Raw genomic sequence first — 121,896 nt, forward strand, 5'->3', positions numbered from 1 at the left:
AATCTCCAAAATGCGGAAAGCAGTTTGGAGATTAAAACACAACTTTTGTGACGAGCTGAAAGCTGTGTTTGGTAAGGTTGACAGCTGCTGCCTCATGGCCTTTTTCATAGCACTGAAATGTGATAGCAACTAAAAACAAATATCATAACTCAGACTGTATTTTTTTTTTTTTTTAATCAGTTTAATCCATTTTTTCCCCTTGGAAAGTTATTGTCATGTTCAAAACTGGCCAAAAGGTAACTTTGATTCATCATGTCAGACACTGTTGTTTGTCAGGCCCGCCAATCACTCTCAGTGATTCTGTTCATCACTCCTTCTTCCTCAGCAGGGCTGCTGGAAACCTTCTTCAGCCTCTCCTCCTCCTCCTCCTCCTCCTCCTCCTCCTCTTCATCATCCTCCTTGTCTTTCTCCTCAAGCCCTCCACACCAAATTCACTCCCGGCCCTCTTATCGATTTGCCAGTGTGATAGAGGTGGGAGGTGCGTTCACAATGCAGTGAGGGGGCTGGCTGCTCGGTCTGCATCTTTCAGAGGGCCAATCGATACCGACTCCTTTTCTCCCCTTCAAAGCTTTTCATTCACACAGACAAACAGGGAGAGAAAGGAGACGTGAGGAGCAGGGGAAGGAGGAGGAGAAGAGTGAGTGACAAGAGAGTTATTTTTCTTTTCTTTCCTTTCGCTCCCTTACCTTTCTCTTCTATCCTCTCTGGACTCATTGCCTGGCCTCAGGGTCAAACTCGGGAGAGAGGGATGGAAAGGGAGGAAAAGAAAGAAAGAGGGAGGCGGAGAGGAAAGGAAAAAAGAGGCGAGCAGGAGGGAAGAAAGAAAAAGGAAAGATAGATGATCTCCCAACAGAAGATTTGCAGAAACCAGGAACTACATATCTTTCTGAATTCACAGATTTCTTATTTAACTTTTTTAATAACATTTAAGCTGTTAGCTAATATATTGAGGGGTGTGGGAGTGGAAGAATAAATGAGATATTGTTAATATAGGGACAGATGAGGGTTAACAGTGAGAGGTGTGAGACTCAGAGGATGATTGTATGTGATACAGAATAGCCCTATTAAGGTGTGTAAGGGTTCATAACATTAATATATGTCCATTTGAAGTCCATTTCTATGTTCAACTATGTCCCATAAGTTGTTGCAGCAATTTTTGGGTTGATACCATTTGTTACACACATCAGGTGCTGAATTGTGCACTTATATATTCATATGGAGAATGGATAAAAATGGTAGAAAAAAGAAGAAAAAAAACACTCCAGAATATTACATAAATATTTCTAATAAGAATTCATGCTATGATTTGGGTTCATAATTTTGGTCATTTTGGAGATTTCTGAATTTTCAGCGATTGGATGACGAGCAACCTGAGAAACCCTCTCATTGTCAATATACCATGTTCTAGGTCTCTAGTTTGTGGTTGTAAAGTTCCATGAGGCTGTGATAATCCTAGAGGTCACAGCAGCTCGTTTTATACAGTGCGGTCAAGACTCAAGAAATGCCATCACTACAATGAACTGGCTGCTACTGATGACTAACATCATCCCACATGAAGAAAACTGGGCGCATTGAATCCTCAAGAGTCTCTGCTTTCCAGTAAGAACCAATTTATGTAATTTGAAGCCTGTTTATGGATCCCAGTATGCACAAATATTCAAATACAGTAGGCGGAAATGGCACATTTTAATGTATGTGAAAAAAGATGTGCGATTTGTGCCTGAAATTGCATGTTATCAGCATAAAGTAGCCATGTATGTAAAGACTTGACTTGTGGGAACCCAGAAAGCATATTTTCATCCAGATAGCATGACGTCAGAGGTCGCATGACGGCTTTGAAAATCCCCATGCAACATAAAAAATAGCAATGGATTCCTTAGATCTCTAGTTTCATATGATACCATATACTACATACCATCTCCAATGGTATGTAGTATAACCAAATGTTGGCCACTGTGGGGAAGGAAATAATCAAAACATCATTCATTTGGAATTAGCTCTCAGTCCACTTTAGTCAAATGTTTATTCTACATTCAGCTACATTCAAGTGTTTTTAACTATATCCTAATGCAAATACCTGGGTTTTTGGTTGCTAGAAGTCTGTGTTGTCGTAACTTCATCTTTCAGAGCAGCTAAGACTCGACAACTGCAAAGCTTTTATTATTTTTAATCAAAAATAACCACCGCCTCCTACATAGCAAACCACATTGTTTTTGTGTATTCACTTTTCATAGAACTGCTCATGAGAATAGCTTGACTTTTATGGAGAAATCTTGACACATTTTTATCACTGGTGTATTTGATTGACAAAACCTCATCTGAGGTAATATATGTTTTCCAAAAAAAATCTTTTGTCTTCAGCTCAAGAAGGGGACAACTTGTAGATGAGAGGCTCTGGGAAATAATGTTCTGTGAAGCAAAGGGTTGGGATTTGTAAGGTTAAACCATATCCATTAACAAACAGGAAAAACAAAGCCTTGATTATTCAAACATAGATGCCACTGTATGACGTCCTCTGGGACTGTGATCCCAGGCATCAAAGAGTGCTGGCTCGCTCACTCTGCTGATCCACAGATAATAATCTTCACTTATCAGCTTTAATGGATATTCATGGACTGTGACAGATGCTGAAAATGTTTAGGAAACAATCTCACCTTATAGTGAATAATAACGTTGAATAACTCTGCTTCCAAGCTGAAGAAGAGCAGTGTGACTCAATCGTACCTTCACATGTGACAGTGTCAAGTTTTGTCCTTGTTAGAGGACTTTTATTGAATATTACAGCAGTGTCAGTAGGAACCTTCAACAGCGCTGTCAGTAAGCAAACTTTCCTTGAGAGCTTTCCCTGTGTCTCAGCTCATAATGTTATCCATGGCTCCAGGCGTCAGAAACAATTACATTTTGGTGATATCTCTTCCTTTTTTCAGCAGAGGTTCTCACTAATTTGATGCTCTGGCGAGGAAGATCGTTGGCTTTAATACAAATCATGTTTCAATCGTTACTTGAAGACCTTAAGCCCTGCCCCGTCTCTCTGGAGGACTGCGGTAATGAGGCCTGCTGGGATTTCAATCATTTTTACATCTGTTGAAAAATAAGGAGAAAAGAGAAGAGGAAAAACACAGAGAAAAAAGAAAAATCAACTAACCCCCCCACCTCCTCCTCCCCTCATCCCCGTCTTACTCTGTCGAAAAAAATAATTTGTTTTGAGGATTGATAATGAAAAAAATATATAAAGAGCTTTTTTCTGTTCTACTTTTGTGTTCTTAAATTCTCTGGCCTTGAAATCTCTCAGCGCCGTACCTCGATGCTTAAAACTCCCCCAACAATTTCTAAAGCCCTCTTGTCTCCCTCCCTCCATTGCAAAATAAATAAATCTTTCTGATATTAGATTTCAGACACCTCTTTATCACACAAACTCACTCTTTCTCCCCATCATCCCCTCTGTCTCTGCGGCTTATGGTATTTTCCTCTCAGAGCGGCAGCTCCCCCACTGCACTGAAACATTACTCCATCCCTCCTCCTCATCCTCCATCTTTTCCCACTTTAATTCACCCTAAATATGGTGCCCAAAGTCCATATAGATGGGAGACAATAAACATACAGCCTTAAAAAGTAGCTGCAGCTTGTGAAATAAATAAATGCTGACTGAGAAGTTCATATCTCAAAAAATAAAGTAATCTCAGTTGTATTAACAGTTGTATTTAATGAAGCACGTCTTCCAACAAAGCTGATATGTAACTTAATCTTCTCTAGCCTTAACCTTGTCAAGGTCATGGAGGTCTTCAGGAAAAAAATAAAAATTGCAATGCTGTGAATGTGAAACTTTAATTTGAAAATGCCTGATACTGATTTTTAGACCGCTCATGTTTTGTCCCCACCTTTTCTGAATTTCTCGAGACCTCTGTGAATTTGCCGATGCGAATGGGATTATGAATTACTTACAGTTGCATAAATAGATTTAAGACACTTGGGAGTGGAACAAGGTGAAAACACAGAACCTGATATAAGTTGTTATGGGGAATGTACATGCAAACAAATGCCTTCTTACACATCCAGCTGATATTGTGAACAATTCTTTCCTCAGTGTTTTGGTTTCTACACACTCAACCAGCCACTGCAGCTTCGTCTGTGTGCTGTCTGCTGTCTGGACAGGTTGTGCACAGTGGGTTTATCCAAGCTGTTTTTGTTGCAGGCAAAATTCAATACAATGAGGTGGAAAAAAATAAAACTACAAACTTACTATTATTATGATGTGTGCATGTCTTTCTATAGGACCTCGTCGATGCTTTAGCAGTTTCTATGAGTTTCTAGGCTGAGACAAGAGGTCATCAGGTTTTTCTATTCACAATTTTCCAATTTCAGTCTCCTTCCTCTGTCAGGAAGTGTAACTTATTTGGTGGGGTGGACCCTGAGGCAAAGTTAGTTGGGTCAGACTGTCCCAGGTGATGAGAAACTTCTTAGAAATCTACATTGCTAAGCAGCTGTGAGGATTATCAAAAGTCTTGCAGCACTGATGTAATGGTTACAGAGCCAGTCGTGGCCCACACTGTCCCATATGCAAAAATCATAATTTTTGCTTTTAAATTTTACTTTCAATACCTGGATTTATTGGAGGAACTGGTCAGTTTAAACATATGTTCACCTGGGTTGTAGATCCAACTAGGCAACAGCTTTTGTGTTTGATGCTATAACAAAACACTGATAAACACAGTTTACAGTCAAGCAATACCGACAGCTTAGAAAACCTCTAGGAAAAACAACAAGAAACTGTGGTTGCAATGCAAATTGTATTTTAAAGACATAATTGTCACCTAGATTTTTGTGTTGTGTTGTTCCAATTTATTTATTTTTTATATTAAAAACTACCCGTGAGTCTTCCATTTTTTAGCACATGGTGTATTATTATTATTATTAGTAGTAGTAGATAATATCCAAATGCAGAGAGTGTGAACTGAATGGTTTTGGTTTAAAGTCCCTGAATCACTGCTCCTACCATGGGCCATGTATCATGGAAAAGAGAGAGCTTCCTGTCTGCAGTTATTGTGACAGAATGTCACAAGCGTTAAAACAAGCTATAATTACACACACATAGGAACTGAGGGGGTTTTCTGACTCAAAGTGTCTAAAATGTTTCACTACCCGTAGCAATATTTGATCAGTGGATATTTTTCAGAGCTCTAAAGCAAAATCAAACATATATTTGAATATCAAGCTATCGGGCGAATACATCACTGAAGTCTGGCTGCTGAGGCATCCTTTGAAGCCTCCTGGCGGAGCTGCACCAGGGAGCCCAGAATTGGCTGCAGTGGTTTTGGCTGCATTGAAGTTAGTGTTAACACTCCACCTCAACGGTGGATCAGAAGCACCCTGTAGCGAGACACCTCACCTCAACGCCACAACATCAGAGGTGCAGCCCGCCTCCCAGGGTGTACAGGGCGGCCCTCTTTGCCTCCCACAACAACACTTGTGTGTTTGTCTGTGTGTCTGCTTGACTGATGCATCTTTGGTGTGTTTTGTTGTTGCCTTTGTGCTCATCCGTCTCCTCGCTTGGCAGCCGGTCTGCCTGCATCCCTGCCTGACTGTCTGATAGCTCTGCCTGTCACTTTGACTTCCCAGCTCTCTGATTGCTTGTGCTGCTTCCTTGTCCATCTCATTGTTTCTCTACTTACCTGACAAATCCTGTTGTATTTTGACCTGCTGGTCTACCGTCTTAGCTGTCGATTTGTGTGGCAGCCTCTCTGTCTGCTGGATCTCCAGTTCCTGTTCCTTTGCCTTCATCCCCTGCAAAATATTTGTGTCTTAGTTTAAAAGTCAGTCTTACATGAGCAGACTGTTAAGGAAGGATTTTAATGGACATTTGTGTGTGTCCATAAAGGCATGTGTATGCCGTTCTAACTCAGCTGTCATCAGAACATGCTAACTCTACCACGTGCACACGGTGCATGTGCCATACTGGTCTGTGCATCTCACAATGTAAGCCTGACTGCACAGCATGTTAAAGCCGCCTCTAAATGCTCTACATGCCTGTACTCTGACCCAGTTTCTTTCTTCAGTGTACAGATATAACATTTATTTTTCCTGCCTGCCACATCCACTTTATCAGATGGTACTGTATACTGTATATAGCCTGCTGGTGTTGCAATGGAGCTCACAATGTATAAGGAAAAAGTTTTGTACGTTTCCTGGGATTTTTTAGATTAGAACTTAGCTATATAAGATATGCATGTGCCTGGAGATTCACACAGGAAACCCCACTTTAATTGAAATAATGTTTTGAATAACTAAAACACAACACTCTTAGCTTAATGGCTTGAAAGCTTTGATTCACAAGTCAGATGCATGTGCAGTCTGCTGACCTCTGGGTAATGCAGTCCTTTAATCTTCAAATTCAAACACATGCTTCTACGTGTGGTTCCCAAATCTAATTCATAAACTGTTGAATTAACTGATTAAATCTAACTTGAAACAAAATTAGATGCCGAAAAATTTAAAATAAAGATTGATAACAGATCAAACATCTATCACATTTTCAGTCATGATGACAGCACATCTACACAACAGTTAGTGCAATAATCAAATGGGTAGATAAACAGTCAGACAAACAGACAGACGTATCATGACACAGTCCCTCAGACAGACAGACATACAGAAAGACAGACAGAAAGACAGACAGACAGTGAGGGTATCACAGGCTCAGGCCTTCTCCACTGCAGATGTCAGACACTGGATGAGTGACAACTAACCTCCCTCAGCGCTACTTATTGATCAGCCTGGGACACTGCTGTTGCTGCAATACACACATGCTCTCTCTATGTGTGTGTGTGGGTGTGCATGTGTCTGACTGGGAGGTGGGAGTGGGAGTGAGGGAGAATAAATATAGTTTGCAGTGACCCTTATATGAACTCTTTGTTCTGCTCAACAGGTCCAGGCAGCATGAATCTATCTGTCACAGAGCTGTGTGAGTGACTGATTCATTGTCATATAGTGGACATGTGGACCAATCATCATGGGCTATTCCGGTTTGATACAGTGCCTGAAGTAGACCAAAAAAGGTGCCAGTGCTCTAATTCAGCAGTTGCATGACATGATGATCATCATATGATTATATATTTATATTTACACCTCAAGCCACAAACTCTTTCACAATAAAGTCTTGCATGGTCTGATCTATTTACTACAGCTTATGAATGGTCTGGCTGCAGATGTCCTTTTGCTAAAGGCCCCAGCTTGTTTATATTTCTTTAACCCAACCACATGCCATCTTAGGTGCCAAGACGTATACCAACAGTCTACATCCAGTGAGTCAGACTAACTATAGTGTAATGTACACAACATGTAGCTTGTCACAGGCTTAGTTCTGTTTTCACTTACCTCCACCCGCTTGGAGACGAGTTACATTTAGTTAGCTGAAGATTTTATCCAAAGCAACTTACGATAAGTGAATTTAACAATTTGCATCCTAATAAAACAGGAATCATGCAAAAATATATCAACGTCATCAATATGCAGATCTACCTCAAGTGCAATATTTACAGACAACAGAGAGAAAGAAATAGGTTGTTGTTTTTTGTTTTAAATTAAATATATTTTTTCTGCTTTAGTAACACTAAAGGTTGTCATCATCACAATGAGGACAACGACAACAAATTGGCAGAAATGAATACACAACACACAAGCCAACTGTGCAGAGATGTAAGATGAGAGATGAAAAGATTCATAACATTATAGAAAAATAAAGGCTTACAATGTGTGTTGACGTGATGAGATTGGTCCTCCTGTTGGCTTTATAAGGACATGAATTCAAAATGTCTCAGCCCAAAAATACAGGAGAAAGTCAAGGACAAATTTGGTACCAAGGTTGAGGTTATAGAGATCCTTGTGTAACCAGTTGTTATGCTCCTGTGGTGGAAAAGGGCTTTTATATGGCTTTAATGAAAACATGCCTAGCCATTGTTGTAGTCCCAGTGATGCACTTTTCTTGCGTGAATTCAGTAAATCTATTTTGCCCAACATTTATTTTAGAATTATTTACAATTAGAGATGAATAACAGGGGAGACAGAGGCTTTCAGCACAGCCACAGGACAGGTTAAATTTCGGAAAAATTCCATAACATATAAATATGAAACATATAACTCACACGTGAATGCAACTTCTGTTAACTGGGAATTCTGGGAATTGTTTGAAATCACTAAATTAGAAAGAGCCATGGCAAGTTGAGGGAAAAATGGGGCCAAGAGACAAAGTGAATAGTTACATTTCATCCCAAAAAACCCTCCTGGATTGTGTCAAACATCATGAATTGATGATTATATCTCCTCATGTGAGAGCCAGGATCCTCCCTTTACAAAAAATACAAAATCTTTTGAGGATCGTCAAAAGCACTGAACCCAAAATTTTCACCTGAGCTGCTGAGAGGCCACTGAGCAGCTCCCAAGTGTGAATGTGTTTAACAGAGTGTGACATGCCGTTGCTGAAAAAAACAGCATGTGTGCTGAGTCAGCCTCTCCCTGTAGGACGTGGTAAAGAGATGGCTCCAGTCTGCACAGGTGGATCTAAACAGAATTGCTGCCAGGAAGTGCTTGTTGAAGCTGGACCTCCCTGAAGGTAGCAGGCTTGTAGCAGATTGTCTGAAGCTCCTCATTTCACATCGTTTTTAGGGGGCCAGACACCTCACAGCACCAGAGGGGGCATGCAATGAGGCCTCATGACTCCTCCACCAGGTCGTCCTTACAGTGTTCCATCACTGACACCGTGTGGCCAGAAACATCACTGATGGTTGTATTTCAACCCTATTCTACCACCTCTATTCCATATCTGCCTTTTCTTTGCTTCTTCTATCTCCTTGTTTCTGTTTTCTAGCACCTCTTTCCCTTCCTTAGCTGTTTTTTTCCTCCTTTGTTCCATATTTCACCCTTTACCTCCACCTTTCCTCCTTTAGATCCTCTTCTGTTCATCATCTCCATTCTCTCTCTTTCTTCTTTTCCTACATTAAATGCTTTCTTTTCCCTTGTTGCCTCCACTTTTCCATGTCTTCCTCTTCCTTCTAATTTACCGCTTAATGCTTTCCCTCCCTCCTGTCCCTCATTCTTTCCTGTACTTCCTCCTTTTTCCTCTGATAAATTTGCATCCATGCTCCTGAAGTCTCCTGCAGAGGATGTCCTTCTCTTCTTCCTCACCCTTGGTGTCCTCCTCCCTCCCCCCTCAACCCCCAAAACTCATTGTAGAAAGTAGAGCATCTATTTATTATTAATGAGGGCAGATCTGTGGGGAATGGAGCCAGGAAAATAAACTTTTGTGCTCTTTGCTGCTGTTTTTGTTCTTACAGCAACCCCGGGACCAGAAGTGCTGAGGTTCATCTTTAACTAATCAGAGTAAACAAATCTTAAATATTTTTCTCTTTAAGAATCTATAGTGGTTGCTTCTGAATACAAGAGTACCTTGTATTAAACAGGCTTTGAATATCCTATATATGGTCAGTGAAAGCAAGGACATGAATTAAGACTTGAAATGGTTTATGTCACAAAATGTAATATATTAAACTGAAACGCCCAAAACTGCCCAAACGGACCTCTCCTGGCATGATCAAAATACAATAAAATGTTTTTTAAAATAAAATGTTCTGCAGTTGACTCAAATTTGACCCAAATTACCCAAATCTGATTAATTACACAAATTATACTATGATACTCTTAAGGCAATACACCAGATTTTGGAACTTGGCTGCAGGGACTTGTTCCCATTCAGCCACAAAAGACTCTGGCTGAAAAGATCTGACTCACAGGTTATGATCAAGTTCACCCCAAGGGGGGTTGAAGTCAGGGTTCTGTGCAGGCCAGTCAAGTCGTTTTTCTCACCAAACTGAGAAAACCCTTTATTTAAGTCTGTGGCTTTGTGCACAGGACTGTTGTCATGTTCGTATCACTGGAAACACACCAGAACACCACCATCTCCATCATTGGCACTAAGGGGCCAAAACAGGATAAACCCAAGATCAAAGTAGGCCTAGACAAGGGTATGTGTCCATATACCTGTGGTCAAATTTTATATGTAAATAACAAGTTTCTCTGATGTGTTCCCTTAGTGTAAGAAAGGTTCTGCAGCAAGGTGTTGACCAACTCGTCTTTCCTTTCAGCCTTCAAGTCGTGGAAAAAATTATTAGACCATCCTTGTTTTCTTCAATTTCTTGTTAATTTTAATGCCTGGTGCAACTAACGGTACATTTGTTCGGACAAATATAATGATAACAACAAAAGTAGCTCATAAGTGTTTAATTTAATTTAAGAGCTGATTTCTAGCCATTTCGCCTCTGGAAAATGGCTAAATTACAGGTAATATATATATATACATTAGATTAGCAGATGTTTAAAATCATGTAATTGGAAATGTAATCAGGTGAAAGTGTAATAACTGGAGGTCGAACCGCAAATTGACCTGACAGCAGGCAGCTCCCGTCAGTGCTTGGCCAGGTGTGCTCAGGTGTGTGGGTGGCCGGTGTTTCAACTGCTGCACTCAACCTTTGCCAGAGTGAGCACGGACTGACGGAGAAAAATTTTTAATTACTGGACTGTAAACGAGTGAATAAAGTTTTTGTGTTTGAAGTCAGGATACACCTATAAACGGCTTTGGACTTGTGGCAGAGCTGAACGTTAATCTTCTGGACACGTCATGGAGTTGCATCATGGGGCTAGGTAGGACTGCTACAAATAAACAAAATTGTGCGCTTGTTGCTAATAGTTAGCATTCAATTTGTCATGACTAATACTGCAATAATCGTTTGCTTACTCGTTTCAGTGACAAAAATGACAGTTTTTAATAATATATTAATTGTGTTGGTTGTTTTCCAGCAAAAAATGCCAAATATTTTTTTCTTAAAAAAAAAAAAAAGTTTTCAAAAAAGATTGTGGCAGGCACTATTTTACAGACTATAAGTGATTGAAAATGAACCAAAAAAAACCCTAATTATTGCAGATGTGGTCATGACTTTGGTGAAAATCAAAGTGTTGTTTTTGTGATTTAGTTATACAGCAGCCTGGCTCTGGTTCTTCTATGTTGTGTGTTGCTTACATTTTGCCATAAGGTACTTTAAGTTTGTTCATTGTCATTGAATATATGTTATTGACAGTACAACCCCATAAAAAGGTCAACAAAACAATACAGGGACTGTATATTATACTTTTCATAAAATGTGTGTGTGAGTCTGAAGTGTGTGCTCTGGCAGAGATATTTGGAGTGAGACTTTGACTATGTAAGTAAAAACTAGACATGAGCAGGAGCAGAAGTCTATGTCATGGTGGACCTGTGGTAGGACACTGACAGCAGAATGTGATGTGTGTGTTGTTGGGTGCAGTTTTGTTGTTTTGTTGTTGACAGTGATAGGGAAGCTACTTTGAAAGAATATCTCTGCAAGCTACCAATTACGTCAAACTGGAAGAAGTTGAACAACAGCAAAGCTACCCGAGGAAGAAATTTAGTTTGGTTAACTAAAAACTACTGTTGTAAGAGTGTATTTACTTTCAGCTTGCATAGCTCTCAAACAAATATCACACTTACTAGCTCCACTGAAAAGGTGAGAGGCTTACTGGCCATGGTTATTCTTCCTCGGGCTAAGATTCGGAGGCTAATCCATAATGACACTGTCACTGTGTAAGCACCGAGCATTGCCCGTCCCATTGCACCTGCATTACACAAAGGTCAAATGTCAAGTGTGTGGTGGTGGCTGAATGTATTGCTTTGACATGTCTTCACAGCAGTCAGAATGGAAGAAAAATGTGACAAAGCAGGTCAAATGGGGTTCAATTACAGCAGTGAAGGAATGGTAATATAAAAATCCATAGCTTTCATTTCATGACCCAAAGTTGTCTGTAGTTAACTACACAAACAAATGGGGAAAAAAGTATTTTATCTAATTGAATCAATATGCAAAGATGCATGTAGCTTAGCCAGCAAGTTACTGCAAATGTAGTTAAACTACTAGTTACTATTCCCCAACACTGATTGTTGGTTCAAATCACATGTGGATCTTTGAAGTACAATTCGTCTTTAAAATTTGCTTGCATTAGAGGTCAACAAAACAAGAGTATTCTGTTGGTCAAATTCTTATGGTAATTCATAATTTAACATATTACTCACCAGCGAAACACATTTTTCGTGACAGCACTTGAGTCAAACTGTGAGTAATTTGATTTGTTGTGCTAATTAGTCCACTTCATTACATTTTGGAATGAACTGTAAATCCCACCAGGAGCATGTCTTCCATTTATTTCCTATTAGTGCCCGTCATATCTCAATGCAACCACTAGAGGGCGCTACAACCCTGCAGAAAACTTTAGACTTTTCTTATTTCAGCCACAGTAACTGATGAACTGATTGATGACACATTCACCAGCACTGTGGAAACAAGTTGATATTTTGACAGGGCAAAACCTCCACGTGGATTAACACCTGGTAAAGTGTCTCTAGAGAGGATTTACCCCCAAAATGTGTATTTTCCATGTGACAGCAGATTTAGTTTTAATATTGTTGCCACAATAAGATTTTTATGTTCTCGATAGACTCAAAGAGAATACTTTCTCTACTACTGTCTTCAAAATATCTGCACAATTGTGTGTGTGTGTGTGTGTGTGTGTGTGTGTGTGTGTGTGTGTGTGTGTGTGTGTGTGTTGCTGTGATTCATCATACATATGGCACACAGAGAAAAGATTCCCACACTCTCTCTGCTCCCTGACCACAACACTGAACACTGTGGGAAGAGGAGGAAGTGCGTGTGTCTGCGTATGTTTCCAGTTTCCATCTTCACATTGAGAAAATTTTAAGGAACTGTTTTAGAACAGCCTGAGTGACTTGAGGACTTTATTGATGTTGACTTAAAAAAGAACATTAAAAGGGGAAACAGCAGTGAGGTGAGGGTAAAAGGTGATGCAATTAAGATACCGTTGAGGGGAGATAGAGATGACAGAACTAAAAATGATCAAAGACATGTGGTTCCTGTTATCCTTACCTGTTATCCTTATCAATTACAGAAACAGGTTTCTTAACAAATCAGATTACTGCAGAATGCCAACTGTAACTCAGCTATACATGCATGCTTCAGTGCATGTAAACATCCTGAATCAGTTACGAACAACGGAGTCATGTCAGTCATCTCAGTCATCTCAGTGATGCTGAGATACAGACCTAACACTGAAACATGATTATGGTGCGACAAACAAACAAAACAAAAAAAACATTTGTTAATAACTTACAGAATAAATAAATTGTTGCTCCTAGGTATTTTCAGACAAGCTTGTGTGTGTTGGATCAGTGGTGTGTTTGTGTGTGTGTTTGCACTATGACCTTTCTTTCCTGTGAAGGCAGCGGGCAGTCCATTACCCAGGGTCCTTGGCGGGTCCAGCTGTCAGGGCCTCCTTCAGTGTTTTCTTGCTCAGACTGTGGGAAAGTGGAAACCCCGCTTCGTCCCACAAGGCTCACTAATATCTGACAACGACCCCCCCTTTCTCATTCTGCTTCCTGGTCCAAACAGCTAAATATAACACACCCATAGCTGTGGATTTTCCCGCCCCGTCCCAAAATATAGAGCCAAAATACTTCGCTGACATCAAGCAAGTTCTTTCTGAGTTCTCCCATCTTCTTTGAAGTTGAATCAGTTCTTCTACATTAATGCCTGCTCGTGCAATGTGGTGCTCTCCTTATTGACAACTAGGATTGCAATGGCATTCACGGGACAATAACTGTCTGAGAATATATCATGGTAAAGCTGCAATGTTTCATCGACTAATCGACTAGATGATAGACAGAAAAATCATCGCCAATATTTTTCACAATTGATTACTTAAAATTTGGTTTTGCACTGATGATACTAGACATCACATTGGACTTTGAGAAACTGAAATGGACATTTTTAGAGGCAACATATCTGCAGATTAATATAATGAAAGTGTTAGTTGCAGCCCTATGTCACGGTTTTAAGGTATATGGTACGGTTGCAACGGTATCAGATTTCCATTGTATGATAACCATCTCAGAAATATCACAGTTTTGCGCTAGCTCAATATATAGTATTATCATTGTTATTTATGCTATTATTAGTTAAAATTTCCCTTAAAGGAAAGAAAACAGATGTTTATACGGCATTACACCATTATTCATATTATTAACAGTTACAGGGACCCTTAAAGGAAAGCAGAAGGGTTTTTGGTCGAAAAAACTTTAATATAGCTGTATTAGTATTGGAAGTTGACCATTTTTTTAATGAAAGTTTGTGTGTGTGTGTGTGTGTGTGAGAGAGAGAGAGAGAGAGAGAGAGAGAGTGTGAGTGTGAGTGTGTGTGTGTGTGTGTGTGTGTGTGTGTGTGTGTGTGGTTAAAGTTAAATACTGTAGATAAGTAAATGTGTATCATAACTGATACTGATATCATAAGTGATATGATTCCTTCAGTTCACTTCGCATCACTTTCAGTAGTCACATTCTCACAGTTAAATTCTTTTTAATATAATATCAGTAATGAATTGATCCGCACAGGCAATCAGGAGTGGGGCCGAAAGGAACCTTAACCTGAAATACTGTACATCTAAAGTGAAATAGATTTCACCTCAGACCTAGTCTCATCTTGGTTTTGACAGCGGGACACAAAGGTGAAAATGTTTAGAGGTAAAGTATCAAACTGAAACTTGTGAAAAGTGAGGGGACACAAATGTGACTCCACGAAGATACAAATTACTTTGACACAGTAGTCATAATTTGTGAAATCATATTGCTTGACAGGCAGTTGTTAACCTGATTTCCAGGGCAGATACATGTTAAATTAATATATTTATAGATTAGTTATAGTTGTCTGTGTTTTGTTTGTGCAGCTTTCTTCACGTCTCCTGCACAGTTTGATATTTTTTGCTGCTGTAAGTTCCCAGTTTTTATGCTTTGCGGCTGTAAATAAACTAAGGCCAAACCCAACCCGGATGGATGAATGGCTGGTTGGTTACATGGCTGGCTGAGTACACGCAGCACTTAACCCCATCGCTGAATACCACACCACCACCATCAGCAGCAGCAGGCCATTACTGTTCAGGAAATATGCTGAATTATTCAATCACTTCCTCTCTGCATTCTCTACAGGATGCACAGAGTCTATTGAAAATCACAGAAAGGGTGTGTCTATGTGTGTGTGCATTGATGACGTGTGCACATGAAGGATGTGTGTTCATGTATGTATGTGTTTGTGTCTTGTAGACTCCTGGTCATGACCTACATTAGGTCGTCTGGTTGTAACTTCTTGTCTTCAGAAACATTAAGGTATCCTGTTTTGTAACATTGCTGTGGCATAAAGAATCTTTCATCTCTTCTACAACCTGCTACAACTTGTGATCATGTCTGCTTTTATTTTTGACAGTTATATCACTGCTACATGGACAATAATGTAACAAGGTAAAAAAAAAAAAAAATAAATAATGTTTGCTTAATGCAACCACTGTAAGCAAATGTTGGGTTAAGACATAAGTAATGGTTCCTCAAAGACCTTATATGGCATGTTTGGTTGAGCAAATATCAGCAATGTTAAGGTTCAGTGCAGTGAAACTTGTAAAGCAACAGCAAGATAAATTATTGGTTAACACTGCACTGCTAAGTTTGTATAATGTGTTTGCCAACTTCATACTCACCGTCACATGCATGCTTAGGCTGTCTATCGACCACACGCATAGTTGAAAGAACATATTTAAAAGATGTTTTTCTTAAAAAACTCCCCAATGCTTGTCCAGGAGTTAACTTCAGCCTGGTTGATTGCCAGGCTTGCAGTAAATTGGTGGAAAAACTGGCTTGTGTTTGGATGATGTTGGAAAGGTGGTTTAAGGCTTGCTGATGCCAAGTTTGCCCTCGGGTATGAAAATTCAAGTCAGCATTTGTCTGTTTCATTTAAATCTCATTTCTTAACAAACCACACCACATGTTGGTATTTCTCTCACTTGACCAAAAAACAACAACTTTAGGAGTCTCAGATGGGCCTTTTTATAAAGTGGGTGGGAACATTTTTGAACCAAATGGTTTATCTTAGTCCTTGAACACAGCTGCGCATGTGACTGGACGCCAACTTCTTATTTTGACCACTGGGTCAACAACGAGCATCCACAAAAACTTATTGACAAAAATACTCAAGTTTCAGCTTCTGCTGGTTTTAACTGATGTTAAACAAAGATGGGGATGCTATTTCCTCTCCTAATTTCACATATCCCAAGTTACATGAAAATATTTGCAAGGGAACACAGCTATTGTGAGTTGCTCGAGTGAGACAAAGCTGAAGACAGGACAGGGGACGAAAGAATGAGAGTGGGAGGGAGGGATGGATGGATGTGAATTCCAGAGGGCAGGGAGAGGAGTTTTGTCATCCCAGCAGCAGAAACAGGAAGTGAGTTAAAACCTCTCTCCTGACCTTTTGACCCCTGCAGATAACATTCCCACCCTCCCCCATCCCTGCAGCTGTGTTAAGCCCTCCCTCGCTCCCTCGATCTTTCTCTCCTACTTGTTTTCTGTACCCAAATCCAACTCCATTAATCCCTCTGCTCACTGTCTCTTTATGTATTTATTTTTTCTCATAACTGATCGTCAAAAAATGCCAAAATGGTTCACAAAATTTCTGATTCCAAGACAGAGTTTTATCACTTTGCCCATAACAGCACCTATTAGATGGATGTCCATAAAATTTTCAACAGATATGTGATGGTCCCCAGAGGATGAAATCGGCTGACTTCAGTGATGACTTGTTTCTCCGCACGCACTTGTATTTCCTTGCATTTTGGTTCTGATTGATGATGGATTGTCATGAAATCTGATACAGGCACTCATGTCCAGGATGCATTGTAATAGCATGATGTTTGTCATTCATTGTCTTTTCCTCACGCACATTTATGAGGTCAAAATTTAGAATTTGTCCATGCATCCATTTTAATCTGCCTATCCGGAGCTGGGTCGCAAGACAGCAGGCTAAGCAAAGCATTCAACACGTACTTCCAGGGCTTGAAGACCTCCGGCACGGTGCCGGAAATCCGGCTCGGGATTTTTTTTGGTGCTGTTTTATTATTTTTTTTAATCATGTTTAAAAAAAAAACAAAAAACCCTTACTTAGTTAGATCTGGGTATGACCGGGGAGGGCGGCATTACGGTGGATAGCGTATAGCCTGCCGGAAGGCGGCTCATCGGCGAGCGCTTCTTAGACCCACGTCATTACTATTTCTCAAGAAAGTGACTTGAGACAAATCCAGCGACTCCTTCTTACTCTCTTTTTAACGACCCGCTGAGCAGGAGGCCGGCTCGTTAAGAAGAGCCGCGCGGCAGTTAGCTCTGTAGCAGTACAGTGTGTATGTGCTGCTGCTGCAGGAGAAACAGCGATCTGTTTGTTTACAACAAGCACCGGACACTCGGTGCGCAGTTAGCGCGTACCGTTAATTCACGATCACTACATGATCAGCGGAGACACTGTGCATAATAATTAGCCATGCTGCTTTGTTTATGATCATTTGCTGTGCACAGTTAACGACGGCGAAAACCACACGTCACCTCCAGAGTCTCTAAATCGCTCTGGGGGCTAACTTGTTGTGGAGACACGCAGAGTGAGCGGACATTTGAGAGGGTGTGGCATGAGACTTTCCCGGTGGTAGCAGAAACACGGCTATACGGTCCGTGCGTGCGCTCTCCCACATTTCCACCGGGCGCGGAACGGCTCCGCCGCGGGTTTGCTCCGTCTTCTGCCCGGCGTCAGTTCCCACCAGGCGTAGCGAGCCAGCCGTATACACGCGAGATAACGAGAACACGCGATAATCCTGACCATACGGAAGACCGCGAGATCCCGTAATAAACTGTGCAAAAAATTATTTGGTGCCCTCTAGCATAGATGTTTGCTCTCATTTAGCTCTCAAAGTGCACAAAATAGATTCATTTTACTTAAAAATGTACAAATTTTCTTACTTTTAATTGTCAGTACCATATCATAAATGACTTTGATCTGGATCTCCTTTTAACTGAATGCTAATATTTCATCATACATGATGCATCAGAGCTCCCCCCCCCCATGCATAAAAAAAATTCAGGCACAGGAATTTCTTCTGCTTCAAGCCTTGTACTTCTCTCGAGCAATGTTTTCCAGCTCCTCATGGGGGACCCCAAGGCGTTCCCAGGCCATGATGAGATGCATTATCCCTCCAGCATGGGCCTCCTACCAGTTGACCGTGCCTGGAGCACCTCCAAGGGGAGGCGTCCTGGAGGCATCCTTACCGGATGCCCTAACCACCTCAGCTGGCTCCTTTTGACACGAAGGAGAGGTGGCTGTACTCCGAATTCCCTCTGGATGTCTGAGTCTACGTCATGTTTGTGCGCCATGTATCTTGGCCGTTAGACTATTAACATTATACCTGATAAATATAGGCGTATTAGTATTATCGTTACATATCTGTTTTGGCTCCCAAATGGTGGAATGAGCTTCCCACTGACATCGGGACCTCAGACAGCCTGCACATCTTCCGCCGCAGGCTGAAGACCTACCTCTTCCAACAATACCTCGGTTAAGTCATGGTCACTTGACATATATATATATATATATATATATTTATTTTTTATTTTTTTTTAAATGCTCTTCTTTTGTTTTTTTTCTCTTCTTCTTTAACATATAGCACTCTTGTAGCAATGGCAGTTGGCTCTTAAAGGTTATGTACTTACTTGATTCCTGTGGTCTAAGTCTAGTACCCTCAGGTTGAATGCACTTATTGTAAGTCGCTTTGGACAAAAGCGTCAGCTAAATGACATGTAATGTAATGTAATGTAATATTTGTATCCATTTACCTCAAATTGTTGCAGCCAGACAGAACCTATAACATGACTGTTGACTGGGCAGCTTGTGTATTTGTGATTTGTTGTTTGACATTTGAAGATAATCTGTGAGGTAGAATCAGTTGCACTTTTCTGAAGTACACCTAGCAAAAATCAGTGCAAGGAATCTGCAATAAAATCTACCTCCATGAAGATTTTAATGTCCCATTTTTGTTCAAACTGTTTTAGAGTCGTACATTCAACTTCATGGTTATTTTCTATAGATATTATAGAAACATCACCTCTCATTGTAAAATGATTTTCACAGCATCACAAGCTACATCCTCCAAAATAACCATAAAGTTGAGCCAACACCTCTAAACTTTGGGTTAGAGATAATGTTTTTTGTGGTCTTTACATTTTGCGTGATGCATTGTCTCATATCTCCTGCTTTTCTTCATCCTGTCCTCCCTTCCATCCACACAAGTCCTCAACTTCCTATCTCAGCTCTTTCACACACACAAAGGAAACCCACATCTATGATCCCTTATGTTTTCCAACAGTTCTGCCAACACCAAAGCCATCTGAGTCCATTTTGTGTCTTGAATTATTACATCATAGACCTTGCCCACTATCAAAACAGAACATTGAATGTTACTCAGTTCTATTATCAGAAGTAATACAGTGAACCAAACTAAACTTGACTTTCTTCCCTTTACTGTAATATTTTTTTAACATAATTTACTGCCCTAGTTTGGATAATCTTCATAATTTTGTGAGTTCATGGCAAAAATCATTGATAGTTCTGTTCTATGATGATTACCAACTCAAAAACATGTTTGCTTCTTGCTCCGTCACTAATTTTCACTGTAATTGTGTGTGTGATGTTGAAAGGTGTCAGCCACTGTTTAGCATCCTGAAGTGTCCTTGAGCAATACACTGAGTCACTTGTGAAACTGTAACCTGTGACCCCTATTCACTTGTGCCACTGTGTTTTTCTGCTTGGCCATTGACAGCCATAGACCGTAGTGATGTGTGAGGCCGATCTCACTTCACTCACTGACGGTCCCTACCAAAAGCAGAGCTGAAAGCTTAGAGTATCGTCTGTGTAAACACAGAAGAATAGTTTTTGAAGTGACTGACAGCTGTATGGCTGTTTGACAGACAGGCCGTTTTGTTCCTGAGTGGCTTTGGGACAGACTCCCATGGTGCACCAGGACAGCGCCTGTATAGAAACAACAAGGGCCACAGTGAAGATGCACAAGTTGACGAGGGTGGGGGCTGGCTCCTCACCTCTGGGCGCCCACTGCTTTAACAGCAGGGTCAGAGGTCGCGGCTGGAAGTGGCATCACTCATCAACCTGTCCCGTCACTGAGGGAAGACAGAGACAGCTCTTTTTAGTTAATGGTAGTACATAGGGTTGCAACAATAAACATTATTTTTTTATTGATTAATCCAACAATTTGTAGTTGTATCGATCTATATGTGCGCAAACTGCTTAAAACTTTTAAATGTGCAGTCCAATGAATTTGACTCACATCAACATATTTCAGTATAGATTAAGCTGGCATGTCGTTTCATCCTAGAAGTAGACTTATTTGTTAATCATAGCTTGACTTGGCAATCATTTAAGCACATGGAAGATACACTAGTTGGCAAGTTTGATGTTAACAACAATGTCAGCCCCACCTCGATTTAACTCAAATATACAATTATACAATTGCCACATAGACTTATTTGCAGATATTAAGAAGATAATAATAATTAGTTGTCTCATTGTATCTATGATATATTAGAGCTGGAGCAAAAGCCTGAAAAATACAGTACACAACAACTCAATAAGATGGCTTTACATATACCCATTTCACTAGAGGGGTCAGAGGTCAGAGAAAGTGGTGAAGGACACTTACACACAGCAGTTGGCTGTGGAATTGAACCAGCAACCTTCTGTGCATGGGGCCGACTGTCAGGCTACCAGGTCAGCACTCACATATCAGAGCCCAGAGCTGGTGAATGGGTTTATTGGTAAAAGCCTGCGGAGGGAAATATGCATTATTTATTTTCTCTATCACACTTTTAACACACACACACACACACACACACACACACACACACACACGCTGTCGACTGAGTGTTTGTGTGTCACAAATGACAGAGAAAGTATGTGTATTCATTTCCATGAGTATGTGTGCACTTTTATCTGTTTACTCATGTATGTACACATGAGTACATAGTACAGCTCTTTGTGGTCTTTGCATGTGTGTGTGTGTGTGTGTGTGTGTGTGTGTGTGTATGTGTGTGTGTGTGTGTGTGGCTCCAGAGGGAAGTGTGTGAGGGTGGAAGATGCTAAGAGCTCTGCTTTAATGCACTTTTATTTGAGATGATGAACAGAAAGGTTGTGCTCTTTTTTTCTTCTCCAATTCTGCACGTGCACACACACACATACATGCACACAATACACAAACACACACACACACACACACACACACACACACACACACTTACGTCTTGTTTCTCTTTCTCTAATAATCTCTCCCCCTCTCCTCATCTCTTGTATGAGCACACACACACACACACACACACACACACACACACACACACACATCTGTATCCACTGCTCTGGGAAGCCATTAGTGTGACCCAGCCTTGATTACTTATTTATGGGCCAAACAGAGTAAAGTGAGGGGAGTGGAGTACCAGGGGGCCTCATTTATAAAACTGTTGTTTGACTTCACCCAGATCTCACGAAGTTGATTTTATCATTTCTTACAATGTCAGCAAAAAATACAATTGAGTTATGTTAATTGAATTAAAAAATGGTTCATTACCAGGGATATATTGGAGACGTGTGTAGATGTTTTGATTCGGTATGGACTGTATGAAGCCTGATCAAGTAGTTGAGATGTGGAAGGAGTCCAGTATTTCAGGTGTCCAGGCTTCTTGCTCAATGTTAGCTGACTGACAGTTTGAGTACTTGGCTTGGATGTACATGGAACATCAGAAAATTAGTACAAAAGATGACCAATTTGTTAGACAAAGAGCCAGTGGACTTGTACTTCAATTAATTAGGTATTTTATTGACAGAGAGAGAATGGAAGGGGTAGACAGAGGGGGAAGACATGCGGCAAAGCGACTTCGGGCCAGATTTAAACCTGGGTCCGCCACGGAAAGGACTCAGCCTAAGTGGTATGCGCCCTACCAGAACCCCCGGGACACCCCGATCTCAAAACATTTAGCAGTTTAAATCAGTTCAGTTTCACATTCAACAACATAAATGTCACTTGCAGCCCCTCAGAGAAGGGATGAGAGCAAGCGGCCGGGCAGTGTCAGATCTGTGCAGAGCACTGAAACAAAATCATGGTCTGGTAATAAACATCCAAAACACAAGGTCCACTCTCTGTGGTTTCTGTGAAATACAGCAGCAGCACCGACAGGGAAACTAGTGCACAGAAGATCGCCTGGCCTTTACTCGCAGAAAACTTGTCAGTGAGACTGGATTTCAGCAGGAGGTCAGTTAAGTAAGAAGCCTTTGTTGTGCTCCAGGTTATTTTAATTAACACTGTGAAAATATTGCAGACAAATGCAGCCCAGACCACCTCCAAATGTGGTCTGAGCCATCAGATTTCAATGTGTCCTCAATTTGCTTGGGTGCATTAATACCTGTATCTGTAACTGTCCACTTGTGATCATCCAAAGACACGTATGAATGCCAGGTCTCGACAGGGCCAGAGATGTCTTCAAAACTGTTGACAGGGCACCCTGACCTGCAGACAACTTCCATTATTACTCTTTGGATTAATGGATGAGCAGGGTGGTCCAAGTAGAGAGACGCTAATGGGCATGTGCAAAGGAAAAAAACCTTTTTGGCGCATGAGCAATTTTCATTCTGTTTAATGGGTGCCATCTTGTAGTCTGGTATCCACTTCTGATGATTTATCCGTGATGTGATGTATTTGATGAGTGTATGTATAATGATGTGTTGTCTTCACATTGGAAATAAGTGTTGCATTACAGTTAAATGTGCTAACCGTTGAGTTTGACTAAGCATCCAGAGATGTTTCTCAGATATTTCAATACCCAAAATGAAAATCAATTAATTGATCAGTCTATGATTATAACTCACTGTTTGCCAGCTATCACAGCTTTCATAAACAGTGTTGGGCAGTTATACATTACTCAGCCACAGTGATTGCTTTTTTCAGTAATAAGAAGTGTAATAGATTAGTTTGAAATGCAATCATTTCATTACAGTTTATAATCCCAGTAACACTTCATTAGTATGTCAGCAATTAGGGGTTAGCTTGTCCACTGTCTTACTGGGAGTTTGATGGCTGGTTGAAATCACTTTGGCATCTCTGTTGTTCAGTGGACAGACTGCTTTGGAACATTAGCTCGGTCTGTTAGCCACCACAAGAAGAGGAGAGATGGGACTCTGAATAACTAGACATGAGGTTCTCAGTACTTCGGAAGTTGTCTCATGTACACTGTATGTTGCATTTTCTTAGCTGGCTTGCTAACATTACACATTTGTAAGCCAACAAGGAGGGTGCATGAGCCCCATAGCATCACTTTAAGGATGGGACAATCTCTTGTTTTACATTCTTACATGTTAGAAAACAGGATATATGACGGTGTTGGAGTTGTTTACATACATTGACCTTTAACAAAGGGAGACCATGAATTGAAGGCAGTGTAACAAATTATATCTGAGTTATTCATAATTTGACGTGGTCACTTTCACTCCTGAAGTTTCATCCCAGAATGCACTCTCAACCTCAACTATTATTTCAATAGAAAGGCAGTCACTATCGAGTAAGTAGTTAAAACAAAACTAAATAAATCTGTTCTGAACAACCCAATCATGACTTGCATTAATTGAATTTTCTTTTACATCTGAACAACATAGAAGATGACTTTGAATGAATGTAACAAATAAACGTGTCACTTTAATCATGAGATGGAACAATTAAATCAGTCAAAGCACACATTTGTGTCTGTTTGGAAACTCCTTTTTATTGGTTCATTTTTAGCCAGAAGGGTAGCAGCAGCCACACCACACCAGGAGGAACAAATAAACCAAATCAAAAGACAAACAACAACAACATCGGTGCCCTTCATCTTCTCTGACCACTGTAAAATAAATACTTCACTCATCAACACCATCCTCAGGATTATTGTTATCGCTATTGTTGCAACCGTTTAAATAAATATCCATGAAGCAATATCAGCAATGAACAGAAAGTGTGAAATGCGTATTGTTCCATATATAATATATTCATTTTAGATAGATTTCTATATATATTTGTTCCATATACTCTCCTTAAATTCTTTTACAACATACAAGATGCCAATTTGTACCAAAAAGCGATGCTTGCTAAGACACAAGAGGAGAAGTTGAGTGGTTATAGTGGCAGCCTGCGTACGTACAGCATCAGACAGGTTCCTGACATGAGCTTCGGTTCTGAGGGAGGAATAACGGAAATGTTTGGGACATTTTGGAATTAAAATATCTATGTATTGGAATGCTTTATATGTACATACAGATACACACACAGCATAGTCACCAGAAGTTAGGCATGGAAGTTGCACATCCAATAATGACTGCCATGGAAATAGTGGTTTTTCTTCCAAGAATTAAAAAAAATGTCACTAGACTTATAATTGCAAGCTTTCCTCCATTTCCCTCAAATCTTGTTAAAATGCATGATATTGGCATTTAATTTATTGATTCCACAAGCAACTTTTTACCATTGTAATTGAGCTAAATAGCTTCCTCATCGGCTTCCTCAAATGTTTTAAATCATAATGTTAATTTTCAATTTCAAAATTTAATGTACTGAATGAGATCCTTTTAGAAAACTGAATATCCTAGGAGACACACATAAAACAGCTTAAGATTGTTTAAACATGACGTTGATTCACCTTGCAACCCACCATCCACCACTCTGTGTGTATCTGTAGTACATACATAACATTGCATACTAAAGAGGTTATGACCAGACAACAGTAACTGTAGATAGATATTTTAAAGCTACTCTTAACACAGATGAAATATAATTGGTTAAAACATAATGCAACAGTTTCCTCTGTAACATGACCCAGCCCAGATAGAAAAACAATCCAGGTACATATAAACGTTCCTCAAGTCATCTCCCCAAGCACCAAGATCTGAGTCATCCAGCCAATGGAGAGGTGACAGTGTGTGTGTGTGTGTGTGTGTGTGTGTGTAGAACCCATCTGAGTTCATGACCACAGTAACGCAGTTACATTTTGAAAACAAAGCTTTCATTTTGAAAGTTTTCTGTCCACATTATTGTTTTCAAACCCCACAACAATAGAAAAGTGTTTGTTTCCTCACAGGATCAGCACATTGCCGCCAAGTGGTTGTCTGCTGCTTTTGAAGCGTTGTTTTATCATTCACAGAACATGCATGCAGGGTAGAATGTGCCAGCGAATTATCAAAAATGGCCCCCATGGCGAGCTTACGGCAGCATTTTCAAAAAGCTCAGTTTCTCCCTTTTTCTACACTCAACAGGGGACTGGCATTTTCAAATGCATCCACTTTGTGTGGTTTCAAAACACTTAGTGTGGGTGAAAAGTGAATATGTGGGAAAGTTGGTTTTCAAATTATTTAGCATTAATGTGGACATAATGTCAACCCAGGTGATTTGCATGAATAGGTGTCATAGATGATGATTTTTGGTTTGCCAATACTTCTAATAATAATAATAATAATAATAATAATAATAATGTGATAAGTAACACTAGAAGTGGAGAAAGTTGCAACATTAAAAAAAGAAAGCCATATGAAAATTGAGTGTGTCCTCCACATTTGCCAACCTGTCTATCAAAGTTAAACTAGTGAACACAAAAACATTCACACATCCTGAAAGCAAACAGCAGTAAAACATTTCTTACTCTCTTCACTAAGTCATGCTGATTGTTTTACTTGCTGTTTTTTGATGTTTTACTGATGAGAAAAGAGCCAAAATGCTTGAATTGAAAATAATTTAGGTTGCTCATATTGATGATGTTTCACATCTGAGAAGAATGCTTTGATTAATCCTAATAACTTTGCTTCCATGCCAGCAGAAAGAACAGGGAAGAACATAGCTCAGTTTTTGATACTTGACCCTCAAGATGTATTTGGTCTCCAAAATGTTATTCTTAAAGGTTCAAACTGAGCCTTGACACTGAGCTATACTAAGGGATATAGTAATGAACTGATGCTACAGCATTTTCCTAACTCCTTGTGGAACTTTTGGGGCAACCCTGACAGCAAATACTGGACAAGTGGACAGTGAATAAGTAAATGTTCACTATGATGGAAAACAGCTGTAATAATATCAATCTCATAGAAACAAAATAAAGCTGAATAAAAATAGTTATACAGTAAATAGCCCATATTTACATATAAAAATATAGCAAAGTAACATTTAACAAATCAGGTCAGTGTGAGTGTTTGTGCATAGGTGACGAAGCCTGACACACACACACACACACACACACACACACACACACACACACACACACACACACACACACACACACACACACACACACACACACACAGAGAAAAGCCCATATGCATCCAAATATGAACACAGACACGCTTAAAAACACATGCACACATACACATGTGCATACACCTGATGCTGTGTGTGTGTTGTTTTTATCAGCTTTTCCTTCCTATAAGAGCCCTTTACTGTTTTACATGAAACGTTTTTACATGAAATTTGAAATGTGTACCTGAAGTGCTGAATAAGTTAATAAGTCTTTTCAACCTAAAAGAAAAACCTAAAACAAGTCACGCTCATTTTTTATGAGCAGGCATGGTCTGCATCTGAACTAATGGCGACATCAACATCCTCTCTTTCCTCTTTTCTTTCCCTCTATCCAACCTCTCTCCTTCCTCCCAGCATCCCTCTCTCCCCATCAGCTGTCCATCTGCCAAACACCACAACTCCACTCATCTTGTCCCCTCACTTCCCTCCCTCCCACGCTCCATTCTTCTCCAGCCCATTAAGAGCTATCATGAAGCTAATTGCCTGTTTGATCAACTCTCCATGGACCAGGAACTGGAGGCTTTTAGCCCTCTGAGCGTAAGAGGAGAGACGGATGAGGGATATATGGGTTTGTGGGGAAAATATGCCTCTTGTCAGCTGGCTTTTGCTGGTTGGGTAAGGTTGTATTTCTTTTTGTGCTGTACTTTTTTAAAACTCTTGATCATGTTATATTTCTTTCTTTTATTTATTTATTTTTTTAATGTTGGAGTGTTACCTTATCTCCTGCTCCATCACATTCTTATATTGGTCTGGTTTTCTGGTTCTCTCACACCATGAGCACAAAGCATGCCTAAACCAAACCCAGAATCTGTGTAATGCGAATGCACACTATTTTCTAAAAAATAAAAAAATCAGCTGTTGACAATTTACCAGTGTTACACCAGACATTTTATAAAAAAGAAGATATTCTTTGATTGGTTTTAAATCCGAAATGTAACCGAATAAGCGCTTGTTATTTGCTTTGACAGCTAAACTTCTGTCATCATCTTGTCAGTCAGTTCTCTGTCTGAATTTTAAACTCCTTAAAACTGAATTTTAAACTTTGGGAGGGAAAAACTCTCCCCCTTATAATTTCATTTAAGGTTGGTCTTGTGTCATGTCAATCCAGGGCTGTTTTTCCCCCACCATAAGTCATTCTGAATCAAGGTACGAGCGGATTGCCTAAATGAGAGTGAGGCACAAATTTGGTCCAGAGAAAAGAGCATTTGATTCAACGATGGGAGAAGAGTGGATTAAATGGGGATGAGGAGGAGAGAAGGATGGAGGTGGGGGTAGTGAAGGAGGTCGGTCAGAGGAGGGAGGTTGGCGACAGACTGACTTAGGGAGGAAACCCGACCAGACCCTCAGAGCTCCACTGAAGCAGCACTGCTAAAAATAAGACAATGGAGGCTTCTTCTGCTGACAAACCAACATGCACACAGCTTCTACATACACAGGTTGTTGTACAGTAGGAGGACACACACAAACACACACACACACACACACACTACACACACTGCCTAGTGACAATGGATGCACCCTCCCTCCGGTTAAATAATCCCCCATCCAGCTCTTGGCTGCTGGGGAAAACATTGTCCATCTACCTCACAGTGCTTTTCCTTTACAAATGAGCTTAATAGCATTGAAATTCACTCAGTTCATACAGTGCATGGTCCCTTTTTTGGTGTCAAACTATTACAGAAGTGTCTTTGTTCTCACTTTATGCCTTGGTACTTTGTTAAAAGACTCCCAGTCAGATATGCACCGTGGCACAACATTGTTTTCATCATTCATTCATCTTCAACCTTTTCTATTCTGAATGAGATTGTCATCATTTTCCCATGCTTCCTCTGATTCTCTCTTTTTAGAGGACAGAAACTCTGTTGGCATAGACCGTACACATCGCCACAGGCGTCTTTCCTTCCTGATTTGGTCCATCGGTCGTCTCAGTGCTCTGTGCGTTCTCTTTGCAGAGGGTGGGGAGGAAGGAGGTCGAACAATAAATAAATAGATTTTAACACATCCAGATTACACCACAGAATGCGGAGAGAGGTGATTTCTATCTGGAAGTTTTGGTTAAGGTTGAAGGGCAGTCCAGCAAAGCATGACAGCTTCTTCCTCTTCTTCAGGATGAGTTTTTGTTTTCGGCATGAAGTCTCCAACATGAACAGGCACAGTAAAGCTTTGGTCCCTCCTGAGCGGGAGATGAAGTAACTTCAAGGTACATTAGGTGAACAACATTTCACGGGTGGTTGGTTGGTTGGCTTGTCGTATGTAGGTAGGTGGGTCACAATGGCATTGTCGTCACAATGTCAGGCGCCATGTGGCACTATTGATTGGCGACAGCGTTGCTTTGGCGACGGCTGAGGGGAAATGGATTTACCTGGCCCCCATCCTGGCCTGTCATAAAGGCTTCTCCAGGGCCTTGCTGCGGAGCGAGGGATGACCAGGGTTAGGGTTGGAGGCGGAAATCTTGCGGCACACAGTGTTGGTGTTGCTGCACCTGCAGCCGGGGCGCGAGGCGCGGTCATGGGCACACTGGCACAGGGCAAGGCACAGCCTGGCAGGGGGGTAGCAGCAGAGGCAGGGCAGGCAGAGCGACAGCAGCCCCATGGTGCCCCAACGGGCACAAGCATGGGCCGAAGCACAGGAGCATGGCCGGTCAGCACAGTTGTCCTCATCATCCTGGGCAGAGCAGTGGTAGAACAGACCTTTAACACAGCACATGCAGGTGCCATACTCCACAGCACTTTCAGCGGAGCACAGACATCGCTGTCCACAGGCCCAACAGGAGGGCAGGCGGCGGGGGGCACAGCACTCTTGGCACTTACATCGACCACACCGCTCGCAGATAAATAAATGACGGCCCAGCTCAGCCTCGTCCTCTGTCAGGCCTTTACCAAAGGAAGCATCAGGCTTGAGTTCTCCTTTAGGCTGAGAACGGACCACTGAACCAAGGCCAGAGTTAGATGGTGTCAAACCCGCCAGTAGCCGCTGATCTGAAGCAGCACTGGTCCGAGAAATAGAAGAGCTTATGGTACTGGAACGGCTCAGGTGGGACATGTGAGCGTGCTGCTGCTGACTTTGGCTGCGGGGCAGGGCTGAGTGGAAGGAAGGCTGGGGGTAGTGGGGGTATACTCCATGACGGTCTTCATGGGCATAGAAAAATCCGGACTGGGATGCCGGTTCCAGCGCCACGGGCCTCTCCACATAGTCATTGTTGGCCCGGATTGCACGTATCTGGTCGAGGGACAGCACTTGGACCTGCTGGAGGTCCAGCCCGTCCAACTCCATCCTGAAGGAATGAGGAGGGTCCATCCTGGTGAGCCAGGCTGGGTGGGACCAGGGCTGCAGGCCGGGGCTGGGGCTAGGTGCTCCCAACGCTCACGGCACATCAGATAAACCTGCAAACACACAGAGAAAGAAAGAAGATTAGTGATTATGAATTTAGCTTTTAATGATTCCATCATCAAATTCCAGCTTGTTAATTATCAGACGAGTCTCTTATTATACAGACGAATGTGAGTTTTATTCATTTGATTGCAACTAGCACAACTAGGGCTTCTATTGCAAACTATATATTTCTCCATCTATCTTTAAATTACTTATTATGTCCATCAAAAAGTCAAACAATATGAAACAGCTTTGCTTTCTTGTGCTTTAAAATAATAGGTTGTGCATTTATATATCTACTCTTAATATGATGCAAGAACAACTCTGGCTATATTCAGTGATCTCCTTTCCATGAGAAATTTTCAATTTGCTGTTCTAAACATATCCTCTGGTGCACAGGAACTGCGACCAAAAAAGATTTGCCTATTTAGCATGTGAACCAAAGCCACAATGGCTAGACACCAAGAAGTACCACCTACAGAAAGTCGAAAAACCAGAGGAATAACAAGTAGTCTTGCCCAGTGTTTGATTGACAGACGGCAGCACACACTAAACACAAAGGTTCACCAACTATAATGTAACTTTTTAAAAAACAAATGGGAAAATCCAGACAGGGACAAAGAAAATAGAAATTGTAGCATTTGATCAGAGAATCATCAACTCAACACTAAAGCATTATAACAGTTATTATGTGCTAATGACCAAGAAAGACCCCATGCCTTCAAAGAAGAAATCAATGAAGTAATTAAAGTGTAATACAACAAAACAAAAATTCGGAATTTAGTCCAGATTTTCGGCAAAGTGGGGACACCATATTACATGGAGCAAACAGAAGCTGATTACTTTCCAAATATTTAAGCAGCACTTGATCAAAGATGGATTTTGGCAGCCCAGCCTCCACAACCATCAGCCATGTCATCATGACCGCTGAGGTTCTCCACTGCTCAGGCTAACGCTATTATTAGCCTGCCAGAGCCAGAGAGATACGACCATGAGGTCCACACTGTAATTTAGCATCTGTTGAACACAGCTGCTGCTGCCACAGAGGAAACCCACCTGCAGACAGAGAGCCTGGCAGCGTTGTCAAGCAGTTAGAAAGACCAGAGAGTCACAGGTTTAATTCTGCTACAGATTGTTATAAATCAACACAAATGTTTCTGGTGGTTAGAGCTTATAGCTTATCTTACAAGCTCAAATACATGGATGAATCGCATTCAGCAAAACTCATTGAAAAAAGTGCCTTATTTTAGAAAACCAGTTGATAAATATAAAGTGCACTTGGTGGTTTCAATCAAGCGGTGGCCGAAGCCAGTATGCCTTAAAGGGACAGCTCATCCCAAAATCATATTTTCCATTTTTCCTGTAGTTCCATTCATCAATTTATATGGTTTTTGTGTGAGTCGATATATTGGCTGTAAAGGAAATAAAATAGTTCCTTCATGAAACTGCTCACAACAAGGTCTGCGGATTATCTTGAGTAACCAGGTCATGATTTCTGGAGAGAGACACTTGTCTTTGCGACTTTTATCATCTAATCATGCCAGGAGGCATTAACTGTCAAGTCAAGTAGAAAAGGCAGACTAGAAAGCAGACACTTAAATGTGCCCATATATGACAATGATAGATGGAGGAATATAGATATAGTTTTCTCTCTGCATTAGATAGCATACTACAAGTGCATTGTGTACTCATTTTATTGCTGGGTAAGACTGCAACTAAAAGCTTAAAAGGTAAAAAAAAAAAATTCTTATGAGTGGACTACATGCACAAGCAAAAAAGTCTAAATTAAATAAAAGGTCCAAGTGAATATGCAGGTGATTTGATTCCCAGACATCAGACATTAGATGAGCCCTGAATGAAAACACAGAAAAAACTGACTTGATGTCTGTTATTGCTTGTTTTGGGAACATGCACAAATATTGTGCACTCATACACACATGTATACATGCTCAGCTATAGATACATAATACGATATAACTGCAGTCTTGCCAAGTAGCCAGAAGGGAGAGATAGCTGGCCTGCTCCTCACATGGTGCCGGTCCTCTCAGAGAGTAATGAGGCCAAATGGAAATGCATTAAAAGCAGCTCAGATCATGAGATTAGATGGAGGAGAGAGGTAAGGGGAAGCAGCAGCAAATAACCATCTCAGCCACGTCCACGTGAATACAAATACATTCATAATGCACTGTAAATGTATGAAAGATTTTCTGCCCAGATTAATGTTTCTCAGATCATTTTCTTGATGTTATATATACACTGACCTGCCAAAACAAAAGAGAAGCTATTAAATCCTCTCACTTAAGGTGTCTTTTTCTTTCTCACAACTATTTCTGTTATTTTTGTGTGTACAAAAAGTACATTATGGAAGAAATGTCTGGAAAGGTGTGGCATCATCAATTTTGTCACAAATACTGTGTAGATTCTTGACTTATGGCCAAAAAAGTGTTTTGTGAGGTCACAATTAGGGTTGCAAAATTCTGTGAATTTTCAAAGTTGGAAACTTTCCATGGGAATTAAAAGGAATTCATGGGAATAAACTGGAATAACAGGGATTTCATGCAAGTACACTTGAATATCTGCTATTCCTCAAGGGCAGAGGCAACGTCCCCTACATGCACTTTGCATTCCTCTATCACATGTTTAATTCAACATTTGCATGTTGAATGGGACTTTTTTTTTGAGGGGGGGTAACTCAACATTCATGTTTTTTGTTCTTCAATTAAGTAATTCATTGTTCAATAAAATAATTAAAAGTTGATACATTTCTACTTAAAAATAAAGCTGTTGATATGTCTTTTATATTTGTATGTTTTTTTTAATTCCCCAGGTTAACTTCCCATAGAAAGTTTCTGGAAATTTACCGGACATTTTCCACCCCTACAATAACCTTGACCTTTGATATGTTAGCAACCCGAAATCATAATGCATTGGGCCACGACTTTCACCGATACAGAGACATAAAACTCATCAACCAAAAATCTAAAGAAGACATCACTCTCCTAGCCATTCCTAGAAGCAGAAGTCTGTGTTCCCCTGTGTCTGTCCTCACAATGTTGTCCAAGCAATGTTGTCTTGCCCTGTGAATGCTGGGACACCAACAGCAACAAAACAAGTAAACAGTTGGGATAGGGGACATGATTCATAACTTGGCTTCAACCAATGATTATTTTGATTATGTACTTCGCGGAAAGATTTACAGTTCCCCGGACTATATGTTCAAATTGCTTGCTTTGTCCAACTAACAGTCCAGAAACCCACATATATTCTGTGGTGTGCGACAAGTCTTCACAGATGTACAATGTGAATAAAGATCAACAAGAATTTAAAGATCAATAGGAATCACTACTTTTGGCAAAATAATTGACAATTGTCATATTGTCACCATAAAATGTCATTAATGGTAGTTTAATAATCAAATCGAATTGCCTTGTTAGGTGCAACTAAACGGTTAAGTACAGAGAATAGGAAAAAGACAAGCATGTGGCCTCGGGAGAATGCAGTGCAAAAGCAATAAGAGAGGAGCTAACAGAGGGGATGGGGGACGTGGATGAAACCCAAGAATGGCAATCCATCACTGGGAGGGAAGGAGATATGATTAGCAAGCCGGACTGTAAAAACAAAAAAACATAATGAAAAAAAACCTCTTCCTGTCCTCCAGGCCTTCCAAGGAGAGTCTTTTAAACAAAGTCTGAGCATAAAGGTGCTCTCCCCTCCAGTGTCTTTCTGTATCTATCACTCAGTCCTCTCCTCCAGAGGTCCAGCTATAAAGGAGCAGATAAGAAGGCCCAGGTTGGTTAGATGAGAATGCATTTTCAAATTAGTCCGAGGAGAGAGGAGAAGTCCTGGTGACTAATCTCATCAGGCAGAGCAGTGGCCGCCGCTCGCTCATACTCTGCCCGCCTATCAGCTCATCTGATTGTTAAAAAGAAGAGGCCTGCCGTCCATTTCCATGACCTCATATTTACTTACTGGTTGAGCCAACTGCTCCCACCCCAATGCAGCACAAATAATGCAAGTCATGTCAAAAAGTTAGAGACTATGGGTAGAGGATTGAAAAAAATGTGGTGGAGGATCCCTTTAAGCTAGCTTCACTTGGCTACACTGGAAGCTACAGTTGTTTTGGGTTGTGATGCTCAGTTGGCTCTGCTGGGGAGAGTCGGTTATCAATGCTCTGGCAACCACATCTGGGATGAGAGCTGTTTGTGAATGTATTATTGTGGAGGGTGGAGCAGGCAGCACCTTTCCCTCTCCCATTACAAGTGAAGCTGAGGGCAGTGTTTGTTTTTAAGTGTGTTGTGGGTCCCTGTGGAGCTTTCCACCTCTGGTGACGTTGTGGAGCTGTGGGTCCTAATTTTGTTTGTCTTTTGAGTGCATAAGACTACTTTTAAGCCACCATTGTTGTTGTCCTCTCTGTGTCATCTCACACATGTATCAGCCAGAAGCTCTTCACTGGACACTTATTGCTCAGAACCTTCAGTTGTGCGACTCAAATGCATTACTTGGAGCCTGGCAAGATGCTTCCGCGATTCTTGTTCAATCTTGTTAAAGGGCATGGCCTTGGAAGATGTCTGCTCTCTCCAAGTGCCTTTTAGTTTTATATGCATCCTTTTTTCTGTGATGAATACCCAAACATTGCATTGTGTGAATTTTAAAAATGAATGTCAGTGAAGCAAACCAAACAGAAAGTCAGCGAGAGAGCAAGAGAGCTGGTGTTTCAGGAGGCCGTCAGTGGTAACCTGAGGATGGACCTTTGTGCTGGGGGAGTATCAGTAATGACTGAGCCTCTGCCCTGGGACACACACACACACACACGCACACACACACACACACACACACACACACACACACACCTAGACCCTATCACTCTGTTCCACAAAAACTCACACTGTGTTAACTCTTTCTCTCTTCTGCCCAATCACCATTTACATTGTCAGGTTTGAACTGAAGCTTCTGTCTGCAGTGTAACTGTTGCTCACATAAAAACATAAATGTACATGTTACGAATGGAAAATAACTAAATTCAGTTTCCTTAATAAGAGTTAAACCATCTTAAATTTTAGTAAAAAAAAACCTCTTAGATAGGTCTTCTAATGTTTGTGAAGTTTTTGTCAGTACCATCAGACCTGTAGGAAACATTTGCCATGTTTCCTTTGATATTTTTTTAGTACATTTTCAAGTGTCACATTAAATATCCTTCTATGTGGAATTAAAAAGGTCTGAATGTTAATGTTAAGTTGTTGCATGAGTGTACTTATAAAAAAACAAATATAACATGATAGTTTAGAGAGTGTCAAAGTATCAGCAGTAGAAAATGGCAAAACAGAATTAAATGTATAAAATGTGAATAATTATTCAGACATGAGCTGAAATACTTGAATGAACCAGTGTTAAGGAACAGCTTACACATACAAACTTCTTTTTTGTCAATGGGTTCATTGTTTGGATCCTCCATTAGCTTATCCTTTTCTCAATGCTGCTTGGTAGCTGTTTTTAATAAGAAACATTTTTGAAAATGGTTAAAACTCCCTGATTTAAATGAATCAACATTAAATAGAAATCTACAACCTGTGCTGATCCTGTGTCTGTCCACTGACTCCCTAACTTCCGCTGAGTCTGGACTCGACCTGCCGATGGTCGATTGAGTTTAATGGACGGAGCATCGCTGCATCTCTCACCAATGACATCATGGTTTCAGGCTATTTTAAAAACTGACTGCAGTGACCCTTCGCCTTGGAATGAGGAGGGGTTGCCCTCTCCTCTCCTTTCCTGTTGTCGTCTCCTCTCTCCTCCCTTCCTCTCATTTCTCTCCCTATCCTCTCACCCCCCTCACATCACCTTCACCGCCTCCGCTTACTCTCTTCTTTCATCCCTCCTCTGCTCTCCTGTCCTTTACTCCCTTTGCTTTTCTTCTCTTCTTTTCTTATTTCTCTTATAAACCATAACCATGACCCTCCCTAACTTTTACAAACTATTAACTATACTTTAACTATTTCCCTGATGTTCACATTGTCATTCGCAACATGCAAAAAGCATAAATTCCAATAAATTGCCATTGAACAAAATTTGGTATTTTGCAGAATTGTCCGAGATCTACATTCTTGGCTGGTGTAAACATCCTGTATTGTTTTAAGTTAGTGAAAAATACTTCTACATGTTTAGTAGTAAGATCTACCCAAACCATTACTATCCAAAGTTGCACCCAGCCATGTAGTGTATATATGTCTTAAGTAATTTTGCGTCATATCGCTATGGACTTTTTCTTGTAATGTCTAGGGGTGAAATGATTCCCTAATTGCACGGTTCAGTTCAGACCTTGGGGGCGTTTGATGGCAGATAAATAAAAAGTGTTACAGGTTTTATTAAATCAACTATAGAAACTATAATAAATTATTATAAATGAAATTATTATTAACACTCAGGAAGATTAACTTCACCTAAATGAACTAAATAAAGAGGACCAGTCTACACATAGCTGATAACTAACTTTGTCCACTCATTTAGAAATTGAACACAAATGATCCACAGAACTAAAGAATTATGAAATTACCACATTGTCACATTGTCCCTGACTGATTAAGGCACATTCTCTCCTCCTTACTGAAAAGGCAGAGAGACATTATCAATCACTGGGACAAATTTCTTTTAAAAGCACTGCAGTGTTGAGTCTGTAGCTTAACAATAACAGAGTGGGCAGCATTACTCGGGACATCTGTGTTAGCTGATGGTCGTAAACAGTAGCAAAGATGCTGCAACTAAACTCTGCTGACAGATAATATGGACGGATGGATGGGTCAAACAAACACAGGACTTTGACCCAGGAGACCCAGGAGAGTGTTTTTGTTTGATTCCACAACAGAAAACTAAAAAATTGTAGTAGAGCATCATAACTTGACACATAGTGCTACCGAATGGGTTAAAAACTGATGCCAAGGGGTACTGACCATGTGTGAGTATTTGATGAGTTGGGAATGGCAATGGGGCTATTGCTCCACACTTTAACCTCAAAGTCATGATGTCATTTCAAATCCAAAGTTAAGGACAGGAATTAACTCTGATCAGGGTGTTGCTATTGTGCAAAGTCAGCATAAAAAGTTTTTAAAACAGTGTAAAAAATATGTGAACATAAAAGAGAATAAAGTCAAGAATTGAAACATTTAAACCAGCGGATTAATGAGGTCAAGCATTTGACGACAAGCCTCTCTGGGTACGTGCGACTGTGTGCGGCCTGTCAGGCACTAAGACCCAGGGGCCTTCCCCCTGATGCCCTCTGGGAGCACAGCAGGATTGAATGACAATAAACTGGATGAGATACCGGATGTGCCGAATCTGAACCCAACGGAAAGACTGAAATAGACACTGCAGACCAGCAAGTCCAGGCAGGGGGGAGAGAACAAGAGGGGAGGGAGGGAAAGAGGAAGGAAGGAGGCAGTGAATGAGTGAGGGATGGTGATACTAAGAGTGATAAAAATGAAAGTGGTTGGGCCAGATGTAGAACGAGAGAGAGAGAGATAAGAAGAGTCACAACACAAGAAGGAAAGCATAAGAGCAATTGGGAGGAAGTAGCACTCATTCTTGGAAATTATTTGAGGAAATAATCAAACAAATTGAATATCTCCAGATTGTCACGTCACAGTCCAATCAAATCATCAAGCTCAAACAAAAACAATAATGATAAGAAAAAGACTTGTCATGTTTGCCCAAATTTAATCCTGATTGTGATTCAATAATTCATAGAAATTATATGTGCTTCATTATATGTGCAAATCTCCCAAATTGTTTCAGCCCATTCAGGGGAATGAGCTGCAAGCATTTCTGGTGAAACACTGACCAGAAGATGCCATTATACCTAAAGTAAAGTTTGGGGCTGAAATAAAAGACGGTATTTGGCTTAATCCAGGTTGTAAATCTAAAGTATGTTGGCTCTTGGACAGACTTTTAGTAACTGTCACTCTGTAGTATCTTCTTTACCATTACATCGACCACAATCACATTCTGTGACAGTAACACAAATGAACATACTGGTGTTTTAGGTTTCTACATGTGTACATGCTTTATTGTTCAAAAATACTGATACTGGCCATGGCTGCTGCTGTTCGTAGGTATACATAAAATAATGCCCTGATATTCACAATTCGTAAACCCGCGTAATTGTAACAGGATGCGCTCCCGATTTGTTGCCAGGTGGCGCCCTCTAGTGGTTTTAGTAATTGTGACAGCAGCGGCTAGAGCGAAGGAGGAAGTGAGGCGACGTAATTGACACATATATACAAGTATGTATATATATATATATATTAGAGGTGGGAATCACCAAAAGCCCAACCATACAATTTTATCACAATATTATTGCGATTTTAAGCATTTTGCGATATGGTGAGTATTGCGATACAATATATTGCGATTTTACTGTTTAAAATTACTTATTTAACTGCATTTTGTGTCCACAAAATTAAATTAAATCAATAATTGTTTTGTCAAATAAGACAGTCTTTTTATTTCTCCACAATGCAGAGTCAAACCCACAGTCTGACCAACAAAGTATTCAGTCAAACTGAACTGAACTGATATCAAACATGCAGTGCAATGTTTGCTCCGGTGTGACTTTCATGTTCTGCTCGAGTCTAAAGAACGTGAGACAGACGCTTCCAGTCATCTGTCACACAATGAGCCGTTATAATCACACATGAATCTACTGCCCACGACGTCCACGCAACACAAGTTATCGCAAGTATATCTGCTGTTCCCAAACTTTCCTCAACTAAAAACATCATTTCCACAACGTTGTATGGCCTCAAGTTTTTGCACATGAAGAAAGCAATGGATTGTGTTATTTTCTTTGCGCATTCTGAATTGAGAGGCAGTTTTGTCGGCTGGTTTCTCGGTAGCGCTGATGTAGCATTGGCTTTGGCGTCATCCGTTGTATTCCCCGAGTATTTTATTTTCATGCAGCACACCTTGCAAACTCCATGTGTCATTTCTATCTCATTCGTCCCTTCCTTGTTAAAAACACACGCTTGACATTAACGCGGACGGGGCTCTCCTTATTTATTATCTCCGGTGCCGCCATCTTTGTTGTACCAACTTCTTCTGTCACGCTGACCATCACCTCTACTGACCTCACCAGAATAATACTCAGCACCATCTAGTGGATCAAAAAAGCAATTGATTTCATTTTAAGTACCAAAGAATTCACTTCATATTTTCCATTAATTATGACAAAAAAGCATCGATACTTGGCGGCCATGAATCGATATTATATCTCCACGCAAAATATCGCGATACTATGCTGTATCGATTTTTCCCCCCACCTCTAATATATATATACACCAATCAAATCCTTATGGGGAGGTAGGGGGGGACTTTTTTCTCTGGCAGATGAGCCTGGTCACTCTCCCATTCAGACTGATTTCCACCAGCTACCAGCTATGACCCCACAGGATGACTGACATACAGCGCAACCTACGAAACTCAGATCAATCCGTCAAACTAGGCAGCGCTGATCAAATGTAAAATGAGTTTCTGTTACTGGGTTTCTAACTTCAGTGTTTTCAGAAACACATTTTATTGTACTGTTAAGCTGTACTTTGAAAAAGTTTGTGTCCCGGCTGCCGTGTTTGTCCTGCTTTAAAACAGACCAAGCACCACCCCAACTTGCATGTGTAACTTGACGCTTTGAACCACAAGACTGGATTTTGTCTCCCATTCGAAACTTAAACTCGAAATCTATTTGTATATACGTCATCATTTTATGTAAATATGTCATCATTTCTTATGGAAGTAGCCATTTTAACCCATACCCTGATCTTTTTTCCTAAGCACTTGGTTATGTTTAGGCAACAAAAACTAAGTAGTTCAGAGTAGTTCAAAATGTTAATGTGTTTAAAACAGCGAATGCTTCACAACGTTAAATAGCATGGTCATATTTCATAGGTTATCAAAGAACCGTTCATGAGAATACATTGCTGAGATTTGTTGCAGCAGCTGTCTCATTATATTAATGACAGAAAATAAGAAAAAGCTTGATCGCCCTTTAAGGTTATGATTTGGTTGCATCTTGATCTTGGTTAAAATAAAAGTTTTCAGTAGGGTAAAAACTTCGATATAGTTTACCTTTATAACTGAATCTGGATTGGTGCAGTGTAAATTAATTTTTGTTTTACATGTAAAGTGTTAAGGTAATTATGGTATGTTGGTAATGAAATTACAAGTGACCAGCCAAGTGGAGGTGGAGGTTCACTGAACATTCACAGAGCAGTGATTTCCATAGTTTTTCAACTTAATCCCTAAATCACCTAAAAGCACAAGTGATATACTGTAGTTTCTTCGTCAATGTCCTTTCTTGGTGGAAAACATATTTCATACTTTTTGTGCAAGAAGACAAAAAAACATCAACTGTCACTTCAGGAGCTTTTGGAAGACCAGGCTGCTTTCTGTGAGGTCAGAGTTTGGCAGCAGTGGGAGTGTAGCAACTCCCTGAACTTCAGATGGGCATGAATTTACTGTCTTGTTATTCGTCAAGTGTTGTTTGACCAAGGTTTTTTTTGTTCAGTTTGCTTGCCACTAGTTAGAAACTGTTGGCAACTACTGTTTCTTGAGTTCCATAATTTGTCGATAATTGAAACTTGCTGTAAAGTACTTGGTTCATTACATTTTAATTATGCTGCAGAGTTTTTGAAAGAGAATCAAGACTTTAAACTTCAAGTATTTTTCTTTTGGAACTAAATTGAGTTAAAAGTCCAGGCTTTTTTTTTTTCTTTCTTTTTCTTTTTTACAAAGTGTTTTTTACTGTTTATCTTTTCTTTCTCTTCTTCCACAAGTGTGTCGTTCTGTAGTGCATTAGTCATTATTGCAATAGCTCTTCTGCTGTGGCATAAAAAAATCCCTCCATCTCATCATTCAGTCATCTATCCGCCATATTATTCTGCTCCACACATAGTGTCCCCTCCCTTCCCTCTATCCATCCATCCCTGGTCAATCCCTCCACCTAACAATACCACTCCTCTCATCCCATTCACATTCTCTCTCTCTCTCTCTCTCTCTCTCTCCCCACCCCATCAGTCTATCCCATCATTTGCTCCTCCACCCGCCCTCCAGTCCCACCCCAGCGGAGATGGGTATTGACATTCTGTATCCGACCTTGAGGACAATCAATCCCAACCCCACATGTCCCCATCACACTTACACACACACATACACACACACAGCAGCTGCTAAAACACAGTGAGACAAATGTTAACATGCAGTCAAACAGTGGGTTAATATGACTGTTTCCCTTTGTTCCATGTGGGAGGACTGTTCAGAAATGTGCACTCTTACATCTCCCAGTTATTCAAAAGTTAGCTTAAAGGCAACAAACTTTCTCTAAAAGTCAGTAAATTAAACTCAGCATGACTATTTCAACTTCACTTGTGATAAAATGAAAGCTTGGACCAATCTGTCCACCAGGGGCTGAGGAGAGTACATGATTTTCATGATTATCAATGCATCCTTCCTTAACTATTTCCCCACCCAACAGGCAAAAAAAGATGGAAAATGGGGCAGGGAAAGAGAAATGTATGATTATAATTACATGCATTTGCAAGTCACATGCCGCATAATTGAACACCAATCACACGGTGAAGAGAAACAGAGAATTTGGCCGTCAGATAATCAGAAGGCACCTTCCAGCTCCCCTTGTATGTGGCTACAAAAGTGAAACCATCAAGGGAGGACCTGGGATTACCAGCTCTGTCTGTTAGATAGGACATAAACCAGGTTCCCCTCTTCTTCACAATTCTGTTTCATGTTATAGCACATCTTGTGAGGTTGGACTTGTATGTCCATCTCATTTTACTAATTTGGAAGTAGACCCGGCCACCATGTTTATTTACAGTAAAGAAAGACACCGGCATAAAAATAGTCTATTCATAAACTGCAATCATGTCCGTCTGCATCTGGTTTCCACAAAGTTTTACAAGCCCCAAACTGCCTTTTATATTCTTTTATCATGCCCTTTAGAACCTAAATCCATAGTTTACATCCGACTTTACTACTATATATTTAATTACAAGTATTTTTTCTGCAGGGAAATATCTAGACTATCTGCAATTGCTGCCTAAATATTACATAAAAGAAAAATTAACATAGCCGAAGAATCCGGTTCCAAGATCCAATGCCTGTTTGCAAAGCTACTCAAACCTATTGAATAATTCCTATTTCATAAAAAATTCCCTATGGAACTTTTTCATTCCAAGGTCACGCAAATCATCAATAGTTCATCAGCAGATCGGATGGCGACAGGATGAATTTATGATTACCTCTGATTGGTGGGAGATCCATTCTGCGGCGGCGTGCTGGAGCGTGCTGGAGCGTCCTGGGTGTCCGTGTGTACCTGACAAATAAACTCTACAATGTTTCTACAATAATCCTATAATATGCCTTTTAATGACTTGGTAGTATGGCAGCAACAAAGTGATGAATTTATCTTAATCAAATGTACTTTTGTGGTTTCTTAATCTACTTTATGGTGCTGCAGGAGGTTAGTTTTGCTAAAATACTTCTATAAAGTCGACCTACAGTAATTTTATAAGATTACTGAAGCTCTCTTGGCTTTAGGGTGTGTTTGTAGGGAGTGAAAAGGCTGGGAGGATGCTCTCTCTCAGCGTGACGCGCCCTCCTCCTCTTCTCGGAGCTCTTCCAGGAGCGTTCTGATCCCAGTACGTCCTCCTGGAGTCGCCTCCTCCTACACCTCCCGAAAAAAACAACCAGTCCCTTACGCACGCTGCATCGAAGGGCTCCACTTTCTCTGTCCAAGTTATATGGACTTGTGATGTCAAAAACAGGCACAGTTTTGGCGTTGGATTTTGAAATCTGCAGCTTTCAGAGAGAGTGTCCTCAGTTGCAGAAGGAGACGTGGAAGTATCTCCATGCAGAGTAGAAGGGGTGATGTGAAGTACTTGCAGCAGCACAATATTTTGGGGTGTAAAAAACAGTGATGATGAAAAGGAAATCTGAGTCAGAAGCTTCTGAAGTCAGAGATTGAGCACAGAACTTTAAAATAAAAATCTTCCTTTTTCCCCATTCAAAAAATGTTTCTTTTCCTGTCCTGTTGTAGTTTCCTCTCCTCTCCCCGAGAGATGAATGACTGAAAGCTGGATGCACTTTCTTTCGCTCCCTCTCTCTCTGTTGCTCTCTCTCTCTCACACACACACACACACACACGCACACACTAGTCACCCCTCCTCTCTGTCTATCGCTCTCTCTCTCTCCTTTCTCCCTCTACCCCCTCCCGCTCCCATCACTGAATTCAATTCAGCTCAGTTCTGCGTTATGAACATAACGTGGCAGAAGCCTGTGTGTTACTGAACCAAATGTTAACATTGTATTCAGGGTGCAGATTTAATTTCAACATTTCTGTACTTAGGTAAAGAAAACCAAAAAATTCAGGCAGCAAGTGATCAATTGAAATGATAAAAGTACATTGGAATATAATGCAATTAGGCTGTTATGTAGTCAACTTCAGTCATTTTATTAAAGTTACCAATTAGAATTTGAAAATGCAACATTAAACAAAGCCTAAGATCTAATTTGACTAAAATGTTAATTTCACCACTACGTACCTGGATATTCTTTGCCTCAGCCTGTCTGAAAAGGTAAGCCTCAGCATCTCTTCTTCTTCTTTCCATTTTATTGCAGATTGCAACAATCGTTTTGAGGCTGCATACTGCCCCCTACTTCACTGAAATCAGTCATATTCTAGTGCAGTGGTTTCCAAATGGTGTGCCATGAGACAAGTCCAGGTGTGCTGTGGAATTTTGTGACAACCATACACTATAAATGCAGTATGGCTATTTATGTAATAATTGCTATTTTAAACATGTGATTAATGTTGTCAAGCGGTCACATGTTGTTTGGCTTTAGGCACAAAAAGAGTTAGATGGAGGTGCTGTGGCTTGGCTGATCGACATTACTTGCACCTGCTGAAACCACCAATAATAACCCATGTGAGCCTTTGGTCAAAAGGACCCCTACCGCGGAGCATTCGGGGAAAAAAAAGTTTGAAAACCACTGTTCTAGTAAATGAAATTCCTCTGCTACTTTTATGTTTTTATTCAGTGCATATGTTCTAATTATTTAGGGAAGGCTAACTGTACAGCTGTTAAAAACAAGTTGGTAAAGTGACTCAAAACTCATTGTTTAAGGTTAGGACAAAAGGACAGGCTTTGTCCTAATATATATGCTTAGTGTTACATACTACTTACATAACCACTGGTCATACTTACATCATTGATCACATCAATAAAACTTTTCCAACGGGACACAAGCACTGGTCAAAGTCCTTTGTTTGTTTGTTAGTGAGTGAACTGATGGACAATTGATATAAGTGACCCTCTTATTGTAACATAGCTGTGACGTTAGCAAGTCGTCACAAGCTGTCGCACATGAAGGCGACTGAGGCTGTATTTTCTCTTGCAAGTCCTTATCATTGCAGGAGGCTTTTAAAATATGTATTAATCATTTTACCAATCTTTTGTCTGTTAGACTGAGTAAATGGTAAATGGACTGCACTTATATAGCGCTTTTATCCAAATCGCTTTACACTACAGACGACGCTTATTCACCCGTTCACACACACATTCAGGCTACCTGGGCACACTGGTGCCACCTGCCATATGGGGGCCATTTGGGGTTCAATGTCTTGTCCAAGGATACTTCGACATGTAGGCTGCCATGGTCTGGGATCGAACCTCCGACCTTTCGATCAACGAGAGTGCGCACAAACCTCCTCTTAGACAAGTGGACATCTATGACCTGCAATTCTGACTGTGGCCTCTATGCCAAAATCAACTCACATCAGCAGCCTTGAGTCTTGGACACATCACATTTTAGTGGTGACACACAATTTTAACAGTTCTTGACTGAAAACTTGTTTTACTGCTCACTATCAGGTTAGCAGATGTTTATTTTGGAGGCAATAGTCAATGAGTCTGTAGAGTGTTGTAATGTGGAATTTCTTATCTGTTTTTCCCCTTTGCATGACGAATTACTTTTCTAGATTTTGGAAAAGCATTTCATTCATTCATTTGTTCCATAAGGACAAGTGACATCACTGACAATATGCTGCATGACTGTAATATGAACCTCTTCCTTTGTGTGAGTGAGTGGATGCTGGATGCTCATGCATGTGGATGTGGGTGTGTGCTTTTGTCTCTTTTGGCCTGTGCCCTTACTCAGCAACTTGCAACCATCCGGACTTAAGCAAGACACACCAGTGTAGGCATACAAATATGCACACGCATGCACATACACACACACCCACACCCACACACACACACACACACACATTAAAGTAACCGGACACTGGTCCCTAATGGGGATGGGGGGAGCTCTGTTTCCTGTTGAGGAAAATATCTGAGATGAAACAAACTGCTGATAGAGACACACTGAGGAGAAATAAAGACAAAGAAAATGTGATAATCTTAAAGAAAGCATTGTTATAATTGTGCATTCTTGAAGAGTAATTTGATTTTAAAAAACAAACAAAAACAAAAAAATCCAAGTGGTTATTAAGAAACAGGATGCAAATGGAGCAAAAAGACCAGCATTCATTTATTTTACTTTATTTACGTTGCCTGTTTATTTGATTTGATGTCAGGGAAGAAGACGTTTAACATTATGAATTAAGAATTTCCTGAAATATTGCTTCTCTGACATGTAACTTGCATGGCAATCAAGCAAAAATAAATAAATAAATGGAAACGGAGAGAGATGGGGAGATGTTCTGGGTCAGGCAGGGATCAATGTCAAATGGCCTGGTTAACGGCATACAGCTGACAAAGTCATTCATTTCTGCCGGCGCTACACTCTGAACGCACTCTTCCTGTGTGTGTGTGTGTGTGTGTGTGTGTGTGTGTGTGTGTCAGTGATCTGGTTTTGTGTCATTGTGGTGCAGTAACAAACGGCTGCTGTATGGGGAGGCGTCCCACCCAAGAAGCACATGGGTGTCAACTTGCACAACACATTACAGTATGCCTCTCACGTGAGCAACAAATGCACGCTTGCCTTTCACTGGATCCTTTTATCTGGAGTGCCTGGCTGAAGAACAGTCAAACATGAAATGTCTCCTCACTTCATTTGCACTGAGGTTAGTCTTAAAACTGCGCTGACGACAGCTTTGATGAATCGATGTGACACGACTGACAGCTGAGTCGTTGAAACTCATAATGTTGCAGTAGATGTCATAGCATTGTGTTACAGAGTTATACAACAGCATAAGTAACACCCCCATTGCCCTTTCCTGTGTCATATACATGATCAAGTTTTTGTTATTTTGAGGTAAATGTAGCTGAATTTAGGACTTACAAGATTATTTCCTCAGTTCACTTTTCTTGTTGTGCTTCCTTGCCTTTCTCAAAGCTCCCACCCTGATCACCCCCACACCTTCTAATTGTTGCTGATATTCGGGTGTAGAGAAGAGTAGAGCCACTGATCCATTAACTGACCAGGCCCAGCTTGATTGGCTCCGGACAAACCCCTGAAATAGCAGGATTGGCTGTCGGCCAAGCTCCCATTTCCTGTGTGTCTGAGAGGAGCTCCAGCCACCGGGGCTCAAATGCATTTCCTGACTGTGTATAAAACTTTTATTAATGACCAGGAGTGCATCAGCAGCTATGCCTGCTCTCCCACACGCACTCATTCACTCACTCATCAAGGGAGAGAGAGAGTGAGAGAAAGAAAGAAAGAAAGAAAGAAAGAAAGGAAAGGATGATGGGAGTGAAAATGAGTTGCAAAGAGATACAATGTGAGACAAGCAGGGGATGAGAGAGGAAGAGGGTGTGTGTGTGGGAGAGAGTGTGTGAGAGACAGAGAGAGACACTGATGGATGGATCAGGAGATGGGGAGATAGAATTAAGTGAAACAAACCAGGGCCGAGACATTAAAAGAGAAAGAGAGCGAGGGAGGAGGTTTTCTATAGGCTCAGAACCGCCAGTATCTTTTACAGTGTAACTTCATTATACACCAATACACTGCAGGTCGCTCAGTGCACCTTTCCTGTCCTAAAGATATAGTGTTGATTTAAATATCCAGGAAGAGGTTTCCTGAAAAATATGATGACTCATTATTGCTCTTTTGACTAGAGCCATACCACTGCACATTAGAGGCTGCAGTGTTATTTGCACTTTGCAATAAGTGTTGCAAAATGAGAAGAATACAATTTTAGTCAATAAAGCTTGCTTGTTAAACTGACTTGAAGTTTGAAGTTTGTCTGTGCAGTAAGTACAATGTTAAGGTTTATTAGGTTTTTAGCTACACTAGCAGCATAGCCATAGGACTGGCAATGTTGGTCAGGAAGTCAGTCCCAACTGGAATATCTCAACACCTATGAGATGGATTGGCATGACATGCACAGTCCCAAGAGGATGTATCCTTATGACTTTGGTGAATCCATGGCTTTCCCTCTAGGGACACCATGACGTTGACATTTGTGGTTTTCAGTCAACAACTGTTAGATTGATTGCCATTAACTGTGGTACACATATTTAAACCCCCTCAGAAAGAAATTTGCATTGCATTCCTAAAATGTAAGCCCATGTTGTGTAGAAAAAAGATTTGAGCATATTGCTGGTGTTTTCACCCACTAAGCTTTAAATGGCACACTGTGTCGTTTCATTACTTAAGGCCAGTAAGGACTATCCATGAGGGCAGTGGTTCTCAAACTGGGGGGTCCAGAGTTATAAGGGGGGGGGGGCACCGGTGCAACAGGTATAAATATAAATGCTGCGAAGACTTTTTAAGCAAAATTTTGAAATGTTGCATTAAACAAAAAGTAAATTAGGGACATTTCCATCAACTGATTTAGATTGAATAAACCGACTTTCATCAGAAGATGGCAGTGCAATGTATTACTGTAGGCTAATCCATCAATAAACTGTAGAAGAAAGAGATTGCGCAAGAGTTAAAAAAAAAAAAAAAAGAAGAAGAAGAAAAAGAGGTTGCTAATCTGACAAATTTGGCCACCCATGCGAGTCTTCAGGAATTGGATTCAGTTGGGCAACTTATAATTGATCTGCTCTTTCTGCTCTGACAGTCAAGACGAGCTGAAGTAAAAGAACAGTCATGTATGTCAACTTATTCGGGAGAGGCCTTTTCATCTCCCGTTTAGCGCATTTTCGAGCATAAAAACTTATGTTCAAATCTTCAAAAGTTTTATCAAGTGTTGGTGTTTCCATCAAGCTTTTCTCATGTGAATCTGTGTGAGAGGACTGCCAGGTACATGTAAAGTACATGATGAATCTACACATAACTTCAAAACTACCAAAGCAAAGACAAGAAAAAATGATTAGGCATTTCTTGTCCATTGGCTTCACTAAAGAGAGACCATCGTGTGTTGGCAGGTGCACACGGTGGATTGGGCTCAAATTAATATCTATAAAAGGGAGGCTCTATAGAAAAAAGTTCTGAAACTTATCAAGGTGTTAGAAAATGATCAAACAAATCAGTGTTTGGCTCTATTATTGGCAAAATTGTTTTCTACAAAATTATTGCACATAAAAATACAACCTCTCTTAAGAACAATCACGACCCTCTTACTGCTCACCTAACTATGTGCAAACTAGTTCAAAGTTTTAACTCATTATAAAGTTAAGAAAGCAATCTGTCAGAAGAAGAGAAATTGTCATGACAATTAGCATGATCATATTTATCAAAGTTGCTGCATATGTGCTCCAGGAGTCTACAGCGGTAGAAAACAATGCAAATCAACTGATTGTGACCGACGCTCACTTGTGTTGCATTCAGTTAAAACATGGTGTGTGAGGGGGATTCTCTGTTAAGAACCGTACTGTACCAGAGGTTAAGTTTGAGCAGGATAAGTTGAGAGCTGTCAGAGAAACAACACTATGTGGCCTTTCATCACACCATAAAATGTGAATGGGGAGCTTCAAATGTGTATAGAGGAGCATAATTACATCAAATGGATGAAAGATGAGAGCTGTCAACACTTTCCTGGCAGGGTGGAGAGACAGAGGAAGAGAGATGGGGGGAAGAGAGAGAGAGAGAGAGCATGAGGCAGAGAGAGTGATGACTGCCATGACTGGTGGAAAACTGAAATTAGATGCAACCTGGCCCGTCATCTGGATCTGGTAACCCAAGAGGGTAAAAATATTACATATATGTAGCAAAAGTTCATGGCAGTAATAACATCAAGTATAAATGAGTGCCAAAGCCACTGAAATATATGATTAACCAAACTTTTCTTTAAATGAAGTTTGCTATTTTAACATCAGAGGTCAGGTGAGAGCTTGTAGAAACAAGGGACTGATGATTCATTTTAACCTCAAGATTGTTAGACTATTTATTATATTACATTCATTTAGATGATGCTTTTATCCAAACCATCATATAATAAGTTTGTTCCACTTCAGTGTGAACAAAAGAATAGAAAAGAAAGAGTTAGAACTGAAACACAAATGCATGTGACAACTAATAATGTCATTTGGCATAGTATCAACGTGAGCTGCAGCCCTTTCAACTCCACAAATGCCTGGCTGCGCCTCAGTGTGGAGGTGGGGGGATGGTGATAATTCCTGGCACACACACACACACACACACACACACAAACACCCTTCCCAACCCCACAGCCAGGCAGGGGGCTTCAGCGGGTCGCTGACCCCAGGCATGAGGCCTGGTTTCTGGGATAGAAGGGTCGATAGGCCTGGCTGTGTGGGGCAGAGAGGGTCAATAAGGGCAAAAGGCATAAAAAATGTGATTTCATTTGCATTATTGTTGTATTTTACCTATTCTCTATGGGCACATTGACACACACATTGTTTCCTACTGTTTGGCAGTTTAATTTGTGTGGATTATTTGCAGGCTTCCACTTGAGACACTTCGCTTCAACATAGTACCTTTACGTACATTTAAATGCTCTGAATTTTTGCAAACATGTTTTGTTAATGCATGTATCCACCTATGTATAGTGGACATAGAACTGAGTATCTCTTTTTGCATTTTATATCATTTTATGCTTTGAAGCCTAATGTAAAATAAGAAATACACATTTTCATGTTTACAGTGAGTTTGTACATTGTAATAGATTGTCAATAGGGATCAGCTGTTTGTCTTCATTTTATTCTAGTTTTTATGTTCCATTTAACTTTCGGAAAGTCTGATCTAATATTTCTCTTGTCTCACAATTAGGAGTCTGAACAGCCACCCAAATATTTTACTTAAAATCATAAACAAACCTCTTTTTCTGTTGCCGCCTTTGTTGATGAATTTCCCCCTTTTTTGCCAATATTAATATCATACTTCCATTTATGCCAATGAAGCATATTGATCTGATTAGAGAGAGAGAGAGGGTGAGAGAGAGAGGCAGACTGGAGTGCGTAATGGGGAAGCATTGATTATGGCTGTTAACTCTGGCTCTTTGATGTGGATAATGCAGTCTCTCTCTTCCTGCCTCTGCACTGCCTTTACACTCTAAAACCCCCGGGCCTCAGAGGATATTGGGTTTACAGAGAGAGAGAGAGAGAGAGAGAGAGAGAGAGAGAGAGAGAGAGAGAGAAAGAGAGGGAGAGAGAGTATACGTCAGACTTGGTACATAAGCTTGAATGTGACAGTAAGAAGTTGTAGAGAGAGGGCAGAGCATGTGTTTGTTGTAAGAGATTATATTTGTGTGAGAAAGACATAAAGGTATAAAGAGAAACGTGTGTGTGCAATAAGAAGAGTTTTTGTTTGTGAGAGAAAATTTCATGGACAGTGAAAGTGGAGATTGTTCTTCCTAAGAACAACAACAGCATTAGTTTGTTATAGAGCATCCAAATCTGCAGAGAGAGGACGTCAGGCTGAATGAATGGGACGACAAAATGTTGGAAAAAAAAGAGCTTAAAGGATATTTGACTGAATATGAAAGTGAATGCTGCATTTTTCTGTATTAATTTGATATATAAAAAGGCTACGTTTAGGTACCAAGTTTGCCATGTCAACTTTATCAGGTCAAAGGTGATAAAATGTCAGTGTTTAAAACTTGTTTCTGCTCTCCAAGTGGACAAATAAGTGAATGCAGGTTGCACAACAATGCACATTCTTTAAGAAACAGAGAACATATTATAGTGTCATAAAAGTGGTAGTGTTCAGTGTCGCCAACATATTTAATTCATGAGGCCTACATAGAATGATGCATAATCAATTCAGTCAAGAAATGTGTCAGTGAGGAGAGAGGAAATGGTGAATGATTTTAGCAATATCATGAACTTAGACCCAATAACAGTTTCATAATAGACTGTATCAGCTCATGCTCTAGCCATTTTAGAAATACTCAAGATTAAAATATAAAATTATGCATGAACTTAAAAGAAGAAAAATAAAATGACGATATATCCAGTTAGATTAAAATAGACCAGTGGTTCCCAAGTGGTGTGCCAATGATACAGGCTCAGGTCAGAATTTTGTGACAACCATACACTATTAATGCAGTATGGCTCACAGCAGTATTGCCAAAATGAGTGTCTGCTACTGGCAGCAGTAGATCATCGTGTCCTAATACCTAAATGTAATAATTGCTATTTTAAACATGTGGTTAATGTTGTCAAAGGGTCGCAGGTTGGTTAGCTTTAGGCACAAAAAGAGTTAGATGGAGGCGCCTCTGACTGCAGTCTACATCACTTGCACCTGCTGAAACAACCCATAATGACCCATATGAGCCTTTGGTTACATATCGCAGTTTGCGGACCATTCTAGGAATAATGCGTCATTATACATGCATGTACGGTTTGCAGTTTCATTGAATTTAGGCTACAAAACCACTGATCTAGGTTTAAAATGTTTCCTAGTAAGGTGTTATAAAGATCAGTTTAAACAGTAAATAAATGTATTTAAATGCTGGATGTGAAGTAGTTACGAGGGCGACGTGACTACTGTAAGTGACAAAGATGCGTAAAACCGTGAGGTACGGAAGTTCCGTGATGTTTAAACCACACCGTTTACGTTTGTTTTCACATGGGACACGAACCCCATTCTGCTGGGTGAAAGTCAAGGGTCTGCATGCCCCCCGAACCTCCCTAGCTTACTACTTTACCCACTGTACCTTGAGATTTTGGCTTGCACTTTGGTGTGCCTTGGGCACAAAAAGTTTGAAAACCACTGAAATAGACAAAGGGCAGAAATCAATAAGATTTTTAAAAACACAATGTTAAGAAAGAAATTTAACTGAAGTTACTGAAGTTGTTGTTTCGTAATATATGACGAGAGTCTCTTTTAATTCATCGAATCCATTAATGTTTAACATTACCGAATTTGTGCAGTGCAAAATGGCAAAGTTACTTATACATTTAGCTTACTGTATTACTTCTTTTATAGTTTACTCCCTAAAAAAAGTCTGTCCTCTGTGAAGAAGATACAAAAAGGATATCGGCAGCTCCACTTTTTTGGATTTTTCTATAAAACATGAAAATCCCATGTTGTCTTTTTCAAGATCTGAAATTAGATTGCTCACTTTGCTCAGCATCCAATATCCAGTATAGCAGCTTTTTATTGATAGCCTGATGACGACAATTAGTCTGCATGTAATCTGTTACTTCCCGGCCTGGTTGTTTGTCAGGACAGTCGTGACTGTTTGCAGTGATGGTTTGTGCTTTCTCTGTGGCCATGTGGGCTTCGAGAACAGTGACTGAAGTGAAATGGTTGACAAACGTCCAACTGAGCCAAGCCCTACAGAGCTGCGATGACCTCATTCTCTGTCTCTCTGCTCCATCAGCTCCGCACACTGACCCCAGAGTGAGACGTGAGCTGCTGAGGGGAGCTGGCTCCCTCTGCTGAACACACTTAGAATTACAACATTATTCAGGGTCACGTACAGTAGAGTGATGCAGTGGTGATGTACGAGTCTCCATGCTTTTCACAAACGTATGGACACTTAAGGATAAATATACTTTAGTTTATACTCTACCTCCACCTGAGGGGGAGCAGAAACACACAACTGATGTCACCTGTGAATTTGTTAGAAAACAGTCCCCCGACCAAGGAACATTTTCAATATTTTGGAGTCTCTCAAACTCCTCTCATCAGCTAGTTAGTCACAGTAGCAGACAGACTGAAGACAGCTGCTCAAAACAAGGTTGATGAGAGCTCTGAGAGTGAACCAAAATGTTTAAGTTACAGCCAGATAGCTAAATAATAAAGTTCTGCAGGAAATACGTATTTTTGTAGACTAAGCAAGAAGTAAGCACCACCCTGGTTTCGATGACAAAAAAAAAGGGATTTTTCCATTGGATTTTGGATTATTGCAGGAAATAAGCTGTATAGCAAACAAAAGTTTATGATACTCAAGTTTTGTTCAGCCTTAAAATCTTCAAAAATCAACACCACCTTTTCTGATTTTTTTAAAGCATAAATCTGATCCCCTGTAATCGTAAGATCACATTAGGTTATAAACAAACTGAAGGATGCGAAGAAACCTGGAAAAAATACAAATAAAAAAACACTGACTTTGAAACTAGGGACCCAGATGTGCAATGCTGACTCATTTCCTGTGTAGTATTTCTTTTGTCATTTGGGCAAAATGACCCTTTCACATGACTGTATTGATTGTATGATTGTGTCAGTCGTGCAGTTAACAGTTCAGTCAAACACAAAACAAGTGCACCTTAACATAGATACATTACTGATTTTAATCACAATCTATCACAACTCAAACATTTGTCATTGGAGAGGACTGAGGTAGTGTACCCAGGCTACCAGTCCAAATCCTCTTAAACAGGAAAATAACGAAAACTGTTATACGAAAATATATTTAAACGCATCTATTTGCAGATTAGCTATAACCAGTTAATTTAGTTCCGCATAAAATTTATTCTCAGCTGGCAAAGAAAGGCAGGATTGGTCTCCTCAGAGGGCAACGATTGGTCCCATGTTGCCGAAAGTGTTTGAAAATGACATCATAACATTAGCTTGCTAACAAGCTGATGTTACACAGTGAGGCACTTGAGGTCCCATGATATTCAAGACATTTTTAAAGGCTTCAGAAATTCAGCTCTGTGTCCACTGGGCAGCTCTTCTCTATCAGTAGTGTTAATCACAGGGGGAATGTGGCGCAGTATGGCCAAAACCTGGGCATACTAGTTACATAAGATGTTTTAAAACACTCCAGCAGGTAGGAACTGGTGCTGCAGCCTGTAGAACCACTTAAGATACAGGCATATGAAAAGGTATCTGATGCAAGAGGCTTTCGTACATATTGAAAGTTGAGGTTCCAAGAGCGAGACAAGTGAGCAATACAAATGCTTCAGAAAACGTGTGTGTTCATGATTTCCACCACACGTTGTACCTGTTTGTCTGTATAAGTTACATCTGTGAATCTCTTTTATTAATACATGTCCTGTACATATAAAGCTTTTATACATATATAATGTGCACAAAGCTTGTTTGGGAGACAAACCAAACAAGTGAAAGCATCTACGTGTGCATGGCCTGTTTTCACTCCCACCTTGTCAGATACTGGCGTTTGGTCAGTGACACTTTGGGTCAGATGTTTATTAAGATCAGGCCTAACATTAGGGAGATTGTGTTGGTGTGCAGTGCAGTCTCGAGTTTAAGAGGAGGCTTTGGTGACGGAGCAGCAACAATAAATAATCAGCCTCAGTGTAAAGTCAGCTAGTTTCAGTGTTTAGCTTTCTGTAAACTTCCTGCCCAGAAGTGCTATCAAGCTGACGAGCTCAAGATGAGCAGCCAGTGGACACGGAGCTGTCAACATGCTTCTTTATGTAAAAAGCCTGATAGAGACAACCAGGAAAACACAGACAGAAATACTCAAACAGTTAACATTATATTGTGCTTTAAAAATTTTCTTCCACCATCATAAACCCCATAAAATCATGCTCCAGTTGCATGCATCACACCCATGGGAGTCCATTTCTCTCATGGATGTGAGACATCACGCAGCCCCACCCAGATCCCACTGTCATACACGAACACATCAAGGTTACATGTGAACAGCACATAACCATGCACCTTCGAGTCTAACAAGACACACCAACTTCAAAATAAAATGCTTTTTAAGACAATTAAACAGTGGACAGATAAAAACTACCATTTAGCACAAAACAAAAGCAAAGCAAACTACCCGATCCAAACATTTTTTAAATGTTCGTTAAAGCTAAAATGGCAGGAGGGCTGCTCTACAGTCACACCGGATAAAACATTCACATAGCATGCCCATCTTACAACACACATATATATATATATTTACTATATAAATATTTACATGCAAAGTAGCAGTCATGGTAAAACATCCACTTCCTCATCCTCTTGTCTAACATGGCTGTGGTGGCTTTAAGGAAGATCTCATGCTACAAGTTGAATGGTGCCAGGCTGATCTAAAGACAACTGGAAGCTGAGACGGCGTTCCTTTGGTAACTTAGGCAGCTTGTGGTTCCACATCAGAACATTGTCTTCCATTCAGTGAGCCTTTTCTCAGTGAACCACTTTACTGAGAAAATGCATGAATTTATGAAAATCTATCACTTAACTTTAACATATATACTTAGACTTGCAGTAAGGGTAGTGAACCTTAGTTATTCGAATCAACCACACGTCGATAGGATCGTGTATCAAGAATTGGAACTACTATTGTAGGTTGGTTGATTTGCTGTTGTCCGACCAAATTCTCATGGGTTGCACCGTCAATGTGCCATGTGTCCCCAGCCACTAGCAGCTGGGAGCACCATGGAGGCAGCTTTGGTTGTAGATTGTTACACTGCTGGCGTGTGTAGTGTAAATACGCTACGTGGTGCTCCCATTGCAAATAATTCATTTTTTGCATGGCCTAGTATCCATCAACAGCACACTCAAAAATATACCATATAGTCACGATTTCTCTGAATTCATTTCAATTGAATTCAGTTCAATTCAATCAAAGATCGATTGAATTGAGCTTTCAGTTTCAATTATCGAAATCAAAAGCATGAGTGGTGAAATCGAAAGTCTGACTATATGGTGTTTATGTCGTACAGTCCAGAAAAATCTGGTGTCCCACTTGATACCATAAGAAAGAATTTGAAAATATGAATGACAGATGTCAAAGTCTTTAGGAAGTTTGAAAGAATCATGATACTTCTAATATTTACATGCATAAGTATACTTTGTTTTGTCACGTTTATACAGTAGTATGTGTGGTACATGCATACTAAAAACCTGTTGAATGTGGATTTAGGACAGCAAATCTTCGTTTGGAAGCTATCTTTCATCCAATCTTTGGGAGATCCCCCTTTAAATTTAAAAGGAAGACAACATCCATGTGGAGCTGAACGCAGCCTAACTGTAATTTATAAGCTACCCAGTAGGGATGGGACAAATAATCGATACAGTAATATATCACAATACAATCTCCTGTGATACTGAGACGGAGCTGCAACTTATATTACTTAAGAATGTTTTACTGTGCTAGTTTGTGACATCATTTGTCACAGTTCAATTCTGTTAAATCTCCTCATCATGCAGGCACAAATACAGGAATAACTATACTTAAATATAGTCCACCATTTTTCTTGAGTTGCATACTTTGTAATGTATCACAGATGACTGTCTTGCACTATATCACAGAATCACATGTTTAGTGATTCTATTGCAGGCAGTGTATCATATTTTCCCAACCCTACGGCAGAGTGCTCATAATTGATTTACCTGGTGAAAAAAGTAAACATTATTCATTGAAACATTGTATGCCATGTTTCAGTGTTAATGGACAGAGTCAGATCAAGAGATTACAATTTAAATTTAGAAGTGAGAAGGTAAGAACAGCATGGACTATTATTTTAAAAACAACCTCATACACATTTTTATTTTATTATTTTACTGTGGTATGGAGATCAGCCAATCAATAGACAATGTTGTATATGTTAATTATGATCTGACATTTGTTAAAATATTTTCAACGTTAAACCTTGATGTAATCAAGCAGAATTAAGTTATAAAATTAGAAAAGAAGAGGAAGTATTCGTTCATGCCGAACAATAAATCATCTCAGGTCCAATTTTGAACTAAATTGTTCTGTTCAAATCTCGCCCAGTTCCCAGTTGTCAGGGTTGTATCATTGCTGCCACCTTAATACATTGCACATATCATACTCTTAAAAGATTTGATTTGTGATTGATTTGATTCTTTTTCATAAAAAGCCCAAATAAAAACGGTCACCAGCCCAATTTGGCCAAACCAAAGATTTGAACCAATCATCCCAAATTTAGGAGGGGGACAGGGGGACTTCAACCACCACCAACCCTGGGAGCCCTGAGGATGAGGGGGGGGAAGGGGGGCAATGAGATTGGGACATGCGGGGTGGGAGGGGGGGTGACGTCTGGGTCTTCTTGTCGTTCAATCATTCCTGTCGGAGAGAAGCAGTGTGGCTTTAAGGGGTTGTAATGATTTCCTGTTTCGAAATAAACAAAACACAGGTGGTTGTTACATATCGGAAACTCCACAGTCAGCTTTAGAAAGAAAGGAATAAAGGTGTCTGGATGTTAGACAGAACAACAGGCAGTCTTTTTTCCATTTGGACAACAAGCGATGATAACATCCCTTGGAAATCAAAAATGACCTGAGAGGTTCCAGACTATTTGCAAAGTAGTCTGGCGATGTCAGACTACAGGACCCTAAAGACTGCAGCAGAACTGTCTGCAGCAGCATGTTTTTACCACAAGGTGGCGACAGGTACCAGATGATTAGCAAATAGTTGTCCATTACTTACCAGTAAAAATATATATTTTACAGCCCTATTAAAAAATAGGAGACACTTATACTAATATCTCATATCACATCAGCATATAAAGGTTTTTTTGGATGACACAAAACAACAAGACCATGTCAAACATTTGTATTCGGACATTTCGGCCACATTTGGATTCATATTTTGTTGGTTTTCAGACATTCGTGTAAAGAAATAAAAACAGTGGTTATTGCGGTATTTTAAGGTTGACCAAGGTTACTCTACACTGTGAAAACATTAAACTCTATTTATCCTAGTCAAATCATTTACATCTTCATGCAGAGACATGCAGGAGTTTCCAAACAGTTGCAGCAGCAGGTTTGTGTGTGCAGTGAGTAAATGTGGCCACTCCTTTATGTGAATAGGAATACAATACCATTCTAAACATAACTTAATTTCAACTCAAACCAACATGTTAAACACTGTACATGCTGGTACTCCTAATCCTTTTTCTCCTTCCTCTTATATAAGTTTGTGTTAGCCTTGAGCTCCAAATGCAGTGTTAGAAATCCCTTTGGAAAAAAAAGGTGCAATTTAAACAATTATAATAATTTTCTCTATAAATATATATAAATAAGCACTCTTTGAGGTTTACTGTAAACGTACTAAATTAGTATATTGTATGTAGTGCTAGAAACCCCTGATGCTCACCCTCTCTCTGACCCCTGGGCCCCACCCTTTATTATGTTGAATGTGGTGCAACTTGGTGACGGTCGGCAGTTTTACCAGTCGGCAGAGACAGTATTTAACACAGTACTTCAATGCCAGCAGGTTTCTCGGTGTCATTCTACCCAGCATCATAATTACAAGCACAAACTTCTCTCATACAGCAGCAGAGCTGAATGTCTGTTTTATTGGAGACTTCCCTTTGTTCTGACGGCCCAAAAGTCCTGAAAGTTTCCTATTGGACAAAAGCCCACTTCTCCGATAGTCCAACGGAAGTTGTTTGAGTCCGGTAACTATTGGCCTTCCTACTCTCAAGACTCTGTTAACATATTGCTCAATTTAGGAGATGTTACTGCGGTTAATGAAAAGTTAGGTTTAACCCACTTGGTTAGAGAGAGAGAGGTAAGAGAAAGATCATTATTTGGGTTAGAATAATTACTCATTGGGCTTTTGGACCTTCTCATGAGATTTTGGTCCAATGGAAAATATGTGTTACTAATCGAATGTTGGAACAATAGCGTGGCACAGTTTTATCACACCAAACATTATTAATACAGAACATTTTACCATGCAGTATGTTGAGGAATAGTAGGTTGGAAATATTGTTCTGTTTGGTTTTCTCCTTTAAAAATATACTCCCTGCTTCTCCCCCTCTCTGATGTTTTTACCTGTTTGATCATCTCTCCCGTTCTCTCAATGACGATGGTCTTGGCTTCTTTGACGGGCGAGGTGACCTGGTAGTCATCACTCAGCAGACCAAGGATGGGGTACTGGTTTCTGTACCTACACACACACACACACACACACACACACACACACACACACACGGAGATATGTTCAGTTCAGGCTTGAACACTCAGAATTTTGTTGGAAAGTTTTAACACTGCAGTGTAAGTTAAAAATAAACATTTTTTTAACCTTGCAGTGTAGTAGTGCGACAACGAATGATTATTTTGATCATTGATTATCTGCTGATTATTACCTCGATTGATAATTTGGTCTTAGATCAAAAACTACATCGACATGTCCATTTCATTTTTACAAGTCCAAATTAACCTCCATAAACTGTTTCTTTTGTTCAACAGACAGTCCAAAACCATTCAAAACATATTTATTTAGCTATCATGGAAGACGGTCAAACAGCTGATTTTATACATTTGAAAAGCATGAACCATAAAAATAGCATTTTCTGCATGAAAAATGACCCAAACAATTAATTTATTGCGTAAATAGTTATATTTTCTGTCATTTCAGCATTGTGTCAAAAAGTAAGCTAACCTAGTGTGCTATCTCAGACAGTGTGATGTGATGCTGTACCTTTTGGTGATGATGGTCTTGGTGACTTGGTTCTTGGAGCTTTCGTTCCTCTCCTGCATCAGCTTCCTGATCTCCTGAGGTAGAGAACAGGTCAAAGGTCAGCAGACAATCTTTAATCTTGCGTCTTTTTAGTTTGCTTCTGTTTTTGACGGTTTTTGTGGTCACTTTGTTTATTTGCAAAGTAACTTCAAAACTGGCTGTGTTTTCGTAGGAAACTATGAAACAGGAATGTCATGCCAGCAACCTGCAGTGACAAAAGCTGGCTTCAGTTGGTGCTGCACAAAAACAGAATAGGCAAGAATGCAGTCAGACCTGAAAGGTGAAAACGAATCAATGAAATAAAGAAACGAAACAGCTCACAAACCTGGAGGGTGAGGGTGTGTGTGCGTATGTATGTGTGCGTGTGTGTGTGTTTCTGTGTAAACAGATCATATTTCCAAACTTGGCTTGGTTTTCATGATTTATACACGTGATTCCAGTTAAGTCTTAAACTTTACTTCTGCATGACTGGACAAACACACATTCCTTCTGATCACAGGGAAGCACCTGTGGTTTTAAAGTTATTACTTGGAAGATAAAACTGGTTTGTGATTCAACTTGGGTGTTATTTTCAGTTAAGTCCGTTAAGGTCTTCTGTCTAGGAACTCAGTCAGATGATCTGATCATAAAAAAATTCGAAAATATGACGCAAGTTATAATACAGGAATTAACAGTGTTGGTGTGTTATGCTGCAGACCTCCTCCTGTCGGGTGATGGTGGTCTGTCGCTGCTCCAACATGGCGAGCAGCTCTGAGATTTTCAGCTGGAGACTCTTGTCTGAGCTCGTCTTCGTGGTGGTGCTCTCCGTCCGGATAGTTGTTATCTGGCTCTGGAGGAAACAGAGAGAAGAGGCACAAATGAGTAAAAAGAGCCTTAGAAGATATGTAATTAAGATCTGTTGTGTGTGATTTAAGATTTGTCTTCTCTGAGGATTTAACTGAATCTTTGTCTTTTAGCCTTCTGAGCTCAGTGTATTAGCAAACTTACTGTTGTACTGTTGCAGTTGTTTGACGATACTTTAGTATTGCACAAATCAAATGTTTACCTCATGATGACGCTTGATACATTTCCCAAAAGCACATTTCAGTACATCTTGAGATATTATTGTCTCAACCAAAAACCTTGGTAATCCATGCAATAGTCTTGTTTCATTCTCACCCGCAGCCTCTGTATCTCCTGGTCTTTTTCTGCTCTCATGGAGTTGAGCTGGTCTTTGTACTGACGTGACAACTCCTCTGTCTTGATATGCAGGGCGTTGCTGTTGCTGTTGCCTTGGCCTTCCAGCTGCAGGACAGATGGACAAAATCAACATCCTTGTTCCAAAGTTAGCATCGCCTACATCATCATAACTGAAGACTTTAAAACACCAGACCCCTTTGGCAAAAACAGTAATTTTACCTTGCAACACACAGGAGTTACTGGTCTAGTGCTGCCTCGACTGGTTAGTTTGTTTGTATTGCGTGACTTTGATGAATCCAAACTAAACTTTTAAAACAGCAAAATCACACAATCGAGGCAGCAGTAGACCAGCAACTACAATACTTCAGTACCCCATCAGAAAGGGCTGTCTGACAGCAAGTTAAAGCAGTGAAAATATTAGCTAAATATAACATACACTATGTGGATATGGATTTTATGTTTAGCTGCTGCCCCCTTTCACAGCACTGCATTGGTTAGCTTTCGTGACAGTACTCCTGCCTGCTTATACAAACATAGTTTGCAATTTTTAAGGTGGGGTTGTATGAGGTATTTCTCCATAGTGAAACATATCTCCTTTTCTCAACACCCTTCCTGCACATGCTTGCACCTGTACACTTATTAATGTACACTTATCTTTTCTGATAATTGATTTACGAACATGAAAACCATTATCTAGTAATCATTTTTATTTTGTAATAATTTCTTTGGAATCCAGATTAATTTATTTATGTCACTCACAAAGAAAAAAAGCTGGCTTGTAAATTGAAATGTAACCGCAGACACTGATCAAAAGGCTAAACGGTTTTAACTGCAGGCTACCTGCACCCTGTTTCCAAACACACAATCAACATAGTTTAATTATGCAAGTTTTTATCTCTGTTCGAACGGGAGTCCTTCCAACTGCATTATTAGGCGTCAAGCACCCAAGGAACTTCAAAACAGCTTAATGTTCCAGAAAGCCTCATTTCCTTCACCAAATTACTTACAAACACGTAAAATAATCATCAAAACACAACTCTTACTATTGTGAAACATTAAAACGATTACAAGAAGACTAAAGATGGAGCCATTCATAGCCATTGCCAGAGCAGTACCATGTTATGTGTTATGTATGAATGCAAAAACCTGTTGGTTATTATGCGGTCCACTCTACACTCATCGCATCACTACTGGCCAATGGTGGCATTTCATCACCTGCCGCTGTGCTCCTCCCAGAACTCCTGCTCTTCTCTGTCTCTCTCCCCCTCTCAACCCTTCCTCTCTATCCTCCCTCCCTCTCCCCCTTCAACCTCTATCTACTCTATTCTACTCAGTTGATCTGTCCTGTACAACGACATCTATTGCATGTCTGTCCGTCCTGGGAGATGGATCCGTCCTCTGTCGCTCTCCCTGAGGTTTCTTCTTCTTTTTCCTCTGTTAAAAGGGTTTTTGAGGAGTTTTTCCCTGGCCGATGTGAGGGTCTGAGGACAGAGGGTGTCGTACCATGTACAGTCTGTGAAGCCCTTTGAGGCAAATCTGTGATTCGTGATTTTGGGCTATATAAATAAAATTTACTTGACTTGATAAGTGAACTCTTTACCAGTTACATTTAGAACATGATTAACTTGATCTCAATTGATAACTGCTGAGCAGACAGGGAGGGTGAGAAGAGCGAGTGGTGTGTCACCTTATGTCGGAGCATCTCGTTCTCTTTCTCCAGCACTCTCATCCTCCCCTCCATCTCTTTGAGCTTGAAGTCGCGGCTTGAGTCGCTGGTCCGGGTGGTCATGAGCTGGCTCTCCAGGGTACGCTGGGAGCTGATGGTTTCCTTCAGAGACGTCTGGAGAGGGACAACACATGCAGTGAGACGATCAGATACGAAACAAACATAATTTAGACACAATTTTATTGTGCAATAAGGGATTACCAACTCGCTCTAAATAAAGTGGTTCAAATAATCTGGTTAAACTGTGACTATTCCCGTCTCCTTTTCATTGTGGTTTTGTTTGTACTCTGCATTGTAGACAATTGTATCATAACTTATCATTACTTAATTAAAAATACATTTAAATTTGAGTACAATTATGTAGTTAATAATAAACCCTAAACATATACTCTTACAGTTATCTGCATATACATGCACCTTTTAATTAGATACAATGGATGTGTGTTTAGATGATTACTTTTCAGTTTGGTCTATTTACTGAGAAAACAGAACAGCACCAATAACCTGATCGTTAACTTTACAGTACACACACGTACACACACACGTACGTACACACACACGTACGTACACACACACACGTACGTACACACACACGTACGTACACACACACGTACGTACACACACACACACACACAGTACCTGGAGCTGTCTGTTGTTTTCTCTGACGGCATCCAGGAGGCAGTCATACTGCTTAGCCTGGTCTGCTTTGAAACTCAGATCTCTCTCCAAGGCTTCCTTCTCCCCTTCCAGACGCTGTGAGCACAGACAGTCAGACAGACAGTCATATCTTCATATGCAAATATTTTTTTCATTTTTATAAGTGGATCAAACGCATGCCCATTCCTCTCTGATATTTCCTCATACTTGGTGGTGGAGATGGATAAACCTTACACATTTGCATTTTGTTTGTTTAAGCTGGCAATTCTTTCCGTTCAATAACCTGTTATTATCTGACACCTGACCTGTAATCTAAAGCATTTAGTTAGTTCACATGATTGTGGTGAGCTCATAAAATATGCAATGCAGACTGTGGGGACATACCATTCTTACACAACCTGCTGTGAAGACATTTTCTTTATGAAACAAACCACCTGACCCATGTTGTATGTGGATGCTTTTATTCAAATACAGTTTAGTATTAATTATAGACATAAGGGCCTGGGGGGATTGTGTCAATTGTCCATGTCTTTATTCAAAATGTAATTGTATTCTTCAGTAACTTAATCAACAACTCAGGGCTTCCAATATTTTATATTTGAGTTGTATACATTGAAAAGTGAACTTTGGCAGCTAGTTTTGGATGATCTGATTAGTATGCAGCTTGACAATGATGTGTTTGTTTATTTTATACTTTCACTATGGAGACTAACTGGATGATCTGGCTTCTTTTTGTATGAGAAAACAAAACAAAACACGAAACTAGACTCTCAGCCACAAAGAAATGTGGCGGGAGTTCTTACCCGCAGGTCCTCTGACATTTGAAGGAGCTCCTCTCTCAGGCTGCTGAAGGTGGACAGAAGAAGACGCATGCTCTTATCTGCAGTGAGACGAGTCTGATAGAGAAACACACACAGAAACATGAACATACCAGGGATGTCATTGAAATGCAAATAAGTAGAGACAGTAGAGATCAACAAATGTTATCATCACAGTATGTCATATTTTGGTCAATGGGAAGTGTGATATAGATACAAAAAATGTGTTGTTTTGTTTCATTTTATTTATTTATTTATTTATTGCCGTGAAGATCAAAACTTCTCACTCACCTGCAGCAGGTAGCGGATTTGTTGTTTTGTTAGTTCAGTGGCTCCTTTGGGAAGCAAAGCCTCCACCTCCTCTTTCTCTACCTGAACACACACACACACACACACAGATACAATAGAAACAAATTAATAGTGCCACCCTTAGGAAAATAAAGGAAATCCTTACTTTTAAATGTTTCCGCAGATTTGTTATAATTACTTTTAATTTCTTTTTTAAATTACAAAAGAAAAAGAAAATGCAGTAGGAAATTTTCAATCTCTCCAGTGTGCAGATAAACAGAGGATAATTAAACAACTAAACAGCAATTATTATTAAATGCAGTTAGTTTAATATTTTATATAATTCATCCTGATAAACAGACCACTGATTTGATTTTTTTTTAAATTTCAGGCTCTTAAACAACTTTGACCACAAGTGTTGTGTCTACTGAGCTCAGTTCAGATTAATTTATCAGATGTGTGTGATGCAGGTTTGCCTCTCACCTTATAGTCATTGCTGGGATCCAGCTGGTGTTTCCTGCAACACACAGAGAGGAAAAACAAACAATGAGGATGACAGCATCAATGAAGAAAACTGAGTGTGTGAGAGAGAGATAGCGGGGAAGAAGGGGAGCACGGGTGTGTGTTTGCAGGAAGACGCAACTGATTTTTTCTCAAAGTGACTCATAAAGATTGAGCTGCTGCTGCCTTACACACACACACACACACACACATTCCTCTGTCTGTGTATTAAACCCTGTTGACTAAAAATGTAAGAGGTTGATATTGATTTCAACCTACAACCCAGCACCTGACTGTAAATCAATACAACAGCTACACATGTATACTAGTACAGCCGTCTGTGCCCAGTGATTTGGAGCCTCACGTGTCACAGGAGGCTGACGGAGAGGTGAAAAGTTGGAGGAGGATTAAGGTTTAATCTCTCATTGACACACACACATTTTAAAATGACACCACATGAATCAACTGGGTGGTAACCTGGTGGAGAAACCTCACAAACAGTCGCTCTGAGCTGTCTCTCCCTCTGATTGGCTGCATCGGACCACCTGACCTTCAGATCACGTATACTCCCTTTTTTCTCACCCAGGTTTTCCTGCAACTAAACACCTTATTTAGGACTTTCAGATGATGTAACCAGTGTCAACAGTAACTGGAAAGACTAATGAATTTAACTGCACTATAGGGTGATTAACTGAAGAAATGACGAGGGAAAAGATGCCTTTGACCTGTTTGTGCATGCTGCTCTTGATACTGATCCAAGCCGCCAAACCCAGCGTCTAACTCCTTGACAATATCCCACGTCTGTTGTCAAGAAATAACTAACATACTTTATATTGCTGTGAATGATGTCATCACATAAAAGTCTGTTATCCAGTGTTATCTGACATGCCTGGTCAGGAAAGCAGTTTGTAGAAGGAGTGGTTAAGTAATGATTAAGAGAGTAATTAGATGTGCTAGTTTATTAGGTACATGGCAGATGAGTGTCTGCATATGCACAGAAAATACAAATGATACATAATACAATGTACAATCATTTAATAAGTGTTTCTAAAAGTCAAAAATGTAGTTTTGTAGTCTTACCATTTTGTGGATTTATGTTTTTATATTCTCTCTAATTGTGCTGTGTCCTTTCATTAAAATGCCGTTATAAATCAGGTGCAAAAGTCAGATTTTTAGCAACTGCATTCTATGTCGAACCAAATAACTATATTAATAGATTATAATAATTATAATTTGACAATATTTTGTAGATGACTATTGGTGCTTGTAAACAGTATCTATTCATGATTCATGATCATGAAATATTTTGGAAACACAGTTACGTCCCAAAAAAAATGTCCGATGTCTGCAATTTTGCACAGCATTATGATCACACACAATATCTCCAGTTATCTCAAGATATCTACCCTATTTTATTTACCAGCTTTGCAGCCATCTTGATTAATCTTTTTTATCATTGTTTAACAGTAAATCACTTTGTTCTGTTTACTGTCTGTGACAAAAAGAAATGCTGCACACTAAACTGTTTCCCTGTGGTGTTTAACTTCCTACTTCCTAAAAGTACCAAGCAAGCAAAAGAACTATTAAATAATCATATCTGAATGTTAATGTATCCAGCCCTATGAACAGAATCACGCATATGTCTGTAAACTTGACTGTGTAACACAGACTTTAGTGGAAATGTCAGAATGTGTTATACTCTGGGACTTAAGCCTCAGTTTGCCATTGTTCTCTGGTGTTGTCCCCTCCCTCGTCTGTCTTCTATTGTTGTGTGTGTGTGTGTGTGTGTGTGTGTGTGTGTGTGTGTGTAGGCGTGGCCTCTCTCCCGCTCTCTGCTCATCAGCTCCTCCCTGCTGACACACCTGCCTCTCATCTACTCATCAGCTGCAGTATAAGAACCCGAGGTTTTCACTCACTCTTCTTTAGATTGTTGTACCAACCATAGTGGTATTTAATCGGTCACATTTTCAGTGTTTCTTGTAATGGCTTTTTCTAGACTTCTCGTGTTGCCTGCCTGCTAATACCTTTTCCCTTACCGTCACCTGCCCACCTGCACCACCATAGTAGCCCTTTCAGATTTCCTTTCACCCCCACCTGCCTTCAACTGCAAGATTACTAATAAACTGTTTCAACCTTTCTCCATGCCTCCTATGTCTGTAAGAATACCTTGCATGATCTCCATATATGTCCATACATGATGTCCTTTTATTTAATTTTGCGTGAGCTTAAGCATCATTTATCAAGTTTGTTTGTTTTTTTGTTTTTCTGTGTACAGTGCCTTGGAAAGAAATTAATTCACAGAAATTCACATGCACTTACTTTCCACGGATCTTGGACACATGCTCGGAGATGCAGGAGTGGATGTCACAATTCTTTCTGTAGACATCAGCCAGCAGCTCTCCAAAATAACGCGTGTCCATCTTTGTTGGCTGGGGCACTTCTCTTAGTTCAGTCGTCACCTCCGTCCTGGAGATCTTCTCTATCACCGGTAGCGGCTTCTGTTGTATGATGTTGACGATCTCCACCTCTTCAACCTCAACTGTCTCCTCCTCTTCTTCTTCTTCCTCCTCTTCTTCTTCTTCCTCCTCTTCTTCTTCCTCCTAGAGGAACAGGGCAGAAACAGACATGTTTATCTATTGTGTCTGAATGACACAAATCCAGACTATTTCTCAATTCATTTTTTGATCCTTCTTCACTGTATTTACAGAATGTTTCAGTCCGTGCACATGCATTACTAACTGCTATGAAATCCACAATACTTTATTTAATTGTTGCTGAATAAAAAATAAATGGAACTAAGAAAATGAGACATAAAAAAGGCAGAGAAGACACCAGTGACAAAGGTCACAGGCTTGATGGTGACATATTAACAGATTAGGTCATACTAACATAACGGGGCACCAGGAAGTTAACACTTCACCTGGTGATCAACACTATGTTGGATGTCTAACTAGCACGTGAACTGAGCAGCCTCTTCTGACAAAAACATAACATAATTAGCAGGTTTAAACATTAGGAAATGCTGGTGTTAGGATTGCTTAATTTCCGGAAGTCATGTTTCAAAATCACTGGAAAAATGATAACTGCCCTTCAAACTTTTTAAGTATCCTAATAATGAAGCCCAATAGTCACCTGTGTTTGTAGCCTGGTTGTGCTTTAAAGGCCAACATATATGCTTGAGTGCAATAACACTTCTTCCCCAGCAATGTCTGCATACTTTTGGTCATATAGTGTGCCTGAGGCCTATATAGGCCAGAGAACTGGAGAATATTGAATGGATGTGGTGCCGGTTTCCAGATGTTTGTCTGTTTAAAATGGTTATGTGAGGAGGAAGAAGTAGACACAAAACAAGAGACATTGTCATGAATGTTAAAGGGTAATGCTAAAAATGTCAGAATTAATAATTATGTTGTGGAATATATTTGTTTGAAATATGTTTTACTTTAAGGGCAATATCAAAGCAAGAAAAAAAATCAAGGACTTGGCCAAAATGCTTGAATAAGAACTATTTATTGTTTATGTTTATGATTAGGCTACTTTGCAATGTAGCTAAATAAAAAAATGAAAATCTAGTGCTGCGTTGTGTCAACATAATAATAATAATAATAATAATAATAATAGAAAAACAGCTTGGGGTAAATGATCCACCCCAGGCCCTTGGGTGTCTGAAAATGTGCCCCCCTGATAGCACTGGTATACACTGAAAATATGTTAGTAAATCACCTCTAAGTGATGAATCCTGAGCTCCCAGGATCTCCACTCTGCACCTCACACTGCACCTACACATGACTAAAGCCAAACACGCCCATCACCTCCTTCTATTTGCATGTGGCAGTCAAACTGTTGCATAACCTGTTCGCTAGTCTGCTGTGTGTACTCTTCACACAGAGAGCACTTTCACTCTCCGCAAATATGTCTGTCACAATCATTGTTTGCAGACACATGACAGATTGGTGGTCCCTGCCAGCATTATTTATTATGTTTGCCTTGTCTTTCTTCAACCTCCTTTCTCCTTTTTTTAGCCCCTGTGGTGCAAGTTGTTACAAAACTGATTGTAAAAAAGCTAAAGTAATTTCTTCTCAGTTACACCCACCAGGCCTTCAGTGCCATCTTGTAGCAACAAGACAACGTGATCTGGATCAGAGTCCACCTGTCCTCCTGTGTGTACAGAATGATGAATGATATGTGGCGCGTCTTTTTTTGTGCAACACAGGTTGGTTGGGTTTTTGACAGGATTTGTCTGTCTGATCTAACCCCACATCTTAAGGATAAAAACTTGATCCAAGGGTGCAGCTGTGTTTTTTTGCAACTGCTACAAGACACAGGGACGTCGTCCTTACCTGCCCCTCCAAATACAACATATCAATGGGGTTTGTGGTATCATGTATAACAAAGAAAATAAAATCATTTCTTGCTGACATGAAACTGAAAACATATCTGAAAACACAGAAATACGTATTGACCTGCCTTTATAATCCAAATGATCTATGCATTCACTGCAGTGCTTAGAATAAACAAACCTGGAGGCTAAAATGTAAATCTGGCAGGTTTCTGAATGGAACAAGTCTTCCATTCCCATGAGATGTTTCAGGCTCATTACAGTTAATTTGTGCTTATCTTGGTTTCACCCCTGACAGCAGAACATTTTGTCTGATGTGACGCCTTCTTAAATATCCAAACTTTTGCACTGCAGAGCAGTCCAGCCAGATTCCACATGAACCCAGAGAAAGATTTAGAGGCAGGATTTCCCACCAGGTAAGGTTTACATCATTGTGCTATTGGAGGGCCACCAAGACCTGATGGAGCCCTGCAGCACTTCAATATCAGGTTCAGTTTCTGTTGATGTTGTTTCAAACAGATATTCTTAATAAAAACTGGTCATTTTTAGGGAGACTATTTAAAGGTTTTTATAATATTTTGTTTATCCACATTGGCGGGAGGGAGACAGAATTGTAGAAGATTGTTGTAGAAACAACTCTCCAACATTATGTAAAATTAAATTATTTATAAGCTTCTTGTGTAGGATTTTCTGCAGGATTGTTGTATCTGCTTGTATTTGAATTGAACAGTGTTCCTGATAAACTGGTAGTTCCCAGTATGAGGAAGAGAAGCACTCCAGAAGTGCATTGTTTGTTGTTTCAAAGTTTCTGAACACCATGGCCCTTTGCACCCCCTGAAGCCAGCACCCATGCAGCAGAACTAATGTCAGAAAGACCAAAAACATAATGTCGTCACCAGGAAACATTGGCATGTCCAGTATTGTTTTCATTCGGAAAAATAATCAAGAAACTCCACACAAATGAAAGAACAACACGGGCGGTGAGGTGGCCTAAAGCTTGAAAGATTGCAGGTTCGATTTCAACCCCAACAAGCTCAGTTATTGTGAACTGTGCCAAACAAGCAGCACTGACAGAGGCTTTTAGGAATTTGATTCCTGCAGGAAACCTCTTGTGTTGTCCAGGACAAACAGCAGGGCAAATACCTAAAACTGTTTTATTTTTTTTCCACTTTGTGCAATCAAGGAAACGGTTGTCACTCTGTTTCAAATCCAACAAAGACTCTTTCAAAAAGTTATAAAACAAATGAACACAGTCATGTGTGGACCCAAATAAATTTAAAAATGTGGGTAAGTATTTATTTTATACACTATCAATTGCAGCCCTGTCACTGTGTTTGAATATAGGCTTGGCACTTAGATGACTCATACCTCCAGCATCTAACAGTGTGAGGTTGTAAATTCAAACCCTGTCTGTCTGCACTCAAAACGATTTTTGAAACCTGGTGTTTGGTTTATGATCCGGCAGACTCAAAGGTCACAGCAGGGCCAAAGGTGGGGACTTCTTGAACTATTATTACTGTCATTTTGTTGTTAAATACAAACAACAGAGGAGTGAAGAGTGCAACAGTAAAGACAAGTTGTGTTTCCACATGGAGGTGGGTGTGTCTGAGTGCTGCAGGGCTGTGGCACCTACGATAACATGCCTGTCATTCCTTCAGAGAAAGGGAGACAAACTCCAACAGACAGCCCTGAACCAGGTCTAGGACAACTGACTCCTTTTCAACAGACATACTGACAGAGATTAGTCCTGATAATCACACTGCTAATTGTAGTAGCTTGTATCCCAAATTGTCGAAACAAAAGCATGTCTGTCATTTTATTAATCCTTTCACCGGAAATTAGTTTGTACTAAATATCTTCTACTTTAGATTCAATAATGTGGCAGCCGTTGTGTGCACCTTCAGCTGCACTCTCAAAATCAGTCTGTGCAACATTAAATAAATCAGAATGGTTACTTTTTAAGCAATTAATAAACGCCACTACAAACACGCCCAAGTGTAGGTGTGACTAGGAGGTAGGGCTTTTTAATGTTCAGCTCAGTCAATCAGCCACTGGCCCATTCCTACAATAAACCCTTTCACTTGCAAGCAAGGAGCTACGTTTTATCTTCCATAAGAAAAACCTAAAAAGAAATCATAAACACATGTTCACAACCCACCTACAACATCTTGAAACGATGTCCCCTGTATAGCTGTAAGACCATAACTGCTTTAGTTTTCTCAAGATTGTTAGTGGTGCTGCTGGTGTTCATTTTCAGAGACGAGAAAAATGTCTCAGGTGGACTCGACAGAGTTTAATATGCAGTTGACCTGCAGACGCTAAATTCCAGGGATCCACTGCAGACCTGAGCTCATACTGCTGTGTAGAATGTACGGGAGGATAACAACAACCTTATGATGATAGGTTAGTGGGTAAGAGTGTGTGTGTGTGTGTGTGTGTGTGTGTGTGTGTGTGTGTGTGTGTGTGTGTCAGACTGACCTAGAATAATGGGAGCACAGGGAGAAAAGTGCAGCCATGGCTCAAAGAAAGAATTTCCATCTTATTTTCTACAAATGTATTTTCTTAAAACAAGAAAGATTAGAGTTGCTTACTCCACTAAAATAATGCTAAAGTAAATAAACTTAATTTTATAAGATACTTATTTAATTTGTATTAGGATCAAATTTAAATTGTCTAACGTAAATTGCTGATTTTCTTACACTTCTGTAAGGAAGAAAAGACTGGATCTGAAATGCTAAGTCAATGTTCAATGTTTATACAATATTCTTAATAATTCATTTAGGATTTTAATAATTTATGAAGCAAAAATATTCACTGTTCTCTGTTACCAATGTCTGAGCCATGAGATAGTTCTGCTTTTCTCTATTTTATTTTTATTATTCTATTATTGATCTCAAATTGTATTATTTCTCTCTAAGTTTAAAGTCTTAAAATGTGATCAGCAATGGAAAAAATCCCTGTTTGTTGTCTGTTGCATGCGCTATTCATGCCCTCCAGATGAACTTCTTCTATCTGATACAACAAGTTGAAGAACTGCATATAGAGGTCAAATTAAGTTCATTTTCTTCTTTCTGCCTGAGGGTCAAAGCTCCTATAAATGTGACGAAACAGCTGATGTTCCTGGAGGTAAATTAGATTTCTCTCACAGAGCTGAACGTTCCTGTTTCAACCAAAAACAAAAAATTCTGGTTCAGTCTTTTCAGGATCAGAAGCTCACTGCTCCAGTTTCACTTCTACAGGCTGTGAATGTAGCGTCCTAAAACACCAGTAACCCAATATTTAAACTCAATACATCATCTCTTCACCATTTCAGGCCCTCTGGTCTCTGTGTGTGTGTGTGTGTGTGTGTGTGTGTGTGTGTGTGTGTGTGTGTGTGTGTGTGTGTGTGGTGTGATGTAGGTCAGTGTGGCTCCAGCCAGGCTCTCTGAGTAACACTAGAGGTTGATAACGGAGAGAAGAGTCACTTTACCACACAAGCTCTTTGTGTGTGTGTGTGTGTGTGTGTGTGTGTGTGTGTGTGTATCCTGCAAAACATCTCTTTCATCAATTCATTTCCATGTGTTATTCAGTCTGTTGATAATGCATTATAAATACATTTGATGCATTATAACCTGGACTGTATAATCATACAGATAAAGCAGAAATTGCTATTGTTTCTAGGCCAGAGAGCAAAGATGATGAAGAGAAACTGAGGTTGTCATAGACTGCCGCAGTGTTCAGATTTCAGGATTAACAGTAAGAGAGAACATCAAAAACTTGGAAAGGTGTGTCTGCAACACCTGGTTAAAGCGAATACCAGCATCCATCTTTCAGCAGACGTAATGTAAACAAACAGGGATGAGAACTTGCTCCTCGATCAACAAATGTGGCTGAATCAGAGGCTTGATGCCAGTTTGAACATGCAGAGTCTAGAAGTCAAGAAATCAAAGCAATCACCAGCTGGGAGAAGGAACCAAAATAAATGGTATCACCAGAAATTTGGAAGTATGGAAAGTAAGGAAAAATTCAGTTATGTTTCTGTACAACCCCTGTTGCAAAATACTCCAAGGAGGCAACATCAAGCTTCTGGTGAAAATGCAGAGAGGTAAAAGCTAACCACACCCAGCTATTCTTTTCCTGTCCGGTCTTGCAGCACGATTGGAATGACATAAGTGAAACTGTAGTTATGCTTTGTCAGTGTACAATCCTTTTGGTGCCCAGGCAATTATTGGCAGAAGAAAGACAAGTATCTTTTTAAGATTTTAAGAGCAGAGACATTTAAGCATTGTAATGTATTACTATTATGCTGGACTTGGTGGGAGGAAGATACAGTAGCTATCATAAAGCTGTTTGATGATTATTGTTTGATTGAGTTGAGTTAGGCTTTTCTCTAAGAAGTTACTAGTACAATTCAAAAAATAAAAAGTATTGAAAAACATGCAGTGCATTGTACAGAAAGATCTATTCCACACAAGCAACCTGAGAGTTCAAATAAAACTTTCAAAGGTTGTTTCCTCTCTTTGATGGAGCAGCCGCAGGTGATGAAATACCAGGCAAAGCCATGATCACAGCTGGGTGTGAACCACAAGTCACCATGGCAAAAAACTTCAGCAGTGTTTGAAAAAAAACATCCATTATGCTGGGTGGTTCTGTGCGGCGCCACCTGTGATGTGTCAGGTGTGGGCAGCAGGTGGAAAACCGTTAATGCACACAGATTAAGTTCACCTGTCAATTAATCATTTTGAACTATAGCTTTTTAGAATTACTGCTGCCACGCAACAGCCATCAATGTTTTGTATTTGTCTCTGCTCTGAGCACTAAGTAGCTTACGTACAAAATGTCTGAAGTTCTGTATTACAGAATTATGTTATTTGCTTCTTATCTCAGCAAGAGACCTGCTTAGTGTCATTCTCATCCTTTTCACTCGCTATAATCAATCTTTATTTCAGATTCACAGAAGGGTCCATAAAAGAGAAAAAGAAAGCAAAAAAAAGAACAGAAAAGAAGGTATCTAAAACCGTTCTTCCTAGGACTTGTAAAGCCTCTATGCCGCTGTTTTCTGACTCATACAAGCGACACATAAAGTTGAACATCTATACATATAAATGATCTGCTGATGATAGCATAACATTCATTCATAAGGTGAAGAACTTCTTAGCATGGCTCTGACTATAAGACTTAACTTTCACCAGCAACAACCTAATCAAAAGGAGTAAGCCACCAGTTGGAGACAAGAAAAATTAAAATATGTCCTTATTTTTACCAAGAGAAGCGTCTGTACACACATGTGCATACAAAGCACCACGAGGCAATAACTCTGTCACGCCCCCAGCCTGACAGCTTCAGAATGTCTAACCTGCAGCAGACAGCGAGCAGGTGGTGTACAGATGTGATAAGATAAAAACATACAGATGGCTTTCAGCTGCAAGAATCTGAATGAAAACGAGTCAGTAAGCTCAGTCGTCAGTATGTTTACATGAAGGCTGCCAAACCATCACAGGGTCACAGTCTAATGCATGCAGAATAAACAGTCTGTAAATTGATGCACATAAAGCGCTAAAGTACATTCGACAGCATCACCCGGACACTTCTAAGGGCCACAAACAAGCACTGATGAGGTGCAAGCTGACTGTGGAAAACAATGTTGCAAACCTGTAAAAGGTGGATTGTTAGGCTTTAAATTCTTGTTCATTCCTGTCCAGTGCTTGTTTTTTCCGCCACAATGGCAATAAAAAAGAATCCAGAAAGCTACAAATCAACCATCAACAAATCCATCAACAACATCTCATGCTACAGTGACAGAGAATGTTATTTATATGCCCATTTAATCAAAGCTACAGAATGGAGATTTCCTCATAGTAAACAATAAAACCGTGACATCTTGTGTTGCATTCCGGCCTCCCCGCAATGTGACGCCCTCCTTCCCTGTCCTGTAATTATGTCTGAATGCCTCACATACCCTATAGTAGTGAGAAAAGCTTCTTAAGAAGCAGCTGAGCAAAGACAAAAGGCTGAAGATCATCTGTCAAATAGAGTTTGTCATATTCCCATAATCCTTAAATCTGTTTAATCTGGGTTCAAACACTGCAGTCTCTGTCATTGTGGCAGACAAACCGAAAGAAACTCTTCACAACTGAAAGATGACAGATTCCATCCTCACGGTAGCAAACATGTCCTTCAGTCCTGCTTAAACACACTTGAACCTCAACCTGTTTAAGGTTCACTCCCTTCACTCAGTCCTTTTGTCAGAGTGCTATGGCTTTGACCTTTGATCTACTCCAAATGAAGCGTTTACACAAAGAGAACCTGAGCCTCAGATCGACACTTCCTATGTTAACTAAACCAACAGAGTGAGTTGCAAAGTGTTGGAGATATTGCCTGCAGAAATGTTTGCCTTCAATCCAATATAAGAGAACTATATATGGACTCATTGGTGCTTTAAGAAAACGCGACAAAAGTGCCCTCTTTGATGCCCCAGTGGTAGATAAAACATGATGAAGTACCCTCCACTTCTATACCCCTTTTATACCCCTTTTCGACCGAAGCAGTTCCAGGGCTTCAATAACTAATCTAAAAGCATCATGCCAAAGAACTGGCTCTCTGTCAGGAAAACTGGTTCAGAGACTCTTTGCTGGTCAAGAACCACAAACCATTAACGTCAGGGGCTGGGGCGGGATTATAGAGACCAACAAGACCAATTTAAATGTGTATTATTCATATTATTTGATTTGTTTAACTGCAATGTGATCGATACGGGCTATCGTTAGTGCGGGCTAACGTTAGCAGGCTAGCGTTAGCTTACAACAAAGGCTTACAACATCTTACGATCAGTGTTAAGGACATCTTATGGTCAATGTTAATAAGAACGTCATCGCTGTCCATAGCATTCAAGACGAGCAGCACAAATGAGTTGTAACAGTCTTGTTTGGATGTAGCCTTGCAAAGCCATGAGCAACATTTGTAAAGAGACAATGTAGTCTGTGATTGTTGTTTCATGCTTGCGGGGAGCGGAGATGTTTCCAGATGTATACAGTGACATAATGAGATGGCTCTATAGCCTGTTGACCAAATGCAAACCAGCACCAGCACCAGACAGCAAAAGGAACTAGGTTCGAGTTGGTAGAAAATGTTTATTAGTGGACAAAGCATGATAAAGTACCCTCCAGGGCACCCTTTCAGTGCCGCTGGTGCCCCCCTGCATACAGCAGGTGCCCCTCAAACATCCTGAAGCAGCAAGAAATTTCAGGTGATTTACATTTTAACATATATACGCTTGTAGCTGTGGCCTGTACAGACCTGTAAACCTCAACCTGTATTTACAGAGCTGTGAAAAATGTGTCCACCAATGCCAGGGGGTTGACTATGGCGTGAAGGTAACAGGACAGTTAACAGAGACCCCGCTCCCCCCAACCCCACCCACCCAATGTGCGTGTGAAGGTTAAATCTTTTATCGTCGGTCCACAGGTTTTTTCTTTCCTTGACAGTTTTAAAACTTGTCTTTCTACTTTGTCTTCTTTGGTCTGACACATTCATGAGGATATTTTTGGTAGAGGAACAGCTCGGAACAACAAGAATGCAGCTCAACATAGTGTTTGTTATTTATTTAACTCAAGAAAGAGAAGGCTTCTGGCATAATAAGATAGTGATCACTGATTCTCATTGTTGATCAATCATGTTGTGTTGCTTTTAGCAACATATTTTTCATTCACAGCTGTCAAAACATTTATCATGTCATGAAAAGAGAATTAATTTAAACTGCAACAAAACCTGACAATGTCACAAAGTTGTGATGACAAAAAAAAATTGTGGTTTTTAAAACCAGTAGTCATGAAGAAGCCCTCCTAATATCTGTGGTTGCTGCAGGGTGTGTCATAAGATTTCTAGTTATTTCTCATGCTCTAGATATACATCTTCTTCTTCTCAGGGAAATAATTTGTTGTTTTGCGCGCTAATGGTAATGGTTTACGTTTAATCAGCCTATAATTTGGCTTTTGTTCGTGTGTGTGTTAGAAATGCAGGGGTATCAGAAAATATTAGTTAGTTAATAGTTTTTGAGGTGTTACACAAATAGTGTTAATATCTAAAACATTTTTTTCAAAATCTTTTGAATATATTTCGATACTTTTTAATATAAGTATGTGTAAAAAAAATGTCTATTGCTGCATATGTGTGCAGTACAAGGAGAAATTTGCAATACCATGGATAAGTAAATGTACATGGTATGATAACTGCCAATTTTCATACCATGGTATACTGTGAACCCAAATGTGTGTGTGGCTTGTCATCACTTGTTTTCCCCTCTCTGCCTAAGTGATTGTCTGTCAGTCATCAAAAAGCAGAGCCTACCTTACTTGCAGTTCAGCCTTCACGCACACACACATTCACTTTCAGCACTTTAACCCCACAGGCGTCACTAGTTGGTCTGTTTTTATGTTTTATATGTGACATTAGATGAGAAACTTCTCAATGCTGTTCAAGAAGCCAGTATTTCCAGTGATCTAAATCACACTGAACAACAGGAACACTAAAAAAATAGGAAATTATCAATTCAAACATAAATAAAAGTTGAACAAATCCTGACCTGTCTGAGAAACACTCCTTCTCGATTCCCGAAAAAAGACAGAGGGGTGTGGTCAATGAGTATCCCTGACTAAACATTGTTGAGCAAAGCTGACTCGCAGATGAGCACCTGACACCTCACAGCCCAAATTATTTTCTGAAGATACGGCTGAGACAGACTGAAGACATACGAGAGTAAACAGATCAGAGACAGCAGTGAGCACACTCTGCAGATGATGTAAGGGAAAGGATTAAAATCCTCACAGGGGAACAACAAAACTTTACTTGCCATTAAAGTGCAGACAGGCTTTACTGATATGGATGAAGACAAAAATAACGAAAAATGCAACATTGTATGCCTACATTTCTTCTCTAACCCTGATTCCAAAAAAAATGGGACATTGTCTTCAACAGAGTATAACAGAATGTGATCATTTCCTAATCATTTATGCTATATATTCAACTATATATATATATATATATATATATATTATTTTATATTTTATGTTCTGACTAAGTAATAAACATTTATCTTTTGTAAATATACACACTTAACTGGAATTTGATGCATTCTTTTTTCATCAATGTTGCATAGACAGAAATGTGTTTGTCCTGTACAAATTCCCTCTAGCCATTCAATGCCACACTCTTTTTAAGAGATTCAACATCCTTCTTTCTGTTTAGAGATAATAGCTTCTGAAAAGCATGTTTAACAGGTGTTTTTTCCATATGCCAGAAATGCACTTAATTTAAATGTAACAGAAAAAACAGGCCTAGCACTTTCTCTGATACTTATTCTTGTGTTTTTGTCGATTTTGGATTAACAAAGAATTCATTGATGTCACTTTCATTTAAAAAAAATGACAAATATATGTGATGATTTGCTGCCTTTCAATGTTTCATAATAATATTATATCACATAGGGGTTAGTTTCATGTTATACACAAGTAAAAGGAAAGTTAAAAGAGGTGGTGAAGGTGGTTATTAGTCGCAGCCCTAAGGTGATAACTAGACTACCAAATAATCATTTAGATGTTTTATTTAGGTGTCAGATGGTGCCGTAAGCCTTGTCTTTCTCACCAAAGACTAATGCGTTGAACAATGGGCTGCAGATTAGACTGTCACTCCAACATTGAATAATAAACACATCTCTCAGTACATATATGTTATGACTTTCTCAGGTCATACCAAGAAAACCGGCAACAAAGCGCCGACAAAGCTGTTATAAATCAGAGAACCTCCCTGTTTTGACAACAGTCGTATACATGACGCTGCAGGTTCAATTCAAAGGAATTTACCCAGGCACAGCAAAGGTCTCTGGGAAGTGGCTGGACACGCCTCGATATAACCACCCTGAACGGTTTGTCAGTGTTGCGACAGTTGACGGCCCTGTGAGTACAAAGTGCCGTTGTAAGAGTGTGATGTGCAGGCAGGGCGTAGCTAAACAGAGTGTGTGCTTGTGCAGTGATTCGCTCCCTGCTGAAATAAGAAGTTCTTATTTTAAAAAGAGAGTCGTTGTGCTACTGGCCTTTCACACACCGACGTGTTCCCATGTTGAGGTTTCATGCAGATGGGTGTGTCGGCACTAAACCAACAGATGGATTCCAAACCCCTTCTGCATTTTTTTTAGTTTCTCATTTTGAAGAAAACGCTTCCATGTACTATGGCAAGATTGTGCATCTAAAAGTGAAAGTTTTAGAGAGTTGGCACAGAGGCAAAAGGCCACTGCCAGCTTTGATTTGAACAAAACATAAAACCTGGACACTGGTTTCCTGATACTGTTCAACTATGATTTTGTTTAATGATGAGATTTTGTTCATTGGATGGAGGTGTAGAGAGGTCAAAAAAGCCTCAGGAGAACCAGGAAGCATGGTTTTGCATACAACTAGACTTTAACGCGAGCTACATTTGGTTGAAAAATGTGCGTAGGTTTCTAGGGTACATACACTCAGTGTCTTCATGACTTTATGAGTAATGATTTAACTCATTTTAACCATCCAAATACTTAATGAAAGCATCAAACTTGTTGAAACTTTCATGCACATACCTGCATGGTTTTCCTCTTCCATAGTAAAAACCTGTTGAAGTGCAATGCAGATGTACTTTCTCTTATCAACTTGAGTGATGTTCTCAGAGAGCGGGATTACCTGCAACTTGTCACGACAAGTTACCTCAAAGAACAATTTTTAAGGAGTATGTTGTATTCACCAAAGTCATTACCTTCAGGTGTCTGTCAGTGCAGTTTCTGATTGCCGTCAGAATGTTTTGTTTTAGTTATGTACGTTTCTATGTGGGGCTTTTTTTACGATTATGCTCAACTTTATTTACATCTGGTATTTAATGTGTGTTTTTTTAATCCAAAAAACACCCACAAAGTAAAATAGATGAAGTAGAACACATACTTGTGTGGTTGCCAGATTTTACTGCAAGTTTCACCAAAAAGGAGGCTTTTATGGGATGGTGATTTTGTAGTTGTGTGTGTGTGTGTGTGTGTGTGTGTGTGTGTGTCATTGCCTCTTCCTCCACACTTGGCTCGGGGCTCTTGATAGGACTGGACATCTGGCTGAACACTGATGAAGACTTTCCGCTGATGCTCTGAAATAACAGACAAAGAAACTGTCAGATCTGAACAGACGACATAAAAACCCTCAGTTCTCTGGCCACGCAATGACCACAAATTGCATGGCATCATCTTTATCCTAAATGGTAAATGGACTACACTTATATAGCACTTTATCTAAAGCGCTTTACATTACAGACTGCACTCATTCACCCGTTCATACTGGTGGCCAAGGCTACCAGGGCACACTGGTGCCACCTGCCACCATTGGGAGTTCATTCACACACCGATGAACGCAGCATCAGGAGCCATTTGGGGTTCAGTATCTTGCTCAAGGATACTTTGACATGTAGCCTGCCATGGTCAGGGATCAAACCACCGACCTTACCATCAGTGGACGACAGCTCTACCAACTGAGCCACAGCTGCCTTTCAAAGCAACTCAATAAAAAAGTTGATTCAGCCTTGTAAAATGAACAGATTGGGACTGAAGCAAGTTTGCAAACAGAGGTCTAATTCATTTCAAGATATAGAAACAATCCAAAAGTACAAACTTAAAAATGTTTTTTTTTTAAAGTAGAAATACAGACACTGTCCATATCTGGCCCACAATCCCCAAGACCACAAAGGCAAATATTGTCAAATATATATAGGCAAATATTATCCAAAGCACTGCAACAATTAGTCATTTAATCAATTCTTCAATCAACAGAATCCATCAGTGGTTAAATTAATTTTTTAAGCAAATGGCAGAAAAGGTCTATTTTCAGCTTTTCTATATCATATTAAAGTGAATATCTTTGGCTTTTGGACTGACAAAAGAGACATTTAAAGGCATCACCTTGGACTTTGAGAAACTGGGATGAACATTTTTCATACTTGTTCCAACATTTTTTAGACAAAACATTGAATTAATCAAATATAATTGACAGATTATTCGACAATGAAAATACCCCTTAGTTGGAGCCCTTGTGTGAAATTATGTAAAAAGTGCAGGAGTGTTTATCGGCCTATAAACAGGCTAAACTGACCATATCTTGCACTCTGGAAGTGAGCCCATTGAGCAGCAGGTGAAGACAAACTAATAATGAAAGATAAGAAAATAAAAACTAGTGTTGGCTTGTATTTTGCACACATCAGAGCAGTGCTACTTCCTGAAAGTGTGAAGTGGATGTTGGTACTTGTTCTTATGGTGTGATGTCACTTTGAAGGGATTATCAAATCGAAAATTGATTCAGAGCCAATAACAATCAGAATAAATTCACATGAAGTAAGATGAGATGTGTATCAAATGACTTTCCAAATAAATTGCACAAAAGCAGTCCAGCAAGTTTCCCTCAACAAAAAAAAAGGTTTGTAAAATACAGAACATCGGTCTTATAAATTAAATATTTTTTGCATTATTGAGTAGTTTTGTACTAATTTATAAAAAGCAATAACAGGAATGATTGGTTTCTGTACTGTCGATTATACAAAAATAAAGGACACCCTCCAGCCTATCCGAAGGAAATATTCTTGTAGAACATGGGAATTTTGTGTCCCCTGAAGCTCAAGACATTTTCACAGACAAATTAATTCAAAAGACAAGAAAAAAGCCCTCTGATCAGTGCAGTCTATTTCAGCTGAGGTGATCCAACCAGGTAGAAGAATGTGTTTGTGTTTAAATGTAAGGGTGTGGCACATCAGCACAGTCAGACCAGGTGTGGCACCATGTCTCTATCAAGCATGTTGAGCAGTTAGCTTTGAACGCACTGACTCAAACTGCAGAGGTGGCTTTAGTAAATTATTAGAACAAGAAGCAGACAAAAGGGAGATCCAGAGGTAATCCTGACATATTCTTCTGCACTCAGTACGGAGATCAAATACAACAAGGAAGGCGAGAAAAAGATAGAAAGACTATTTTTATCAGATGGCCAGAGGAGGAGGATATGGGAGAGAAGATATTATTCAAATGTTTTTAGCCAACAGGGGAGACCTTGTGTAAAGCATCCCAAGGGCAAAGAGAAAAACAATCAGGAAGTGGTGGGGAGGGAAGTATTTGCAGGTGAGACTTTAGCAGGTTGAGGACAAGACTGGCGCCACGTAAAAAGTAATAAATGAAGAGGACGAGTCAGATAATGACAAAGGGAAGGGTTGGCAAGAGTGTCTTAATGCTTCAGTGAATGTAAAAAGACAATGTCAACTTTACGAGAGCTCATTCTGTCAGGAACACGTCAAAGCTCAATCAACGAAAAAGGAAATATTTGATACCCATGCCAATACAGTACCTTAGTTTCATTACCTTTGTTTGAGAAAATGGAAAAAAAAATCTAGACTTGATTGCCAAGAAATACAGTGGCTTATTATTGTATTCTCTCCTTTACACATTAAAAATGTGACAATGGCTGCACATGTAAATTCTCCCATTAGCACAACAACAGCTCAGCCTTCTGTCCATCAATAGACACCTCTTCATCTCTGACCATAAGCTGTGAAAATTCAATGCACAGTGTCAAAATTAATAAGTCACCGCTGTATGGGAAACATGCTTACACCGCTAATGTTCTTGTGACAGCTGCAAAGTGTTTCTTTCTGTTTTCTCTGTGCAATCGACCTCTTTCCTGCTCTGACAACAGAAACTGACTGACAAACTAATAAACTATCGAAAGACATTTAACAGCCAACTGTGATCAGCAACTGATTTATGTGTGAACTCTTTCTCAAAACACAAGATGCAGTGAGAGAAGATGTCGACATTTCCCAAGAATCTGAGTAAGAGCCCATCAAGTCACTGATGCTCATATTCAACTATTAATTTATGTGTTGTTATCTCTAATAGAGAGGAGACATTTAGAGACTGGAATCTAGTGTTGTACTTTCACAACCCTTCACCAAGTTCTGTCCAATAAACATGCTGCTTATGAATCCATGTTGATGCAGTTTAGATATGTGTGAACACCATGCAAGTGAATAAGTATGTTAAAAAGGGATATTAGGGCTTAAAACATTTGTAAAAGTTTGTTTGTTCTTCTCACATAATTCAAGTATTTTAAGTAGGGCTGAAGGATAATTCAATATAACGTTTTATTGTCTTTCAATGGAATCCTATTGCGATGAAATTGATAATAATAAATAAGCAAAACAAACTCAAATTTCTCAGAAAGTCTGATGTGAAATATTTTGAGGGGATACCATTTGAGATTGTAGTTTTGTTTGACATTACCTCTTGCTGGAAGATTTTATTTTCTCGATAATCACACATGAAACTGTTATGTTCATTTTGCACTAAAGTTCTTTAAGAAATGAGCAAACTCTCTGTACTTTTCATCTGTCAATTTTTTTTAATTCACACATAGCCTAGATTGTAAAAATAGGCTTTTCCATGTTTATTTCAAGTAGACTATTTTATATTAGAAACATGATATATTGTGATATATTGCTATAGAGATATAAAATGACGTAGTTAAACAGGTGTTTATGAATTTATGGTGGCATTAAAATCAGTTTAAAGGTGGTTCATTGTTGGTGTGCATTGTGCAAAATTGATCTCAGTGAAAGTAAACTGACCTACTGGAATTTGATGGGTTACAATGCATACTTTAACTAGTTTGTATGCTGGTTTTTGTACAGTAAACCACATTATTTGGTTGTGGTGTTATCTGTCAACACTGAAAAAAATATATTTTTTGGCCCTGTAATTATCATTTCAATCATCTATGTAAATTCTACAAAGAAATACGAATTTGGTGCTTTTACTTTAAAATAGCAGTTTTTCATGTAGTGCATTACTTAGTGATTGTTTGTTATTATGTGTCCTCAGTTTTGTATGTAAATTGAATTATTCGTTCCAAGTAATATTCACTAAACCAGTTCATTGGCTTAATTAGTTGATATTTCCAAGTAAAATGTAATTGAGGGACATCAGTGAATGTGCAATTTACTTGTGTATTTTCATTTTTTCAAAAGTGGTTCTCTTAAATAAATATTACTAAGAAACAGTCTGAGTAAAGATTACAAACACTTTCTGTGTGGAAAAACTTGCCTAGCTTTTTTAAAGTAAATGTCACTCCAAATCCATTTTTTTCAGTGAACTTAAGATCAGGTTATTAAACTTTTGCATTCGCCAAGTAATATGAGCTCCAGACTTGCTTCTAATAATAGGATAATAGTTTAAACACGCATTTTCATGAGGAGAAAAGTTTAACATGGTGCTAACCTCCGACGTGTACTGCTGGTGGTACGTCATGTCTGTGGAGTCCTGGCTGCTGATGCTCAGGCGCGGCATACTCTGCAGGTACACCGGGGACACCATCTGCTGCTGCATCATAGGCTGCTGGATCAAATGCTGCTGCATCATGGGCTGCTGCATCAGGACGAAGGACTGCTGCTGCACGGGCTGCTGCATCGGGACCAGGTACCGCATCGTCTGATAAGAGCCGTCCACCGCATACTGCAGCGGGGACACGGACCCGGCCGAGATCACCGTGTTGGTGATCGGCTCCGGAGAGGCCAATTTCACGGTCCGGTAGGTCGCCGTAGACGCCACAGGCTCCGGAGAGGCCACGTTCACGGTCCGGTAGGTCGTCGCAGACATTACCGGCTCCTGAGAGGCGACATTCACGGTCCGGTAAGTGGTCGTAGACGTTACCGGCTCCTGAGAGGCGACATTCACGGTCCGGTAGGTGGTCGTAGTCTTCTGGCGCGCTTCGACAGACATCTTGATGGATCAGTGGAGCGGATCAGCTCAGACCCCCCACAAAAACAACACCAACTGCAGAAAGTTAGAAGTTTCTCAAACAGAAAAAGTTTCTGGTGGGACAAAACCGCGCAGGTTCCTCTGGATGTTTTCAGGGGTGACGCGGCGGAGAGGTGAACCAGCCCAAGTTAACTTCCTCCTCTGCTGGGGAAACTGGAGAGGAAAGTCCGGTTAGAGGAGTTCTCCCATGGAAAGGAAGACCAAACTACTGAGGGAGGTGCCCTGCCTCTGTAGCCTACTACTCAATAGGTGGGAGGGATTAGAGGAGAGGAGAGCACACAGCTAACAGGAAGTGTCACATAGGTATACAACATTTATATCCATCAAGTCCTACCTGTTTAGGGACTTTCCCGTCTTACGCTGCTTTAGCTCTTGATGTTAATAAAAAGCATCTTATCAAAAATATTGATAAGATGCTATTTAACTTTGTATGGCGAAACAAAAACCATTACATTAAAAAATCAGTAGGGTGGTCTTAACTTCTAGGACTTTCATACTCTGAATAATACATTCAAAATTAATTGGCTAAAACAATTCATTAAGAACCCCTCTTCAATTTGGAACTTCATACCAAACTTTATTTTCTCTAAATTACGAGGCCTAAATTTCTTTTTATTTTGTAATTACAATATTGAAAAAAATCCCCTTAAAATTATCTAACTTTCACAAACAGATGCTTCTTTCCTGGTCATTAACCTACAAACATATTTTTTTCCCCGCATAGATACTACATATGGAACAATAAAAACATTATATATAGAAAAAAAATCCTTGTTTTACCCCTATTGGTTTATTCACAAGATAGTCTTAGTTCATCAGTTATTTAACTCAAACGGATCATTACTTACATATCAAGAATTTATCATAAAATATAGAATCCCAATCGAATCAAATTTAATCTTATCTTTTAAGATGATTCACAGAATTTACCCATCTAAAGTTTTTTTTTACAACGATTTAAGAAAGACATGGACTGACTATCTATCTATCTATCTATCTGTCTATCTGTCTATCTATCTATCTATCTATCTATCTATCTATCTATCTATCTGTCTGTCTGTCTGTCTGTCTGTCTATATATCTATATATCTCGTATGTTGTAGAGATATTGGAAATGTGTCACTTTTACTCCTTAAGAAGAAATCATCTACATTTTGAAATAGGATTTGAAAAGTCTATGGTGAGTGATATTCACATTGTTTTATCACAAACTGGGATTGGTTGGCAAATGTTCCCCGTAGGCATTTAGTACAAACGTTTAGAATATATATGTCTATGTATCTGTATGTGTGTAGGGTTAGGGTTAATTAGTTATTATTTTTGAATAATCAATTGCAAAAGTATCTAAAAATTCCATTTGGACAAATATTGGCAAATGTTCTGTTAAAAATAAAAATAAATGTTAATGTTTTCTGGTTCTTCTTTCAATTCAATTTTCAAATACTTTCTTTTAGTTCTTCATTGTTTGTATGGAAAGCATTTTAACATTGTGCAAGTTAACCAGTGATGATGGGGCTTATTGGCACACATGCACAACATTAATGTAATAACACATCCTCTAATTTAAAAAATAAAAAAAACGAAAAAAACATTTTTGTTCAAAATATATTCTTTAAACCTTTCATTGGCTGCTGGTTAGAATAGTATTATACATTAGGCCTGGGAAATACAGCAGAGGATGAAAAGTGTGCCAACCAAACTGCAACAAAATATAACTGTCCCTGTCCTTTGCATGTATATATCCATTCTTGACTTGCTGTCTGGGCTAGAAAGAAAATAACATTAAGAATCCAGCAGGTGCTGAATCTTAGATAACCACTAGATGGAGACAAACAGCCACAAATAACAGCGACGGTTTGAGCTCAGGTCACAGCCATCAGCACAGTAATTATTGCATTTAGCTTTACTTTAATACCAGTATAAAAATACTATAATTTTTACTCAGTTACATCAGACAGTGTATACATTAAACTCCGACTCCAGCAGAGTGCATGCTGATTCACTTCAATGAACAGAACAAATTTGAATGTTACTGGTTACACCCAATCCCATCATTTTGTGGTTTGCAGCAGTGTCAATGAAATAGCCATTTTTAAGTTTGGAGTTCTCACACTTATGGACGTACATAAAACTACTGGGGAAAAAACCTTTTAAACCCACCTTTGTTGAAGCAGTCCATGCTTAGGATGTGCCTTTTTTAATCTTTTTTATTTCGTTTTCTTACTTACTACTTACTACTATTACTTACTATATATTTTTACTTTTCTTACTTTGCGATATGTTAGGATGTTTGCTGATTGTTGAAAACATTGGCATTGTTTGTACTGTCATTCTTGATTTGTAATAATAATGTTCCTGGTTTAAATTGAGGAGGGAAAGCTATGGACGCGAGTTTAAACTCTACTCTCGCGATACGCAGCGAGAACAGGCACCATTATGGACCATTCCATCGAAGGAGGAAGCGGGTTTTATTTATCGGGCACAATAATGGCTGCTTCCCAACAACTCTGTAATTTTCTGCGGTTTCCCGTCGACATTGGAGGGTCACTGATGTCTCAGTTGTCGTCCTGAAGCCGCCATTACCTCCGGTAAGAGAAAACGAGACAGACTATGCTGACAGCATCGTATTGTGAACCGTTATTCGTCGTCAGCTGATCGGCATCTCGTCCTTCAGCCAGCCCCGACTGGTTCTCTTGACCCTTCCAGCTGCAACCAGACTGCAACCTAAAAAGAGAGTATTGAACAATAAAAGGCTTGTCGACTGGCTTATGTTAATGTTGAGGTTTGAATCCAGACATTTTGAGAATGTATACTAGACATTCTTTAATCCGGGATGAGTTTAATGCAACAAACAGTCCATGTTTTAGTAAAAATGTCTCCTCTGTGTTCATCACTCACCGAAACACATTAACGATCAGCCTGAAAAATGATCTTGGAAATAGGTGTTCTCAGGTGATTCATATATTTTCTGAATGCACTATATGATATCATGTGTCTCCAGACAGTAATGTACCATTTAATAACTGAATGGAGTTCTGCTGCTGTTCCCTTTATCGTGGATGCAAGCAGAATTTGTTAAATTCATATGCTGTGCGTTCATTTTATTTTAATCAATACATTCATTCATACTTGTTACTTTTCGTTATGATGGTGTTTGTATATGTACTTTATTTAGATTGTGTTTTTCACAGATATTATCTGGTGCGTGACCTTTTATTCTTTGATTCAGAGTAAAATTGTGGGTTTTATATTTATTTTGAGCTCGAATATGTTTAAAAAGCTGTATGACACAATGTTATTCAGAAAGGCATGCATCTTAGTTTCAGTTCTTATTCATATATCCCGAAAGTAAAGACAGCTGTCCATGCTTGCCACCAATTTACAAACCTAAATACTTAAACATATATATCTTTAAAGAAAGATAAATATGCAATTTCCAAACAAGAAATACTAGAGATAAAGACAACATTTTCATTGCATGCATTGCTTTCATACACAATGTCTAAAAATCAAGGAACAGAAGCCCTTTTTTAAAGTAAACCTCTGGTTGTTGTCATTGATGCAGCGCCCCTGTGCTGCTGCAGGAGTTATGTAATCCAGCCTGTCTGCCATCATCCTCTGATGCAGTCATCAGCTGGTTATAATGGAGGATAAGCTCCTTTTGCTACTCAATCAGTTTCTCTCTTTCTTTGTATCAATTTCACTTTCTCACCTCGACTATATGCATTTGTAAAAAATGTCATTTGTGGAAATAGGCTATAGCAAACCTATAATTTAATATTCTTAACTCTACTATTTTGTCTTACATTAAGAAAGCATACAGTACCAAGCATTGCATAAGCCCATTGAATGTAATTTTGAATTATTTTAGTGGAACTTTTTACAATTGCAAAGATTGCTAAAATACAAGACTGAATTTAGATTAAACTAGGGTTGCAACTGACAGTTTTCAATTAATCTGCTGATTATTTTCTTGATTCATCAATTATTTGATCTATTAAATGTCAGAATATATAAAATGTCTTTCCCAGTTTTTTTTCAAAGTCCAAGGCAATGTCTTTAAATGCCTTGTTTTATCAGTCCAAAACCCAAAGATATTAAGTTTGTTATGCAAGCAAAGCCAGAAAATCTCCATATTTGGAAAGGTGATGTAACACAGCGGTAAACATGCCCCTGTCCCATTTTTTAAAAATGTATTAAATTCAGAATAAGTGTATATTTATTTGAACATTAAATACATTTTAAATAGACTTTTTTTAGTTTTCAATTGACTTTATGTTAAGGATTCAACAAGTGATTGCACTATTATTTTAATTGGCTTAGACCGTATACACCCTTTTTGGAATCAGGGTTATAGGTTAAATAAAGTTTTTGTGAAAAATTACGTTTAGAAATGTTTGCTCCAAATGAAATGGATGACAATGACTTCTCCTGTCTCCATAGTTGCTTCCTTGGCCCAGCTTCTTACCCACAATGCTTTGCCAGACTGCTTTGTTTGTCTCAGACAAACCAATGTAACTGTGTCCGCTGCCACTTCTACAGCTGGTCCACTTCACAGCAACACAGCTGGAAGGTACGAACCTTTTCAATGTTGTTTTTTTTTTATTTAACTCTGTCTATTTGTATTCCTTCTACACTGCAGATATAAGCTTTATTTGGGAAAATATAAATGATGAGGAGGGTTGCAGAATGTGTTTTTCTGAGTGTCTCGCCGCTGCAGAGAAGACTTTTCCATTTGCTGGTTTTCTGTTAATTGCCTCTTTCTGTTGATGTAATAATGCAGAAACCTTCCCTGTGTTTTTTTTCTCCAGGCCCTGTCCTGGTTTATCCTGTTCACCGTCTTACTGAAATCATGTCTGGCCCAGGAGACTTACCAGGTGAGCAGTTCTAGCTGCAGAATTAATCATGCATATTTTGGCAGTTTTTGTCTGGCTTGGGCGAGGCCACTTAGTTTTATCGAAGGGAAATCTTAATGCTACAGAATACAGTAATATTTTAGACAATAGGGCTCTGAACTTGGCAACAGGCTTTTCCTGTTTCAACATGACAATGTCCCCTTGCACAAAGCCAGATTCAACCCCATCCAATAACTTGGGGTAAATCAGATACACTGACTATGAGCAAGACTTGTGGCTGAATGGGAGGAAATTCCTGCTGCAGTTTCTAAAATGTGGTGGGAAGCCAGAAAAGTGGAGAATGCTATAACAGCAGGATAATAGATATGGATATGGGTGAAATGCCTTTGCCCTGTAGTGTATGATCTGAGGATTCAGCATTTAAAATCAGGTCCCACCCTAATTTTCATACTTTTTCTGAGACATTTACTTCAGCTGGTTTTGCCTAGCCACCACATTTTTTTCCACTAAAGTCTTCAATATGTTTTCTATCAGTATGAACTATAAGGCAGCGCTCTGATTTCAACTACAGATTGGAAGTAGACAGAGGAAACACTGAGTTGTTGTATCACATATCAGGGAATTACACAGATTGTTTTGTCTCTCACAACAGACAAATCTGAATGGACCTGAATTCCACACACTCGCACATTCATACTGTGAGTCACACTGACTCAAATTTTATTAATATCAATACCTACTGGCCCTTACAGACTTTCTAGAACTAAACAAGAGAATACCAGCCAAGTCTCATGGCTATAATGCTCCATGACACTGGAGCAGAAATGTAACTCCAACAACAAAAAATTGTAAACCTACCTAATATCAGCCGACCTAAATATCAGTCTTGCTCTAATACTGACTGACTTGCATAACATCATTGTGCTGAAGGGCCTGCTGGGAGACTTGCCAACTGGTGAGGCAGTTTACTATTGTCCTTCTCTTTGACACATTGATCTCAGTTGGTTTCTGCCTCATTGCTGTATCAGAATCATCAACTGTGCACGTCAAACTTATGTCATTCACAAAAAAAGTGAGGCATTGCCTGTCTGTATTAAATCAACCAACTCATATTTTAATTTTCTGCAGTTCATTCAATTATTCTATTCAAAACACTATCCTATCTGTGGAACATCTTAATTACAGTTTTATTCAGTGAAAATAAATACTCTGCCATCCAACCTTTTCACACCTTACTTTAATTGTGCAGGTGCTAATTTTCAAATTAGCACCTGCACAATTAAAGTAAGGTGTGAAAGGTTGTTATTGACTGTAATGGTATCCTTTTGGAACATCTCTGTTGTCTACTGACTAAAAATGAGTCATTTTAATTGATTTATTTATTTTGTATATAAGGAAGTCTACAAGAATGTGGAATCTTAGCTTTTGTCTTTCTCTCTTTCCCATCATTTTAATATTTTATTCTCCTCTGATGGAGTAATACACTGAAATATTGCAAGTGTGTAAATTCATAAAATGGTAAGAAAAGTGAAAGTAAATGAGTCATATGCTGTCAGTTACAGAAAGTGGAGAGAAAGCTATGATTTAGTTGCCATTGTTGTTTGTTTCCGTAGCTATTGAGGGTCCTGGAATGGGCGGGATGAGGCTTCCTGTCGGGATGACCCGGCGGGCCCTCAGTTACGACGATAACCTGGAGGCCCCCATGTCCACGCCCCCCCATGACATCAGCATCAACAACCTGTGGAGACGACCCATCATACCAGAAAGGAAGTTCACACACCTGGCTGAGGTGAGAAGGGCACACACATCCTTGTACTTCTATCTTTGTGAGGGCCCTCATTGGAATAATGAATTCCCTAGCCCCTCACCCTTAACCTATACTTCACCATCACAACTAAATGCCAAACCCTAACCCTAACATAAACCTAGTTGCAAAAAGTCTGAACTCTCAAACAAGACTTTAAAGAAGTGAGAACCGGCCGAAATGTCCTCACTTCGCAAAAAATGTCCTCACTCTGTTGGTTAAAAACGTGTTCCGGACCTCACTATGTAGGAAGTACAAGAACACACTACCTGCCACCTTAAAAGGTTTTTCACAAGATCTGTCAGTCCTACCTTCCAAGACACAAACACACACAGCTGCTTTACTATTAAATTAAACTGTTTCGTCATCAGAAGGAAGAGTGTGATGCAGCCTGTAGATGTTGATGATGATGATGATGATGATGATGATGTTGGTGTGTTTTCTCCACCAGGAGGATGAGAGTGGTACAGTGACTCAGCCTGCTATGCCGGACAGCGCCCTCTCCAGGTCACCAGTTGTAGTGAAAGCAAAGGCCTCCTCCGTCATCATGAATTCTCTCATCACCAGTATGTTACATCTGTTAATGATGAAATTTATCAAGATATATTCTGTGTTTTTTTATATTTAAAAAAAGCTGAGTATTAATAACGTCAAACTAGTGAAGTAAATTAGCATAGAACAATGAATAACTTAAATTGAGAAAAATACTGTAGTTCAAGTCAAAAAGGGTTAGTTAATTACAAATGTGTGCTAAAAGTATCACAAATCTGCATAACCACTTGACCTAAAGTAAACCTCTCTCTCTCTCTCTCTCTCTCCCTCTCTCTCTCTCTCTCTCTCTCTCTCTCTCTCTCTCAGAGCAAACTCAGGATAGTGTTTACAAATTTGAGCAGAGGGCCGGGCTCACTGACACCAGCTACACTCCCCATAAAGGTCTCACTGCCGAGGAGACAAGACACCACCACAGAATGCCAGACTCACTTCAGGTATATAACACACAAACCAAACCGCATATGTACAACCAGAAGGCAGGTGATTATAAATTAGTGGATGTTCAGACAGTGAACAGCCCTGTGCTAAAGCAACACCTGTCTCCAGATGTTATTTCAGGCAAAAGATGAGACAGAATCGATGTTGGACAGAATTCAATAAATGCTTTTCATCGGGGGCAAAATTTTTGGTATTTGTAAACAAATTGTGATGTGTAAAATAGTGTTCCCCTTTAAAATGTTTAGTTTAAGGTTGGCTGCTTCATTTCATTTTTTTACCTTTATGTACACTGGTAATCTCATTGAGGCATGGGACATCTTATTCTCAAGAGAGACCTGAAAAAGACACATTAATATGACACAAAGTCACAGACGGAGCAGGACAAATAAACAAAGACAATATTTCCATTGTTCTGATCAATGAAATCGAAATCTACCTGCTGGTACCTCGAAGATTTTACTAAATACTGTTACTGTTGCTGCTGTTGCTGTTTAGAAACTGCAGATCCAGAGCATGGAGGCCAGAGAAGAGCGACAACACTCCTCCGCCCAATCCACTCCATCCAACACTCCACACAGCTCCCCAAAACAACAACGCAGGTACACATACATTGAGTATTCACTGTCCAGCGGTATGTATCCTGTTTAAGAGCCTGTTGAACAGCAAATGGAATAAACTCTATGAAAATCTATAACCTGTTTAAGTTTTCACACTGTTTGTATGTTTTGTAGGGGCTGGTTCGGCAGTACAAGTTCAGAGGTCAGCATGAGCTCCTCTAACAGCAGTGTGGACCTCGGAGGGGGAGAAGCGGGTGTTGTTGAAAGGTGGGGCGTGTTTGGGCCACGGCCACAGGTCCAGAAATCCACTTCTGACCTGGGATCAGATCCTACAACTGCAGGTAAACGGCATATTTTGTTCTTTTAACTAAACCAACAATAAACAAACTGAACTGAAAAAGGAAACACCAATAGAAGCTCAATGCTGAAAAGACTCCCCTCTGTTTGTTCAGGATTTCGTGTTAGTGGGTGAACAAATGACCTTCAGACTGGCAGTAAACACTGACCAAAATTTAGAGCGAGTGTGTGTGTGACTGATTGGCTGTCGCTTGCAAGAAGAAGCTTTTCTGTTTTTCTGCATCCAAGTGATATAAATGTCAGATCAGACAGATTTAGAGCCGTGACAGCTGCTGAGGAGCAACAATTAGATTTTCACATGTGGGACAATTCAGTTGCTTTGGGAACTATTGGAATCCATTTCCTGGATGACTTTGGGTAGGTAATTTCATAAAGCAATAGAAGTTTTTGTGTGGACTTTGAGAAGTGAACAAATTACTTTTCTCAGCTTACAGTAAATAGAAATGTGTAACTTAAGAAGTTTTTTATCTCAAGGCTGAAAACGTTAATGTACATTTTTTAAATAGGTTTGAATATAGTCATTTCATTTGATTTCATAATATAAAACAGTCAACAGGGAAAAATGATTTAAAAGTAATTCACAATCAATAAATCGTTTTACACATTCCATGATTAAAAAGGAGAAGGAAGAAGACACATTGTATTATACCTGCCCCTTACAAAAAAAAATACTTTTGTAAATATTCTGCTAATACAGTGCTTATTTCCCTGTGCATAACTTATATTGCTGTTACTCAGTTAAATCCTTAATCTTTAAGACTGGTTGATTTGGCGACACCTTGTTTACTGGTGGTAATATCAGATGAGGTTTAACACTACAGCTCGGCTTCTTTCATAAAGACAGTTTAACAATAGTGTCAAGCTAAAAGATAAACACAATGTATTTCCTGTGACTTCTTCATAATTAAAGTCATCTCATTTTTTGTCCGTTAGCTTATATTTTAAGCTGCAGCAGTAGGAAATATTTGGTTTGCATTCACAATAACTTTACATAGATATCTAATTAGTAATACTGCAAATATATAAATATTGTGACACTTCCACCAGGCTCAACCACCATTGTGTCATCATTCAGCGATACTGATAGACAGCAAAAGACATTTATTGATACGAAAATCTTCAAGATTATTATTTTTTTGGCCATTTTTCAAGGCTTTATTGATAGTGAGACAGATAGAAAGGGGGTGACAGAGGGGAGGACATGCAGCAAAGGGAGCTCAGGCCGGATTCGAACCCGGCTCCGCCGCAGCGAGGACTGTAGCCTCTGCACATGGGGCGCCTGTGTAACCCACTACGCTACGGACCACCCAAGATTATTATTTAAATCCTTGCCATTTTTTTGCCAAAATATGAGAAATGATTTCCTTTTCTCTGTTTTTAGCAGGCTTTGCACTGCAGGCATACCGTGGCGCCCAGAAGCCGACCCCCATGGAGGTAATGAAGTCACAGGCCACTCGGCTGGCAGACACCACCGCTCAGAAAGTGGCACCTCCCAAAATGGAGATTCCAACAGTGGAGAGTCGACGGCAAGGAGCCCGACCACACAAGCTCAAACCCAGAGACATGAACGTCCTGACGCCCTCTGGCTTCTAAGAGGACGCGTGATATCTGTCAAAGCTGCTCGTCGTTCAGGCGTCAAAGGTTCCATGAAATGTAAACCCTCTGTGTTGTTATCATGTGTTTGGGATGACATTACAAACTGTCCACCTCCAGATATGAATCCTGGTCTGCCTTGCAGATAAATCTGTTTTATTACAATTTGGGTCTCATTTTTGTAGGTTTCTTACATAATTCCTGTTGGTAATAGCAGCTGCAATCTGGGATAGAGGCAACATCACAAAAAAGGTGGTCAGACAGGACAGGTTGTAAAACTTATTTAGCTTAGTCTTAAGTACATTCTTGTACATTTTGCACGTAAAAACATAGAACCCTAGAAGCCACTTCATGGGACCTTTTAACAGCAGCTATGACATGCAGAATAATACTTTACTGTCCATTATCTTCACCATTGAACCAATTCTGAACAAAACATTTCCCCATATGCTCTGAGGCATTGACTGTGTATCTTGGCTGTTAAATCACACTCTCTTATCCTTCACCCTTTTAACTGTTACATCTAGCTGCAGCATGCTGGCATCAACATGAACTCAAGCCAACAAATTCAACGTGAGTCCAGATTACCATTAGCGCAGGACTGATTGATCTTGAAAACTTTTTCCAGCTGAAGGTGAAGATGAAGGTGATCCTCATTTAAATGATGCCCTGTAAATGCACTTTATTCCCACTCTTCCCACCATAAAGAGACCACATGCTCGATCATCCACCCTGACCCAAACACTCTCATGTCACACATGCCAACAGGATGCAAATGAGTGCAAGAACACTGCATCTTCTTCATTGTTGATAGTCTTTACATCCTGACTTTCCGGTCAAACTTTTCATTTGTGTTATTTAAGGGGCATTTCAATAAGCAGGGTGGACAAAGTAACCAATTCCATAAGTATAGTTATGAATGATATGACTCAAACCAACAGAACAAAAAAATCAGAAAACAATTGTAAAAATGTTGTCTCAGGAAATTTTGAAAATTTGGCAGGCTCCTGCTCACTGAAACGTTCCACTTATTTGATTTGTGTTACACTTTTAGATGTTTTAAATTATAGATTAAGATTATTTTATATATGATACTGTAGCAACAGATTCTGTTCCTTTTGGATCAGAATTTTAAAAAATGTGTGTCTAAGAATCAGAGGTACATGTGGCTTCAGACTCATACAAGGACATGCAGACGGATTCAATTTAAATAGAACAAGTCAAAGAACTAAAAAGGATTTGAAGCCTCTTTTTGTTTTCCATCTGTGAACTCAGTTAATGTGTGCCTCTGTTTTCTAACAACGGCCAAGCATGAAAGATTCCTGTTTCTAGTTCTGATGAATTTATGTGCTCAGGAGCTGCTACCGACCACATCCTGCAGAAACCTTGTGCCCCTTAGAGAAAGTGAAAGAGACACACTTTTGCTTTTGGCTTTAAAAGATGAACACAGTCGTCAGTGTTAAGAAACACTGAGAAAACATGGTGCCTCACAATAACTGCAAATGTCTGAACTTCTGCCTTTCATTCTAGAAAAAGCAGCGAGAATTCAGCAGATTTTGTCTCGCTACAGAGGTGTCAAACATTCCTACAGCACTAGTTTACTGCTAATTAATGGCTTTTTTATACAAGGTTTCTGCAAGAACGATGTGTGTGAAGCTTTGAAGAGCTTAATGAGCGCTATGATTCATCTGTCAAATGAAATATAGCACCAAGCTGATTGTTATTATTTTACTTTTATTATGAAGTGGAAGCAGACTGCTTGCTGGTAAAACAATCCATGTGCGATGTGACTCAACAGTGGAAGTAAAAATGTAATTTCCAAGTAATTTCCAACCTGTAACTCTGTTGTCAGATGCTGTGTTGAACAATCCTAAAGCTGCATACAGATGACAACACACTCTGCTGTCAGCAGCTGTAAATATTCAGTGAATATGACTGTTTCTGTTCCGTTAAAGTTTATGTTTCATCTTTTGTGTTCACAAGTGCTCTGTGTTTCAAGTATGATACTGTTCCCTTTAAATCTCTCCCTGACTGAAGTATCACATGTGAACCTCCTCTCCATGCTAGTGTGACTCTGTAGTACAAATTGATTGAATTACGGTTTCTATTTTTCTGTTAAGATTTTTGCAGTTGATGGTAAAGAGACGGTTTCTTTCATACATACAGTCTTTGTACACTTTGTTTCTTTGCCGAAACAGTTGAGAATAAATGTTACATTCCCATCAAGAAAAATATGTTGTTCTTCCTGCATCCAGCAACACCCTTGGAAGAAAGGAAGAGCATCAGAGGGCTATTACAGCTTGGATTTCTCTGTGTAGCCAGGAGCATATAGGTACATATAAGTGCAGTGGTTGTGATGCATGGGCATATATTAAACAGCATTTTGGCTGACTTAGATTTTAATCTATATTTATTTGAGCCACAGTACAGGGCTGATGAAATGCAACAGAGAGAGAATGAGGCCGAGGTTGTTGCTGCAGCATGGAGGATAAAGCCGGAGGGGACACAAACATCACAACACAGAAATAGTGTCACATAGAAGGCCGTCACATATGCATGAGAGTTCTTTATCCTCACTTGGGCCGAGATATGCTGGAGACTTTCTTCAGGATCCCAAAGACAAGAAAAGACAACCGAGACCAGCAGGGCAGAGAGGGCGGATGATGAGTGAGTATTTTTGTCACCTAATGCTAAGGTTTTGGATTTATTATCTGCATAGGCATCGAAACAAATATGTATACATTGGAGTGCCATAAAAGGGAATTAGTCTGTTTAAAAAAAAGAGAAATAATGAAATTCAAAAGAATAAGTAAAGGCATTTTTCCACATTTGTTTATTTCTATATATTTATTTTATATAATTTTTAATATATTTATTTCTTGGATATAAATTTCACATAGATATAAATATTCTTTTTGGCTCTGTAGTAATTACTTCAGCCTGTAGAGAGCCTCAGTTCACAATACAGTAACATATTGGTCATTATTACAGGCAACTAGGAATAAAGAAGCTAATCAGGTTTATGTGAAACAAATAAGTGACAGTTTGTACAGTATATCTCTAACCCAGCAGACCTCCAATAAAAACACATAAAATGTGATTTTACCGTCGACCAGTCCAACTCATGCAAGTTCAATACAAATACAATGAGAAGATTCACTGATTGAATTGGCAGAGTTTATTTTTCAGGTGAAGCATAAGAGTTTTTTTTATTGCAAAAGCATCTTCATGCAGAGTGAACAGGACTACTGGTATCTTTGTTTGAGAGGTGCCTTCAGTCACTATGATAGTTGGTACTCAAACTGTAAAAACAAAAACATCTTCACCCTGCATCTTTTGGAGTGTAGTTTCAGTCTTCAAGAACTCCTGCACAGCATTTCAGTCTAGTTCCTGAAAAAAAGTAATTAAGTATAGCATTCAGTCAGTATTTTGTTTATTATAGTGAAAAACAGGGAACATGACCAATTGATTCCATGATCTGTATCTTAAAGTGAACCAGATTGCTCCGATAATACCATTTGTTTGATATTTATCTTATTTGCAAAAAGTCCCTCCATTTTTAGAGCAAGGACAACATGACATGATGCTGCATCCAGTTCACAGCTTGACAATCAAGAATTCCAACTGACTCCGGTCCTGAGCTGTGAAAAACAAGACACATGGACATTAGCTGACCACTTGGTACAACCGTTCAAAGACTTGATTTTACAGTATTTTCTGCTTTAATGAGCTCAACTCAGGGTTTGACAAATGTTGCCTGAATTACCCACACTGAATTAAATTGCCTGTTACAGATACATTTTTGAGGTGAGACAATGAAACCCTTGAGTTGGAAGAGAATCTGTGGTTCACAACTGATTGTTTAGTCCGAGCCGTTCTGAGATGCATCTTGCTCTTGTTACGAACTGTCACAAATGGTACGCCAGTAAACATCAACATGTTTTGTTGACTATCTTGGAGACAAGTAAGAGATTGTCAGGAAAACAAGGGTGGCAGGTAAAGTCAGCGAACACCCCAAAACAACATTACGTAGCTTAAAAAGAAGGCAGAGACCCACACAAGTGTTCTTATGTGGACACAGAACTCTGAGCCCGAGTTTTGGCATCATGCACTCCTGTTGCAGTTTCTTCCAACTCCTGAAATCAGATGTGTAAGCTGAATGTCAGTGACACAATTTACACCTTGCATTAAAATGCATTTCAGGTGGTGAAATTGCACTTGAAGTATAGGTGTAAATGCAGTCAAAACACCTTGAGGATGGATTGCAATCTGATTGGTCAAACCACCTACAGAGGTTAAGCATTGTGACCATACTGAACACAAGTGTAAATGCAATTGCGTCTTCAATACCCATAGCCTAGGCCTGGGTTTATGTTAAATGATACCTCACCATAGGCTCCCTGAATAGAAAGTTTGGTGACTTCTTTGCATAAAGCAGGAACACACTTTCATTGCACAGCTGCCAACGTCCAAAACTGCTCTTAAAATTAAAAAAGTTTCTTGCCATCTTCTGGAAATGGTGAACTTAACTTATACGGTCTGAGGCTAACTGGTTAAAATGACACACAGCTGTCTTTTTTCTCTAGATTGTCTTCTGGATCAGACAATAACTTGTTTAATTTCTTCCCCTTTCTTAGTCCTCCAAGGTTTGATGCCTTCATGTCTGCAAGAGGAGTTGGAACTCCTGTCGAGGTCATCTTCTTCCCATTCCTTTAATCAAGCTCTCTGCAACAAACCTTCCTATAGGATCTCATCCTTTTGAGACCCATCCATACATTTCAAATATCTCCTGCATCTTTCTATGTATCTTCAAAGACTCCCTCCTCCTCTTCCTCCTTCATCCCCTCCTCTTCTTTTGACCTCTCCATACATCTGGAAGAATAGCTCCATCTCTCTCTGCAGCGTGCTGTTGCGGAGGTCGGCGTCTGCTTTGGCTCGCTCTATGTTGCGAATCTTGATCTCTGCAACACTTCTGCTGCGCTTCTGCTGCTCCAGACTGACCCGTAGTATTGCAACCTGCCGCTCGAGGACATCATTACAGCGATGCAACCTGCGGCACACACACACATATATCCCATATTATACATACACTTACAGAACAAACACATGCCACATGTTGCATTTGTGAAGTTTTCCTCCTTGTACTAATTTCTCACCTCTGTATCCTTGCGTGGTACTCTGCCTTCTGCCGGGCCATCTGTTGCCGCAGCTCAGCCAGGGCCGAGTGAGCGTCCCTGGGTTGTGACTGAGGCTCAGGTCCCTGGAGGTCTGGAGGACCAGATGGGAGGAACACCTCTGAGCTGCCCGTACTGAGAGGGCTGTCACTTAGTACTGAACAAGAGGCCGGAGAGTTATGGTGATGGATGTCATCATCATCCTCATCATCATTATCATCATTGTCATTGTTGTCTTCATGATCGTCATTATCACTGTCATCTTCCTCTTCTGCTACCTGACTTGAAGGTAACCTTTTACATCTCTTTGGTGACACATCAGGACTAACTGCATCTACAGCATCACTATTCTCGTCCAATGGTAGAACCTCACAGGAGGACCATGAAGAGGATGAGTCCCTTGTGTGCCCTGCTTCTTCTAGCTCTACCTCCTCTTCACAAGTTCCAATATGGCCTCCTGGGTCGTTGGTTTCAAAATGTCCACCAGTGACATCATCCATCCTCTGATGAAGAGCTGCTCTGTCCAGATTGTCATAGGCTGAAAGGTTGCTGTCCTCCTGATCCTCACTGCTGCCCCCGCTGGCTGTTCCTGGCATTGCACCCTCTACCTCTGCAGCACCAGAGCTCCAGAAACCAGCACCTGCCTCTCTCGGACTAGGCCAGGCTGCCCAGCTCATTGGCATTGGTCTGGTCTTGGAGCTCTCTGGAAGTGGGTCTTGAAGCTGGAGGCTGGTTGTAGAGGCTTCAACATTTGCAGGGGATGGTCCTCGGCCACTATGGGGCTGATGATAATCTATGTTGTGTCTTTCAGAGTGGTGCTGAAGGGGCTGACTGGATGTGGGCAAGGGGTAGAAGCAGTTCTCTGGGTGGGAGGAGGTGTAGCGATGGCCGAAAAGTCTCTTCTGGCCAGAGGACAAGTCTGATTTGGCTGCAGCAGAGTAGCAGCTACAGAAAGGAAGGAAAGGGGGGTTAGACGCTCAAGAAAATCCACTTTTTTCACACATTTCATGAGCAAGGATCGACACCACAACAGCGTTTGATAAAATGTAGGTAGGTAAGGCAGAATAAGACTCTGAGGATGGGTGGGTGTGAGAGAAAGGATAAACAACAGAAGAAAAGTGATACATTTCCAAGGGCCAGGACCAACACATTCTCATTACTAACTCGACAAACACCAACATTTGGATGGTGGCCCTTAACTTCAAAATATGATGCTCTGGGTACACCTCTAGCATCAGTTTTGGATGTGTCAGAAGCATTTCAATTTCCGCTCATTACATGCATACATGCACATGTTTGGATGAGATGTTGTTAGTGCTGCTTGATAGTGAAGCTACCGTGGGTTCCGATCGCCTGCAGCCGGCTGTCCTGACTCTCTGGAGCGTTCTACAATCAGAGGCATAGAGAGCTGACGGAGGCAGGGGGACTGGTGGAGATGAGGCTGCCTTAAAGCACTTGGCGATGCATGTGAACCTCCAAGTGGACGGGCGGAGACGGATGGCGGGACTTTGGCAAACAGAGACTCATGCTCTCTGATCAGCTCCAACATCAGCACCTGGACAAGTGCTGCACCTAGAACACATACAGAGAGATAAAGATAGAGGCCTTAATTAAAAACACTATGTGTACAATTTTAATGTGACTAAAAAACATACGTGAAACATCACAGATTTTACGCTAATGTTTATTTGAAACACCATCATTTTAAAATAAACAAAACAAAAATTCATCATTCATATGGTGCTGTCTACCTCCCATGATGCTTTGTGGGTCTTCAGTTTTGGCTCTAAGGATGTTTGGTCCGAACACAGTGGCCAAGTTCTGGCCGCTCATCTTGTTACTGCTGGAGTAACTCTGGACCTCATTTAGAAACCTGCGTTGAATGCTGAATTCAGTCAGAATATTCATTTTCAACACCCATATATCTATACATATGTGCCATTTTTAGGAAGTTTTAATAAGTTTAACATTTTGCATTGACCTTTTCCACTCAATATTTAATCATACAAGACATGAAATGCCTAAATGGCAAAGAAGAAGGGGTCTTACTGGCAGATAAAGTTGAGTAGGTTGAAGTTTGCAACTGGCAACTCATGAAGAAGATTCCTCAACTCCCCCAAAACCTGAGAGTGAGAGAAAAGTGACAGAATAAGAGGAGGATGGGAGTCAAGAAGGTGAAAAGAAAAGAAAGCAAGTTTTTTTTCTTCCTTTATTGGTTTAAACACACTAAATGTTTATATGTTTACTGGAGGGAGGTCATACTTCATATAAGTGGCAGCAAGGAACCAGCTGATGAAAAGCATGCATATAAATAATGCAAATTTATTTTTCTTTTTAAATGGCTTGTTGTTTATTAGACTTCACTTATAAACTATAAGAAGTAGGCTAAAGATAAGACGTGTTTAGGAGTCAAAATCACTATAAAGTGCCTTTTGGTGTCCTCATCAGAATTGTTCAGTCATCATGAAAATGTAGCAGAATAATGAAACTCTGAGGTCTTATTATAAATGGCCAAACATTATACACATATCAGTACAATGATAAGTCTCCTAAAATGAGATTCCTTCATTATATACTGTTGGTTTTTTTCATTTGATGTACGTGATTTTGGCATGTCCCACCCCAAGGTTAACATGTCTACCCTGTCATAGTGAAATATCATTTGATATAAAAACCTTTCTGAAATTTGAAATATATTTACTAAACATTTTGCTGTTTGCATGTACATTGTCTGCCTATAGTTATTTTTTTTATTTTATTTTTTAAGTGGGAGCTTGACCAACATGCATTTCTAACAGCATAACATCTACTTAATAAATAAATAAACAATAAATATGAAGTTCAATGTAAAATCTCTTTCTTTTTTTTTGGGGGGGGGGGGGTCTCTAAGTCACCTTATGGTGATATTGACTCTATAGAGTAACTTAACACTAGATTGAAAACAATGTTTTGTTGCCCTCTGTGGTTAAAGGCTGTTTCAGATCTGACAAATCACAGCATCACTGATGGGTGTGGTTGGGTTTAGTCATTAGTGTGACCTGCTGCAAATGTAAACACACCCAACAGTGATGTTGAAGGGTCCTGAAGTACACCTCTACAGGACTGCAGCCAGGTAAAAAGTTAACCACTGGAGTTCAGCAAAGACAACATTTTCAGGAGGTGTTAGGTTACTTTTAATTAATGATTGTTTGACAGTGTTGTGTACAGAGCTGCAGTTACCAGTTTGCGATCACTGGACAGCTTTTGACCACAGAGCAGGAAGTCCTGGTAGCGTCTGTAAGGAACCAGAGGCTCCGGCAGTTGTCTGAGGTAGAGCTTCAGCAGTGACGCCACAGTGTGGACGTCTGTGCTACTGCAGGTAAACACAGCAAGTTACACAAAACCTTTTGAAGTGATCAGAATCCAGTAAAAGCTTGAGTGTACCTGTCAAAGGACGGCCTCTCCCCTGCATCAAAAGCCTCTTGAAGCTCTTTCACCAGACTGGCCTGTCCCGGCTGGCGAAACAAGCCCACTTCATGCAGCCCACGCTCTCGGATGAAGTTCACACACTGCTCCACCACCAGAGGAACTAAACGTACCCCATAACGGCGCTCATACAACACCGTCTCCTCCAGACGCTGACCAAAGACTCCTGCAAGGGAGGAAGATTTTAATGGGATTCCTCTCTGGAGCTGAGGTCCACCACATCCAATCAGAAACAATATGACTGGTCAGGTTAGCTATTTGAAAACCTTTAAATTGCTTTTAAAAAAAGCAATGTTAAAAGACATACATCTCCAATGCTGTCTGTGTCATTACATTGAGGTAGAGCTTCAGCAGTGACACCACAGTGTGGCAGGAATAGCATTCATTAAAGAAGACATCTTAAAGTCACAACTCAGAAAAAGCAACTGAAACGTGAAATGTGTTGTCCTCTATAGTGATGAAAACACAACATGTGCATGATTTTATGTGTACCTGTAAAGGGGATCCAGACTCCCTTGTTGAGACTCTTCAGCCACTCGTCACCCTGACCGGCGCTGTTAGATAGAAAGAAATACGAGCCTGGGCTGGCCAACACGTCTCTGTTACCTGCATATACACAAACATGGCAGTTTTCAGGGAGCTTTGTCTAAGTCAAGTCTCAGTACTTTATGACAAAGTTAAAAATGCAAGCCAAGATGCAAGTCTGAAGTCGCACAATAACACTTTCATACTGTGCGGTAAAATTACTGTTTTTGTCAATAGAGTCTGTTTGCTTTGAAGTGAGCATTGATAAACGCTTAAGTTACCTTTGCATAAACTTAAACAGAGCTGTCTGACAGCAAGATAAAGTTGTGAAAATATCCTAATTACAGTATACACTTAAAATGATACTGATTGTTTTAGATTGTCTAAAATGTGTTTAGCTGCAGCCCCTGTCAAAACATTAACATGGGAGCACCCATGTCAGATAAATATTAACCCCTACTATCAGCCACTATCACCATACACACACACACACACCATACATACATTCTCTGCTCCACTGTCTATCCTCCTCAAAGTCACATCAAACACACACATGGACACACACATGAATGTAGGAACCACATACATACACACACATACACATACAGTGTCCCCTTAAGAGTCTGAGTCAGCATTTAACAGATGTCATTGAAGGGCAACACGCACAAACACACACAGCAAGAGTTCTAGAGGGATTAACAAATAATATATTGATGGGTTGTGTGTGTGTGTGTGTCTCACCTTTGTGGCCTGTACTGTCATGTTTCCAGGACTTGAAGCAGCTGAGTCCCATGCTGCAGTACTCCTGCTCCTGTTGCTATAGTAACAGTCGTAGATGCTCAACACAAATTATTTTTTTGCAGACTTGTGAAGTTTAGAGAGTGAGACAGCAGCCGTGCATAAAAAAATGCATCACTTATGTTATTCTTTCTTCTGGCTCTCTGCAGTCTTAGGTCCCTATCATCACCCAGAGTCCCAGGTTTAGCTGGTTGGACTTAGGCAGATTGTGAAAAGCTATATGTCCAATAAGAGTTGTTCCTGAGGGATAAAATCCATAAAAAAGAGAACTTCTTGGTGGATATGCCCCCTTAAATACAGGTTCCTAGCTGGATATTTCACCTTAAGAGATGAATTGAAGTGGAGAGAGGTCCTTGGTATATATTTAACCTTAAGTTCCAGGAGGACATTGTCTTATAAAAAGTTAAAAAGAGATGTTCTTGGTGGATATAGTACCTTTAATAAAATATTCCAGGTAATCAGCCTTAAAGAGAGGTGGAATTTTTGAAAGAGTCACAAGAGAGTGAATATTTATTGGTTCCAGGTACAGTTCCAGGTGGGTGTTACACATTACAAATGCAGTTTCATGTAGGAAATCCAGCCTTATAAAGAGAATGGATGTTTATTGAAATATTTCAAGTGAAGAGAATGTAGGACGCAAAAGAGGAGTTCCAGTTAGATAATCAGATTTTTAAAATAGTCCTTTGCAATGTTTTAACCTTTCAAGGAGCTTCTTGGTGTTCATGCTAACCTCAGGTTAGCCTTGATGGACATAAAGCCTTGAAGAGAGGATCATGCTCGATACACAACCTTAAAAAAACAAGGTTTTTGGCAGGATTTCTGTTATTTAAAAGAGGCTCCTCCTTGATATATGTCTTCTTGTGGATTAGAGACCTAACATGAAGATTTAACCTCCAAGGAAGGGGTGTCTGATAGGCATTGAGCCTTAAAGGAACATATTTGGATACAGGATCACACCTGGTGGACAACTTAATTATTCAGCTGGGTGAAGACTTCAAAAGATGTCCCACGTAGAAAGACGCTGTAAAAAGAAGTATCTGGTCGATAGTGTAGGACCTTGAGGAGAGATTCTTGGTGGATCAGGATTTAGGAGAAGTTCTGGTTTGATATGGAGTCACACATAGACCCAACCTTTCACAGCTAATTTCTGACTATTCTTAAAATATTTTTCCATTGGCCTTGGATGCACTAGGAGTTTCAATTCACTTACTAGACAAAGTCAACATTTTCCATTATGTAGTATTTCCAGCCTTCTCATCACAAGAGCATCCTCACTAGTCCAATATACACGGGCAGTACTGCTTACTAACCAACACAACCATCAAAATGCTCCAAGCTGCCTGTTGAGACTTCTTCAGAAAGGATGCGCTGGTTCCTCTTGGCAGAACTTCTCGTCAACATCAGCATTTACCACAGTCGACATCAAATCATTTTGGGTGCAGTTGTCAGTATCCAGAGCACAAGACACCCAGTCTTCAGTCGTCCTTTTGGTGCTTTAAAGAGGATAGACTTTGTGGAGGACATACCCGCTCACACCCATGAACACAAAACTGTCTCCAGTCTGCTAAAGCACCAAGAGGGAGGTGTCTGACTATGCTTCCTCTCTTTCGAATATATCATGATGACTGTCTCGCCGTATGAGTCCTGCATGAGTCTCGTTCTCTATATTTCTCTGTTTTTATAGCATATTTTCTGTCAGCAGCTGACAAAAGTTAAACCATCCTGAAGGAACATTTTACTTTCTTCTCGTCCCTTCCACCAGCCATGGAGTCAAACTACTTCATCGTCCGTAAGGAAAGAAACAATCTTAGTATTCCCTCCTGCATCCTCCCTCCTTCCTTGTCTCCCTCTCTGTCCTTTGCTTTATTAGCTCCTTAAAAGGACGCCCTGCTCCATTTCCAGTCTACACATCTGAATGTCCACGTCTTCATCCTTCCTGTCCCTCTTCTTGCTCTTCTCCTTCACTCTGGCCCTTTTTCCTTCCTATTTGTCTCGCCCGTTGTCCCTCTCTTTGTCCCCGTCTAGCTCGTCCTTCTGTCTTGTTCCCACTATCCTCTCTCTCTCCCTCTGTCTCTCTCTCCCTCTCCATTTCCCAGCAGTGTGTGTGCCCCCTTGTTGCCCCCCTCCCCATTTACCTCATCAATAACCATGCTGTATGTGTGCGTGTGTGTGTGTGTGTGTGTGTAAAGGCTGTGCATTAGGAAAATTGGTTCTCTGCGACGCAGCGCTGTTTTACCAAAGTAATCACAGCTGATGGTGAGAGAGGGAGAGGGAGACAGAGAAAGAGAGAGAGAGAGAGAGATGATCTGGCTCAAATTCTGCTGCTGCTGAAGTATGGTCTGCTGCAGCACACACACACACACACACACACACACACACACACACACTGCCATCATGATTCAAGTGGACATAAAAGCGAGAAAGGCTGGTTGGCCCAGTCAACTTTTGAACTCAATTAAAGTATGAGGAACCGTTCTCTCTCTTCCTCTCTCAATACAGTCCAATTCAATAAAGCTCATTGGCCTAAAGTACAGTTCAGTATACAGTCTATTGCAAAAGCTTTGTTAGTAGTCAATACAAGCAATCAAATATTAACAGTTTTCCTGCCTGGAGGCTAAAATATACACCAGACATACTGCAACTACACCACCAAAAGTGTGCAGACGTGTACATTGGACCACCACAAAAACATCTGTTACAGCTTATTATGACTCATATTTATGTTTATTGTTTGGTAGAGACCTCTAGGGGCTGTTGTCATTTTTGCTGGAATGTGTTTTATTTTAGTATTTAGAGCAGAGTAGTTTGAACTACTTTTTTTGTGCTTCTCCAACATTTCGGCGTTGTGTTTAAAACTTTGATCATGCAACAATTTCACAACAATAAATAGAATATATGTGATATATGTCCCTTTGGGAGCGATTGACAAACAACCTATTATGTCATAGATATGACGACATGTTGGTACATTACAGCCACATGTAGTCATTCAACATCTTATCCCAAAACCATAGGTAAATGGTCCACTCGAATCGCTTTAACACTACAGATGATCCATCACTCACTTATTCATACACTGGTGGCGGAGGCTAGTCTACATGGTGCCACCTGCCACCATCAGTTAACCATTCATACACTGATTACACAGCATCGAGAGCAATTTGGGGTTCAGTATCTTGACCGTATCTAGACTGGTCAGGGATCGAACCACCGACCTTCCGGTCAGGGAGGACCACTCTACCAACTGAGCCACAGTTACTAAAACAGTATTTTAATCATTTCCTGTCCTGTAGTTTGTTGGTATTGTGTCCTCGCTTCTATCAAGTTCTCTGTGCTGACAAGAAAGACACATTTCCAAGTATCATAATGACACTTTTGATGGTGAATACCGACTTGCTAATAAGCCAATGAAAAAACTGCCATACTCTACTGTATGTCTACCTGTTTGTGTGCCTGTCTATCTAACAATTCCTCCAATCCTCTAACATAAAAGACCATAGATTGTTAGGGAGCAGCACGGTGGTACAGTGGTTAGTACTGTTTCCTCACAGCAAGTTGGTTATGGGTTTGACCCTTGCGTTTCTATGTTTGCATGTTCTCCCTCTGTCAATGTGGCTTTTCTCTGGGTTCTATGGATTTTCCTCCCACAGTCCAAAAGCATGCAGATTAGGTTAATTTCCCGTAGGTGTGGATGTAAGCATAAATGGTTGTCTGTCTCTATGTTTTAGCCCTGTATGATATTAGCTGGGAAATATCATTGTCATGGTTAGGGGAACCCAATGTTGACTCTCCTTACTCTAAGGTTCTTGACAGTCCTATAAAAGTGTTAAACTACTTGTGCTTTCTTGTCTTACAGACAACCAGAGGTTTTTTGTTTGGTGAACAAAAATAAGTAATTTTAAGTGCAACAGACTCAGAAACCCAATAAATATCAATGCTATACTGTTTGTCTGCCTGTTTGTCTGATAGACTGGATTCCAATCACAGCTGAAAGCTTTCACATCTGTGTGTCAATACAACTGGAATGGACGGCACACTCTTCATTACAAAGTGGTGTGTGTGTGTGTGTGTGTGTGTGTGTGTGTGTGTGTGTGTGTGTGTGTGTGCGCCCCCAAAGAGGGCTTAAGTAAGTATGTGTGTGTGTGTGTGTGTGTGTGTGTGTCTCACTGAATGTAATCTGTCACCTCCACTCCTGTTCACTCTGACTGCACGTCTGTCATGAATCACACGGGTTGAATTATTGCCCCACTGTCTGCATCATTTAACGAGAAACACAAGTCCAAAAGCAGCGCCCTCAAGTGGTCATACATGATAACTAAAATTAAAACCATTTAAATAAGCTTTTCTAACGGGCCCAGCCAGAAACAATGGAACACATTACTCAGATTAGACACTGTTCTTTTGTTAGTGTAGACATTTAACTGTAAACACTGTCATAGATTCAGCACATACAGTCAATGGCATACAGTTTGAGAACCTAAAAAAAAGAGATTTTAATGGGATAATTCAATTCCACTGAAATGTAATTAATTTTGACAATAGTAGTAGCTCATAGAAGTGGTTCATTGGATTAATCTTGGCTGATAAAACTGCCACTGCTGACGTGAATAAAGCTCATGAGCTAAAAGGAATCATGCTTGTTGGTGTTTAAGTGGACATTATTCTGATAAAAAAAAAAAGTCAGATAACCAAAATACAGCATGATTACATGTTAAGAATGATAATTAGGAAGGAAATCTAAAAATCTTTGATAAAGTAAAATATTAAATATATAGCAAAATAAATAACTACTTTTAAGAGGAGAAGAGCACTTGTGCTTGTGATGGGATCAGCATCTAGTTTCAGAATTTGAGCTATGCTAGTTGTTAAAGTTGTGGGTATTTTTATTCTTTTTTTATGTTTGGGACAGAAATACAAGCTTGTGTCGGTGGTTGATGTGCATCAATAAAGTTTCAACCGGTCACCTTTCACTTTCTCGCACCAAGCTGCATTCACACGTGGCTGTTAAATAGACTGTTTACATAATTGATAAAGTTATAGACCATGACACACACGTGCTTTTTATCAACAGTACACATCAGAGCTCACATTTCATTAAATGTCAAATTTTCAGCCTTCATATTTTGATGAAGGAGAGGCACATTAGTGGGACCAATCTGATATAAATATTCCTGGTTTTTGGATAAATTTTATGCTAAATATATAGAAAGATCATAGTTAAGACAGAAAAAAATGTCATACTAAAGGGCAAAGGAAATTAAGCCGTTTTGATTTCCAAACAGCTGTCTTTGTCTAAAATCATGAATGAATAATTTGCAATTTATTGCCTTTTAAAACCTGAAAATTATAAATGACATATGATTCACATAATCAGATTTACTTATTTAGTCCAGTGAGAAAAACTTGACAGTTCAAGTTAACAAGACTGGATTCCACATGTAAAGTAAACCAATAAACCTATTATTGAAATGTTTAAAATACACACCATGTTAAATGTATATAAAGTTGTCCTATAAATAATATTAGACATGATATAGGATGTACAGTACATACAGTACTGTCTGCAGTCAGTCACTCATCACCTGCAGCTGCTTCCATATTGGATTCACTCCATTTAAAGATTTAATCTTCACTTGAGTCACATGGAGCAATAAACCGCTGCACGTCTGGCCACACCCATCACTGATGTCACTGCAGGAACTTTGAACTTTGACAGCTGATGAAAATCACCACAAAATATTTAGTGTGAGGATCTGTGAGGCGTCTGGATGCCTGGCTGTCTGCCACATCTGCTGTAAGCCCTGGTGTTTTGATGTTAAATTTAGTTTATTGTCAGATTTAGCCCTGGCGCAGGTTGTAAAGAATGTTTTGTGCTGGAAGGAGATAATCGCGTCCTCATACTTAAGCATAACGGTCACTGTTTTCAGTCATGGAAAAAATAATTAGACCACCTTTGTTTTCTTCATTTTCTTGTTCATTTTAATGCATGGCACAACTAAAGGTACATTTGTTTGGACAAATGTAATGATAACAACAAAAATAGCTAATAAGAGTTTAATTTAGGAGCTTATATTTAGCCATTTTCCATGGTTTTCTTGGTAATAACCAAAATCATTATCAAGAAAACTATGGAAAATGGCTAGATATCAGCTCCCAAATTAAATTCTTAGTTATTTTTGTTCTTATCATTATATTTGTTCAAACAAATGTACCTTAAGTTGTACCAGGCATTAAAATGAACAAAAAAAATTGAAGAAAACAAAGGTGGTCTAATAATTTTTTCAATGATTATCATCATATTATCATTGTTTCGGTTTAGGCAGTTTAGTTAATTTGAAGTTAAATGTAACTTTAAATGACGACACTGAGTTTTGGTGTTACAGAGGACACAAACACTGGTCTCCTGGGTCAAAGTCCTGGGTTTGTTTGACCCATCCACCACCTCTCCCTTTCCTATTAAATGGACTTTGTCATTCTTGATACTCTGTATCTTCGCTCTTGCCTTTTCCCTTAACTGTTCACATAATTATAGGTTGTACTAAGCTGCTGTACAAATGACACCAGATCATATTTTAGGGGACAGTCACAGTGGATAAACTGACCTCATCCGATTTTTCATGCGTCGTTTTTGGTTGCTTGTTACTTCAGCACAGTAAACTAATTATAACTAGAAGAGCACTTGGAGAGCACAAATCTACACCAAACCGAGACCTACCTTGCACTGTTAACAAAAATATTTTATGTGTCAGTCCTGTGACTCATATCTGCTTCAACATTTAATTAACTTTTCCTTGGCCCATGCAAAACTATTCCACCAAACATAATGCAAATCAGGGCAGTAGCTTTTCTGTAATCCTGCTGACAAACAGACAAACAAACCAAACGGAAAACACAACCTTATTGGTGAAACAAACCATTTTTTTCCAACTCAATATGAGACCAAAAGAAGAATGTATTTTAAGGGGAATTTCGGTATTTTTCTAACTTTTTTGACCCCATTATCCTATGTTTTTGTGTCTAAGTGACAATTCTCACTGACAATTTTTGAAATCAGTCCAGTACTGAGAGAGAGAGAGAGAGAGAGAGAGAGAGAGAGAGAGAGTTTTTTTTTTTTTTTTTACCACTTACAGGCTCAGACTGTTATAAGAAGCTCAATTTGCAGCTACTGGCTGCAACGTTCTCACGTAGTACTGGAGCAAAAAATACACAGTTGATCCTATGACTCAGATGCAAAAACATTGTATGGACCCGGATCTTGTACATGATGGCACTTTGTTTACATAATGTCCAATAATCCGGCATGAAATGAAGGTTGAACAGTCTAATTAGTGTCCAGTTTTCATTCAAAATGTAACAAAATCTCCTGAATCATTTTGCATCAACAGCTCCAGATCAGACACTGTACACTATGTTTTCTCCTGCTGGATGAAAGAGGAGCCCCTGCTGGGTCACGCCAGGGGTCGGGGCTGGAGCTACTCCTCGTGTCCCTTTTCACTGCAGCTGGCTGAGGATTTTACTGCCTTGAAGTACACTGGAATGTTCACGTCTTGGTTTTCTGTGGGACATAATGTTTTATTGCTCCACCGACGCAATTTCGGTCTCTCCTTGTTTGGCAGATATGCAGCCAGCAACAAGTGTTTGTGTTACCCCTGCGGGACACTGGTAGGAGGAAGCCCGAGAGGAGGAGGGAAAGTTCTTCATACAGACCAGGAGGAAACCAAACAGCAGCAAGCCAGAGAGGAAGAGAAGCAGAAGACATCACAGTTTCAATAACAAAGACAGGTAAGCAAAAAAAAATACAGCACATACTAGTCCAAGTGCAGGAATCTCTCAGAGTGGCATTGCAACAACAAGGATTTAACCATTAAGTTTGCAGTAAAATAATTTTGTGGTAACACTCAAAACTTTAAGAAGAACATTGTTTTCAATAAAAAAACATTAAAAAATGATTAAGTATTTTAAAGCTGCTTTCACTCAGGATGTAAAAAGAGATAATTAGTCTGTGTTCCAGTAACATTAGCATGCTCCATGTAATTGTGCAGCTCTCCAGAGGACGCCGTGTGGTTAGCAGGCATAGTGCTCATTGTTAGATCGGTGTGTGCTGCTGTTAGATTTCCTCTAAGTGTATTTTAAGCCATATCAGATGAACAGTTAAACTAAAACTAATAGGACCGATAATCCCCTTCAATTAAAGATATCAGTCATCTATCTTCACCATCTGGATTGAATGAGATCATATCTCATTCAAAGTGAGATCATATCTCATTCAAAGCAGAAAACTCATGGTGTCAAAGTGTCAAGGATCAGCAAGGGAGAGGAGAGACATTTCAGATAGTCAGTGAGTTTGTCCGACGGGAAATGCATGTCCCCAGTACAATTGTAAGCGTTTGTTATTTTTGGGTGTTTTTCCGCTGTTAAACCATTTTTTAAAAAGACAGTAAGACAGATGACAACAGTTATAAAAGAAACATATCCAGTGTTAGCTGGAATTGGTACCTTGAGGTGTAATTTTTTGTAACTTTATACTTCTACCTTCACTACAATTTAGAGGCAAATATTGTACTTTTTACTCTGGCTGCCAGCTTTAGTTTAATTAAACCTCAGAACAGTATATTAAGTAGTTAAAATGAGCCCTATCTTTACAAAATGAAAGCACTAAATGCATCAATTATAATAATCCAATAATAACAATTGTAATATGTAAAACAATCCGACGGAGCCATTCTGCATCACGAGTACTTTGACTTTTGATACTTTAAGTACATCTTAATGTTGACACTTTTGTACTCTTCCTTAAGTAAGTTTTGAATGCAGGACATTACTTGTAGTGGAGTAACTTCACAGCGTTATATTAGTAATTTTCCTTAAGTAATGGATCTGAATACATTTTCCATCACTTGCTCCAACCCCCCTTGCGACCCGATTCTGAAAAGTGAACCGCTGTCATTTGGGAACCATTGACATCTGTGATACAAATAATGATAATAATGCCCTTCCCTGTTTTCCCCAGCAACGTGCAGGAGATGTTTAGAGCATGCCTGCATAACATTTATCAGTCCAGAACAACTTTTCTATGTCTGTTGAATGTGCAACACAGGTTTAATATCTGAAAATCTGGCTAGGGACCCACTTGGACCACCTTGGTCAATATCTAGACATCTGACCAGAGCTCCTGTTGATTTTCTGTGGAAGTACAATAGAGGTTCACTAGACCAGTGTCTGGTCTTGACCCATCTCTTGATGTGCAAGAAAAGTTATGTCTGCACGTCTAGCCAGAGATTCTTTTTGAGTCTCTGAAACAGGTTGAATATCTGAACTATTCTGGTTATGCCGTTATTATAGTGAAATGTTTTGTTCAAAATATCCCCCCGCAGAATTTAGCTGAATTGCGACCTTGCACATTCAGTCGGCACTGAAGTCCTCCATCAACATCACAAGCATAGATCCCTGAGAAATACCACACAAACAATTTGCAGAGCAGTCTGAGCATCATACACCAGCCCAGTTTTTAAAGCATTCATGTGAACGAGCCCTTTCTTTACATCAAGTCTTGGTGGCTGCATTTGGAATTGACACATTACCCCTCTCTTGTTCCACTTATCAAGCTGTATACAGAGTGAAACATTCTACTCTCCTGGCATGGTTGGTGAGGAAGTAGTGAGTGTTGGAGGATCTTAAGTGAGTGACAACGGTCCTGCAAGTTGTCAGCAGGAGTGAGTCGTCCTCTGCGCTGATTTATAGTCAATCGGTGATAGCTGACCCGGGAGGCACGTTGGGAGGGATACATTCCTGCTTGGGAAGGTCTAACACTCCTTCACATTGTTGGCTATTAAAAGCAAAGCCCCTCGGCATTTATAGGCCAGTCAACCAAAACATCTACATATTTTTATAACAGCACACTAAAACATGCAGGTATTTTTTTTTTTTTTTAAATTACATTTTCTAAGGGGTGGGTCATTAAGGTGGTATTAAATATATACATTTGAAAAGAAAATAATTGCAAATTGTTTTATTTTATTTTCTCCTTCTGGGAAAAGTATAATATATATAATATATATTCAAGAATATTCAAATCTGGAAACTTCTGCAGATTGTAGGTGGCACTGACATTCAGTTTCAAGTGTAAAAGATACAGCAATAGATACATTGCACGAGTGGAGGAGGTGATGAAAAGATGAATAAGAAATAACGTGCAGGGAGAGAGAAACCCCCACTGCGTATGGCATGTCTGCTATTTGTGGAAGGGAGACCGGGAGGGACGGAGAGAGCTTTTCATCACATTAAGATATGGTAGAAGTAAACTGTAAGCTTGTGGACATGTTGTCAAGATGTCAATCACCCATTGGAAACCTGATTTAGGTACTAAAGACACATATAAGATATGGCTGTGGTATACTATATTTATGTTATTATCAGGTGAAAACCAAAAGTGATTTGTTTATTTAAGTATTTTCCATTTATCTGAAGCCTGATATATATATTATTATTCTGTGCCAGAGAGCTTGTCGAAATTGTTGTCAAAAAACAAATTTATACCTGCAACAGAATTTTTTCATTTCCTATGGTGGAAGTTTCCTCTGTGCTCGCTGACGCACATGACACATATGATATTGACACGTTTCTCCAAACCATGCACTGTCCTGGTCACACAAGTTTATTTTGAGCTGATCCCACATACACTGCCCGGCACTAGAGCACTACATGCTGAAAACAGTCCCCCAAAATATCAACTTTTCACTCCTGTTTGAGTAATATTTTCTACAAACTCCAGTGCCCAATTGAATAAACAAAATAATATGATATATTTGAGAACTTTTTAAAAGTTTAACATATTTAGAAGGGCCCAGTGGGCTGAGTGCCGCAATTAATGCAAATATCACACAGTGAAATAGCTGCATTTTTTAATAATAGCTTTGCTGAATGTCAAATCAAAGAAAAGGAAAAAAACATTTATTCATCCATCTATTTTTTATGTTCTATTGATATAGCAATAATAATAATGATATTAATATAAATATTGTGTTTATCTTTGGTCTGTTTCACCTTGCCATATCCAATGACTGCTCCAAAAACCTAATTTCCCCACAGGAACCATTATGGTTTCAGGTTATCTTCGCACCCCCCTGGAAGCTGACCTGCTGTCAGAAGGGTTGTAACTAAACCTTTTCCAAAAAGGCCGGGGAAAGATCGAGAGAGAGCCCTGGAGATAGACACACCAATAGGTTTGTAGGTTGAAGGGATGTAACGCTATGTTTAGCTCTGGAAACAGAGAAGAGGACATCACGGGTTGAAGGAGAAAGGGAAATCTTTGTCCCTGTAGATCAAGGGGGAGTGGACGACGGAGGGTTTGAATACCAGGCACAGCTCAGAGGATGAGCTGTTTTCCTGCACTTCTCTCAACAGACAACATATTTCACTTGAACGTCTCTGCCTTTGCAAAATGTAGCAGAACAGCTCAGAACAGAAAAATACCAGAGGACGCTAAAGAGTTTTTGACTTTTACTCTTGGGAATATACGTATAATTCTTCATCAGGGTGCAGCAACAGATCTTGTAAGTCATAATGCTTCTGCTAAGCATTTTAAAGGGCACCTTTATTGTACCAATATAGAATAGCATGTCATCAATCAAGTTGTATGTTTAGATATTCATGGTATGTACTTTTTTTTTGTCTTTTTTCTTTTTTTTATCCAAAATATGTTAATTATTGGATGGATTTCTGTGACATTATGGTGCCCAGATGTTGAGTCCCAATGATATTTTATTAAGTGTCAAAAGTTCCACTGAGATACAGAAAAAAATGAAAAAATTCCTGCACAGTTGTCACTCTAAGAATTTTGTCATTAGAAAAAGCTTTATAACCTTTATAAGCCTGTGTGTTTTTTCTTCTTCTGTGTGCAGTGGTCACCTCTAGAGGCTGAAGCAGAGGGAGCACATTGGAGTGACAGAGCGCAGTGTGTGCAGCAGTAATATGGGCAAACTGGACGATGAATGTGAGTCTTGGAAAGGTTACCTTAATTTCCACTTGTGTTTTGATGATTTAACTTATATTCATGTCTAATGCAGCTCACACTGAGTCAGTATTGAGTAGTGGGTGTATGGTTTCACTGTTTACTACTGCACTGCTTTCTCTCTGCTGGAAGACGATGATGACCCAAAAACAGACAGCCACAGTGACAGACAGACTGGAAGCTTCAACCAGTGCAAACTCTGCAACTCGGTACGATTCTCTTCCTCCTGTTTATTCTGAAATTTAAAAATGTCACATTTCCAGATCATTGGTAAATAAGTGTTGACTTCAGGTAGACACGCAGGCTGTACAACTAGATTAGACAAAAATATAGTTAAGCTCAAATGGTCCACCATTGGTATTAAGTAATTTTGTGATTTACAGAAACTGACATGTTTCATATTGTCACCCTGTCTTTCTCTGTACTGTACCATATATCCTGTCGACCTGTGCGTCTCAAACACCAACACCATACACACCTGCCTTCTTGTATCAACACTAAACTCAGCCTGACGACAACTCGCTCCAGCCTAAATCTGCTTCTCATGGTGACAGCGCTGTCAATGCTGATGATGAAGTAAAGAAGAATGAGAAGGCAAAGAGCTGTGAGGAGGACGAAGAGGGACACCTGGTCTATCACATCGGCCTCGTGATGAAAGAGAGATGTACTTGACAATGGCCTCTTTATGTCTTTGTTGTCCTTGTCATAGCTTTGATGACTTTAATACTGAAATTTGCCTTTTAAGACATCACTGTTGTTTGTCTGTTCATTCCAGATGAGGTGGTGTCTACACTGGGAGCAGGAGCTTTTGGAAAAGTGGTGGAATGCATTGATAGAGACAAGTAAGTATGCCTGCTGATTAGGGATGAGAATAGGAAAGGACCAGTTCCTTGATTAATCAGAATAGTATGCCTCCGAGCTCATCAATTATTTTCATTGATGCCGGCATATTTTTCAGACAGTTGTGGCTTCATTTGCTGCCTCTGTGAGTCCTTCCAGCACAGACATAGATAGGGTTTTTCCACAGGTGCCCGGCCCAGTGCCCAATTGCGAACGGTTTCTGTTGAGAATCGCTAAGTCAGGGGATGGGGGCGGGGCTATCTGACCAACAAAACCAACTTGGTGCCATTGAGAGAGACCAACTAAAACATGTGTCATTCATTTATCTGATTTCTTTAACTGCAATGTGATTGATGCAGGCTAGCGGGCTAACGTTAGTCCGCTAGGATTAGCTTACAACAAAGTCCATCATGAACATCTTACTTTCAGTGTTAATTCGGATGTATTCGGTGTCCATAGTGATCAAGATGAGCAGCACAGATGTGTTGTAGAGACATGTAGTCTGGCATTGTTATTATACTTGGGCGGAGACATATACAGACGTTAACAGTGACGTATTGACGTGGCTCTAGAGCCTGGGGAAAAGCAAACAGGTTCAGAGCTGGTTCTCAAGTTGAACTAACTGCGAACCACACAAGCACTGGCCGGACACCGGTTCCCAGTCAAAAAACCCTAAGAGATGACAGACCGGTTCCAGTCAAAGTCCATTTTAAACCAGAAACAGTTTAATCATTTTTGTTTGTGTATTGAACAGACAGGAGCATGTTGCTGTGAAAATCGTGAGGAACATTGAGTGTTTCCGTGAAGTAGCGAAATCAGAGATTGCAGTGTTGGAGGAGATCAAAAGCCTGGATGATGACAACATATTGTGAGTGTAGCTGAAGCAGACCCTCCCAGTAAATCCTGAGGGGCGAGTTTCTCTTCCAATAGCATTTGATTTAGTCCTTCGTGTCCTTATTTAGCCTACAGGCTAAAGGTAACACAACGTGTCATGTTAATGGATCATTGACTCTCTCCTGCCAGTGCCTGTGTGAGGATGCTGGACTGGTTCGAGTATGAAGGTCACATCTGCATCGTGTTTGAGCTGCTGGGCCTCAGCACCTTCGAGTTCCTCCGACAGAACAAGTTCCTTCCGTTCAACGTGGAGCAGATCAGGCACATGGCCTTCCAGATTTTCAGAGCTGTCTGCTGTGAGTAAAGAGTGTGTGTTCACCACTTTCTACCACCCGTGTGACCTCTGACCCCTGACCTTATCGTTTTTGGTCACTTTTCAGGTGGTCATCGTGGAGTTGGATTTTCCTGTACTTAGTGGAGGTTGTCTTTGATGACAATAGCAGCAAAATGAGTTATGAAGTGCAGAGACATTGCCTATTTTTTTTTTTTTGTAATGCTGTGTCTGCAAAAATTAAATCTTTTTTTTCTTCTCTTTAACTGAGCTCTGAAATGGGAAAGGAGTCTCTCGCCTATTTCTTGTGTTTAAAAAACCCCTGCATATATTGGTAAAAAATGAATGTGTTTTTTTGCGTGTGTTTCACAGTCCTGCATCGTAATAAGCTGACCCACACAGACCTGAAGCCAGAGAACATCTTGTTTGTCTGCTCTGACTGCGACCTGGAGTACAATGATAACATGGTAAAAACTTTGTTAATTACACAAGACATACAACTTTGATTACATACTACAAAAAACTATATAAAAAAAGTGTCCCACTGCTGGCTATTAGAAAGAATGCATTGGCTTCATTTTTAAGACCAGGAGGCTACATCCTTACAGTCTCTCTCTCTCTCTCTCTCTCTCTCTCTCTCTCTCTCTCTCTCTTTCTCTCTGTTAGAAATGTAAGGAGAGAAAACTGAGGAGTCTGGATGTGAAGGTGGTGGATTTTGGCACTGCCACATTTGACCACGAACACCATGAATCCCTTGTGTCAACACGCCACTACCGAGCTCCAGAGGTCATACTGGGTACATACATAACTCACAAACACACACACACACACACACACACACACACTAATTTACCTCCGGGAACATCAGATGTTTCGTCACATTTATAGGAGCTTTGACCTTCAGGCAGGAAGAAGAAAATGAACTTAATTTGACCTCTATATGCAGTTCTTCAACTTGTTGTATCAGATAGAAGAAGTTCACCTGGAGGGCATGAATAGAGCATGCAACAGACTGATGTATGGGGGATTTTTTCCATTGCTGATCTCATTTTAACACTTTAAACTTAGGGATAAATTATACAATTTGAGATCAATAATAAAAATAAAATAGAGAAAAGCAGAACTATCTCATGGCTCAGACATTAGTAACAGAGAACAGTGAATATTTTTGCTTCATAAATTATTAAAATCCTAAATGAATTATTAAGAATATTGTATAAACATTGAACATTGACTTAGCATTTCAGATCCAGTCTTTTCTCCCTTACAGAAGTGTAAGAAAATCAGCAATTTAAGTTAGACAATTTAAACTTGATCCTAATACAAATTAAATAAGTATCTTATAAAATTAAGTTTATTTATTTTATCATTATTTACTTCATTTTAGTGGAGTAAGCAACTCTAATCTTTCTTGTTTTACGAAAAATACATTTGTAGAAAATAAGATGGAAATGTCTTGATAATTCTTTCTTTGAGCCATGGCTGCACTTTTCTCCCTGTGCTCCCATTATTCTAGGTCAGTCTGACACACACACACACACACACAGAATTACTCAATTAGACCTGTTAAGCTACATGTTAAATGATCCGTGATTTTAGTTTTAAGTGCTCATGTTTATGCACAGATCTGGGCTGGAACCAGTCGTGTGACGTTTGGAGTTTGGGCTGCGTTCTCATGGAGTTTTACCTTGGACGTACACTCTTCCCGGTATGCATACACATTCACACATACACACACACACACACACACACACACACACACACACACACACACACAGAGAGAAAAAGTCATACATTTTTCTACCCTGTCTATCTGTTGTTTCAGACCCACGACAGTAAAGAACATCTGGCTATGATGGAGAGAATCCTGGGGCCGATTCCCCGCCATTTGCTGAAACAGACGAGGTAACACACACACACATGAGGTAGCCAAACTATCCATTCCCCTAGACACATTAAAAAATGTCTGTCTGGTCATATCTTACACATTGGAACTTTATTATGCTCCACATGGTTGCACTGTGGCTGCACTTAAAATGGTGTGAAACTGAAACTAACTACTGTAGGACCTGTATTGTGCTGTGTTGTGTGCAGAAAACAGCATTACATTCACAACGAGCGTCTGAACTGGGACGAGCAAAGCTCCTCTGACGATTACATCAGGAAGAACTGTAAACCTCTGAAGGTATGCAGCACTCAGATCAGACAATCACCTGCAGCCGTGATGTGTCAGCAGGTGCTCAGAGTAACTGTCTGTTTTTCAGCAGTACATGTACAGGAAGAACGAGGAAGAGAGGCAGCTGTTCGACCTGCTCGGCCTCATGTTGGAGTACGACGTCTACAGGCGGATCACCCTGGAGGAGGCGCTGTGGCACCCATTCTTCAGCCCGCTGAGGTCGCAGAAGCAGCGTAGCTAGCACACACACAGTCACACACACACATTCTACACATATACCTCAGGCTGTAATGTAAGTGTTACTAAAGCAGTTACTACAGCAAACTGTTTGTGTTTGCATGTGTTGAATGATTTTCAGTTTCATTTGCAGTCATAAGTCCCAGAGAGCATTCCTGTCTACTTGAAATCTATTTTTAAAACATCCCATCTTGATTCACTAGCCTGCATGCCACTGTAAAAAGTCAATTATCAATAAGTATTTCCGTGTTTTTTTCCATTGATTTTTAGTCATTTTTGTCAGCAGTTTGTTAATAAATATTTTGCATTTCGGTGTGTCTTAATTCTGTTACATACAATGAATATCTACCACTGTTTTATGAACTCATACACCATCAGGGGTGTGTGTATATTATCCAAACTTTTTCTTAATTACATATATGAAAAAAAACGTTTGGGTGTGCCACTTTTTATCTTGCCACAATTTAGGTGAAATTTGGGGCATTTTATAACCTCCTTCATGACAAGATATCATGTCATGGTTAGTACGA

General features: G+C 39.8%; 5 protein-coding genes across 7 annotated transcripts; 2 read left to right on the forward strand and 3 right to left on the reverse strand.

Annotated features, from left to right (window-relative positions):
* Positions 1–28,734: 28,734 nt before the first annotated feature.
* Positions 28,735–42,944, reverse strand: LOC131986829 (protein sprouty homolog 3). The gene is made up of 2 exons (XM_059351958.1): positions 42,018–42,944; positions 28,735–29,735 (listed from the first exon to the last, which is right to left on the reverse strand). Exon 2 carries the CDS (start codon positions 29,647–29,649, stop codon positions 28,735–28,737), a length of 915 nt encoding a protein of 304 aa, XP_059207941.1. The 5' UTR covers positions 29,650–29,735; positions 42,018–42,944.
* Positions 42,945–53,350: 10,406 nt separating this feature from the next.
* pof1b (POF1B actin binding protein) lies at positions 53,351–85,034 on the reverse strand. 2 transcript variants are annotated; one of them, XM_059352191.1, is made up of 13 exons: positions 84,280–85,034; positions 80,040–80,120; positions 66,968–67,248; positions 64,631–64,664; positions 64,151–64,231; positions 63,845–63,937; positions 63,024–63,137; positions 62,346–62,498; positions 60,638–60,763; positions 60,177–60,308; positions 59,441–59,514; positions 58,792–58,906; positions 53,351–57,121 (listed from the first exon to the last, which is right to left on the reverse strand). In XM_059352191.1, the coding sequence occupies exons 1-13, from the start codon at positions 84,778–84,780 to the stop codon at positions 57,101–57,103; spliced, it is 1,806 nt and encodes a 601-aa protein (XP_059208174.1). In that variant the 5' UTR covers positions 84,781–85,034; the 3' UTR covers positions 53,351–57,100. The 2 variants fall into 2 exon arrangements, with proteins under 2 accessions (XP_059208174.1, XP_059208175.1); XM_059352192.1 differs by having other exon boundaries at positions 53,351–57,076; positions 84,280–85,033.
* Positions 85,035–87,259: 2,225 nt separating this feature from the next.
* Positions 87,260–97,117, forward strand: LOC131986684 (putative monooxygenase p33MONOX). 2 transcript variants are annotated; one of them, XM_059351752.1, is made up of 9 exons: positions 87,260–87,407; positions 89,263–89,392; positions 89,631–89,696; positions 91,289–91,464; positions 91,931–92,045; positions 92,338–92,465; positions 92,965–93,068; positions 93,201–93,367; positions 94,765–97,117. In XM_059351752.1, exons 3-9 carry the CDS (start codon positions 89,672–89,674, stop codon positions 94,974–94,976), a joined length of 927 nt encoding a protein of 308 aa, XP_059207735.1. In that variant the 5' UTR covers positions 87,260–87,407; positions 89,263–89,392; positions 89,631–89,671; the 3' UTR covers positions 94,977–97,117. The 2 variants fall into 2 exon arrangements, with proteins under 2 accessions (XP_059207735.1, XP_059207736.1); XM_059351753.1 differs by having other exon boundaries at positions 94,768–97,117.
* Positions 97,118–99,785: 2,668 nt separating this feature from the next.
* On the reverse strand, positions 99,786–104,933 carry si:ch211-247j9.1 (rho GTPase-activating protein 22). Its single transcript, XM_059352439.1, has 9 exons — positions 104,882–104,933; positions 104,108–104,221; positions 103,574–103,781; positions 103,370–103,502; positions 102,200–102,273; positions 101,902–102,023; positions 101,488–101,722; positions 100,133–101,095; positions 99,786–100,026 (listed from the first exon to the last, which is right to left on the reverse strand). The coding sequence occupies exons 1-9, from the start codon at positions 104,931–104,933 to the stop codon at positions 99,786–99,788; spliced, it is 2,142 nt and encodes a 713-aa protein (XP_059208422.1).
* An 11,975-nt stretch (positions 104,934–116,908) lies between these two features.
* On the forward strand, positions 116,909–121,605 carry LOC131986999 (dual specificity protein kinase CLK4-like). The gene is made up of 12 exons (XM_059352142.1): positions 116,909–116,930; positions 117,081–117,157; positions 117,456–117,612; positions 117,724–117,790; positions 118,543–118,656; positions 118,812–118,978; positions 119,326–119,420; positions 119,620–119,749; positions 120,579–120,661; positions 120,779–120,858; positions 121,048–121,138; positions 121,218–121,605. Exons 1-12 carry the CDS (start codon positions 116,909–116,911, stop codon positions 121,368–121,370), a joined length of 1,236 nt encoding a protein of 411 aa, XP_059208125.1. The 3' UTR covers positions 121,371–121,605.
* Positions 121,606–121,896: the final 291 nt, after the last annotated feature.

The sequence above is a fragment of the Centropristis striata genome, chromosome 15 (genome assembly GCF_030273125.1).
Source record: "Centropristis striata isolate RG_2023a ecotype Rhode Island chromosome 15, C.striata_1.0, whole genome shotgun sequence".
Classification (NCBI taxonomy): Eukaryota; Metazoa; Chordata; class Actinopteri; order Perciformes; family Serranidae; genus Centropristis; species Centropristis striata.

Excerpts from the sequence above, each read along its gene's own strand:
- LOC131986829 (XM_059351958.1), bottom strand. The coding sequence starts at position 29,649 with ATGGACCCTCCTCATTCCTTCAGGATGGAGTTGGACGGGCTGGACCTC.
- pof1b (XM_059352191.1), bottom strand. The coding sequence starts at position 84,780 with ATGTCTGTCGAAGCGCGCCAGAAGACTACGACCACCTACCGGACCGTG. Across the intron at positions 63,938-64,150 it reads AAATCCGCTACCTGCTGCAG|ACTCGTCTCACTGCAGATAA; the intron begins GTGAGTGAGAAG and ends TTTCTCTATCAG. Across the intron at positions 62,499-63,023 it reads AAAACAACAGACAGCTCCAG|ACGTCTCTGAAGGAAACCAT; the intron begins GTACTGTGTGTG and ends GTCCCTCTCCAG.
- LOC131986684 (XM_059351752.1), top strand. The coding sequence starts at position 89,672 with ATGTCTGGCCCAGGAGACTTACCAG. Across the intron at positions 89,697-91,288 it reads TGGCCCAGGAGACTTACCAG|CTATTGAGGGTCCTGGAATG; the intron begins GTGAGCAGTTCT and ends TTGTTTCCGTAG. Across the intron at positions 92,046-92,337 it reads CATGAATTCTCTCATCACCA|AGCAAACTCAGGATAGTGTT; the intron begins GTATGTTACATC and ends TCTCTCTCTCAG.
- si:ch211-247j9.1 (XM_059352439.1), bottom strand. The coding sequence starts at position 104,933 with ATGGGACTCAGCTGCTTCAAGTCCTGGAAACATGACAGTACAGGCCAC. Across the intron at positions 103,503-103,573 it reads GAGAGGCCGTCCTTTGACAG|TAGCACAGACGTCCACACTG; the intron begins GTACACTCAAGC and ends GTTTACCTGCAG. Across the intron at positions 102,024-102,199 it reads CTACTCAACTTTATCTGCCA|GTTTCTAAATGAGGTCCAGA; the intron begins GTAAGACCCCTT and ends CATTCAACGCAG.
- LOC131986999 (XM_059352142.1), top strand. The coding sequence starts at position 116,909 with ATGGGCAAACTGGACGATGAAT. Across the intron at positions 117,791-118,542 it reads GAATGCATTGATAGAGACAA|ACAGGAGCATGTTGCTGTGA; the intron begins GTAAGTATGCCT and ends TGTATTGAACAG. Across the intron at positions 121,139-121,217 it reads AGAACTGTAAACCTCTGAAG|CAGTACATGTACAGGAAGAA; the intron begins GTATGCAGCACT and ends TCTGTTTTTCAG.